The 121,896-nt window shown below is 42.0% G+C and overlaps 1 protein-coding gene across 1 annotated transcript; it reads right to left on the bottom strand.

Annotated features, from left to right (window-relative positions):
• Positions 1–1,300: 1,300 nt before the first annotated feature.
• Positions 1,301–104,381, bottom strand: IQCA1 (IQ motif containing with AAA domain 1). The gene is made up of 19 exons (XM_032189977.1): positions 104,371–104,381; positions 95,573–95,897; positions 91,870–91,983; positions 89,556–89,744; positions 88,791–88,862; positions 76,953–77,140; positions 54,138–54,222; positions 46,492–46,614; positions 41,800–41,875; positions 36,023–36,129; positions 35,712–35,807; positions 29,596–29,654; positions 26,828–26,910; positions 23,949–24,056; positions 20,463–20,662; positions 11,912–11,998; positions 8,748–8,925; positions 5,277–5,515; positions 1,301–1,387 (listed from the first exon to the last, which is right to left on the bottom strand). Exons 1-19 carry the CDS (start codon positions 104,379–104,381, stop codon positions 1,301–1,303), a joined length of 2,427 nt encoding a protein of 808 aa, XP_032045868.1.
• Between the last annotated feature and the right edge of the window lie 17,515 nt (positions 104,382–121,896).

Here is a 121,896-nt window from a genome sequence, read left to right as displayed (position 1 = left end):
AGTTGCTGTGACCCAGAATTGCGCCCAAAGTGAACTGTAACTGCAGGGCGTGCATGGTGCATCTGTTTACAAATACCTGTCCAAATACTACCACGGACTACTTGGTGCTCTGTGTTTCTGAGCAGGCTTAGCTCCCTGAACTTGCTCCTTGTGATAGCTGGACTTTAGGCCTAACCCACTCTAATGAGTAGGAAACGCTATGTCAAAGCACAGGACCAGGGAATCTGCCCCTCCAAGTGGCTCAGGTCCTTCTGTGAAGACAGCATTCGAGTCACAGTGCTCCATGTGCCCAGTAACACAGAAACATCTGCTGTGATCCCACAGGAGTCTGAAAGTATTGAGGTAGACTCTCACCAGTGGGTTCCTTGCACACACAGAGCTTGCAGGACTGGATTTAGAAGAAAAGGCTAAAGAAGTCTGGGCTGGATTGGGTTTAACACAGCAGGAAACAACCTTTTAGAAAGCTGAGGCTCTGTGACCATATTCCCCAATGCCATAACCACTGCTGTTCTGTTGCATATAATCTATTTATTTATTTATTTATTTATTTATTTATTTATTTTGAGCAACAGATACATTGCAGTTTGGGCAAACAAGATAATTGGACAGGGTTTTGTACTACAAAACTGTACTCAGGACATCCACTAAACCTAACCTCACCGTTTGCTTTTGCTCTTGTTCTGCTTTTTAATGTTGCTTTCTGTGATGCATCAAAAAGTGAAAAAGTGCTGGTCCTCATGTGGCTATGTAAATATTCAGCTTCTGGTAGATTGCATTAAGTGTCTTATAATCCATCCCAATTAAAAAGCAGTCTTTATAGCCGTAATAGTTTTATTGAGAACTGTAACACATTAGACTTACAGATATATAAAGCAGTTAGTTTTATAAAGCATATAGGATATTAAAGTAATGAAAGACATTAATGTGACATCAATTTTTAAGGAGAGTTACTTGCTGAAATAAATGAGGATAGCCTAAAAGTTGATGGCATGTTTCAGTCCTGAGTAATGAACCCCTCTGCCCCCTAAAACCTCTTAGAATAAATAATGCTTGAACAAGTCAGTGGCCATTAACTCTTTATCCTCTGAGAGCTACATGTCACATTGATGTCTCATCCTATTTTGTAACTTTTAAAAATACATTCAGAAATGACTTCTGTTTCCTGGGGTAGCTGTAACTTGCGATGCATTATTCTGAAGTGTCTGCTTTCCTATTGTCTCCTCGCTTTTCGGTGAAGTAGAGCTGTGACTGGTGTGCAAAAGTCTTGAGGAAGCTAGTTTTTCTCTTTTCCTTCATTTTCTTATTTTGTTTTTCCCTTTCCTGCTTTCTCACTCTTTGCCAGCGCTCTGCTTCGTGCTCTACCCAGAGGTGTCTTGGCATACCAAGCCTAGAGAATCAGAAACCATGAGTATGTTTTAATAATACTAAAAAAAAAAAAAAAAATCATGAAAGAACGTCTAAGAGACTTTTTACTAGTAAAATGGGACATTCCTTACAAAAATCTTAAAATCCTGGCTGGTTTGTGGAGAAGCAGAAATGAAATCCTTAGATCTCTTGAGAACATTGTTATAACAAGAAGTATAGCAATTGCTCGCTTGAAGTGTGTCTCATTAACAGTAATACTTAGCCGGGCCATTTGTGTTGCTATAGTTATGGAAATGTTAGAAGTTCTATGATCAACCCTATTTCCGAGGTATATAGCTCTTGTCAAAACCCCCTCTGGTCTGGAACTTGGCAGTAGACAAAGCATATGCTTCTCATGGTTCTGCAAATCAATCCAGACAGTTTTTATTTCAATGAGAGAGCTTAAGAAACAAAACAAACCCCAAACATTAAAAACCTGTTTATTGCTTTCAGATGCCTGTTCACAGTCCTGTGACTTGTAAATGATTTTGGTACAGTTGCTCTGCAAACTTGCCAAGCTCCTGGGCTGTAATGTCAACAAGGCAGTTCTCGGCCATGTTAAAACCATGTAAAATGAAGGAGAGGGTAGTGCTTTAAAATTAGTAATGTGCAGGGACTCGTCATTCCCCACATGTACATACAGGAACCTTTATCAGCAAAGTCCTGCCTACGCCGGAGAATGAAATGCCAGTAGGTGCTGACATGACTGATAAAATGCATTCCCTCTTGGCCGTACTCATCCATACGCTGCCCCAGGAATGAATGTCTTTCCTCTGACCACAGACTACTATTCAATGCCACCACTGCGTCTCCTCTGCCCTTTGTTTGGGCTGCTGTCTCTGCCAACCCTCCCAACCTATAACATTCCTTTTAGTCTGTCCTTTCCATATGATCCATCCAAAATGCTGCCTCCAGCTTGAACCTGATAAGGCTCCCCGTAGGAATTCGCCTTGTCCAGTTTCCTGCTCTGTGTTTATGTGATATAGACGGACAGCAGCGAGAGAGAAGTTTTGGGGAGAAGAGGTTTTGGAAGCACAGAGGGAAGATGAGCCCTTGTTCCTCTCCCAGTCCTGGATGGTCCCCGTGGGTGTCCAAGGGTTCCCTGAGTCCCAGAAAGGGGCTGATGACAGTCACCCTATTGGTGCCTCTTGTGCTGTGGATTAAATACTGTCAGCAGGTAAATGAAGCCTGACAGCTGTCAAACGTTCAGCTGTAGTGCTGATCTCTGCTCTAATTGCCTGAATCCACTGAGCATTCCCCCTCCAAGAGCCCTGACTCCACGGATTAAAGCATCACACAACCTCTCACGCACCCACGTCTTGGTGGTGTGACGGGAGGTGTCTGGGAGGAAACCCTGCACTCCCAGCATGGTGGTCAGATGGATTTCACTGTCCTAAACACAGCCAACCCATTCCTCCATCAGAAGAGACACAGATGGGACAGAATGGGGCAGGGAGAAGCCTGGAGATGGCTATTTCTGATCCTTCATGCATGAGTGGGAAACGAAAGGCAAGTTGTGCTCTCAGTTTTTGACCACCGTGGCCTTGGCTGAGGACCTCAGTGCAGCATGAGGAGAGGAGCCCTGCCTGTGAGCAGAGTTAAAAATCCTCACTGCTTGGAGGGATGACATCCACAGCTCTTCAGTATGGGCTTTCCTACATCTCACATGGATTTTGTACCTGTCGCTGCCAGGCAGAGCTGGCTGGGCCACCCTTTGCTCCCGTAGGGCCACTGCTCTGTCTGTAAAAGGATTTCTATCAATCACCCTGGCGCAATAACTTACAATTTCACAACCGCAGATATATAATTGGGGCAGAAATTCAAGTAAATTGGATGAAGAAATCACATTATCACAAATTTTTGCATTATTTATATTCATTTTGGAACACTGGCAGAATATAAATGTCAAACAGGGAGATTCATGTTTCCAGTGAATAGAAATCAAAGATTCATCACAGCGCTAATCTTCGCTTTGAATGCCGCTTTAAGTTTTAGCCACCCCACTTCAAAAGGGACAAAGCAAAGCAACAGAAGAGGTCCAGCAATGGCAATGATTAGAGGCTCGGGAAGAGGGGCTTCTGTGCGAGACGAGATGAAGATCCTGGAGTTAATTAATGCGCAGGCCATTTTGACAATCCTCTTCCCCTGTGCCACATTACAGGTGCTGAGGCTGGGTTCCATGACATTTAAGGGAAACAAATTTAAAACAGATAAAAGGAAATACTTTCTTAAGGGCTCTAATTAATGCAAGGAAATGATTGCCATGGGATACTGAGAACAGCATCATTTTACCAGTGTTCAAATGAAGTGCTGTCTGCATACCCGTGCTGTACAAAACAGGCACATTTGTAGTAAGGGGAATAGTATTTGCGAGTTAAACTTGCTTTAAGTACCAGCTCTCATGTTTCAGGCTACAAATGGATTACTACTTGGAGCTGGGAATGATATGAGCTTTTTCTTCGCTGTAACACTGAACCATTAGCCTTTCCCCGAGGAAAGATATTGGTTTAGATAGGAAGCATGAGGAAAAAAGAGTAATTTGCCAAATATCACAAATGCTGCCTATGCTGAGCGAGCCAAATGGCTCAAAATGGAAATTGGAAAGCGTTCAACAGGGCTGGGAGAAATATGCACTATCATTAGGTTAGCCGTGGAAGAAGACTTGGACAAAGTTGCATGGAACTACATCCTGTTTATTGTGCAGGGCGCTGTGGGGATTCAAAACCAGAGGGCATTCAACGAGCAGCACGAGAAGAAACCCTTTCAGCCAGGGGAACTCAAGGGTTTGTAAGCACGTCTGTGTAAAAGTTGGCAGGGGTGGGGAGACCAGATATCCTTTGTAGGGTCTCTTGGCTTTAGTACTCAAGTTCTGTCCCGTTTGGGGCCCCTGGTGCGGGCTTGAGCTCTCCTGGGTGCACAGCAGGGCCGTCCTGCTCAGTGGACAAGGGTTTTACTAGCAGCTAGTAGGCTTTTAGAGCCTCAGCCAAGTATCGTGCCATTTTCCTGTGGTGTCAGCACCTCAAGCTCTAGTGCTGTACTCAGCGAGCTAGTTCAAGCCCAGTTCAACTGTCCCTAAGCTACACTGAAGTTACCATGGCAAATAAATTGTAGACCTGTAGTTGAGATTGATAAACTGTTCCCATTATTAGGAAAATCAAATGCAATACAGTGAAAGCAGAATTAAGCACCGCATAAAAATAATCCTAGTCTAGGGAAGAATAATTATTACTGAGCTACATGTGGAAAAGGTATCTCTCTGCAGGATGATCCCTGTATATTTGAGGTGCATGTAGTGCACCAACTTTATGGCCTTGGGGGGTGGAAATTGAGGCAGAAAGTAATTTATTTATTTTTTTAATCCCCTACACAAAAACTTGTATGAGAAAATTCCTGTCTGAGAAAATTTTAAAAAACAGGACCTGCTCCCTGTGTGGAACACCCGGAAGATCCCAGATGCCCAAGATTTCTGCCTTCTCAAGAAAATACAGCCAGGCCTGCCAAAAGGGATGAGTGCACCGTGCCACCAGCACATGCATCGTTTACCCGTGCATGTGAGGGCTGCTCTGCTCGTGACGATCTGGGTGCAGGCAGCAGGTTCAGCAACGCAGTGTGCCGGGCGTGCTGCCTGTGCAGAGCTGCTGCCTGTAATAATCACCACTCGCCTGGCACATCCAGCTGCCCAACAGCCGGGGCTGCCAGACATCCAAAAATGGGGGAGATGGGTGCTCAGCGCCGTCGAGCAATACATCATCACTCAAACAGCGATGTGCCAACCCATCAGCAGAATTAGCAGGTCCCTGGATCAAATGTGCCGACAAGGACACAACAGGGGACGATGAAAGACAGCCGGTTAACATAGCTCTTAGCGTCACCTTAAACGTTTCCTCCTCCTCTCTGTACACTGGGTCCTGTCTGGCCAGGGGAGTCATGAACTCGGCAGTCCGCAGCGGCTTCCTGGGCATCTGCAGGAGGCGCAGCTCGCTCAGGACAGCTCGCACCACCTGGACGATGTGTCCCTGGGTGAAACCGTCAGACACCTTCGCGAGGCAGCTTATGTTCAGCAAGTTGGTGATCACTCCTCCGTTCTGCTGGATGATGTGCTTCCATAACACTGCTCATCGGGACCCGGAAAAGAGAGAATGCCAAAGACATTCACTAAGGAAAGCATGAGAAATGCTGCTTTTGGGTTTGGAAATTGAACTGGGGAAATAAAGGTATCGGTCAGTGAAGCCAAGATTCAATTTTTTCTCATTTGCTGCTTCTTTCATCCACAGATTTGCAGCATAGAGGCCTTTAGGCACATCTGTTCTTAAACCATTAGTGATCCATTGCTGGCTACCAGTCAGTACTTTCAGAAAGTCATTAAGGGCACATAACGTGAGGTGGATATGTGTGTGAAAATGGAAAGAACTACTTAAATATTCCTGCGTGTATATGGAGGGAGAGCTCGTCCAGAATTTTCCCATTTGTGTGTGCAGAGAGAAGTGCCTTTATTAACAGCCTGCTTTTATTTCTGTGACCCTGATCACAGGTGACTCCTGCTGAACCAAGGGCTGCTATGGGGACTCAATGTCTGGTTTAGAAGCCAAAGGCCTCCAGCTATGCAAGCACATGTTGCAAATGCCAGGTGTAAATTTCTCTGTGATTGGCATTTTGCTTAATTAAATGGTGAACCTGTTTGTATCTTTTAGATGTGAAACACTGAGACACGGAGCTTTTACATGTTTGTGGAGTGCCTCAAATTTTCCTTACCAAAATAAAGTTATAGTTGTAAAAAGTTTTGTGTTGTTGTTTTGCCCTTTGTAAAGTAATGGACTGTCTCAGAGAAGCTTATTAAAACTTTCATACCATCTCACTATACTTTCCTTTAAAGCTTTATATTGAAAGCACTTGGAAGAAACAAGAATCATGCATAAAGGCCTTTAAAAGGTTCTTGAATGATGATGAGCTTGTTTGAGTATCCTTTGTTTCACATGTAGTATGAAAATACTGGGTGGACAGTTAATGTTACTGGCTGCTGGGTCGGTCACGTAATGGAGAAAAGTTGCCTGACTTTTCCTTGGATTGTAGCGTAGATACTTAGGGACTTGTGCCCATAACTATTGACAACTTTGTACTATCTTTTTCTCTTGGGCAAACTGTGATCTTCCACTGGATTTATAACCATGCTCAATAACTATTGGTCGTATCAGTGATTTATAATGGAGGAATTCATGCACACAACAGCGAGCACTGCTTCTGCATAGCTGTGTATTTGGTGCTGCAGCTTATCTTGCAGGAAGGGTCATGCATAAATATGAGATAATTACCCACCAGGTGATTAATAGCAGGAAACCAGGAGAGGACCGTGACTCTCCCAGTTTACTGATTTCCATTGTATGCTTGCAGTTTCCATCATGCACAGATTGGAGTATTCTGGTTTGTAGCAAAACAAAGGGTTGTAGTGAACACATAAAGTTTGTGCACAGTGGCTATGAATGTTTGTTACGCCATGGCTTTTCTGCCCAAATAGGTTTCTTTAGTTCTCAAATTGGGTGTCAGGCACTGGAAATTGTCACAATAGGAAGGTGAGTGCTCCGTACTGTTAGTATCTTATTTCAACTGAACTTCAGGGAAGGTGTAAGCTAAAGAAAAAGCCAGGCACTTAAATGGGACAATGTCAGATAATTAAAACTACAAGTTTAATCTGCTTTAAAATGTCAAGAGTTAACTTTTTGGGGGCTTTCTGAAGTTTGCAAGTTGAAATCCCTTTGGCTGGCCCTTTTTGTGACTTCAAATTAGTGGTGAGAATCCCAGAATGTGACAGGTTGAATCCCCAACAGTGAACTAGCTAAATTCAGATGCTATCACCTCCTTTCTCTAGGTCTTACTCATGTCCCTTATCTGTTAGTAATTTATCAGAGCTGTAATGTAACATGAAACACATGTTAGCTCGCTTAGAGACCATTTCCCATCCACACTATGAAAATTATTGAATGTGGGAGAGATTTACAATGCGCTAGGCAGTCAAAACCTGTCTTAAGCTTGCCCAAACACACATCATCTCTATACCTTGGCTGCCTCCACGAAAGGCACTACAAAAATGGACTTCACAATACAGTTGCATCATTTTGTAATAAGGTGAGTATGTGGAGTAATATTGTCTGGTTTACTCAGAGTGCAGTTGTGTAGTGAGGTCCCTGAACTGAATGTGGTTTCTTTTAATTCTGTATTCTTCTGGGGTGTGATCCATCAGAGATCAGTGGCATGAAAGGAGTGTTTTCCTTGATCTGATGATCAACAGGGATATTCATGCTAGCAGCTGCCGGTAGGAGAAATGCACCACTGAGAGTCCTAACTTAGAAGTGTTTGGTATCGTTGTGAATAGTCCTAAATCTTTTTTCCACATCATCTTTAGACTGAACCTGAAAAGCCCTTCTTTTTACAAGTCCCCACATCTAGAATCCATAGTACCCGGAGAAGTGTATTAAATCACATGATATAACCAGAAAAAAATACATACTTCTGGGAACAAAAGCCCATCTGCCAGCCACTTCTGAAGGATGTGAACAACTACCATTTTTCTTGCAGTAATTGATTCACATTATTAAGTTTAATTTGGAACATTTCATCCTAGTCAATGCTTAGCTATTTCAGACTGCAAGGCAGTTCAAACCTGAAGACAAACTTCCATGCTTAAAAGTTTGTCTTTTTTCCTAGCCACGTAAGTTGGTTGAACAAAAGGCACAGTTCTCCTTAGAAGCTTTGACTCGCAGCATTGCTGGTACCCAATGAATTTAACAGACCTTGGGAGGGCCTGTCTACCACTGTAAACATTTGGTAGGCTAGAAATGCAAAATCTTGGATGTCTCTACAATGTCCCTCATGATCTGTAAGTTCAAAAATGGAATTTGATAGCAACAAAACCCAATCATCCAGACATTGTTCTGTTTATGGAGAGGCCCAAAAATGTATTGTTTAGAATTTGGAAACTAGATAGGAACAACAGAAATTCCCTGTGTAAAAAGAAAAGCTTAAAATAGAAAATGTGCACTGAAACAGAATCCTATCATTCATTTACTGAAAAAAAAAAAAAAAAAACAGCTTGGGCTGATTTCAATGCACTCTAAACAAAAACTTGAGAAGAAATGTTAGTCACCACAGGAGAGCATTTTAAACCATTTTCCCAGCTTCCACTCTTAATATCTGATCTTTGGGGTAGTGTGTTCCTGTATTACTTAAATTATCCAGAACTGAGAAGTACTTGGGGTACAAACTATATTTAAAAACAATTCTGATGATAACCAGACAATAAACATGGATGTTAAGCAGTAGTAATTATCACAATGATTTGAAATACTTGCCAAATCTTGAAGCATAGTCAGGCCTAGGAATCATAATAATTTTCTGGTAAACTTTGCAGAAAGGTTTGAGATTAGCATCGAAGGGACGTCTGGTGGTTCCCACTAGCAGCACTCTGTCCTGTGCTTTCAAAGCCTTAAGGAATTTGGGGAGAATCTTTTCCAGACGTTTTGGGCTCATCTTCAGAGTGTACATGTAAACACAAGGAGGCAAGAATTGTTATTAAGACTGACAATTTAGAGTGAATGAGGTGAAACTATGTTAGATATAAGTAACATAGACATGTACATTGGACATAGACATGTTATATACAATGGGATTTTGGGCTCTTTTTCAGAAGTCTATTTGCATTTAGTATAAACAGACTAGATTCTCAACCTAAGTAGAAAGCCTTTGTCTTCTGCAATTCGAGTTGATTTCTGCCTATGTATTTGTGGGTTTGGGTGCTTGTGTCTTTTACTAGTGCATCTGCTGGTCCTCTTATTGAAAAGCAGGAAGGAAGCAACAACTCATTTAAAGCAGGAAAGCCTGACTTCCAGTTCAAGGAGAAATATTGCTTGGACCTGTGCACCTGATGAATCTTAACAGATAGAAAAATTACCTGGGTGTGTAACCTTGTCTGGAATTCTCACAGCTCTTGGACTTTATGATCTACCAACCCTTACTGGTGTTTTAAATGTGAAAGATATGCTCCCTGATTTCTGCTGTCATTTTAGTTTGCTGAGACTCTAACCCAGGAACACAAGCTCTTTGAACTCAACATTCATTTCTTTGTGATAAATACTGTTTGACCTTATTATAAAAATTGAACTACTGTTTACAGAACAGATGACTGTTGAGCAAAACTTCTTATTGGATAGTTACATTTGGTAATGCTCAAGTGAGTATTGGTTGGAGAAGATTCATCAAATTGCTGTGATGTCGCTCTACAGTTAACAAAGGCATAACTGAATAAATGGGTTAGGGTGGTATATTGTATTCAGAAAAGTCTAATGACTCAGAAGCCTCTCCAGAAATGATTGAGACTTAACATCTAAGTCAGTCACACTCACTTGAAAACCTTTCACTGGGTCACCTTGTGATTTTTACTATATAGTAAGCAGGTACCTGAGAAATCTTTCCTCAATTTCAGACAAGCCTTCCTAATGTTAATAAGATGTCTTCTGCTGTGAAAATAGACTCTATTAGAAAATGCAGAGTGTTTTTTTTTTTTTTTTTTTAATTGTCTGCTTCCTTTTTCACCCCTTACTTATGAAAATAAGTCCTAATTTATTCCTTACATTTCGAACATCAAGTTTTTGGATGACATAATATCCACAGATTCGCACTAATTCATGGTTTGCTAGCACTAATTCATGGTTTGTTAGATGTGCTCATCTTAATTTTAAAATTTTAAATGGCTGTGCCAGTTCCAGACACAAGTGAAAAGTTCCACTCTCGTGTTAAGCCTACTAAGATAGACTGGCAGTTGTGTGCCAGCAGCTCCTGTTACACTTTGAAACTGATGTGTGTCCACAGTGCACACATTCAATGGATATGTACTGAAAGCTAATAATATCTCCTCCGCCTTGAAAGAAATATATCAGCAGCCAGAGAAGCTGTCAAACAGGCAAGCCAGGATCTCAGCCATCATGTGCACCTGAGCTGGAGAAAAGTGGGGTGATTTGTGAAGGTGACCCTTATTTGCGTAAGTATGAGTGGCTGAACTGCTTGCACATCATCCTTGGCAACTGGGTTACCATAACATATTTGATATTTGACTGCTTTGCATCCCTTACAGAGGATTGGAGAGAGACTATTTTTGAGTGGGCATTTGAAGAATTTGAGTTGTCTTTTTACCAGGTTCTCAGTCACGGTACCAGAAATGTCATGCTGGGATTAGTAAAGTCACTTCCAGTCCCTCCAGCTTCTGAGGGCTGAATTTAGCTCGTCTTCTCCAAAGCCCACCTCTCCTGAGTGCTCCTAGGGAAGGCTCCCCATACTGCCAGTTGCCTCTGCCTGTCCCTCCTCTTTCATGCTCCCTGGCTCCGAATATTGGTTATGCTGTGAGGTAAGTGGGACATGAGTGACTCCAAGCCTGGAGCCCCCCACTCGCACCAAGTGCAGAGGAGACATTTCATTAAATACCTGCAGATCTAGTGATTGGATTGCAGGGACAGGGGTGATATCCCTGACTCTGAGGAGGGCACGGGGAGAAATTTTTCCTCACTGGAGGCTTTCAAAACAGTTAAAAATCATGAGTGAGCCAGGCAATCTTTGGTCCCTAGTTTTAATTTGAATCCTCATCTGCACATGCTGTGAAAATTTGAGCTGAAGAGAAAGGTTTGTTTTTGGTGTAAGGACCACCAGAGGGCATCGATCAGTGCACACCCATCAGCTTGTGCAGCCCTCACAGAAGTTAACAGCCACATCCAAGGTGATGAGGTCTTCCAAAACACCAGGTGTGTGTCCATCACGTAGCCTAGACACGCAGGACTTGCCTTAGGAAAAAAGGTTTAATTTTTCACATGGAGTTCTAAAATCAAAATATTTTGCAAGCAGCATGAACCTAATCAGGATTTCAGGGGAATTGCTCTCTGCTGTGGTTGCTGAGTTGCCGTGCCTATTGGGCAGTGTTTTAATTTTCTTTCTAGTGGGGAAGCTACACAAGACAGGAAGGAATGGAAGCAATGGAAATGGGACTCCTGGGAGTCCAACGAAAATAATCTGTAAACATAACTATTTAATATATGCTCTTTGTTTTCACAGTGGAAATTTATCCTTGTTCCTTTATTGTTCACTTTGGCTCCATCCAATTTCTCAAATTAATAGAGCTGAACAATTTAAGCTCATCCTAACTTTTAGTTTCTCTCCTCATATTTTGAAATTCTCCATTATTCTCTTCTGCTTTTCAGTGCACTGATGAGCAGCGACTGGACTATTTTTAAATAAAGCAAGTACGGGTGTGTAGGAGAGAAATGTGACTTCTTAAGAGCCCCCAAGAGGTCACAAGACTCTCTTAAAAGAAAAAAAAAAAATGTTAGTGAGACAAGCTATTAACAAGCAAGCTTTGGCAGGTCTGGTCATATTGGTATGTGCTAAGCTAAGAAATACACCTGTTCCTTTGTGTCTGCTGTAAGGCAACAGGAGAAATTATCTGCACTGAAATAAAAAGGGAGCAACTCACCTGTTCTTCAGCCTTCGGCACTGATTTATAAAATGTTTTTTCTGTCTCTCCAATCCACACGACTGAAGGCTGCAGCTGCTTAGCCACCTAAGAGAAAATGGGAGAGAGGACGCAAGAAGTTGATTAAAATGGCTACAATTTCATACCCGGGTGCCTGTAATTATGCTTTTGAATCCATATTTCAGCAGTTAAAATTAGCTTGGTTTACTTTTTTTTTTTCTGGGAACGTTCAGCACTCATGGATAGCACTGGCTCTGCTCAGTAGACCTGGCAAATCAAACAGTTTCTGTTTAGGAATCTAACGTGGAGAACCCAACCCAAATCAGATCATGCTGACTGCTATGCTTGTGCTGCATTTCCCAACCCAAATTCAGCTGCTAAAACCTGGACTTGGAGGTCAGTGGCAAGCAGACCACCAGCAGCTTTACGCTGGTTGCCCATAGGATCCTTCCCCAGGTTTCTGAGGTCAAAACAGATGGGGAGAGAGGCACGATGTGGCTACTGAATGCTCATCTTTCGGTAAAATAGGCTGGTATGCAATCTTCTGGCTTACAACATAGCATTTAATTTGCAGTTATCCAAGGAATTAAAATGGAGCCTGTTAAATTTGAAGGGGGGTCTGTAGAATTGGGCTTTCCAGCTCCAAAGTGAGAGCACTATACCTCTGGTTCACAGCAGGATGGCAGCAATGCTACAGGCTTTTTCACATCTTGCACTCTCCCTATTGCTATAGAAACGCCAGTGGTTTAGACATTCTACTGCCAAATTTTAATCACTTTCCAGTGGCTCTTCTGAGCTCTGCTGCTTTGCTCAGCAACAGAAGTGATGGCTGGAGGAGTCAATGGGTAACGAGGCAGCATTCTTCTCTCCTGATTTTTTTTTTTCTTTTCTTTCCTTTTTTTTTTTTTTTTTTTTTTTTTTTTTTTGCCCAGTTGAAGCTGCTGTTTCCAGGAAGGAAGCATACAAAATCCATAGGTTGTATTTATCATAAGCCTAGTGTTTGATTGACAGACAGTGCAGGAAGAATTAAGTCATGAACATCTTCCCTTTAAGCCCCACAGTTCATTTTTATGGACACGTTTCAAAAACACCAAGAGTGCGTGTGTGCCTGTACAGTAAAAATGGACGGAAGACAGCGGAAAAGAATAGTGGATAAAAGCTGTTAAATTTACTTGCTCTGCTGTGCTGCTGATGGGGTGAGGTGGAAACAATGCCGTCTTTGGCATGTGGCACTTTATTTGCAGCTACATGTCTCATGTCAGCCCTAGAGTATGTCAAGTGGTACCTCCGAGTTCAGAATGGCTTCATCAAGGAAAATAAAGCTTTCTCTTCTGTTAGAAAGCTGGGACTATTTAGCATTAATAACGGGGATTAAAGAAAACAGTGCATCATATCATGAAAAATAATATGAATATCCTGCAAAAACGGATATGTGCGCCTAGGCAGTTCTGTGAACATTTATCTGTGTGTAAAACTGTAAAGGGTAACTTCTCAGTCCTGCAACGTATTGAGTATGCAAGCTTGAATAAAATGATGGATTAAAATAGTACAGCAATACTAACTGCCCTTTTAAGGTCAGATGATTTTTATCTATCTTCTATTTATCTATTTTCAGAGGTCTGTTTTATATTCCTAAGCCTGCATACAGGTACAGTGGAGAGAGCAAGCTTAGGGTTTTCATTGAATTGAACTGTGCAGCAGCCTTAGACACAGGTTTTTCTGCTGAGTATCCTGTTATCTAAGGGCTCAGACACCTGCAGAAAATGCAAATCAGCCCCACTGATTTGCACTTGCAGGTGAATTCAGTCAGCACATGGCAGCTTATAAATACGTCTGGAGGCAAGCAGAGAAGAGTAATGTTGTAGTGGTCATGTAGCAATGGTGGTGTGATGGGTGTTCTTTGGATAATTAAAATTTGGGAAGAAAAAGGTAAGCTGTAGATTAGTTGCTAAAAGAAACTTGTGCCTTCTTAAAGAACAATATTTGCATTTCACGTACTGACTCTGAAATCTGTTTTAATGTGTGGAAATTGACTCAGAATTCCTTACTAAATTCAGTACTGCTAATGTATGGGCTATCACCTGGGCTCTCCTGATGTTTCTAATGCTTCTCTTTACCTTCTGAAGCATAAGATAACAATAAATTTTTCACTTTTGTTGTCTGTGTGTGCCTGGGGAGGAGGTCAGTTGAGGTAAGGTGAGACTGCTCCCCTTGAAACCTACTTTTCCCTGGCTGGGGTTTGGGCTAGTGGCATGCTGTCTAGTCAAGTTTACCAGCTGCGTGTGCATGCGTTACCACCCTGGTAGACTCTGTCACCATGGGATCTGCTCTTGCTGTGATGCATTCTCCTCTTGTTGTTCATGTTCATGACCCTGGTGATGTCTCAGATACTGACACGGGTTACTGCTCAGTTTAAGTCAATGTAGAGAAGCACTGTGTGTTTTGCTCTGAGAGGTGCTGCATCTGTACGAAGTCTGGGGAGCAGTGTAGCTGTTCTGCAGTGTTTCCTCCATACCTGTGTGTCTGATGCTGCAGTGTGATGTGACAAGGAGAATTGGGGTGGGGGAGGCTACCGAGGCTGTTGGAGCTTTTGGCAGGGATTGAGCTCTGCTCAGGTACTTCAAAGGGAACCATGTCGTTTCTTCCATGGGGCTGCTGCAGTCTGGAGATGCAGAACTTCCCCATTTGGCTCAGAGGTGATTTCAGTGGTTAGCAGCTCTCTAAAATGGAGCCTGAAGGTTTTAATCAGCCTACGGTTTCATTTTAACTCTTAAGGAAAAACGTTCAGTATTTTCACACCTTTTGTTGTCCTCTTTTTTTTTTTTTGTCCCCTTTTTTCCCCACCAATTATGTGGAAATGCAATGAAGAAGCTCAGTTCTGGCTGGCTCTTAAACAGGTATTTTTTCTGGGCTTTCTGTTTTAAGGCAATGACTTAAATCTATAAAGTGGCCTGAATCTATTTTCCTGGCATTGGTAGGTGCTAATGTAACTGAAGTCAGCATGCTGCTTTTCAGTCATCTTCCTATTGCCAGATCAGGCACCCAGAATCTATCAGCATCTAATTTACATTGTTGGCAGATAAGTAGCAGACTGCACATCCCCGTGAAAGTGCTTCATTTGAATTATCCATGGACAGTTTGAATCCATGGATAATTAAATGCACTGTACATAATTAATTTGTAATTGAAATGTTATTAGCTTTGCTGCATTCTCCAGTTTGTTGGAGCTGCCAGTAGATGGCTCTTTAACCCTTCTAATACTGCACTGACTCAGCAGCGGTCTGTGCTGGAAGCTGCTGTCTGACGGTCAGCACTGAGCAATGGAGGCTTCATTTGCTCTTCCAGGAAATTATTGAGAGAGTCTTTTCTTGCTGTCTGTCAATATACAAAGGTCAATCGGCATTTTTGTTAACTTGGGTTAACTTTTTCACACCTGAGGGCCAGAGTTTAATAGTGAAATCAGTACACATCAAAGTACAGAAACCTGATTCTAGCAGGGGCTGTATGCTCACAGCTCTTCCGAACTTGAAGGTTTTGGTTAAACTTGAAGGAATTTTGCTAAAAGATGCAAGTCTAAGTTTTCCTGAAGATGAATTTGTTGCTGAAAACTGCTTGATCTGAAGTTTATATTCACAGAAATGCTCCAAAACAGCTAAAGCAGAGATGTTGAAATCTCTGATCAGACTTTAACTGCAGGAGCAAGTATTTCAGTACTACAGGGATGATGCCAATGTACTCTGGCTTCACAGAGAGGAAAAATAACTATAAATACTTTCTAACAGGATGCAATGAATTTTTCAATGTTAGAGTAGCAGTGTAAAGCTTCTGTCATGGAAATAAGTCAAATTGAGCACTGGTGATGTTCATTGCTTCCGGGGGCTTCCAGTGCCTGGGCTTCTAGCAGGCTGCACTACACCAAGATAAAAGTATTGCTCTGGACAGCTGGAAGAAAGGCTGAGGGTGCTATTCCAAATTTCAGTTGTAATGAAATGTAATGAAAGGGTAATTTTTGGCCCTAAATAGAGATTTTTGACAGTGTACTAGATTTCAAAATCCTTGCTTCTAAATGCAAGGATTATATAATTTGGATTTGGATAAGCTCAATCTTTTTTTTAGTATAACACTTTTATTCAGTATTATCTGCTAAACAGCATAACCAAATAGCCTGATAATGCAGTCTCCTAATGACGGTGTTGAAATACTTGTGCAGCACTGTAACACTCCTTCAGTACAGGCGGCTGCACAGCATACGCTGAGCTGTCGATACACATACACGATTTCTGTGCTGGTATTTCCTCCTGACCACTGCTTTCCCAACCTTTTAGCCTGGTCAGTGTTGCACTCATAACCCTTTCCCGTGTGTGGCTTTTCTGCACAATGTGCTTTCTGTTGCTGTGGCCCTGCTGAAAGAGGGCTTGTCTCACTCTGGCAGTGATTAACCTGATGGCTGCCTTATGGCTGCTAATGGAAGACCAGTGCTTGTGGCTTTTATTGCCTTGGAGTTAAGCCCTGTGAACTACCTGTGTTTTAACACCTCTGTGTCACTGAATCAGCCTTCTGTGTTTTCTCCATGATCCTTTCTGGATTTCCCTTAGTTTGTTTACCTCACTATCTTCCTTCATACCCTTTCTGTAAGCTGTAGCACTGCTGCAGCTGTGTTTGTGCCTTGATGGGAACAGGGGAGAGCCAAGCCCTTGGTTGGTACAAGCTGGCAGAAAGCTCCATTTGAGCTCAAGCTGGCTCAGTAAATGGAAAATGTGGCTTAAATGAGAGATTCCAGGATGTTCTGGTTTGTGCTTGAAGGATGAGATTCGTTTTGAGAACTGCAGGGAATTATTTGGATGTTAGAGACCGATCTTTTCTTCTCAGAAGCACAGTTGACCTGGTGGACTTTGTCTTTATGGAGGACACAAGAGCTTGGGCCTGGTGTTCCAGCTTCTTTCAATAGCTTTCCTATTCAATATTAATCTTCCCTACATTTCCTTTGAATAGGCAGATTGAAATGTTGGTGTTTTCCTGTTCTGGTATGAGAAGTCATTTCCTCCATATGACATTTAAAATGCCTGCTTTGAGTAACACAAGTTTCTTTTTTGGATCAGGGCTGGTATGTCTCTTGCAAGTCTCCTCCCAGAAATACGGGGAGTGGGGGATGAATTTGGCTCTTGCATCTGAAACAAATTAAAGCTTCATTTTTTCCAGTGCTGTTCACTTGTTTAGGGTGTCTCCCACAAAACAACTGCCAGCACTCAACACTCTGTTATGGACAGAAAGTTTCCTGATGGTCATTTTATGCTCTCCAGAGTTTCCTTTCATTATAGAAACTCTGTTGTTTGCTGATATGATAAGTAAATGAAAATGCAGGGTTACTTCACCTCTATCACAGAGCACCATTAATTCATATTTAGTAAATCCTGGTGTTTAACAGTGGTTACATGGGTTGTATGATAACAGAAACATAACTGCCATGTTTCCTGTCATTCACTTACAACTGTAGGCTTCGCTAGCTCACATAAGGCACTTCTGGAGAGAGCTGGAGCAGAAAGCTTGCTTGACAACATTCACAGTTGCTGTTTGCAAAAAAAAAAAAAAAAAAAAAGGCCAGTAGTCTCCGATTATAGAGATCAGGTGAATCCTTCAGTAATCATCTGCATGCAAAGCACTTCAACGAGGTGTACTGCAGTAGATCTGACAGTAGCATTTTATATTTACAGCTCTCAGACTGCATGTCAGCTGCAGGATACCATTTGCTTTCATGGCTTGTATGCTGTACATACCACTCTATTGTAGTCTTACAATAAAGCAAGTATGTATACCTGATATTTTCACCATGGGTGAAAATAGCTTTTTGCAGGAAAGTATTTCATGTTTCTAATGTCAAAGAAATTGCAATATGTGTTTGTCTTGCATTTGCTGTAGCTCAGGTAACAGTGGACACCTGCAAATAAGAATATAAAGGTTTCCTTTTCCTTCTTGCTTGATATTCTCAGTTAATCAAAACTGATTAAGAAAACGATGTCTAAGAGTATAATCCAGTTTCTGTACTGCTTTAGAGCACAGGACTTGATAGTGCTAGCAGCTGTAAAAGGTGGATTCTGAGCACTACTGGAAGCATAATAGATGGCCACAGAGCAGTAGGAGAATAAGGATTATTATGACAGTACTGCTCAGTGTGATGGCATACTTAGTGTGTCAGTGCTCTGACTGTTGCCAGATAACTTTCAGCTGTTGCTGCACAGAAAAAACTTGAAGGAAGGTGGATGTTTGTGGGGATATGGCTCCAGGACATGAAGGGCACAGCATAAGCAGCTGTGAGCCATGGCAACTGGTATCATAGACCAAATCAAAGGTGGGAGCTGACTTGGTAGTTGACTGAGATGACAGGTAGGATGGAGATCTCTCAAAGAGTTTCAGCTCATTAGTCAAGAAATAACTTGACCAAACTTTTGCATGAAGTTATTCTGTCCCAGGTGCAGGACTATCAAACTGGATGGGATTACTGCATACTATAAAGAAACAGCAACTGATTGTAAAACAAGAGGAGTAGGTGGCCTTGGTAGGGACTTGAGTTTCCCAAAGACAAGGAAAATGACACTTAGCATCTTCAAAACCAGGTGAAGAGGGACTGTAACTTGAGTGGTGGCAGCCTGAGAGTGCTAGCTGTGTAGATGGAAGATTGTTTCTAGTCTGGCTCTGAGCATAATCAGCAGATGGGACAAATTAGTGACGTGTCCATGTGGACAGAAGGTGGCAGGGAGAGGTCAAACAACCAAAGGAATCAAGAATGGAAACAAAATGTAGCTGATGTGAATGATGCTAAGACAGGTGCTATGCCAAAATGAGCTTGCAGAGAAAAGAGCACAAAGATGAGCATTCCTTGGGAAGAGACTATGCTGTGCTATTTGCTCTGTTATTAAGGGAGTGGAGTGTGGAGCAGTACTGCTGTTGCAGCTGGAATGAGTCACCTTTTGATAAGCAAGTGCCTGGACAGCCTTTATTCCATGTGATTGACTCTGAGCAACTTCTATCCTAGTACATTATGCAGGTGCCCTGAACTGTCATTGCTACTTTTGCAGGAACTACAGTAGAGAAGTATATGTAAGCTTGGATTGCTTCTCACTAATTTTGGAGGAGGTGTTGGATAATGGTAACATTTGATCTTCTGTAATCTGGGAAAAAAATGAGGGTTTTTAAGCATCTATCTTTATGATTATACACACATGTATACAAACATGTATGCATATATATATATTATATATGTTCCAGCTAATGTATATTATGTGTAGATGAATATAAAAAACACACCTTAATATCTTCATCTGGAACCTTTTAGGAGTGAAAAAGACTGCCCTCCTTTCTCCTGTGTTTAAATGCCTTGTGCTCCAGCAGGGACTGGATGATGGAAAGGATGGTGTGTGTGCGGTGCCTGCAGCCAGACATGTGCTTTGCTGTTGATGAGGGCACAGAAACTGAGCGGAGAAGGGTGAAATGTGCAGAATGGAGGGAGGGGAGGGAGTATTAGTTCAGTCTGATGGCACTAGCTTGTGACAGGGAGTGCTAGATCCAGTGTTATCAAAGGGCCATGATCACAGCATCACAGCTTTTCCTTAGGCACTACTCTGACCAGGAAGAAATTGGGGTCCTTGGGGATTGCTTTACTTTTAACTGAGAAACCTGTCTTTTCTGGAGATGGAGACACCTGTCAGAGAACCTGCTATAATACTAGACTTAATAAAATACAGCTGATAAATCCCTGGGAAAGCCAATTTGAATACAGCCTTTTAGTAGGCCTCTGGCACTGGAAAAATATTGCATTTGGCTTTTTCTAGTGTATGCGCTGTGTTTTTTCTTTTTAAGAGTATTTCTTCTGGAAATGTTTACCAGCTTCCTTCCTTAGCAGAAATGCTGAGGACTTAGAATGTGGAAGAAATCCTGCCAGGATAGCGTCTCCCTTTCTGATGAGGATTTGGGATATGTTTTTCACAGCTCATACGCCTTCTTTCATTTCCAGACTTCTCATACATTTCTGCTAATGTAATCCTGAACTAAGATTCCCTCTTCTGAGAAGCTTGCTGATAGGTAAACAGAGCAGTACAGTACAGGGGAGAGCTGTTTTGCAGCGATAGTCCCAGAGGAAACTTCTGACCACCCTTAGTCTAGTATTTGATTAAATGCTGCATGGCAAGCATTCCTGACTGATGTGCATATAAACAGAGAACAGAATTTTCTTTATCTATGATGCTTTTCATATTTGAGGCAACACACAGCTTGCATAAATGTTAATGTGAAAAATATGGCTACTATATGCAATTTCTCAAGGGGCATTACATCCTCTACAGTGGCACACACACTGGCTGTCAGCAAGTGGTTTTGAAGACTTGAAAACAAGAAGACAGTTTAAAATTTGGGTTGGGACCCCTTTGGATCCTATATGAATGGTGTACCTGCTGAAACCAGAGTTCGGTATGAAGGAACTATCATACAATTTCCTATTTGTGCTATAAAAGAAGTGATGAACTGCAACAACTTTGCAGGGAAGTACACAAAATGGTACCTTGAGAACCATGTGAAGCATCATTTGCAGGCCACTCTTGCCTGGATATTTCCCAGCGATGTTGGAAGCAGATAAATTGAAGAGGTTGGCTCCTGTTTCTGTGCAGATGGCATCGACCAGCATTTTCTTTCCAACACCAGCAGGTCCAGCCAGTAATAAGGCTTTCACCAAAGGAGCCTTCTCATGAACTGTTTGGGAACCTGTAAAAAGTCATATGGCACTATTATTGCTTTCATTTAAGTCTGCCATAAGGGTAATGGAATGGTTCTACTTTTTTTTATTCACAGTAAATATTTTATAATGCGAATTCATTGTTTCATTAATGTAGCACAAGTGCTCTGGAGTGAACTTGTGTATAACGATAACTGTGGCCCCTTCAGCTAACATCCCTGTTTGCAGCAAAACCCAGCCATCCCTACTTGTACCTTTGGATAGGCAAATGTTAGCTCTAAATCTATGTGGGTTAAAAGAACACTACTTCACTGGCAGATTTCTGAGATAAGAGTGCTGAAATGACACTGCTGTATGTGGATGTGTACAGACAAGCCTGGTGCTCTGCACGGGGACACTTGCTTTCAGTTACACCGCAGTTGTTACCGAACTCCATCAGCTGTTAGACAGACATATAATCAGATGTACCTGTGGCTTTATGCTTGGCATTTGTTGTCAGAGCAAGTCTTCACTTTCTGCTATTGGCCTTGGGCACAGATTCCTGCTGCACATAGTACTAGCAGAATTCCTTCCTGCTGTCTGAAACGACACTTTCCAGCTCCCCCAGTTTTAGAGAAAACAAACTAATGGGACTATCTATTACGGCTGCATTTGTCAGTGATTTTGAAACCAGATGTTACCACGTATTTTACTTTCTCTCCTCTGCCTTCTGTCTGTGCCTCCATTTTTGGACATTTTTCCTCTTAAATGCTGTTACTGTTCAGTGAGTATTGAAGACTGACCATTTGTCACTTAGGCTAGCTCTACTCCAAAATCCTTCACTGCTGATATCTTTTCTAAGCACTGCTGCTGTGTGGTGTCAGCTCATCTGCAGAGGAGCAAATGCTATTCTCCAGCTGGAGTATGGCAGCTGCACGTGGCAGAGCAGGTAAAATATATCTGCTGGGAGAAAGAGGATCTTTTCCTGTTCCCTTAATTTTATTTGGGTGAGCAAATGCCAGGACTGCTACGCTTTACTTGCTCTGCCAGTAGTGAGTGCTCAGCATTTTGAAATCTGTTTCAATAGCTGCTCCAGGTAAATTCATTCTGGGCTGTAAGAAATCTGCTCCATCACCTGGGAAAGCTTAGTGGAAATCTGTGTTGTGAAAACAGACATAGAGAGCGATTTAGGTGGTTGATGGTGGTACCTTGTCTTCCCTGCAGTGCTGCCATTGTATCATTTAGGTACTTTACAGCACTGTTACAGTAAAGCCCCGGTGAAACTCCAGAGGTGGAAGCACGCAGGAAATATGAGATGCTTCATCCATACCCACACCACAGCAAAATCACTGTCTCGGTGTTAAAAAAAAAAAAAAAGTAAATAATAATCCTGTTGGTAGTGGTGATTGTTATAAAGTCAGTTTTGAAATGGTGTGTGTGCATCCACTTCTGAAGGCTTTTGATGTCTCCCAAAGTACGGGATTAGTGGGAGAAACTAGCTCCAAAGGCGTTGGTGTGTTTCTGAGGGAGATTAGCCTGGAAAAGTCCCCCATGTATGTGAAGGTAAGGAGGAACTCTCAACTTTAAGAACTTTAAAGAAGGGGATGGGAATAAGGGGGCAGCTAGGTAAGAGCAGTATTTAACAATAAATCAATTGGGCTGTGTGTCTGTGCCCTAATGGCTTAATGTTCCAAATAAATGGCAATGAACTGAGAGCTGAGATGAATGCCATTATTTCAGCACTGTGCAGGATGTAGTGAAGTTGTCAGCCGCACAGCCTTTAATATTTGGTTGTATAATTGTAATAGATTGGTACAAAACATAGATTTATTATGAGGGGTGCAGCAGACTCCTCTGTGGCTTAAGATGAAGTATCTTTTACAATTATTTCTACTTTCAGCTGCTTATAATTTTCTCAATGCCATTTAAGCTGGGACTTCCCTTGACATCAGGTGAAAATTGAGGAAACTTTTACTTCTACACATACACAATCATATAATTAACTAATTCTGAGACTAATTAAGTAAAATGCCATTCATAATGTATTGTCCTAAAGGTGAAACCATTCCTTTGATTTTGTTTTGGCTCAGGCACTTTTTTTTTTCCCCTCAAGGCATTTTTCAAATTGCTATTGCAAATACGCTCTCACTAGTCCAGGGTCTCCTCTCCTTATTTTTTTTTTTTTTTTGCTAATTTAATAGTGCGAAACTTAAGGGCTCATTCCTCCTGCCTTGGGGAGTGTCTTGGGGCTTGATTTCATTAGATTAGACGGTGTTAAACATAACCTTGGAGTTATCAGATAGGTGAAATACCACACTGAATCAGTGCAGAAAGGGATAACTGCTGAATCTTGCAACTGATCGTGGTGAAGCTTATGGCCAGTCCCTGAGGGCTTACCCCAAACCAAAAGAAGGCTTGGGATGGAAAGAACTTCACTGGTGTTGCTAGCATCACGTTTGATAACCTGGCTCTTCATGTGGGAATACCTGAGGAGAGCCCCAGAGTGTGTCCTGAACAGCCTGAGCACTTCTTTTTGGAAAGCGTGTGTGTCTGGGGAGAAGGCTCTGTCACTTGATGCATTCCCCAGAAGGGGAGGCAAGGAATGTTAGTTGTTTTCCCCTGTAGAGGTGATGAGCAGAAAGTGACACAGCCTGGGGGAGGATATGCCTAGTTAAAATCTCCCTCAAAATCAAATCACAAATGGAAAATGATGCTAGTGAAGTGCAAGTAGAGGCCCTTGAGACAGGCACTTCTTGCAATCAGTAGAGCTTGGCTTAATGCCATTCCCAAGTAAAATATGGGGGTAGGTTTTATGTTAAAAGCAAACAACCCAGCACAGCGTTGTTAGATGTTGCTTAAGTCTGGCATTAAAACTGCAAGGGCATTTAAGTGTTCTCTCTGATGTCCAAAATGTATTCAGACTAATTCTTTAAATGATTGCATTGTTTAGTGCTGAGTAACATTAGCCAGCTTGTAAAAGGTAAATTGCAACCTTAGCCCTTCCCTTAACTTGATTAATTTTGATCACTGGAGCTTGTTTTAGCTATTATCTTTCCCAAGTGATTTCCTTTTATGTGCTGCCATTCACAAACTGTTAACATGCGAGCAGAGATGGTATGGAAATGCAATACCTGACAATAGCATGTGCAAGCTCCTTTATGCACTATTAAAATGATACGGTCTTCACTCGGAACGCTTAATTGAAAAACAATTATACTACAAAATGCTTTAGATTACGATTAATCAAGCCCTGTCAAAGCCAGTAAAAATGCATGTTAGTGACAGGAAGCAAAACCACTGTATTCTGCCCTCCAGTAATTTTTGCTGTGCTCTTACCTAATGGCAATATCCCATACAGCGCTATTAGCTGCCTGACATCTGCAAGAGAGGGCACCGGCTCTATATCTACCTGACGAAGTGTAGTCCCCAGATAGCTGTACTCGCCTGTAGGGAGGAAGCATGGGCTTAATAAATGTGACACTGCATTGTTATAAAATGCATAACTCAGGTAATGAAAAACTACCACGGAATACCAATACTGCGTGCTCTCAGCAAACCCTGCCCTGTCAAGGGACGGGGACTCGACCAGGGCAATATCGTTGTGGAATGTGGCCCCAAGAAATCTGAAAGGTGAACTGAAAGAAGGAAAATGACATTAAACACTCTGGACTTTCCCTGCTAACCAGATTGTGGAAGGCATTCAGTCAGTCTCAAATAACCTTTTAAAGAAACTTTGTGGAAAAGAATCATTAGTAGCACCATAAATCACACTGCTGGCAAAGGATTTCTAGATTTGGGATTTTGCAGGGCTGGAATCCCAGTGAACCACACTCTATCAAAAGGATTTCAAAAAGGGGAAAAGATATTTTAACAAGCTTTTCCCTGGGCTGCGTCACATCTCAGCTTCTCACTATGTGAGACATTTAAGTGCTTCACCTAATTTGATGGGGATCTTGCTTTGCAGTTCACCTTTTTTGTTCAAAAAAAAAAAAAAAAAAAAAAACACCAAGGAAATGGAAAATCACTGATATGAACTCAAGCGATCTAATCTTGCCTCAGCTCTTGTTACAGAGCCATAATCACATTGCTGGACCTGTCAAAGTCCATACAGAAGATGTGTTAGAAAGCAAAGAGCCAAAAGGATGGGCCACAAGCAAGAAAACTTGTTGTGACAACATGGTGGCTATTTTTAGCATAAATTACATGTCATTATGGTGAATATTGGTGAAAAATAATAGCATACAAATAATAGGATACAGTGTTTTTTTGGAGACGAAAAGGGAAAGCACTAGAGCTCTCTGCAACAAGAGGTAAATCAGCAGTGGCAAGTGCAGAAGTGGAGCTGTGATTTGGGGCAAAAGGTAGAGGAGCCTTGGTACAACTGCACCCTCCCCTTTTGAAGAATAAAATTCATTTCAGGTTTTATCTTTTATTTAAGGAGAAATCAAAAGAACTGGATAGGAATTAATCTTCACAGATTTAATTAGAAGGCATCAAAGGGTTTAATTGCAACTGAACATAAATCACAGTGGATATTCTCTGACTAATTTAGATAAGGTCACCAAGAAAATTAGTTCAGTGATGTCAGTTTGTCATAGAGAGGGACATTTTGGTGCTTTTTACTTGCTGTGGAGCACAATTCCACTCTTTGTCCTTTTCCCAGGAACTGGGAGGGAGTGACCTTCCTTAGGCTCCAGCCCTGTAAGAGCAGAGCAGTTGAGGACCTATTTATCTAGAAGCTTTGACTGTCCCTTTGTAATTTTAAAAGGAGGCTTTTGATATTTAAAAAAGCCAGGTCCAAAACCCAGGCCAGCTTTAAATACCTTCTGTATCTTCTGGCAGCTTAAGCATGCCTGATTTTGGTGTGGGGAGTAGCCGGGTTGGCAGCCTGGGCTGCTTCTTGCTGCCTGGTATGCTAGTGCCCGTGCTGTGACACGCAGGGGACCTGTCATGGGGGTAAGGGAGTGATGTGGACGTCACTTTTATGCCTAACATCTGCTGCTGCTGGGAGGTGAGTGTTGCCTATGAAACGTGGAGCAGCCCTTGTGTTGCTGCAGAGGAGCCAGGGCTTCAAACCTCAGGGTCAAGGGAAGGTGGCCCAAGGACATCTCAGCCCACTTCCAGGTTTGATGTTACCAGCTGTAAATCATTATCCACTGGCTAGGATGTGCTTTCAAAACATCTGCAGCAGGGAATGTCTGGCCAGAAGTGACCTTGAGAAGGACAGACAGTACTGGCTGGGTGAATGAAGAAATAATGAAAAGCTTCCATTACTGTGCTTCATGCTTTTTAATGAGCATAAAATAGAATACCTATTAATTCAGCCTTCAACAGAATGGGCAGGGACCCTAAAGGCAGCAACTGTTGCTTCTAAGAGTTTATAAACATGGAACTTAGAAGTGATATGCAAGAATGCAGCTTTTCTGGCTCACGTACATGCTGTACTAACAGCCAATGGCTTTGTAGCTTCTGGATGTCTGCAAATTCAAATAATAATGGTGATCCTTGACACAACTGAGGTTGCTGTGATCTTACTACATACCATCAAATGCTTTTGGAGATGGTGGCAGGCCCCCTGTGAAGCCTGCAAGTGGGTTTTATAGCTCTGTGGAGAACCCAGGCTGATGTTACCTGCAGCTGAAGGCAACAATGGGGCAACTTCTGAAATGCAGAACGAGGCAGAGATGCATTTCATTCAAATCAAGGCCCAGACATGCCTCAAAGCACTGCCTCAAGGCTGAGGGGTGTTCAGGGAGCTGGAGGTAAGGGGTGAATTTTCTCTGCTGAATGAGCAGATGGTAAGGACATGATTTTTGCTGCTCTCTTGGAAATACTCAGGATGAATTATGACCCCCAGTCTATTATACTTGTGGTGTCTTGGTGCCTGAGCAGTGCTCCTTAAAGGATGTCCTATTACACCGCCAAGTTGCTTGTGACATCCAGAAACATTCAAGGCCTCCAGGTGCTAGTGCTTGGGGCCAAGTACCAGCTCTGCAAACAGGCCCTGGTTTCAGAAGCAGAAGTGAAAGGCACAAAGCACCAATAAGAAACAGACTTGATTTGCATACATGCTTTTAGATATTCATGTTGGAAAGTCCTGAAAGTGTAATTACTCTTGAACTCATTCTTGACTGGAAATAGGGGTTAGTGAACCTTGAATGGCTTGAGATTTGGTTAGATTAAACACCATGTTAGCTGTAAAAGGTGTACTTTACCAATGTAATCGGAGAGATACACAGTCTTGGGTTTTATTAGTACTCCTTCTTCCACTAGTTCCCTGTACAGAGAATCGATGGTCCTACGGACAAGAAACATCACTCAGAAATCCCAGGGAATTGTAAATGAAAGCTCAGTCCTTCAGTAAGTGAGCTAGCCTCAGAGTTATTTATGCTTCCTCAGATTTATAAATGGATTTTGTAGCTCAGAGGTTGAGGTGATTAGCTCCATTGATATGAAATCAATAAGTACTGTTTCCTGTGTTATGTCAAGGACTCTTTTACTAACTCACACTGTATTGCTCTGTCTCACACCAATTCCATTACCCATTTCCAGGTGATGCAAGATCAGTTATGACTTGTGTAATAGACTCATTCATTAATATCAATTACTGGGAAATTATTTTTAAATTATACAATAATAGCAATCCTAACACTACTATACCTATTCACTTAGCTCTCCAATTAGTAGTAATTCATTAATTCTTCTGGGAATTTATTCTGTTTGCAATAGCCTCGCTTCATCAGGAACATACTGTGAATGATTTGACTGGAGCAACCAGTGGTCCATCAGCTGCTGTGGTTGTGTGATGGCCAGAGGAAGACTGGGAGAAAAACATAGAGTGGAAACTGGCATAGCTCATTCAGGGGAAAGGTTTTTTCCTGTTTCTATCAGTGGTTGGCAATAGTTCCTCAGTTACTGAGGATTACTCTTATATTTGTATCTGGTTTTCTGTTGGTGTGGATGTTCTCCTCAGTCTCTTTCGGAGATCTATCCAAATATTAATTTCAGTGACATTCTTTGGCACTAGGTTACACAGACTGATACTGTTTCAAGGATGCCACAAAATGAATAAGCTTGTGTGTAGGTCTTGTTATAATGCTAGTGTAAACAGCACTGATCTAAGCCTTTCTAGATCTTTTACCATTTGTGCACTTTTCACATCTTCTCCCTTCAATATCTGAGCATTTTTCTCTGCCACCTACCTTAATTGGGACACTTTGGTATTGCTACAATAAAAATATTTAACAGAAGCTCTCAGCTGGTTAATAAAATCACATATATAATCTGAGGTCTGTAGCTTTTTTTCCACTTGAGCTGGGAAGTTTTATGTTTATGCAGTGTTAGTGGTACAATTAATACAGGAATAGTAATAAGCAAATATGAAACTTAACATACCTTCAACATTGACTTTGCCACTCTGACTCTTGCTCTCATTCTAAGATTTTTATGTTGAGTGTGCATCATAAAAACAAGCAGAAGGTAGAATGGGACTAACCTGGCAGTTCTGTTGGGAGCATGACTCTACTTTTCCTGTCATTATTTTTACTGTGTAAGTTTAATGATGCATGCCCTGAGTCTCCTCCAAGTATGTGTGATGTGATCAGCCTCTGACTAAAGCCCCTGTGCCTTTCCACTGTGCCAAAACTGAGATGAACCTGAACTTCTCTTGGCTATTTCTGGAATACTTCCTCCTTTCCTGCTCAGCAGGGAAGAGCAAAATATGGACCCCAAATGCCACGAACTGATTAAAAGCCAATGACTAAAGAGCATGCATTCTTAAATGGCTGTGCGTTGTGTTTAGCTGACACACAAGAAGCAGGTATGTGCAAGAGTAATTTTAAAAACACAGACTATACACATACTTGTTAGGCTTTGGCACTATTCTTGTATGAGAGGGCATGCTCTGTTATAATCCATGACACGTTTATTTTAAATATTTGCTTGGAGAGATTTTTCATTGTAAAGTAGGTAAAGAGATTGATTGTGTAGTGCTAGCACCCAAATGATCTAGTCCAGGTCTTGCTGTGCATTGTACAAATGGATTTGGGGGTGAATCCCATCTGCTGCTTCCTGCAGTGGCTGTTTGTCTTCATGTTGTTCTTCAGCCCTGCTCCCTTGGGAGCTCAGGATGCTCCTGGCCTGCATTGCTACTGTCAGCAGGTCTCAGCAAATGGCATCTCTGTAGCTGTATTATGTGCACAGGTGAAAAATGGCTGGGTTATCAATGAATGCATCACAAGATCACTGAAAATGTACTGTCAAAAGAAGAAAGCCTCTCAAATCCTCCAAGTAAAATAAGGTTGTTTAAGAGAGCAAGGGTATGCAAGAGGTTGTCAGGTCTGCCAGAACTTATTGATAAATAACTGATTTATATGATAAGCACTTTACCTCACACATGAATGGTGATTTATAGAGTGCAGGGGCCTGTCTGCACAGTTGTCAGTTGTCAGCTGAGATGGAAAAATCTCAGTAAAATTTTGGTAAACAAAACTGCCAGGTGCCTCTGCACCTGCCACCACTGGGATCAAAAAGAGGAAAATAGGGCCCATATTCTGCCTAAATGTTACATATGCTTAGCTTTACAATCTGGAATTAACCTCTCTGAAGTTAATGGAGACTGGCTCTAGTGGTGTACTTCTGCAGAACAGGGTCTGTGCTGTGCATCATTAAAGCAGTGTTCTGTCACTCTGTTATCTGTGACCCTATGTGGTGGTGTTCCTAGGGAATGCAAAAGTTTTAGTGTCTGTACTTCAAGGTTGTGATAGATATTTGCCATCTAGGCTTCTAGTGGAAGTTCATATCTGTTATTAAGCAGATTTTACTTATTGTGGGGCTCCTGATGCTGGTTATTATATGCTGAGATGGTCCTTCTGCAGTTAAAATCTGAAAGGGTTGCCAGGGTAGTCAGCTCAAAGACAACACAATCTATCAGTGTCTGAATCTATCATTGTCTGAATCTCAGGTAAAGGGGTCTTAGCTTTACCTGTCAGAAGTTAGGTCTTCTTCCAGCTCAGATATTTTCTTCCTTGCTGTCTTTTTTTTCTGAAGACCACAAAAACAGGCAGGAGTTAGTGGCCTTTGTACAGTTATATCTGAACCTACTGAAGCAACATTATGGCCAGAATATTTGGTGTTGGAATGTGGCCCCCCTCATCACTGAGGAACCCAAAGGAAAAATCATATCCTTGACTGCCCTTAGTTGAGGAAGTCATGCCCCTACTTATAAAAGCACAGGAAATACTGTAATTTGTAAGTCCCAAGGCATGGGAGAGGTGAAACAACTCTGGCTTTGACAGAGCTGAGGATCTGTGTCCAACCTATGAACCCCATGTACACCTTGCAGCAGGTGCTCTTGAACTGGATTCTGCACACTCACCCCAAGAGAACTTATCATGCTTTTTTTCTGGAGCCTGACTTTGTTGCTGAGCAGGTATGGCCTGCTCAAAAAAAGGGTGTTGGGGTCCCAGTTGTTGCTCCAGAGTCTAAGCTTAATGTTGTGTTTAAATATGTATGCAGATGCCTTCCTAAGGTCATGCAGGCTGCTTACAGCTGGACTCAGACCTGAAATCAACACTCCCAACTCCCCAGCTAGCTTCCTAACCATTAGATATCCTGTCTTCACTTTCCTAATGCCTTGGGGAAGGAGCTTGAAGAGGCCAGAAAAACATGACCTGCTCTTCTCTTGATACTTTCACCGTACTTCTACTATGGGAAGATTTTGTCTTGGGTTTCCTTACATGCTGGGGAAAAACAAAACCACCACGGAAAACAAAATTAAGATGTGAATCAGTCACAACAGGCCTCACAATTAATTACAGCTCACAGAACATAACTATGGTTAGGGATAATTAACAGAGGAGAAAGCATCATTAATCTATGCACCATATGTTAGTGCCCAACACCAGTGTCCACACTTCGGTTCTGCAAAGTGCTTTGGTATGACTTCAGCAGATCTACTTACACAGTAATACTTAGGCACTATGGGACTTCTTCAATGGCTTAAATTTAGGCATGTGCTTAAATGCTTAGTTGATCAAGACAGCTTATTCTTTCCAAAAGTTTATGTTCAACTTTCATGGGAATAGTCATTTCTTTTTTTCTTAATGAATACTTCTGCAGAGCTCTAGAGGCTATTCTGTAGAAAGAACACTTCTAGCCACTCATATGAAAAATACTTTTTTTCCTAGAATATGTCAGCAATATTAAAAATGTACTACTTATAAATTTTCAAGGATAGTTGCAGTCTAACCTATGGTTCAATCACCTGTAACTACTGACAATGCAATAAAGATAATCTAGACGAAAATGAAAACTAAATGCAGAGCTATATGGATAAGCTAACTGGGGAAAAAAAAAAACAACAACGATATTTTAAAGTTTTGGGTTAGAATAGTGCGAACAACTCAATTTCTGCAGAATGACACCTTGGGTTTCTTTACATAAGTAATCTTGGTAGCAAATATTCCTCAAAATGTGCAAATGTTTTCTTCTAAAGAAAAAGATGAAGAACAAAGCATATGACATGCTGTTTTAACAATTGAGGAAATGCTGAGACTGTCAGTGGTGTATCTGCAGTTTTCCTTCAGCTTTGTCTCTTTAGCCTTTCTTCTGACAAGACAGAATTGTATATCATGGGGTCTGACTGGGAAGAAAAGCTAATTTCTACCTATGTAAAGACACTAAACATATGCTGAATTTATTGGCCAACTGGTATTGTCCTCAAGGCAGCTTTACCAATAAAGTAACTCAAGCAAAATAAAAATGTACTATGCAGGGGAAAAATGTGTTTTCCTAATTACATCAGCATTCACAGGAAATTTGGCAAACACTGAGATGTGATAAGGGGAAATATGAATTGTAGACAATGGCTTTCCTCCAAAATGTCTTACTGGGAACTGCTTTTATTTAGAAAATGATAATGTTTAATGAATGTGAACATGCTCATCGTTTATAATGGAAATCTTGTTTCCATCTCTGAGATGTCAGTCTAATTCCTGGTTAGCCATCCATTTACGGTTATTTTCTGCTTTGATACATCACAGCGTAGTGAACTGCGTTAGTTATTAGTTAGCAGCTGACAGAAGACTGTCTTCTGTGCTCAGTGTGGTATCCTGTCTTACTGGGTGGGCTCATCAAAATGTCTTGAGTAGCTCAGAGGTTGCTATGAGAAAACGTGAGGAAAAATAATTAAATTACTCCGCTTAAGGGAAGTGAGTGCCCAAGTCTACCAAGTGTCTTCCTTGGATCACATGTGATGCTTAGAAGGTAGACTGAGCAAGTGCAGCCACACTGGGGGAAGCAGGAGGCAAAGATGTTCCCTCAGAGCTGGTGGGTGGGAAGTGTTCATCCTATGTCCACACTGCACTGTGTGAGCACCTGCTCTTGGTTAAGTCTTTTCTTGCCATACCAAGGCTATTGATACTTGAGCAGCTCCTGATACTTGTACTGGAAAAAGTCCTCAGACCAAGATGTTCCCATTCACTGTTGGGCCCTGGCTCAAAGATGGCTCTGGTTTGTGATCCCTGTTGGATTTAACCACAATATCCAGAGAAGTTGCAGCTCCCACAGCTACCTGAGGGCTTTGGGTGGTGTTCTCTTCATCACTACAGAAAATCCAACCGGGGTCATGAATGAATCACTGTCTACAAAACCAACCTTTCTTCACGTCTGACTCAGCCTGTATTCTGGCCTTTTTCACTGTGGCTTTGCTCTTATCAAGTCTTTAGATGAATGTTAAAAGGAGTAAAACTCCTTCCATATGTGTTGCTGTAGTTCATCTCTTCTGGGTTGCTTTGCTTCTGCCTGACTGCATCAAGAATGGATACCCAAATCTGGGTGGAGATGATAGTAATGCCTATTTCAGCAATTTACTTAGGTTCCCATGCCCCCACTTTTTTCCAGAGTTCTGGCCATCCTTTTAGTGTATGTGTGGGTGTGTTTACTTAAAATGGGTTACTTTACCTACAGTTGGATCAGAGACAAATCTTTAGGGGACCAGAGCAGGAAAAGCAACACAATAGGCTAGATAAAAAGCATTCTGATAAGCACTCAATGTAATTTCCAGGTCAGAAACTGCAGAAAGCTGATCTGTAAAGCTGATATGTAATTTCCTATATTGGGTGCAAAGCCAATGTAAAGACACCAGGCCTGCAATGGTATATTTGGCCACAGGTTATCAGGAGAAATGCTTTCAGCTGCTAAACCTTCTGGGTATTGTGGTTAGGTATGTGGCATCCATCTATAGAATAAACATTTGTAGAGCTGCTGGATTGTGTTGAGTCACTCAAATCAGAAGCTTGGGCTGTAAACAGAAAGGGTTGAACCACAAAGAATAAGATTTCAATTACAGAAGTTCATGCTGGTACAAGAATGCTACCAACTTCTTACAAAACTCCATTGCTTCTGAAAATACTAGCCATGGTGCTTTCTAACACACTCCTCTAGGTTGGCTGGAACCTTAAGCCTTCCTAGATATCAGTGCCATATTTCCCTTCAAATTTTTCCTCAACCTGCCTTTACACGGGTGCTTACAACCCCAACCTGCTGATCCACAGTTCGGCAGACAAGCTGGCACTGTGTATCATGAAGAAAGAGGCAACTGGCAGCTGAGATGAACCACTTTCCTTTGTTTCTGTTGCATATTTATTCCCTCTCCTTTGATTGCCTTCAGATCAGGAGTCATCTGGAGAGCTTTCTACTCAGCCCCCAGCACAGTGCGTCTCTGGATGAATGAGGAGGAAACTATTGTCCAGCATTGGCTGGGTAAGGAGCACAAATGACAATTAATAGTTGGCAGGGTGAAGTGCTTCCAATGTGGGTAGAGTCTCTACCTCAAATGATAGTGGTATGGTTTGTTGCAGATCAGGTGCAATCTAATTAGTTCAGATATTTCCAGATCAGCCTAATGGTCTGGAGACCCATTCATAATGAGCAGAGCAATTTGCCTTTCCACCCAAGCTTATTCTTCTACAGAGGTTGGGGCTTTTTATCTTCAGGAGCAGCAAGAGTAACTCTTGACAGGGTTAAGTGTCCACTTCTAAGTGGTATTTGAAGGTTTGGGAGTCAGTGATAAAATTCAGCCTAGGAAGTACAGTGCATAGAAATAAGGAGTGGCCTAGAGGTATGCCCAGAGCTGTTAAATTTTATCTATGAGCTGAGCCATCTGAAATGCTGGCTGCGAGGGTGCAATTATCTTCCTGATACTTTCCCTTTTGGAATCTAATTTCAAAATGCTGTTGTTGAATTTCCCCCAAAAAGGGACTTCGAAACAGGTTCTGAAGCTCAAATTTCTGTAGATCAGGCAGACTTTTTTAATATGGACTTAACAGATTTTTTTTTTTTTTTTGGAGTTGAAAGCTACTTATCCAAAGGTGCTCTTGAAAAGGCAGAGGACATCTACCCTATGTGCTCCTGGGCAGTGTCTGTTCCCTGACAACAAAAAGCTCTAGTTCTACTGTGGTGTCTTCCTGCAAAGGGTAGAAGAAATCTCACTCCAGATGTGTCCATGGATATGATGAGAATACAAAACCATTGCTGTTTCACGTTGTGTAACTCAGAAGAAGGATGTATGGGACCCAGGATGTGCTGATGTAAGCCTTGGAAAAAAGGATTATTGCTAAGTAACAAGTTAATAAGCTGTTTCCATTTTTTTCCAGTTTGTATTATCCTTGTTATATAGGCCAGACTTTCATAACGCAGATCTGAAGTCTGTGTGCGCACTGCTAGTTTATGGACTGAGACATTTATGTAAATACTAATTAGAAAAAGCCTTTGTCAGGGCTGGCTGGAATTTTCAAATAGTTTTGCACAGGGAAGATGTTTTGAACTGGGTAGCTCCATACATTCCCCACCCCCTAAAATAGAACTGCTGTTTTTCAGAGAAAACCTTTTGGGAACTTGTATTATTTAATTAGTACTACTTTTCTCGCTCCCTCATTCTCTCAGGCTACTGGCACAACATGGGAAAACAACAGTTAAATAAACTCACCACCCAAAACTATTCCAACACTATATTGAAGAAAAACTGATGTAAAGCTTTAAAACTGCAATACGATGTTTTGAAGCAGAATTTCAACCAGCTGATCTGAAGTGGCCAAACGTGTCTACGCGGAACAACTTAGAGAAGATTGTTGCAATACTTTGTCTGTGTATCTTAAGCCTCACTATTTTTGAAACAGATTTAGAAATCCAATCAGTATCACTTTTCAGAGTTGCTCCAGTCTTTCATTATTAAATTGCCCTTACGCCTTTGTCAGGTGAAAGAGCATTTTTAAAGATAATTTGAGTAGAAGTACTGCAAAATCAAATATTTGCACGCTAAAAGGATTATAGAAATAGAATACAACACAAGATTAGGGTTGGCTATTTGCCCTGAGCCTTTTAAGTGGAACTGCTGATTGAACCATAGGGTCTGTAAGCTTTGAGTTATTTTGTACTGACATGATCTATAGTTTAAATGCTTGGGTGAGGAATTCAGGGAACCGTGGGCTGTGGAATTTTGCATATGGTAATGCTGTGAAACTAGATGTGAACGTGACATGTGGGCAGCACATTAAAATAATGTATGTCTTTAACCTATTTGATATGCTTAAATAAACTTGGCTTAATCACAAATTCCCAAATCCTTCAATAGTAAGTAGTAACATAATTAAGGTACACCTGGCTGGATATCATCTACATGTTATACATAAATGAAAGGTTTTACCAAGGCACTTAATTTTTTTGATGTACAGTTTTGAAACAAATCACCAAGTCCTCACTTAAAAGGAAAGCAGCAGCTGGGGAGCTTACTGGCACCCAGGTCAATGCCTTCCTTGGAAGACTATTAATCTGAGCCAGTCACCTTAAGAAACAGAGGGACTGCTGAAACATTTCTATTGTTTCTCTGGACCAAAGGATTCCAAAAAGGTGTGTATCCTTCTTGAAAGTCTGATTTATCTTGTAATGGTTTATCTTTGGAATAGTTCAACTTGTCCCAAGCAATATTTATAAAGGTTAATCAATAACAGTTAAGAAACAAGGCCCTGAAACTGAGGTTTGCACTGTATCTGTGTAGAGAATTGAGATTTGCCCTGAAGTTTCACAACTTGCTGCTCTTACCTTTTCACTTTTTCTTCCTTTTTTCTGCTTGCCACTCTTCTCTCCATCCACAGCCAGTTTGAGACTCTCTAGTTTCTGTTGCATCAATTCATCAACCTGTCCAGGCATACAATGTCGAATCTTTAAGTCTTCTGTTTTTGCCACCACACCAGACAAATGCTTGTTCAGCCAAACAAGCATTAAAGCAGAGAACAGATAGTAGGGAGTCTGGAAGGAGGTAAGGTCTATGCCAGGGCCAGTTCTTACAGCTGTAGAAAAATATACATGGGGCAATGCACATTATTAGTGTCCTCTTACTATTGTAAGCTCACCTGCACTCTGATCTCTTCCTCCACTTCTTCCCGTTTCTCTTCTTTGATCAGCTCCAGGTCATGATCCTGGAGGAGATCCCATCCCTCATCTCTGTTCTGCCAAACGGCTGTTATCCAAAAGAAAGAAGAAAGGGGAAAAAAGTTATAGAAGCCATCGATTTCTCCAACTGCTTCTGGAGGCACAAAAAAAAAAAAAAGCTAGTCGTAGGCAGCTTTTATTAAATTATTAGCTGTATGAAAGTAGCAAGCTCTAGGGACCCTTACCAAGTTCAGAGCCCTGTTGTGCTAGGATCTGCAAATCTTGAGGTTAACTTCTTTTTGCCTTGGGCTGTAAATTGGTATTGGATTTCAGGAGGATAATAATGGGATATTGAAGTTGTCGTTTTCTGGTTGTAAAGCTGAATGCCTGGAGTGTTGCTCACCTTCAAGAGCAGGTAGTACAGTAGCAGCTTAACCATATCATGTCTGATCTTGGTGTCTCTTGTCTCTGCTTACCAGCATCGTGTTTAAATCTTTACCATGAAAGAGTTGCAAAGACAGCTCCTGTCCTGAGGAGTGTGCTTTCTACATACATGTATCTCTTGGCTGGCAGAATGCAGGCTTGGGGACCAAAGTGAAGTGGTTCTAAATCTAAAGGAGGAAGTTTTCCCTGTTCTCTCCTGGTCTGTTATCTAGTGTTCAGTGAAAGAGGACTTTCAGCTGCAGTAATTCCCATGAAGCTGAAATATGGGTCAGGAGTGCTGGAATATAGGTATAAATGCCTGCCCTCAGAACAACAGAAAGGGGAGTGAGAGGGGACAGCAAGTCTGACAGCAATAAACTGCATCCAAGCCCTGAGTGGCATAAAGCCACAGCTCTAGGGAGTTTTAAGCTTGATGCCCTAATGAAAGGGCATCTGAAGTCCTTCTGCAGAAGAGATGAGACTCAACTGATGCATCTTTGTTTCTTAGTGATGTGTAAGCCATATGTATTACAGAGACCACACTCAAGGAACCAAGCTAACTTGTGCAAACTGATCAAAAAAATCCTATTTACAATAAAGTAGCTAATGATGCTGAAGTGCAGTTATTTTTGTTGATGCAACTGTTATTTGCTCTTTCTAAAGAACTAAATGATGTCTGGCAAGCTCTGTGCATATCTGAATCCTCTGCTATTAGCAGAAGGTACCTTTTTAATGGAAATGCCTCCCCCTTTTCTACATTTTTTTGAGCTTATTTAAAGGAGGCCAATTCATATCTTTAATTTCCTTGCATTTCAAGCTCTGACAATATCTCTATAAATGACAGCTAATCTCCAGCAGTATGTGCTAATTCAATTTCCAGATGATTTAAAATGACAACTCTCTACTTTAAGACATAGGCTCCTTTATGAATCTGTTTTGCACAGGGAACTCTTTCCTGTACCTACTGCCATTTCTAAGGCACTATAAATTCAGAAATGTTTTCACAGTACCCATAGGAGATCATTCAGGTTTTAGTTCAGTTAATATAATACTGTCTGCTATTTCCATCCTCTACGAATTTTCAGAGTCCAATTATGTGCAGAGTATTTGTGACTTTACACAAGGGGAATAGTTTTTGCAGGTGAGTAGTCTTAATTTCATAACAAAAAATGGTAGAGATGGAGAAGGACAGTGGATTTGGGGGAAGGAAGAAAAACTCCAAGGTACAGACATTAATTTCTTTCAATTACTCATGGGTCATTAAATGGCGTGACAGATGTCACATAATATTTCAAGAAAGAAAGCTGATTTGCCCTAGTTGCACAGTACCTCCTCCAGGGTTATCAGTTTGGAATTTCAGCCTTGGGGAAAGGGTGTATAACTCCTCTGTAATGTGAATTTTTAAACACTTTCTTGACTGGGTCAACAGGTTGCAAGTGCTATGTTTTCATAGAGGAGTACTAGGTCTTCGGTATTTGTCTTTCATAGAGGGATCATAGATTTTTATTGTTTTTTCATAATTGTTTATTGTCATTCTGTAAATCGATTAGCAGTTAATATCCACTGCAGGCAAAGCAGCAACAGTCCTCACACAGCTTAGGCAGTTGCCTTTGATATTACCTGGCACTGAGTTCTGAGTGCTATATTAGACACTGGGTTAGAGGTCTCTAATTTTAGAAAAGAGATAAATAACTCATAGGTGTTAGGTGCTATGTTGTTCTTTCATAGATCAACAAAACATTTCAAAGCTATTTTTAAAGTCAGGTCAGAAGGCTAAGGATGTTGTTTTCACTGGCCAGTCAAAAGAGGCTGGTATTTTGTTACAGATGGGTCGTGCAGCTATGGGAACTATTTTTGTGTGTGCACTGCAATTTATATTGCCTCTTCTAAAATAAAGCATGCTTATCTTTGCATTATTTTATATGCATAACTCCGGAGCTCAGGACTCAAAAGGCAGCCAGTGCACTAATGTGATTGCTGACATCACTTCAGCAGCATTAGCTTTCCTCTGCAGACTAGCAGGTAATTCCAATATCTCTGAATTTCAAAGCAGCTTGTGACTGATAATTGAAGTACTTTTTATCTGAAGTATGAAGCTTTTCTTCTTAACATGACTACTTTCAACCTCCTGACAAAAGGGTTTGAATCTTTTGATACAAGGCAAAATACACAATATCATCCCACCTTAAAATTTGGGTCATGCAGTATTGAAGTTGAACTCTAGTTCCAACTGAAATATCCCCTGCAACACTAAGTCAAATATCAACTGGCTACCTGTAAAATGGGGGAAATAGCACTTTGTTGCCTTACAGCATGGTGTACTGCAAAAATAAAACCCAGGGAGACCGAGGTAGTAATTCAGGCTACTTACATTTATTCCACATACTCCTGTTATTCCAGTGTACATGTATAAGTAGTGTATAAGTAAGCCTGCAGAGAAACTGGCTGTTTCCAACAAAAGTATATAAAATAAGTGTTTTAGATAGGGCTTGGCAAATGTAGTTTAGCAACTAGTAAAACTGCCAAATACAGTTTTGGGAGAGCAAAAGTGTTTGTGAATTCCAGTGAGGTTTATTTAAGTAGTTCTAATGTGGGGTGGGGGTGGGATCGGTATGGAAAAGTCTGTAAGTGAAATACTTAGATCTTTGTGAAAGCTGATCTACGTCTTTTACAACATTTAACCCAAGAACAAATCAACCAGTTTCAGGGGATGGAAAGACTTTTTAATTGTAAGAGTTGGGGGAGAGGTGACAAAAATGAAAACGCTCACTGTTTGGACAGCTCTCACTTAGTAGACTGCAGCTGCATTCATAAAGGCCTTTAATTCCATTGTAGGCACCTGATATAAATCTTAATCAAGCTCCCTTACTTCAGTGATGCTTTCAAGATTTATGCAGTAATAAGTTTGAACTTCTATGCAAATTGTAAGAATAGCTCAATTACTATCACATAAGAATAGAAAAATGTTCCCAATGTAGAAAGATCAAACCCAAACCTTTTTCTAAACAATTCTGCTACTGAAATGAAAGCAGGCTAAAATTAAAAATGTAAGAAATTGCTTATGCTGTTCCTATCAGATGTTCTAGACTTCTGGGTGCCTTGAAAAACTGAACCTCATCCATGACTAAATTCAATTTTTTGAACCACCAGGTAATATTGCGATAAAGTGGTGATAACTGTGTGGTTAGGCACAATAAAAGCATGAAGTGCTGCTGAATGAGGAAAGAGACTGCTACATGGAGGAATTAACAGCTCTTTACTAAAAGTAACTATGGTGTTGGATAGACTTGAATCATTAAAAGGAAAAAAAAAAAAAACACAACTGAGGTTTAACTGGACAGCTACAGATTCTTACTGTACGTAAGACAACTGAAGCTATTCTTTGAAGCTTGCATGAGGAGCTCTTTCCACTCTGAGGAGTTCTGGTTGTGCTCTGCAGAAAATGGTTCCTTGTATGCTGTTAGAGGTACAGGTGTCAGCTCTGGTGGGATGGGCTGGCGACGAGCACTGGTGTCCTAACACAAAAGGTAGGCCTGTGGCTGACCTACCTGAGTGCATTATTATATTGTATTAGCAAGTGCTGTCAGTATGTAATTGGATGACGGAGGTATTCACACCAACTGGCTTTAAGTATCCAATTTAGGTGCCTGAGTGGGAGTGGAGATTCTATAGACAGATAATGAGCTGTTGAGTTGTCCTTGGGAGGCTTTGTGAAATGTATAGGAAAACACCTCCCAGTTCAGCACTCCTCTTCGTGCAAAAAGTTGGCCAGCATGAGTAACCCCAAAATGTGTTACATGCTTTGAGTTCTGCAAGGATATATCTTGATAGGGGTGACAGTATATGAAGTAGTATTCCATTACAGTCTGGGTGACAAACATGTCCCGGTCTTCTCATAAGCCCCCTGACTTGTTACTTGAGATCGTGGTGAAATTTGGGAGTATCCCTTCCTATCAAACTAAGTTATCAACCCCCCGGTGTTTTTATCCCCAACACTCACGTCCACTGTGCTGGAAGCACTATTTAAAGCCTGAGTGTGAGGTCTTCCGCAACCTGGAGGAGAGTTATTAATAGGCGCAAATACAAGGAGTTGGTGAATTCACAGTTCAGCATTGTACTAAATAGTGCTAGATGCTGCAAAGCCTCAGCAGGGGTTCCAAGAAGCACTGGAAAGCATAGCTGCGCTATTGCATACTCAGCAGGATGCTGGATAAGTGTATTTGCCAAACCTACTTGACAATGTAAAACCCTCCTGCCCTCTTGTTGCTACTTTGCAAACGGTGGGGACTCTACCCTGCCTCTTGTAGCTCCTCTTGGGACTATCTGGATGGGAAACATGGGTCTTGCTATTGCTGGTTTTGGGTTGCAAGGTGACATCTGGTCCTGAGCGTATAAAAAAGCACAAGTAATATTCTGGGCTAGTTAAGGAAAATAGTATAGATGAAATTGATCCTTATCTAAAATTCCTGCTGACTTCAGTGGGGTTCTGATGTAGCAATCAAGAGTAAAGTTTGGCACTAAGAACTTTCTTCAAGCATAATGCTCCTTTGATTTACAATGTAGAACAGAATCTGAATTGTTAGAAGCCAGAAGTCTGGCAAAATTGTGCTGGTGCATATTTAAAGTTGCTTGCTTTCTCTCCAGCCAACTCAAATCGGGCAGAACACTCTGCTAGTGATTTGTTGGAGAGAAATGAGTATTCTTCATATAAAGAACTCTTAACAAGCCATAAACACTGCAGAGTGAGGAGAAGAGAATATTTTTAATTGTGACAGGGCTTCGATTATACAACTCCAAGCTATATGTTATATATTCAATCATATTTGGGAAGCTGCAAACACTTTGAGGTATATTCGTACTTTAGCAGCATTTCTCATGCTTCTGCTTAAAAAGATTAAAACATGAAAGACAATTTGACTAGCTGTGGACTGTGTAAATAGTATCTATAGACACCTTCCATGAATGAGGGGCAGACAGCAGTTAGAGCATGAAAACACTGATGCTGAAGCCTCATCTACAGTATGGTGCTATTAAATCATTTGCTGTTCAGATGTAATTCTTACCACTCTTAGAAAATTTGTATGTACTTCTGGTTCTAGTTTGGCCACTGTCACTCAGACAGGAATGTACCATCCTTTGTGATTAGCACAATGATTTTGAGACTCCTGGGTACTTGAGGTACTGAGACTTCCTAAATACCATTTATCTAATGTCCTCATTTCTATAAAGTTACACAGTTTGGGCAGCTGTGCAGTTTGACCTTACAGGAATGACATTCAGATTAAACTGAATTAGAAGAACATTCCAGCTGTAATTGTTATCTTTTTCTACTGACCTTTGTATTGACTGCTTCCTTCCTCCATTATTGAAAGGAAATTACTGGGAGCCATTTTCCAGCCCTCATCCTCTTCCTAGACTCGAGGGGGGTAAAAAGAAAAATCGGAATATTAATATATGTATGTAGTAACTTAGTGTGAAAAAGTCATAATTCTCACTTTTAATTTTTGCAATGTGAGGAATAAGGCACCATTTCATCATGCTGTGATGAAATTTTTCATCAACTACGGTTTTCCTAGCAGGGTATAAAGAAAATTTATCCTCTTTAAAAAAAAAAAATGAAAAAAAAAATAATAAAAAGAGGAGGGTAGAGTGTCAGTTCATAAACTGGCCTATTGAGGTCACAAGAATTATATTTAGGCTGGTTGGAATCTGTAATATAGGTAGCATACTTGCAAAACATGTAAATTAAATTACCTTGCTATTTTTTCAGTTTTTCTTGGGTTGCACCCTCCATGCACCAAAGGAATTCCCAACCTGTGGGTAATTCCAAGCTATTGAAACCTCATTTTAATCTGTTATTAGAAAAATAATGAACTTGGTGTATTTTGCAAAACAAAATATTTGGTTTCCACTTAATCAAAACATATTGATGTTTTCCTATCTGAACTAAATGACATTGACAAGTTCCTGAAATAGTTTAATTTCTTTGAACCAGTGTTTCTAATGGAAAATCTTGTCAGAAAGCTATAAAAGGTTCTTCACATTGTGTCAGTCATAAATCTTCAAAATGCTAGTAAGGTAACAGTTATGTGGGAAGTTATATCTGAGGAGGAGCTGGTGTGGATTTACCAAAGACAACACAAGTTGTATCTGGCTTTGATAATCAATGACTAGTCTGTAAGGTGCTGGTTATAAGGAAGTTATAAGATGCAGTTCCTGAAATAACTAGAACCAAAACAAAAACCCTACAAGTGTCTCCTTAACTAGATGCCATTACTTGCTTATCAGATACATCTGCAGACAGGTCACATGAATTATTAAATGTTTTTAATTAAGTTACTATAGCAATTAAAGTTTAGGCCCAGGAGGACATGCAGAACCTAAATACATTTACCACTTCTATGCCATGGTCTATAGCTATATTTGAAAAAGATTCAGGAGTTTCTAAATTAAACATCAAGAATCATTTGGGTTAACTATAGCCAAGTGCTTGAGGATTTGACTTTTGGAATCTAAATCCTTGCTTATGCAAGTATTCAGTTTTGGCAGGGTGTGGCACTTTGAGATTCATCCTTGGCACTTTGACATTTTTAGAAAATGATTAAAAGATGCTCTTCTAAGAGCATACTTGTAATTGCTAACTATTAAAGGCCTAAAAATGGGATTGGTATTCATTTTTAGCCACTCAGTAGCATAGGATGGGGGTTAACATTTCTTTTATTGTTAAAAACAAACCAATAGATCATTTTAATTACTAGCTTCAATGATTTCTGTAAACTGACATAACAATATTTACGTCAGTATCATTGACTTTAATCAAAACTATTGTGTGTCCAAAGGACAGTTGCAGAGTGCTGTTCTGTATTCCCTCTTGCATGTATTAACAGAACAAGGGTCAATGTAATGTATAAAACTTCTTTTCCTTTGAAGTCAGTTGATGTATTTTTCTGTGTTCAGTGGATTGATTTCATGCTTATTCTGTGCTGTGTACTAAAGTACCTTGAACCAACAATATACACTTCAATTTAGGCACAAATATGGAAATAATAGTTTTAATGTTTTTGAAGCTTTCTGAATTCTAGTCCATGCTAGATGGCTTTATATTCTCATTCAACAGCAAGGAACACTGTGAATTAACTGTTCTGCACTTCTGTTATGGAGATTTTATTAATGGATTTCAATGAGGATAAAATGCATCTCACTGTTTAATATTTCTGGATGAAATCTGTGAATTGTGCAGCCTTGCTCATGTTCTGTAGGGAGACCAGTTGCAGAATGTTACTGGGTGAAGCAGCCCAAACTGGTCTAACGTGCTTTGCTCTTGGAAAGAGGAATCAGATGGTGCTGATGTTTTTTTTCCTTAAGTGTCCAATGGGAAATCAGATCAACACCTTACAGAGAAAAAAAAATGAAGTTACTTTGATATGAAATACATCTTTTTAAAGATTGCTATCAGGCTTCAGAAATATTTAAATTTCCTTCTGGGATCAAACTTTTGTTTTCTTAAAGAAGTGAAGTTATGAGCAAGGGTTTTCTTTGACTGCACTGCTATGACTTATTGCCTATACTTATTTTAATAAGAGTCCTGCTGTTAGAACTTTTCCATGTACTTCTCAACTGGTCTTAGATGCTATTTTCCCTGTCAGTATTATAACCTTGGAGAGAATGTTCCCTTTGTTCTTTCTCAATGAACCATAGAGAACCTGATATAATGGCTCAGAATTTTACTTGACAGGACTTGTGATGGCTGAAGAGATGAGAACGACATCAGGTTATAAAGCCCCAGAGCTCTATATTGTTATTTCACCCTGTTTCAAAAGAACCTTGCAGAGGTTGTGAGAGGATAAGGATTCATTTCTGGTGTAGTCTTGGTTCTTATCTTACCATCTTATGGAAGACGAAAAACACAAGGAATCAAATTTATTCTGTGAAAGTCATGTTTTTAAGCAGGTGGGTTAGTTGACATTCAGTTTCAGAAGCTCAGATTGGAGATTAGGTTTGGTGTTTTTAGCATGTCTAAGCATTAATGCCTCACTTTAACTTGGACTGAAGGGTCTGGAACAGCCTTCTCTGCTGCCTCTGCATGACTAGGTGCATCACAGCTTCTTTCTGGGCTGGCTGAGTTGGAAAGGACAGAGGACAAGGACAAAGCCACGTAGATGCTAGAGGACACCCTTGTGAATGCTTCCAAGTAGAGCTGGACAGTTTGAGATGCTACAAGGTCCTGTAGCTGCGAATAATGCTCTTCTATGTCTGTAATGGCAAAGGCTTTTCTAAGCAATGGCTTTCATTATGTGTACTTTTATCTGATCTTTCCTCCAGAGCTCTGCAATAGCCATACTGATTAAAGGGGTCACAGGAGGAAGTGGTCCTGCAGAGCTGAACTTGGTACTTGTATAACTCCCTAGAAATCTATGGACAACTTGGTATCAGTATTAGGCTTAGGTCTGCAGGGATTATGCTCCTCTTTCTTCCCTCCTGCTCTTCTGGGCTCAGCTCTGCCAGCTAAGGTACAACGAGGTGGTGCCAGCAGTCCACTTCCTGCTCCTTGGAGCCTGGTGCCCTCACTAATGCTGTCACCCTGTGATCTAGCAGCACCCTGACAAATAACAGATGTCTGAAGATGTGTGTGACTAAGATTTGGAGTTTCAAGTTATCCACACACTCTGCACAAGACGGGCCTCAGGCTCAGAGCTTGGAGAACTTTTATACATGCTTTTCCTTCAGCCTTCTATACATATTCATTTATAAACAAAACAAAAAACAAAAAACAAACAAACAAACAAAAAACCCATAACCCAAATTCTTGGGTCTTGTATGACCCAAACAGCATCTTTCCAAGCTGAAAACACTATCTCAGCTGTGGGTTAACACTTTATCTTCATCCAAATTAGACAGATTGATGCTTCTTAAATTCATGTAACTTAGTTTCCTGGCTAGCTGTTACAAGAGCTTTGGCCAAAGTGATGATTGTTGCCTGAGAAAAGCATGTTTTTGGTTTGTTCCAGGGTTAACACTTAAAATCAGAAATTCAGAAAATCAGAAATTGTGTAAAATTTGCAGTGAAGAGTAAGCTTTGTGCCAGAGTATTGACCTCTTTTCCTCCACATACTCAGATTAATGACCTTTATTAAAAAACAAAAACATTATTTTGTGTTTCTTTATAGTATAAAGTAAATGATAACTAAAAGTTGCTGCTTCAGCAAAACTATACGATTTTGTTGCAAAGCTTGGTTTTGAATATGCCCTCAGTTCACTGCTGTTGCAGGGATGCTTTTCTCTGTAAAGCTGCTCCTGAAATAATTTGGGAGCACACCTTTAGGGAAACCAGAACCTTAGTGTAACAAAGATTTCAGGGAATATATCACACGTTAAGTGGTGTCTGCTGTAACACGAGGCAGAAAAGAGTTCATATCCTAAGAATGCGAACTGAAAATGCATGACTGCTATTTACGGGCTTACAAAATATTGGCTTGCACTACAAAACACAGCCAGCCATTAGTGAACTGTATGTAAAATAAGTTTTGAAATCCAAGCAAGATCAAAAGCGGGTATCTGATGGAAACTGAGGTTCTTGTTTCCTAGTGTGAAGTTACTAAATTCTCCCTATTCCACATTAGGAGTGTAAATGCCTGGAGAGCAAAATGGTGGCCAGTTTTCCATCTGTACAAAAGGCAGCAGTGCTTTGAAAAGTGTCTTGGTAACAAGGTCAATTCCACAAAGTGTATTTTTTTTCCCCTCATCTCTTTCTGGCATTCTGTCCACCTACATCAGTTCTTTCCACTTAGCTGAGTCATGGCCAAGCAAACTCCTTTCCTAAAAAATGAGAGGTGAAATTCAGTTCCCTGGGAGCATCAAGCTGACTGAAAGTCTCAGAGGGTCTGGCCTTAACCAGTCCCTATATCTTCTGAGCCTAGGCCTTGGTGGCAATACGAATTAATATTCTCTGCCCACACATAGTTGAGAAGGCCGGACTTCAGCTCTGTTTTCACAAACTGCTAACTGATTTTACTGCAGGAAGCCTTACCTTTTTTCCAGTTTTCTGTGTTTTTCCTTTTGTCTTTTCCTTTCCTTTCTCTTTTTCTTTTCCTTCCTTTTGGGTTTTTTTCTGCAGAGCCATCTCCTTTTTGGCAGCCAGTTCTGCAGCAACCTGAAAGAGATAAAAGAAACATGAATAGCTGGACAAAACTTTCACATGCAAGGTAAGGTGTAAGGCATGTCCTGCAAGAGTTAGGGACTAGTATGAGTTTCTCCTGCCTTGGTTGCAGCTTTCCTCTACTTCCCCAGTAGAGGAATCCAATATCCAATATTTTATCCAAAATGTTGCTTGGTATAGTCTTCTATGGCTAAGTTCTGACTAGACCTTTCCGCTTGTCATTCAGATGGTGATGGGCAACTCCAAATATTCACTCTGCATTGTGGGGGGTGCAGGAACAGAACTTACATGTCACTGCAGCATCTGCAACCATTTTAGAGGTGAGAAGGGAGTGGGAAAAAAAGCTCTCAAACACATGATTCTACAAATCTAGATTTCAGAAGATGTTTGGCATGGTGTGGAGAGAACTTCAGAGCAGCTAATCCATGACAGAGCAACCCCTTTCACTTATGCTGACAGCACTCCTACCTGCAAACGTTGATGCAGGTGATACAGACTCCTAGCATGTGTTTGAGAAAGTGATTTCCATGTCCCAAACCACTAGGGCTTTTATCGAGTAAGACCAATTCCTGAAACCACCCAGAAGCACAATATTCTAATGATATACAACTTTGAGCTCCCTCTGGACTTGCATTTGAATTATGAATGTGTCTTAGCATTTTTAAGGCAGATTGATATTATACAGATGGATTCTGAGAGACTGCCTTGAGGCATGTCCAATTTCAATATTTGGCTAAAGACTGAAATTGCTGCAGTGGAAGAGAGACTGGATAGAGATATTGTGATGATCTCTGACAGATATGCACTGATAACCCAGCATCTTTATCCCTGCAAGGTAGCAGTAGCTGATAACTGGATAGAGCTGCTTCAGCTTAGTTCCTGTCCATTTATGCATTACTACCTGAAAAGGGAGACAGGGAGATTTGCTTTTTCTATTACTTTCTTGTTTCCAGACACCTTTCATTGTGTTCTCTTGTCCTAGAGATGAACTGTAAGATCATCCACTGGTGAGTGTAAAACAATCTGTGGACACTGAAGCTTATTAATGCACCATTAATACTGGCAGTACTGTGAAAGTGTAGAAAACAGATTTCCAAGTTTAAGACAAGTGTTTCCTGTAACAGTAAAAATACTTGTTTTCTAAAAAATGCCTTTTAATGGATTAAAGATTGGACAGTGGAAGCGAGGGGCGACAAGGGCTATATTTTGCAGTCAGTGAAATTTCATTACTGAATTTCCCCAAGCATTTCAGTACCTTACATTTAATTAAATATGGTAATTTAAACCCCAAGCACCGTTCAGTCATATCTTGCGGTGATAAGCAGTGAAGCATTTCATTCTCTTGGATAGATTAATAGATTGACTAGAGTTCAAAATAGGTTTTTAGTGTCCCAGCAGGCCTCTTGTATCCAAAACCAACAGAGCTACTCAGACTGTATCCTTTACTGTAGCACTAATACCCGGCCAGATATCCAACCTCGTCACCTCCACCTCCAACCTCTGCTCTGCCTGCCTGCTAATGGGTAGCTGTAACCATTTCCAGCATCCGAGGGGTGGGTTTATCCAGCAGGAGTCCTGTAAGCACGCATGTGATTAACAAAAGGTTTTAATTTTAGGCAGTGCTTCCAAGTTCTACTGGCAGTGTTTTAAGTATATGCAGACTTTGATTGGAACGATTTCTTTTTCATGTTTTTATGCAGATGAATAAAAAGATGCGGAAAGGGGTTAGTTTCTGTTCTTGTGAAGAAAACATATAATGGGATGGAATTGTTGAACTGCCCTTATCCTTCTGTCTTGCCTTCATCAGCTTTGTAGGGTGCAAAAACAAAGCTTGTGTTTACCATTTTCAGAACTGCTTGTGTGGGGTATGAGCAGTGGTGTGAAGCCTCCTACTAACTGCTTAGGTAGGTAACAGCAAATGGTGCCTGCAGTCAGTGCTGGGTGCAACATATGGGAACACAAGAAGTCAAGTCCAGAACCATGCCCAGTGACTGAAGGCAGAGGTTGCATACATGTAGGGCCTCTGTCCTAGGTGGTCGTGTGGTCAGCATGTAAAGCCAGACTCTTCTGAAGCGTGTCTCTGCTTCCCAAAAGAGAATGACAGAGCAAATAGGATTTTTCCTTTTCTGCATCAGATATATCTTCTCCCCTATGTTCTTTCGGTACGGCTTCTCCAGCTCTGCTTGCACTTGTGCTCTAAGCAGCTTCGTAATTGCAGAGGACTGGGAGGTGGGGTGAAAGCTGGCTGTGTACCTAACCTTACATGGCTTGTATTCTTCTATACAGAACAATTTCCCCTCCAGCTACAAGAAGATGCCTGAGGAATCTGACAAAAGAACGGGAAAGAAAGGAAAGGACAAGCAAAGGTTAGTTTGAGAAACTAAGCAATTCACCTGCATTATAATACATTTTTTCCCCTGAAGAAAACTTCATAGTGGAAATAAAAGCAGATGCCTTCCTAAATTATTTCAGCCTGCCCTTTTCTTTGCGAGGTTGTCTCTTTTTGAAATGATGCTGAAAGCACTTTGAAAACCCTTAATGTTGGGGAAGGGAATGCACATCGGTGAGAGTGGATGAATTTTAGTCTCAATTTTTCCTAGTCTTGCTGTAGGAGCCCTGTAGACCTAGTGATGACTTTTATCCAGTAACTTTTTATTTCAAGGCTGAAAAGACACTTTGCTCTAAACTGATCTTCCACAAAAGCCAAATTGACTTTCCTTTTTATACATCAGTTTAAGTGTTTCCAAACTTTTTCAGTGCAAATCCCCTTTTTTGGGAAAGATGGGGGCGATGAAACTGAGGGCAGCCAATGAATGGGAATGCCTGATGTCAATGTATGAGCCAAGTATCCGAAAACCACTGGCTGCCAGTAGGACTCACTTATGTTCTGTGTTCCTCAGTCACAGAAAGCTTGGTGTTGGCTCAGGCAAGCAGAAACTTGAAGTAAATGTTCCTCCTCAAGAATAACCCCTTCCCTCATTCCTTGAAAGAAGACCTCGTTTGAACCTTTTGCCTTTATTAGTGTTGTGGGCATAAAAGAAAAAAGCAGTGATAGAGTGAGTTTGGGAACTTTAGATTGCCAGCTGCGGTGGGTAAGACAGCCTCAGAGCCTTGTAATTCTGGCTCTGAAACTATTTTGAACAGAAATAATGTGTTCAGAGCCTACTGTCTCTGGAGAGAATTTGCTGTCTTTGAGAATTAGCTCTTCAAGAAGAAGCTATTCTGATGTCTGAGGCAAAAATGTTTATTCTCCAAGGAAACAGGACTGAGATGGGAAGAAATGCCATCCCCCTGTCCCAGAGTAGCATACCAAATATCAGACATCTACACGACTTGTGCATAACATGCAGTATACTGTAAATGTTCTCTACCTGCCACCTTCCCTCCAGCTTCAGGGCACTTAATTAAAACTTCTATGAGCTGATTATTTCTATAAGGTGGTATTTTTTAGCTTTGAGTGTGCACCTGCAAGTAAAGATTAAGCTTAAAAAAATATCCCAGTGATGTCTGTCTCGCAGGAATGAATTAAAAATGATAGGGAAGATTTTATAGTTATATGGGATCTTGCAAAACCTTACAGTTGGATTTAATAGACAGTCTTGCATTTCAGTCCAGGATTGATGCGTGCTCTCATCTCTTTGCAACTGGCAGATGTTGCCCAAATGTAGCTTGGCTCACCAGTTAAAAACTTGCTTGCTCTTTTGATCACTTTCTGGCAAACACTTCAAAATGTTAGTCTCCATTGAATGTGTTTATGAAAAATCTATTAGTGTTGCTTGGTATATTTTTTTCTCTTTTTTTCAGGGAAGGTGGGTGGTAGAGATGAAAAAAGGGGTTGTTGATATTGCCTGGCATTTAGGCACATGATATAGCCTGCTGACTTCAGCCAACAGAGAAATGATCATGCTCAGGGGGCAGTGGAGAGCTGCTGAACCAGGAGCCAACCTGCCTGGTGGCTTTGTTGTAGTGCATCAATGTCTGGAGGTGAATATGTCTGCCTGTTGTGTAGCCTAACAGAGCCTAAGTACCTTTTTTTCCTTTCTGCGTGGTTAACCTTAATAATGATGATATGAGACTCGGAGGTGCCCAGGTTCAGCTGATGGCACTGTTTAGCGCTTGTGAAAATCCAGCCTGATAATTTCTGAAAGGACTAGCCAAAATAGTGTGGAACACGGGAGAAAAGGGTAAGTGTAATTGTAGGCATCTATTGCGACTGCTGAAAAACTCACAGTTGGTGTATTTGCTATTAAGATAAAAGTGTATTTGCAGAAGGCTGGATACTACAACATGCAGCTCCACAGAGCCTCTTGGAGCCACCTCTGGCACTCTAAGGCTGTTTGATATACTCATTTGGAAGAAGATAATGCGTTTAGATGTGTGTGTGTGAACATGGTGGTACTTGATTGCATAATATCACTTTACTGTCTTGACCTGGGAAATAGACAGGTTTATTAATTATTAACTACTGGGATCCCTTGCACTGACATTCACAATCAAACTGATTACTGGGATTCATGAGAACTTTTAGCTGCTGGTAATAATGAATGCTAATCAGTGGTGTAGTGTTGCACAGAGTGCCAAATGAGGATTAGGAGCTTGTATCTATAACAGCAGTTAATGCATACTCTTTTTTGCCCCTTTTCTGTGCTTCTGGATCAAATACCGGGATTATGTTAATGTGGAAATGACTGTGCTCCAAACAGCAACTGAATGTGTAACCAGAATCTCAGTCTATTTTATTATAAGGTGCTTAACAGTGGAAGTGAGAGGGAGTTGGGAGAGGGGGAATGTGACTGCTAAGTGACAACTCTCTTGGCTTACTTTCATGGTGATGAGACTTAATGAACTACAGGAAGAGATCATAATTTTGTTGGCAGCAGTATAAGGGCAAAGCCAAAAATTGTCATATCTGATGATTATCTCTGGAGCAAAACACGAAAAACCATTAGGGATAGACATCTGGAACAGATGCAGGAAGATTACACTGAGTCTCAGAATCTTAAATTTCTCCTGAAAAGTGCATCAAGTAATAGAGAATTGCTTCTGTTCGGTTGAGACAGTACATATTTTTCTGACTAAATTGCCAAGCCCTTCGCATCTGGATGTCTTGGGCTTACCTTTTTGAAAGATATTTGTAACATATCTTGAAAATGTCATGAAAGCAGTTTGCAGAAGGCTAGCTACATTACAAAGTCAAGTAAGGTCGGAGTTGTCAAAAGATAAAGAAATATAGAATGTATAATAATGCAGCAATGGTTCGTGAAGTGATTAATTTGTATTTTATTTTCCCCAAAGTGTCTTTACCTAAGTCTTATAAAATGCTCACTTTTTAAATGCAGTTCTGTCATGATTTTTCATGGAGTTTAACTTGAGAGTAACCAACCCATTCACGGAAGGTAATATATACAAGAGGTGAAATCTTTTGTCTCCCCTGAATTCAAGGGCAAAGCTCCCATTAACTTCAATGGGGCCAGGATTTCATTTATTATGTTGCCCAGTAGACCAGAGTGAAACAAAACCAGTTGCCTTTGGGATTTTTTAAATGCAGGCTGACTCAGATGATCAAAAAATATTTTACTTTTCTGACATTCGGGTAGGAGCATGAACAAACTGAACTTTCTTTTGCCAACTACCTTCTGGATGCCTGTTAAGGGCATGTGAAATACGTTCTGCTCTCAGTTGTGCTGGCTGAAAAGGGAGGAAAAAATGGCTCCAGGGATCTCTTCGAAATCAGATAACTGCTGGTGAAAATTTGCTGGGAAAATACATGCTTTTTTTTTTTTTTTTTTTCCTTGCAGGTATTTTCCTTTATGCAGGGAAACCAGGCAGTAAAATGATCTCTCCAGGTTTTTAGATTCCTTTATATTTTATGCAAAGAGAAAGCAAATACCCAGGAGCCACAGCAAAATACCTGAAGGTGGAAATTCAAAGCTAGGAATAAGATAGGTAAAACATATTTCTCCAGTATTTACTAACATACCTAGTTTTGCTCAGTACAATTTCTTGTAATTTTTATTTTCTTTCTGAATTGTATTTATCCTTGTTGATAGCACGTCTAATTAGCGTTGTGACCCCTGAAGCCTTCTCCAGCAACAAGCCCACACGTGCTGGGTGGCTTCCCTGCTGCTTAGAGCAGCCAACAAAGCCTTCTTGACACTGGCATGTGTTTCTACTTTAGAAGCTGAAAACTTAATGGACTGGTCTCCTTCACTCTGTCTGGGACTGAACAACAGAGCGACTTAGATACAGAGGCTGGCAGGGTTGACCTTAGCACACTCTGAACTTGGCTAAAAGCAGGAGCATTCCCTGAGCTCAGTTTTAGTGAGGCACACAGCTGTTTGTCGCAGTTTTCTTGTGTGTTTCTGTAAGCAAAGTAACTAACAGAGCACAGTGCCTTATGCTGCTCTGGTCTGTATTTATATTTCCCCAAACCACACAGATGCTGCTAGCATGCTCTAGACTTCTCTCTATGATTCCAAGAAGGACTGAGTCCAAAATATTGTTTTGCCATAGTTGTGTGAGATCATCAGTTGCAAGCAACTAATGAATAAAACAGTCTTTCAATAGAGGAACATTATTTTAAGGACCACAAAGGTCTGTCTTTCATGGTTTAGTTTTCCTAGCCCACTAGTAGCCATCATGCCTGGCTTACTCAGGGGCCAAATCCTAGCCCTCTGTGCAGGGTTTCCTGTTTGTAAACTCCCTCAACAACCTCATCATCCTGTTAAGATCACTGTGGAGGCTGGAAAAGGCTCCAAGTGCCAACTATTGCCTTCACTTCTTTGACTGATCTTAATCGCCTTCTCTGTGTGACACCCAAATGATCAGAGGAAGAGATTATCAGCTACTTCCATTAGTCAGAGAAGCCAGAAGACTGTTTTTTCTCAGGAAAACAATTGAGATTGTTACAAGAATACATAAAATAAGCCAAGATGATTCCTTCACTTGAATGTGCCCCTTGTTCAAGCTCTCCTTACGCAGGCAGGCCTAGGCCTTGATTTACTGCCAAGAAACTGTTCTCTGCTCAGACTAAAGTTGCTGTGCTGGTACTGAATGTAGATACACTGGAACCAATCTCAGATTCTTTTTCCTCAACTTGGTAGCTTTGGATGCCTTTACCAAAGGTAGAACTTTGATATATGTTTCCACTAGTGTCTAGCACCAGTCAAACTACATGGATTTTTGAACATTTGAGCAATTCTTTGTAGCTGAGCCCATTGCTCCCAGCTGCCTCACACATTTAGCTGTGTAATTTGTATGGCTGAGCACCTTCCACTGTGACTAAGTGGTTACATATCCTGAAAGGGGACAAATTTTGGTACCTGAGTTTTGTGGTTTACCCTGGAAGAAAAAAATATTTTCACTAGCAGCAAAAACCCCTTTAATCATAAGGTACCTGAAGAACTGAAGGCCACGGTCATGCAAAATTGCAACTTAAATAAACAGACATGTTTTGTGGAGGTTCCTTTCCCCTTCCCCTATCCCATTAGCCTTTTGCATTAGAGGAGTGACAGTACCTGCTCTGGGGTTTTCTCAGAAAAAATAGTCGCTGAACCTCCTGCTTCTTTGGTAGGATAGTCAGGAAACCTGCCTATGATGTGCCTGCATGAGAAACAAAAGATGGAAAAGGAATTAAAATCCATAAATTTCATGCAGTCGACAAAAATGTCAGATGGTGGTGAAGCATACTATTTGCTCCCCAAAACAGAGTGCCGTCTCCTGTGTCAGTGGCTTTTTGTCCAACAAATTCATTAAAACAGCTACAAGCTCATTTCTCTTATGTGGTCTACCAAGCACTGAATGTCCTTATGGAATTTCTTAGGGCTGTGCATCACTTCATAGCAGAGAAATTGCCTAAAATACTTATATTTATAGCTTTGCTCTCTGCTTTCAACACCCAGCTTTATTAAAAAAAAAATAATAATAAATTGCTTTTTGATCTACAAATTCCAGATTGTATTTCTATGTGAGGATCTCCACTCCCCCCCCCCCCCCCCCAAAAAAAAATTTCCAATGTACTTGCACAACTGGGCAGTGATAAAAGCTGTGGAGGTGACAGTGAGAGGCTTTGTGGTAGGATTTCACAGATGGGTATGGATAACATCGGTGTTTCCAGACCCTTCAAAAAGAGATTAAAACATATAAATAAAACATATAAATAATTACAGTCCAAAGGTCATTTATAGTGGTGAGAATTTTTCGCCTCTTTCATAGCTGTAGCTTTTTGGATCATATCAGTAAGAGTTTCTGCTTGGTAACATCAGGACAATTTCGTGTTCCAAAAAAAACCTCTGACACATCAGAAAACTATCTGTGCTGCTTTCAAATCAAATGGTAACATTTCTTCTAAATGAAACGAAATTTCCCTTGAGAAGGAAATAACTTGGGAAGGTTGACATGATTCATAAAAATTACTTTCATTTTTTAAAAAAACAACTGGTACCTTAAGGGACTTTCCTCATCTACAGTTACGCTGCACTCAATGTTGAGCTCAGACCCACGTGTATGGTTTGGATCCCTATCTGGTATTAAAGTAATACCAATTAGAAAAGAATAAACAAACATTCATCTGTGTTTGTAAGCCCTGACTTGCATGTTCAACAATTACTAGTTCTGTATGCAAACAGATGTAAAACTTTGTCCCTTGCATTCCCAGAAACCAGTCTGCATCAACAAAGGGGTGGCATTGTTAGTGATTTTTTTTTTAATCTAATAAGAATGGGCTTTTGGCCTCAAAAGACTGCATCATTTAGTTTATTTAATTTTAGATCTTTTTTTTTAAAAAAAAAAAAAAAAAGGCAGAAAATTGCTCAGTTTTGTTACATGCACTTTTATTTTAAATGTTGCTACAAGTCTGGCTTACAGCAACAAAAAAATCTTAAAATCTGCTGTTAAGGCTGTTGCTATTTCACTAACACCAGCTGGGAGGAAGGAAAGGCAATATGCACTGTGGGTGAAGAACCAGTTTGGAGTCCACCACCCACTGAACGTAGTATTGGTGCCAGCTTTCAGTATTTACTAGTGCTGCATTTGCTATTTTGCTAGCTCTTCATTTTGAAATCATTTACAGCTCTTGCAGACAAATATTTATCCTTTGGATATGTATGCTAAGTTTATATCTGAGTGCTGAATGAATTCTATCACTCTCCAATTTGGAAGCAAGTTGTATTTGTCCATAACCTGTATTTTCTGTGTGATTTTTTTGCTCGTGGTACAGCTGTTTAGGATGACGTAGCTCTTGTTTTTGTAGCAGCTACGGTAAGAGCTTACATTGCAAAATAGCTTGAGGTTAAGAGAAGGTAATGCCAATCTTTTGAAACAAATGGAGGAAAAAGAGCATCAGCCCGTTACTAACCAGTCAGCTGTTTGGGGACTGGGTCTTTGGTTGAGGGCAATACAGAATAAGTTCCCATGGTCATCAGTGACCTGGGAGCAGACAACTACTGTACATTTCAGGCATGCTAATTCTTCAGGGACATCTGTTTTTTTCTTTCTGGGCTTTGTCCTTTCTTGTGTACTGTTGCCTAGCATATCAATTGCTGCCCAACAGCCTCAGAGCATTGTTCTTGTTACTTCCCTATCAGACCTCTTCTGGATTTTACTATTTTTCCTCTAGTTTTAAAGGCCTACAACTTCAGTCTTGTAATGCCTGGAAATGCCCGTGCATGACCCTTATAATCAGATTCCTTTCTTTATGAAACCCACAGAGTTTAACTCAGGGATTCAAAATCTGCCTGTAAATCTATATAGAAAAAAATCAGTAATTGATCTTCCTGGTCAGAAGTCCATTTTAAAGGTAATGAATCACAATTTTCTTTCCCTGTTCACTTTTTGGCAGTGGTTTACTCAAAGCACCAGCACGCTGGGTAGTCTCACGCACTTCTTGTAAGATATTATTTCAGATTCAACTGGGCCTAAAGCTACATTTTGCATAAGCTCATTTACAGTTGCTGATAATGGCACAACATTAGGACAAAAGTGGACAACGCGTGCTTTGTGACCAGCCAGGGATGTTCCTATATCCTTGTTCCATCAGATGCACTGCGTGTTATATGGTGTAAGAAATTCCACCCAGCATGTTCCATGTCGAAGAGGGAACAGTCCTTGAACTAGGATCTTCCAAACATGTGGAATGACTTTTGAGGTTGCTTTATAGTAATAATTGTTCATGTAATGTTAAACTGCCCTCCCCTCTGGAAACATGCTAGAAACAATGAAGTATTCATGATCAGAGCCAGTTCTAAGGCAATAATACTGAAAGAAAACAAAAACAGATGATGTAGGAACTTGCTCCAAGCCTGAGCCTAGGATGCTGTTTTGTTCTGTGGAGCCAGGAGGGTGCAGCGTAGAGGAGGGCTGTATGTCTGAAATCCTTGGTTCCATCTCTGGCATCAAAGGCACCACCACACTCTGAACCAAAACTTGCAGAAGGTGGAGCTGCAGAGTTTCCCACAGTCAGCAACAAGCCTGAAAATCAAACTGGGGACTAGAGCAGCGTTATACAGGCACCTGAGTTGTTTGTGTACTCCAAAAACTGAGATGCAGCTACAGTCACTGTAAAACTTTAGCCCATTAGAGATCACTGGGTGAGAATCTCAGGTTGGTATTTGTTATTTAGATTGCTCTTTTGGTTGAGTGAAAAAGAAAACTACTTGGCTGTGTTTCCTCCAATCTGCCTGGTATTCATTTTTGGTGTTCATTAGTACCTTGACACTTCCTTTGTGTGCTAGTCACTATAGACAGATTACCCACAAAGTTCATAGACCCTGATGATTTCACTACATGTCACCATAAAGAGAATAATATGTAAAAACTAAAAATTGGTCAGAAAGTCTGGTTGCACGTTGAGGGGGAGTGGAGAATGTAGAAAGGTTAGGTACTGGAATGTGTGTGTATCTGAGAGGTATGCTATGTGTCAGGAGCACCTGGTTCCAAGGCAAGTCAACTTGCCTTGTTGCAGTTCCACTGGAACAATAAGGGGATAACAGAGATGGAGGAGTGAAGAAACCATCTTCCACTCCTAGCTAAGTAAGAAAATGATGTAATGTTGTTAATCCAGCTACGTTCTGCTCTCCTCTCTGGTTCACAGTTACTGCTCTCCCCTTTTCCAAAGTTATTCCTCTTATTATAACTTAGATCTGTCAAAGGTAATTGAAAAAGAATGGTCTTTTATGGTCTGCAATGTAAACCTTTGTCTTTGGTCATGTAGCATAGACTTCTAGCACTTGAGGGCTCAAACTTGTTTTAGTGTACAAGGCATATATGTGTCTGGGTTTTAATGAGGTTCGAATGGCTCTTAAACATCTCCAAATCACCACCAGACTTGGTGTGAGTCAGTGTGATTGGCAGCCTACTGCAAGTCTCTGCTTGGCACTGAATGCTCCGATACCTTAATTCCGACTTGTAAAATCAATTCCTTGTCTGAACAATGTCTGTGCACTGTGCTCGTCTCATCTGGTGCTTCCTCCTCTTCTTGTTTCACAAGCATCATCAGAGAATCAGAATTTTCCTTGCGTGTTTTCTCTCTATCCCACATTGCTCAGGGATGGTTATAGTTAAGGCTAAATATGGTTGATTTATGAGGATATATTGTTGATTTAAACATTTTGCCTGGTAATACACTCAACGAGTTACTACCTACTCTATGCTCTTGCAAGATTTTACGTGTTATTCTTTCTTTTTGGCTGTCACTTCTCTAGCTAATTACATAAAAGGCCTCATCACGAAAATAAAAAATTGTTCTTTGGAGAAAAAGGAGTGTTCAATTCTTTTCAGGTTAAGAAAGGATGTAGGCTGTGCACAGAGAAGGCATAACTGATGGCTGTATGTTCTAGGCAGAGGAACACCAGGAGCTTTCTGCACAGAAAAGAAACAAAAACAAAGGGTGGGGAGAGCCTTGTAAAGAAATAAACCCCTCTTTGTTTTGTGATCTTTGCCTGTTCTTGTAATCCAGCCTGATATGGGTTCTCTCAAACTACTTAAACAGCAGTGTTATTTTATTTTAGGTGTCTTTGCTCCAGCATTTTCTTTCCTTGTGTGTGCTTTCTTTAGCTCTTTGAAAAATCACTTCAAGATAAACTTAACCTAAACAAGTATCAAATTACTCATAAAACAAAATTGATTTTCATAGGCTCCTTGTCATCTTTAATGGGTTTGGACACAGATGTATTACAACCAGACATACTACAACTGATGCTTTACCTATGGTCCTGATCCTCCAAGCATTAGCTCGGATGTGTGGTTGTTATGCATGGATGTAAGTCGGTGGGGAGACTGGCAGGGAGAAGTGAAGTGCTTGGAGGATTGGAACCTTAATTGTTCTGGCAAAATACTTGGTTTCAAGTTTAAGATCAAGTGTTGTGAGGCCAACAATGTGCAAGAAGAAACATTCCCATGGAGAAACGGGTGTGAAAGGTTTTGGGAGAAAGGCGATATCTTTTATTGCAGTAACTATCACAATTGAAAACAATAGATTGTCTTTTGGGGGTACCCAATGACTTCCTTAGATCTGAAGTGGCAGAACTGAGCTTCAAAGCCAAGTAAGAGTTGGGAACAGTTGTTGGAGGGGACAGGCTTAAGTGTGGAATGTGGTAATCCTCTGTGATAGTTTTATTACATGTAGTATTAGTGGCCAGGAAAGGTAGACCTTTGGCTGACCCAGTACAGTTGTTCTTAAGCTTCTTGAGTTCCCAATGAACAGTTCCTAAAATGAAATAGTCTCTTCTGCTTTGTCATGAAGTTATTATATCTGTTCAAGAGTCTTCTTGGTATTTTAAGGATAGCAATATGTAGTTAGTGTACTGGGAAAAAGGGGAATCTCTGCTCCCTTTCAGACAGGCCTGGCCAGTCTGAAGTCACACTTTTGGCTATCCTGTTGTAAACCATGCTGAGAAAAGGGTTGAAAAGCTATTTTTGACCTATTGGTAACTTCAAAATTCTGACAAAAAAAACATTCCTAGTTTAAAATAACAGTAGGTTTTTCTCCTTGAAATTAACCAGAAACATGGGAAGGTGGTGCTACAAGTTACTGCTGTGTTTTTGAATGGAAAAAAAAAAAAAGGCAATGTGGGCAAGAATAATGCCAACAAGAAACAAAGCTTTATCACTTGCAATATTTCAGCTTAAATTAAAAAAAAAAAAAAAAAAGGCAATATCAGCCTTCACAATGTTTCGGTGCTGCTGATTTTGCATGTCCCTTCCTACCCCGCCCCCCAAGATTGCCAAAAAAAATGTCTTGGAGCTCAAATCTGAATTAACTCAGGACTGGGAGTTGGCCACAACGTGACCTAACTAGCTGAACTTGTTTGCAATATTTAATAACATCTGACCTATACTGAAAGCTTAGATAAACCTACAGAAGTTGAATATTAAATTTACCCACCATGGCACAGAAATGGAAATAAAATTAAAGTGGCGAGAAAGCAGATTGCTACAAAGATATTCAATTTTTCTGGCTTGACTCCTGCAATGGAGAATAGTCTTGGGCAGAGCTGCTGGTGAGCCTGATGTGAGGCTCTCTAAAGTAATGCTGAAAGCATCTCCGGGTGGACGCAAAGACACTGGGATCCCATCACCACCCTTGGAGGAAAGAGTTTCTGGGCAAGGAGCAGGGCACATCGTGGTTGTCACTCAGCAGTCCTGTCTGCAGCATTTCTGCTGCTGTTGGCCTTGCCAGGCCTATCTGTATCTGCCTTAGTGAGTAATTCATTAAATTGAGTATACATGCTTGTGTTGGGGTATATCTTGATTATCAGACACAGGCCCTATAGAACCAGAAATCCTATTTTGCTTCTCTGAAACCTACAGGAGAAAGTATTATGGAACCTGTGTTACTAACAGGATACTAAGAACACACAAAACTAGTCTAACAGCAAAATAAAAACCTGATCTATCTGATTTAACCTGCACTAATAACCAGGTCTAGATAATAACCAGGTTCATGATAGGTCTAGAAATAGAGTATGGTGAACCGTATTTGCTGGAAATACCTGCAGGTACCGACATCCACACTCGTTATTTGTTTCCTAAAAGGTTTACACTTTTTTTAGTTACTGTCATTCTATTTCAGACTTCTTAATGACCCGTTATTTACTGGAGCCATGAAGCGGGCTGTCTTCCTCACTGGGCTGTCTCATAAAGTGAAGAGCTGCTCACCAGCTTCCACAGACAGACTATCCTTAGGCTTATTTCCAGCATAAGCTTCCTGTTGACTGTCTACAGCCTTTCGAAGAATGCGGCTCTGTCAACCAGGCTGTAATGAGGCTGAGTTGAGCAATCCTTATGCGGAGGAAGAACTCCCCTCAGGGCCTAGCACCATGTCTGGGGGACTTGGCTGCTGGAGTAATGAGTATGCTGGAGCTCAAAAGTCTCATTAAACTCTCATCTGTTTTGATTTTCTTACACCTTTCCATTCTTTTCAGAGTGAGGTCAAAAATACAGAAGCTGACTCAAAGAAACGCCAGGTCAAATTCCCCTTGCATTTACTGAATTCCTTACCTTTGGTCAGCTTATCCTGCTTTCCCAGAATGTCAAATCCTGACTCAAATTGGCAATATTTCTTGTGCTTAGTATTAAACTTAAGAGACTGAAACAATTATGGCCAGTTTTAAGCAAGATTACTTTAACTCAGACTAGAAGCTTTGCAAGAATTGCTTTTCTGCAGAGTCAGCCAGAGGGAGTCAACAGTTCTTTATTAACACAATATGAATTCTGTAAAGAGGAAAATAAAGCATGCAATTTCGTAGCAAGGCCAGCCAAGAAAAATAGCTTACCCTCCAACATCACCAAGTCACTTGGGAAGTGGAGTGAAATGGAGTACGCTGAACATTTTCTCTTATCGGCTTTGTTTATGAAAAATTTGAGTGATTGCTTTTGCTTCTAGAAGTCAAGGTGTCAGAAGCAAAAAAAAAAAAAAAAAAAAAAAAAAATAACACATCTCTTTTGGAGGAGAAAGAAGGTGCAGGCTGGGCATCACTGCTTTGTGTTGTTTTGCCATGGCCCATCACTGACCTGCACTTTAACCTGATGGTGTTGCTGTGGCGAGGGTGCCCTGGACAGGTCACCCATCTGGAAAAGTGCTGCTCACACTCATGCTGTGTTGGCTCTCCCTGGGCTTCACCTTCCTCATTCTGTGATGTTTTGGCATGTGCTGTATTTCTTCTGCCACCACCTGACTGCGAAAGGTACTTGAGGTATTTCAAGGGTATTACAGGTATTAGCTGATTAAAAGCTCTCGAATGCCTGTGCTCTGCCTCAACCTTTTGTTCGTATGCTGGACGGAGAGTTGCGTGCGTGCATAATAAATTCAGCACACTTGGGGCATGTCAAACTCCCCGCACGCACTGTGCAGCATATGCATCCTTTATGTCTGTCTGGAAAATTTGGGACCGATAGCTTGAAAACGAACAGAGAATCTTTGTGCTTTGATCTACCCTTATTTAAATGTTCAAATAAATACAGCGCAGCGTATAAGCATAATAGTTAACCTTGTGTGTCAGTGGTTAAAACAACCCAGCCTACCAGAGGCAAGGTCTAAAACAATGTGATTTTTATCTGGTTTATAACTGCTTGCATAATTTTACTGTGGGGTGAAGATGGGTAAATCTGAGGTGATGGTGAAAGCAGCATCAGATGTATTTCAGCAGTTAATTTCCTTCTTTTGAGGAGCTCTAAGTCTGCCTTACTTCTGTGCAGAAACACAGTTCAGTCTGACATAACTGGCAGCATTTTTCACCTCCCTATATTAAAATTATCTGCACGTGTGTGCTGTCTTATCCAACCACTATATCAGAGCTGTCCCATTCAAGGATTGTTGTGCCTCTGACCTGCTGCCAGTCCATGACTTGTCTTTAAGCGTTTGTAAAGGACAACGCGTAATCAGTATCTGTCAGGCATCACATTACTGCTTGGGAGAGTGGCTTGCAACTTCATTTAAGATCAATATCGCAGTGTCGCACAAATGGCACTACTTGTAGCTAAGATGATGTTTGCTTTACAAGCACTTGTGACGGGGGAGAACTTCAGTGGGGAATAAGAGGTTGAAAATGTGGCATGATGTATTCTTCAGTTAAGAAAGCAACCAAATGCCTTGCTCTGAGATTTTCTGCTGCTAACATTCTTGTTCACTTCGAGAGATCCGGTTCTCTGTGGTTTCCATGAGTGTTTAAATGAACTCTTTAATGATAAATCTGAGGCAATTTCATGCATATGAAAGCAGTCACAGTGCATGATTTTCAATGTTCGTCCCAATTGGCTTGAGCAGCCTTATTTGAATAAATCACAATCAGGTATACACAGAACATAAAATGGGGAAAAACCTGAGACTGATCTTGAAGAATATTGCTGAGAAAATGTATACAAAGTTAGAAATGTTTAAATGTGCCTGGTCCAAAGGCTCCTGGTCAATACTAACAAATAGTTCAGTACCAACAAAAATCAATTAGAATCTCTGCATTGGCAATTTAAAAGCGGGTGGGAAAAAAAAAAGGGAGAAACATTCTAGATGAGCTCAATTAGAAACTAGTCTCAGGCTGGTACTAAGAGCATCCATTTATCAAAGGTGTTAATTGAAAAACTTAGTCATCTTTGCAGTCCAAGAAACACACTGTGATACCTTGAGATGCCAAGCTCATTAACCCTCACCTTTTAGTTATGTGAAAGAAAAATTGGAGTGGTGTGTATATATACATAGATAAATTTTTGTTTACTTGTTTTCTGCATCTCTCTGGTGTATATTCTGTCATCTCCTGGAACTGGCTGAGAGTGGGGGCAATCTTAAAGACTGATAAAGAATTGAATTCTTAATTCAATTCTGAGTCCTATTGCAGGGCTCAGGCATTGCCTCTCCAAATGGGCAAAAGAATTCATGCTACTCTCAGTGGAATGCACTCAAATTTAAACAATTATAAGCACAAAATGGAGCTTTGTTATTATTCTTCATTTATGTTGTGGCCTGATGACATGGTTTTTAAACGTTTCTTTGGTACACAGGGCAGGTGCTGCAGAGAGTTGTTGGCAGTGGGGCAGGAAGAGGCAGACTGTTTGTCAGAGGTCTAGGGGCTGTCCTCTGGAAATATGGAGCTGGTCCAGCAGCCCACTCGTGGCAGAAGCAGGGCACCCAAACATTGGTAACATTCTTCTTCCCAAGTGGTGTAATACGTAGGGAAGTGTGGGAAGTGCTATCTGAGAAGAAAGGCTGAAACTCGAAGGCCAAGTTGCATATTCACTTGCTAACCCTAGAGGTATGTTTTTTTTCTACCTCCCTCTTTCTCTTCTTATTTATTTATTTATTTATTTTAATAGTGGAGATGTAAATGTATTGCTTTATGGGCCTATACAGAGGATCAGTTCTTTGGAATGGCCTTATTGTAGGAAAGCAGGGCTCACGAAGGGAGGAATGTAAAGATTAGGTTTGGACAGGAATGAAATACAGGCACATACGTGGGAGAGGCTACAATCAGCTTCTCCCACCTTCACTCCCACCAGTTCCCAGGCCTCCCACAACTGCAAACCTTGCAATCCATAAAGAATAAAAGCCCATGTTATACATGATTTCCCAGAAGAGGATGACGGCGAAATGATATGTTGGGCATAGTGTTACCCTCTCTGTGGCAGCCACGAGTGCTGAGCCTGTGATGGGAAGCACATGTATGCAATACGGAAGATGGCAGAGCTCTGGAATTTGCTCCCCTGGAGCAATTGTGTTTTGTCTTGGAATACTTTGAGGAATCCTGCAGCTATAGAGACTGCAGGCTTTAACTTACAGCCGCACTTTAAACCAATATCTTCAAAATTACTTGCTGGATTAGATGCTTTCCAGAAAAATCTGCAAGAAAGAGCCAGTCTCCCTATGTGATGGGGAGCACAAAACAAGAAAGTAAATTTCCTTTCCAATCCACCACAGGATTCATGCATCAGTAAGGCAATCTAAGAGGAGAGGGGAGTGTTTGAACAGATTTTAGTTAGGAGCGATGCAGTTTCCTGATATTATATAAATATCTCAGTAAGGACTGAACTCTTTTATGTAAGTACTGAGACATACTCAGTACTTTTATGCAAGTATCGAGCTCTTTTATGGTTCTGTGCTCTTTGCCCAAGTGAAACAAGTTTCTATTTGGTGAGACATCACACTGAATGGGACTATGCTGAAATCGTTATTTTTTTATGAGCAGAGCCTAACAAGAACCAGCAAGCCCCTTACATGCAGTGTAAAATCTCTTACTCTGCCTAGGATGGTAACTCCTAATACTGCAATTGTGTAAGTCCTGAAGACGCCTGATACAGCAGACAAAACATAGTTTGTGATGCCAATAGCTGGGCATTTTTAAAGTAAATTACTATAAATAGATTTTCTGTTGTATCTGCACATGGCTGAAACGCAGCATGACTGAAAAGCCCTGGACTCTGACCTGGATAATAAAACCAACCTGATTGATGGAGTCTGACTAATCTCCCCCATGCCGAAATTCTCAGTAAAACTGAAACATATTGATTCTGGAAAGAGTGGATGAGACTCAGGTTTCAGGCAAGTTCTTGTTCCACTCTCAGAAATAGTATCTCAAAACCTTTTCAGTGTTAAGTCAAGATTCAATCCGAGCATAGCATTTGGATGGACCAACTTTAATGCTAACTTTGCACTGGGGAGGATTTACTTAGGTGCTTGCCAAATCTTGCAGCACACTGCTCATTTAGCAAATGTGCAGTTTGGTGCTCCAAAGGGAAATATGCAAAGTGCTTGAAGGAGAAAAGATGCCTCGCCTCACCTGCCCTTGGCACCCTTACCTGGGTGCAATATTATCCAGGTAATACTGCTGTCACCCGGAGCCTGTACTGGCTATTTCATTATAGAGATCTGGAGGCTGATGAGGTAACCTGCTTCTTCCACCCTGCTGCCCACATCTCCTTTTGCTTAACCCTATCAGAATTTGAATTATGCCCCAAACTGAAGAAGGGCATAGGTGTGAAACCCTAGTGGTATCTTATGGCAGCTGAGCTTGAGTCTAATTGTGTATTTTGACATTTGGCTTGAAAAACAGATGGGCTAAGGTACAGGTGAAGAAGGGCAAGGAGAAATGAGACCAGGATGGAAGCTGTCTTAACAGTGTGGTGGATGTTACACTGATTTCCAGTGGAAGCCTGGATTTTCTGTGCTAGATGATGCAAGTCCCTTGTGTGTGGGATTCGCTTGAAATTCAGCAGTTAAGTAACTTGTCAGCAGCTTGTTAAATAAACACGCTGGCATATTGAAACCGCAATGGCCTGATTCAGTCTTATATTCCATCAGACACACCGCCGCTATGGTCCCCGGTATGTAAACTCCGAAAAACCCACTGTCAGTGAAAACAGTGAAAGGACTGTATTTCAGAACTAAATATATCCCTCTTATCCCGTGAGAAAGAATAACAGGCTGTCATTCACAGCTGTATTCCCAACCATAACTCACATGCCTTCATCCACTCCATAGTCAAATCAGACTTCCTGGCTGTAGACAATCGTTTTTTTTTTTTTTTTTGGTGTTTTGTTTTTTTTTATACCTCCACCTGAGCTTGCTTGGTGGCATACACCTCCAGAGACTGCTCTTTTGTCTTTCTATTGGACATGCTTCATATTTTCCATCAGTCTCTGGTTCTAACTGTCCCTGTTTTTCAAATTGGTAGCTCAGGGTATTTTTTCCCCCAGTTATATGCCTCTTTCATCCATTCTTTTCTGCTTCTGCCTCTCTAGCTCCTTGTGAATGTTTCTGCTACCCTTTTGCTCTGCTTCTTGTGTCAGTCCATGCCACGTTTCTTTTTTCCCCACTTGCTTCCTTTCTTCTTTGCATTTTATAGAGCCAAGGCTGAAAATGTCTTTTCTACCTCCTTTGCTTGCTTTTCCAAAGAGATCTTTCTGTGGAGCAAGGGCTGTAGTTTGGGAACCACTGCTCTGCGCTTCCTGTTCATTTTTATTCGCCTTACTTCTAAGCTTTTCCTTACTCTTTCTTTTCCCAGAATATCTTTTAAACACCTCTCCTCTGCCAGCCACTGACTCCCCAGTACCTCTCTGTCCTTCCACCAGGCACCAGTGGGACTCCTGAGGCTTTTTTCTCTGCCTGCTCCTTGTTCCTGTATCCCAGCATATCTTCATTCACTCTGTGGCAGGAAAGGGGGAAGTGGGAGAATTGGTTCTTCCACCTGCTCTGTATTAACTTGCTGGAGAAGATACCTCTCTCTACCACAGAGTGAAGTGAAAAACTGCTGGGCTGGGTCCCTTCCTCTTCCCCTTGGAATTTACTCCCTTCTTCCTTTCTTATTGATCAGGACTGTGCTATGCTGCTCAAACAAAGAATAGATACCACTGTTAAATACCCCACTTGTCCCTTCCCTCAGAAATCCTGTCTGACGTGTGGGGACCCTGCTTGAGAAAGGAATAAAGAAAATACAGTGTGGAAGAACTGCGACCTAACGTGCCCATTGCGCCAGGCACTACTGCAGCATTTCCCAGAAAAAAGTCCAATCCAAACTTTAAAACATGTGGAGCTGTATTGTAATAAGCTGCTGGCAAGTGCAAGCCCTGAACCTTACTGATGTTTGTGTCTGTGTGAGTATCTATGACAACAAATAAATCTACTGTTCGGGAAGTGTCCTTGAGAATATCAGCAGGAGGTTGTTGCATTATGTCGGCAACACTTAGCGTTTTCAAGCTTTTAATTCCCAAGTATTACTGTAGATGGCTATGAGTACTTTAGGAAAATGAACTAATTAGTTACAAGATTTTTCTTCTTGCTTGCAAATGGGACCAACTCAGAGTAATGCTATTTACTTTAGCGGATTCCAGACTTTTGGACGTATAAAGGAATGAATATTTTTAGGAGCTTTAATGCTAAGCAGGAGGTTTAAACTCAAGGTCAAGGGACCCTGGATATCTGTGACTCCTTTTCAGCCATTTAAGGAAGGTAGGAAGGGAATCTAACCTAAATTTGTTATAATGGTCAGTTTTGCCTCTGTAGTGCTGCAAATCCAAAAGTAGAAAGCGAGTGAAGCCAGGAATTCAGCCTGCAGAATAGTGCTCGGGATGGGTATGTCTGTAAGAACTGGGCTGGAAGTGACTGGCATGACAGGTCAAAGAGCAGCCTGCCCTTGGTCTAACACTGTGATTTGGGTCCTTTGGTTTTCCCTTGCTGACCATCAGCTGTAACACCCAGTGCACATACTGAGACTTCCTGCTTTGGTCTTGTTAGCTGCAGACACCATTTTGCTAAAAATGCAAATATCCAATGAGACCTATCTTTTTGATCTCAAGATGTAGGACAAGGAGCTGCAAGCCTTTCGAACATATATAGTTTTGCTGTCCCTGTTTAAAAAAAAAAAAAAAAAAATCCTATCTCCACAGGCCGAGCTAGTTGTCTCTGAAAATTTTTGCCTATAGTCTACAGTCACCAGAGTGTTTAGGGCTTTACAGTTGAAAACTGCAGAGGCAGACCGTGAGATGGGGTGGGGAATCACAGAATACTTAGGGCTGGAAGGGACCTCAAAGCCCACCCAGTACCACCCCTGCCTCAAGCAAATCAGGCCCTATCCAGCCTGGCCTTGGGCACTGCCAGGGATGGGGCACCCACAGCTCCTCTGGGCAGCCTGGGACAGGGCCTCACTGTCCTCAGAGTGCAGAATTTGTTCCTTTGTTCCTAATCTGCATCTACCCTCTTTTAGTTTAAAACCATTACTCCTTATCCTGTCACTACATGCCCTTGCAAAAACTCCCTCTCCAAAAAGGTTAAGTCTTTCTGAGCAAGTGATTTAGAAGGAAGCAGGTTGAGGAGGAAAGTGGAGGAGGAGGACAGAGTGATCTGAAGAAGAACCATGCTCGTTATGGCTTTGTAACGTGTGACTGTTCAAATCTGAATGAGCTTTTAATGCTGCTAATGAATAATTTATATGCAAGTATGGCAAGAAGTGTGCAATGCAAATCATGCCCAATGAAAAGATGAATACGTGTCTGCAGATGCTTGGAGTCCTGAGTGTTCCTGCAAGATGCTGAGCCCTCCATGGCACTGAAATAGTTTTCCCTGAGCTTGTACTCGTGGTGAACTGCTTGGAGAGCAAGTCCTTGGGGTCCAACAGCATGCTCTTCTGTCTGTAAAACCCTTGAAACAGCCCTGATCTTGTTAAATTTGCTCGTAAAGTACATGAAACCCTCTTTAGAAGCTAACAAGGGTCTGCTTAGGGTAAAGACTTAGCTGTGCTAAATAATATCAGGGCCTGACCCCATTTCAGGAACAAACTGTCAGCCAAAGGAGAGATCATTCAGGTAAGGTCACCAACAACTTGTAGTGATTTAAGACATCTGAATGTCTATCTGGAAGGGAGCAGTGGAGTTTGGAAAACTGGTGCAGTTGTGTTTATGTGCAGCGTTGGCTCATTAGGTGACAAAAGTAAAAGTGATGTTGAAAACTGGGAATCTTGACTTGCACCTGAGATATTTTAAGAATCTTATTTTTGTTCCTCGATTATTTCAAATTTTTGAAAGTTCAATGAACAAAATAGGAAATGAAGAAAGAGCAGCAGGGTCCTTTGCATATGTTTTTAATCACTATGCAGAGCTGCCAATCACTATAAATTGAAGTGTAAATGCAAGGAGCCTTACAAAAATGGGAAGGCAACATATTTCAGAGTTTGTGATGATTTAGAAAGCAGAACTAGTAATACTATCAATGCCTCTCTGGAGGCCTGACACCAGGGTTCAACTGGTCTTACTGTTGCAGATACCCGCTACCAAGATTTATCTGTGTTTCACCAAGTATGAGAAATATATGAATCCAGGGGATTCCGGCTGATCCCCCCCAAAAGCCATCAAGCCGCCTCCATTAATGTCAGCACTCTCATAAATTCTTAGCACACACTGAAGTAGGCAACTTCTGCCACTGCACAGAAGCTTCCAGAGGTGTCCCCTGCCTCCTGTAAATCCACGGACACCCAATAAAGTGGATTAACTGCAGATGGACTTAATAACAGTTGCCCCTCCTCTGGAATTAGAGGGGTTCACACTTTTAAAAGAGGACAATGGTGTTCCCACAAGCAAGAATGACTGAGTTATTTTTTTTTTAATGGCTATCAGATCTTAAGAGTTGATTCCAATCAATGGGAAAACAGGTTGCAGAACTGTGGGCTGCAGTCCTGGCCTCTTCAACATCCTGCTTCTCATGATAATCTTGCTATTTAATCCTCAGCGCACACTCTCTGCTCTTCCCCCACCATACACAAACCGTCCTCTTGTTTATGATAACTTATTTTCCCTCTGCTCAAAGAAACCTGGTGGGTTATTTGTTCTGGTACTCCTCCGGTAAGCCAGTGATGCATTTGCATTCCCTTCCCTCGCTCCCTCCAGCCTTAAAGATGTCTGCCAAAATTAGTCAATAGATAACTACTCAGTAGAAGCTTTAGGAATGTGTTAGGAAAGGCTTGAACATTACCCATTAATGTTTACAGCTCCTAATTATGTTAATTAATCACTCTTAGAGGTTGTCTCACCCTGCAGCCCAGAGGCAGGGTTTCAGTTCCCACAGATGTGCTCTGAACTAACCAGCTTGGGCTCAGATGGCGGTGTGGCTGCTTGCAGCAAGGGGCTCAGCATAGCTGACAAAATCTCTCTGTAGGGTCCTGTGCAGGTTTTGCTGCCAGGGCTAAGCACTGTCACGGCTGCGGTGTTCCTTGTGGATTTTGAAGCTAGCTTTGAGTGTCTACGCAAGGTACAGTCAAGCACCTGGGTGCAGGCTGAGCCATGTCCCCCATGTCCAGAAAAGTTGATGTTAGATGTAAGCTGTTCCTAATGAATGGCCTTTTGGCTTTGCAGAAAGGTGTACAGAGAGCACCTTGTACTAGCACTAATTGTTACAATGCCTTTACAAAATCTAAAGTTGTTATTTCTGTCAGAAAACAGAGGTGAAGCTATGGACTGAAAAACAGAACTCATCTCTTCTGTCCCTTGCTTGGAGGTTTTGTAAAAGACAAATCTCGTTCCAACATGAAATACGGCAACAATTCTGGATCAGTTGATTTAGAGACTACAGGAGTATCTCCTCCTTAGTACTTATAAAAAAATAAAAAAATCTATTATTCAGCTTTACCTGAACCTTCTCTCTTGTTCTCAGCAAGCCTGATGAAAGAACAACGTAGAATTCTTAGTATTTAGCCAAAGTTTAGCAAATGTGCCCATTTGCTGTAGTATTGATGTCCCAGTAGGAACACAAAGTACTGGGAGAGAAGAGGACCCCCAAGCCTCTGCCATCACCTCCCAGAGCTTCACCTCCACAACTTAGAGCTTGTCTTCACCCTCCTGAAAAAAGGCTCAGAGGAGAAACACTCTGTCTGCAGAGTGATTCAAAAGAAACTTCGACTTCTTTTGTGACATTCCCTGAAGAACTCACTTTGTGCAGGCTTTCGGTGTGTTGAATACACAAGGCTAGGAAAGGATATGATCAACTTTAGCGAGCAGATAAGGACAGGAGAAAACTGTGCTGCAGATATAGACTTCTTTCTAATTTCATTCATCTCCTCCTCATCTGATGCGATTAGGAGACAATTCCCTTATTTATCCCTGACTGCAGAACCATCCTCCTGTTGTACATTGAGCTCACAGCTACTTCTGGCTGGTAATTTTTGCACCCAAATGGAATGTTGCATACAAGTGGCTCATGAGTGCGTGATGATCCTTTAATGATGACAGGGAAAACAAGTAATGACAATATGGATTAGGTGAAAGAGAGCATTTCATCACCCATCTATAAACAGCTCCTGTGGGCAGTAACTCCTGTCTGTGCTGAATATAAAGTACCAGATGCAAGAGAGGCATTCCTCTGTAGGTTTCTATGGGAGAAGTGCCCTTGCAGGGGTAGCAGAGAAGAAGGAAAGGCATTTGTAAGAGTAATGGGGCATTGTAAAGTGTGGACTGTGATTAAGGGTCTGATACTCTGTCTATTTGGTCATTTTCCAAGGAGTTCCAGACTGGAGCTTGCTGTTTAAAAGAACTGTCTGCCATTGCGGCTTGCTGCACAGAAACTAGTTATTAAGCAATTTTCGTATCAGCTGTTTTTCAAACTGGTGCCATATTGTGCAGAGACTGTACTCTGTACTCCTTGGTTCCTTGGAAAGAGCTTCTGGCAGCCTGAGAGCACGTCCAGTAATCCCAGTGGGGCTGGAGACCGAGACAAGTCCGGATGGACTTGGAGCGGCTCAGCTCCTCCGACCCGGGGCCGGGGGAGCAGAGGGCAGGGGTGGTGCAGGCTGGCACAGCCGAAGTGCTATCTGTCTGTGTCCTGTTGGCAAGATTTCGGCTGTTGATGGATTGCCTGGCAACTTGCACACGCATTAATATTAACTTCGTAAGGAGCAGAGTGTAGGGAGTGTGAAAGGCGATACAGGCAGCGCCTGACGCAAATGAATACTTGCCCTATTCTGTGGAGTTTCAGTGCAAAACCTCTCTCTCCATTCGTTTTCCTCCTGCCTCCGCATCACCCACCCCCTGCTACCTAGGGAGTCCCGTGAACAGGCATATTGGCAGTGAACTTGGCTCAACAAAACAGTCCTGTGAAAAAGGGAAATATAACACGATCGCTTCCTATTTCTTTCTCTCTTCCCCTGCATCAAAGCCTGGGCTGGCTGTCAGGAATGCTCCAAATGAATAAATAAAGCACAGGAACCCCCCGCTTCAGAAGAAGTCTCACTCGCTCACCATGAGGCTTGGCCAATTCTTTTTCTGACAGCACTCAAGTCAGCACGCAGAGCGAGAAGATCATTCAAAGCTAATCAGTAAAGTGTAAACCTATTATGAAAGCACATTTACCCCTTGCCTCCTCCTTCCTCGAGAAAACCAATCCCCAAATCTGTGGGAATAACACATAACGTACATAAAAGTTGCTATTACTTAGATCCCCTGTTATTAGGTCAGCAATGCCACTGATGAAATGCTCCCCAGAGCGCTGAGCAGAGGCATATAAATCCTCCAAGAAATTCACGGCATAATTTGTTACAGCTAGAGGGCATAAGACACATTACAGCAAAGCCTGTGTATTAGGCTCTCCCCTGTGATTCTTCAGGCTATCTCTGGTAATAAAAACCTCATCTTGATTTCTGATCCTTTGTATTGATTTCTGTCAGAGCAGACTTTTCTTAGACAAAAATGCTACAACAGTTTTCCATATAATAAGGGGATCCTTCTTTACCCTTCTTCCTGCTTTTTTTTTTTTTTTTTTTTTTTTTTTTTTTTTAATTTAGGGATGAATCCGAGAAAGATTTGTTATCTGGGGACTGTTGGTATATACCGTGGAGAAGACAATGATGACAGTTCTTGCATATGCAGTGCAAAACCCTGAATGTGAAATTAAGAGAAAAATGTTTCTGGTCTGGAATAGCACAGGAAATTGAAACTAAAGCCCCAGCTATGTAATTGCTACATTTTAATATAAAACTCTGTTATTAATATAATGGATGGAATGTGTGGGAGTCATTTGATTAAAATCCAGGCTCAGAGGTACATAATCACAGCAAGTATTAATTCTGGAGCATTTGTACTCCTGTTCCATGAATAACATAGCTACCTTGAAAAACAGGGAGGACTACAGGTAGATAGCATGATGTTTTTGTTTTTTTTTTTCAAATGATCTCAAGCGTTCAAAAAATCTTTCTTTTTTTAGTATTGACCACAGGAACAAGGCAAAACAGAAGTCTAGAAAGCTGTATGTGAATAATCTGCCAGCCACATAAGAAGAGCTTCATAAAAGTTAATACAGATAAAGAGAACGATGGACAGTAGGGCTATTAATTGTAGTGTTACATTAAAAAATATTTTGTGTTATAAAGCAACTGAAACTTTTTTGTTCGATCTATTCCTTTGGGTTTTGCTTTTTTTTTTTTTTTTTTTTTCCAGAACCTATCTTCAGAAGTTGTTGTCTTGGTTTTTGAAATGACTGAAGCTACTCCTATTCCCTTGTGCAAAGAAAGTGGTAAATATTTATAACAGTTCTCTGTATAAGTGGAGAAATTTAATACGTGCTCATTGCTTTTGTAATCTGATAGTAGCGGTGCTGAAAGACAACACCTGCTAATTGTATTTCCTATCACATCCCGTTCCAATTGAAGGATGCAGTATGGAAGTTTGGGTTTATTTTTTTAGTACATGCAGCAAAATTCATTCAAAAGAATCTTTGTTCCCTTTTAGCTATCTGTTTATTTAATAGACTACAGAAAATGGTAAACTCTGTCAAAAAGCCTAGTTAAAGAATAATTTATAAGCTACATTTAGATGTTGATCTTGTAGACTGCCTTAATGGAGAGCCAAAGTACATCCTGGCAGGTAATAATGTAAACCTTGACACTTCAGTTCTGGCCCGCTGCTCAGCAGGCCAGGCAGGAGCAAGACACAACTTGGCTCTGCCCGACACACGTGCTTCCCCTGTGTAGCAACATTTAACAAAATTTTTCTTTCACCTATTTTGGAAGCAAGTGAATGTGTCTGCTGGGAAAATTCTTTTGGTCACCTCAATGGAGGTCTCCCGCGAAGAGCATCGTGGCAGGCAGCTTGGTGCCTCCTCTCTATCCCACAAACCACGGCATCACTCAGCCAGATCCACACGAGCTGAAATATTGGGTGATGTCCAGCCTCTGCGGAAGCTGATGGCAGCTCTCCCGCTGGCTGCAAAATGGGGACAGGGTTTTATCTGCCACACTGCTAAGTCGCTAGAACAGATTTTATTAATGAGATCTGTCTAGTCTTGGCTGAAATGTGCCTTAGTGATTTTTAGATAAGTTGAGGGACAGTTCATTTAAAAGAAGACAGTAACAGGGAGAATGATTGAACACAGTGCTCTGATGGCAGCAAGTCTGTCACTGTCCCTCTGCCACCTGATGACCCCCCGTGCAGGCACACCACAAAATTGCCATAAACACACATGCAGCATTTCCTTTAATTGTGCTCCATTGAAATGATCTGTTTTAGCATAAAACTGATTTTTATTCCAGTTTAAAAATCAGATTGTTTTAGATGGGTGGATAGAGAAGCAGTTCTGTCATAACACAGTTCTGATTATAACATAAGATCAGAGGGGAGCTGTTTTCTCAGCCTTTCTCAGTTGCAGAAGAACAACTTGTCTGACTAAAGCCTTGTGGATAAGCAGCGTTGTCACTGATTAACTCTGTGTGTGGGTGTATCTTAATCCCATTTAATACAATCACTTGCTCTGGAAAAGCATACCCATAAAGCTATCTGAGAACAGTTAATGTGGTGCTTATACTCACACATTGGCTTTAATCTTTGTTAATTTTCAAGTCTAGATGAGATTCAAGACTACTGAACCTGACTAGATCAGACCAGACAACTTAGTGGGTAGTTAAAGACTCCTTACAACTTCTTTAATCACATATTTATATGCTGGGATACTGACTCTGTCTGCCTACAGTCTTGAAGTCTCATCTGAAGTTGGGCCCCTGGGCACATCTGGGATATAAATTTAACAACAGGGTCCCATTTTGCTTGTAAGGCTTACTAAATAAGAAGGCTCAGCATTTAAACTCCACTTTCCTTCTTCAGAGTATTTCACAGATACATGAGGCTCAGGTCGTTTATAAAATAGGTAGCAAGGGTTTTGATGAATAGCTCCTTCAGCCACTCCTCTCTGCCTCCAGTGATCAAACATTGGTATCAGCTTCCTCCAAATGATTATTTGGATTGGTTAGGCTCTTTGGTATCTGCTGTTACTACCTTGATAGGAAGGATTTTACTTTTAATAGTATCTTGTAACTGTTTTTAAAGAGGTTTACAGCTGGGTTTATTCTCTGGGAGATTGGCTGTTCTCTGTTAATCTCCTAAAGAAACAATTATACACAGTATTTCAGCTAGCTTTCCTCAACCTCTAGCATCAAGATAATTGGACGTGATTGACCTATGCTAGAGAATTACTATTAGATGAGTAATATTAAGTAAAGGAAATAAGATCTTTCTGTACCTCAGAACATGGGGGTTGTGGGAAGAGGCAGGAAATGGCAGCTCAAGCACTGTGCAGTCTGGGCCCTAAGAGCAGGGTTGATTTAGGGGATGGGGAAGTGCTTTGTGAAAACTGAGGTTTGTAAAACCCTGAGTTATTTTTAAAGGAGGGCTAGATGGGGTAAGTATATACTAGAGTCTAAAAGGTAGGTAAGATCCAGAAGTACAAAAAAAGAAACATAGATTGTGATAAACCTGTGTGCTATTTTAATGACTTTTTTTTTTTTTTTTTCCAACAAACGCAATTGCTGTTGTATAGTCACCAAAGGCAAGGGATAAATAAGAATAAGGATATTTAATGAGAAAGATTTCATCAGAAAGCATTTGTGTTTCCACCTGGAAACTACACGCCAGTAGACTGAAAGGGCCAGTACACTGAAAAAATACCGAATGATGAATGGATGTGACACCAGCCCACAAGATGAATACAAGCCCTGTAACATCACCAAGCAGCTCAAGACACAAAACCACTGGAAGTGATCATATGCAGAGCAGCTGAAACTTTGCTGATAAATCCTGGAATTTCTGGGCCCTGCTTCCCAATTTACTTTTACATACTAACCCACTGGATAGGGTAAATCCTGGAAAAAAATATCTGTGTCACAGAAACAGTGTGCATTCCTTAGAATGAAGCTTTACAGTATTGCCATATCGAAGTTGCCAGTCTCAAACTTCAGCTAAAGTAAACTTCCTGAGAGAACTATAGGTGTCAGCACTCAGTTTAAAAACGTGTAAGTATGTGCTTAACTCTACTGAGACGTGAAGTTTCACTGAGATCAGCAGCACTACTAAATAAAGTTACATTTGGGGGAGTGTCTTCAAGGTCAGGCCTCAAGTACAAGCATACTTCAGACTCATATAGGCTGATAGATAACACTGGCAGCAGGCACCTAGACTGCAGTACCAGTGATGTGATTTGCTATAGGAAATCATTACACTTCTGTCTCATGGAAGTCCGTGTTACTCTCTTAAACCTTATGTATTCAGACAGGGAAAAAAGTCAGCGTTCCTAAACTGTAGGTATGCTTTTTATAATTGCAAAGCTAGAGCCCGAGCTAGCATGCAATTTGAATGTGCCCCTGGTTTAATCTTTGTGGGTCTGATTCTGCAGCCAGTCTTTCAAGGTGCACCTCTGATCCCTGCTACTAGGCTGTGTACAGAGTAATGCTCTAGCCTGGGTTCCCCAGTTACAAACTCTGCTGCTCGTTCTGCAGGTAATGCTTGCAGTGGGATTGGAAGGTGGATTTGCAATTTGTAAGAACTACAAAATTAGGCTCCCTGGGGCAAATGGTTTTCTTTAGGGGCAAGTGTTTCTCTCTGCTCACCGACACTCGATGAAACATTGGCCGATCTGGTCCTCGAGAGTTTCCTTGATGTCAAGCCCCTCTGTTTCTCTCAGCTTGTCCTTGATAAACACCTCCTCATTTCTCTCATGCACCTCACCTTGCTGGGCATTTATTTGCTTGGCATGCATCTGTGAAGAGCTCATTGCCTTTAAGTGAGGAGGTAGGCTCTGAAAACAACAAGGGGAGAAAACAAAAGATATACGAATGAAAAGAAACTTAATACACCCTGGAATGCCAGGTTGACAGTGAATCTCAGCTTAAGCCTTAATTTATTTGCGGGAAGCCAGGAAAAAAAAAAAAAAACTATGCTCATAAAAAGTGCCTGGATGCACACAATGGCCTATTGTTAGTTTTTCAGCATTAATTAACAACATTGTAATGTACAAAAACAACCCTTTCAGCGTGGGATCCTGGGAGCTCAATGAGACAGGTGAGAAAGCTGCTGTTCTGCAAATGCCAACTTTATCCATGTCAGAAGGGTGCCAGAGATTTTTAATTGAAATTTCAAATGTTTGGACTTCCTATTGGTACTTTTTAATTAGCCAGTATTGTTTTTAATTTGTTCACTTAAAATTTTTATATGCACCGCTTGGTCAGTGGTTTCCTGGTATTTTGTTGCAGCTGGTTGTACTCCTTTAGGAAATCGACTTCCCTTGAGGAACAAACAAACAAAAAAGAATAAACAAACCCCCAAACACTGCAATAAAAATCATAGCTCCCCAAGTTTCCCATGATTTGATAACCTTGGCAAGAAGGACTTTTAAACCAGTTTCAAGTCTTACAATAATAATTTCTGCTCCGTGATTGATTTTACATGTGCACTTTAAGAGAGATAAAAATGAAAGTCATTCTGGTATGCAAATACAGAAGCATGAAAAATACCATCTGTCTGGGTGGTCTGAAACTTTATATTTTTTAGTTTGCAATGGTTGATAAAGTTAAGATGTTCCCAGTGTATTATGAGCTATTCCTAGTTTGGAAGGTAGAGAAAAGGGTATATAAAAAAAATAAAATAAGCTTTGATTTTGTTTTTTTTTTTTTTTTTCAATTCTAGAACAAAATATTTTCCATATACTTGGGAAGTATTTATATTTTATGTCATATTTAAGAATGGAAAAGAAGATAAAATCTAATAAGCTGGTTTTGTAATTCAGGGTGTTTTACTCCTCAAAGTCAGTGACTCACATATAGGTGGCAGCATATGTGAACAAAAGCTCAGGACTGTTGGTTTGCACAACCCCCCCTGCATTTCTGCTCTGGCCTTCCACCTTCAGAACATATAGATTGTCCTTAAATCAGCACATCTCACACTAATTTAGTCATAAATTCTTCTTGCACTGGTGATGTATTTTCTCTCATGCTCCAAGTCCTCATTCCAGAGGACTCCCGCAAAGACAAAAAAGCTTAAAAGCTTCTATCAAAGGTTTGGCCAGCTTACGTTTAAGATTTGTTATTCAGTGTTTTTCCATGCCTCAGCCAGGTTCCAAAAATCACTAACAAGTGCCAAGCAAATTTGGTTTCAGAAAATACACGGTGCGTTTGCACACTATCCAATGTAAGCATTAGAGGCCCTGTTCAGGAAAGCAATTTACTGCCCTCCCTGCATCTGCAATGTGTGACTTGCACTATACAAAAGGAATTGGTCAAGGCCACCAGTGAGAAAATATTCAGAAGGAAAAAAGACATGCAGAGTGCGTTTGAACAGCAGCTGCACATGCTCTGAACCTGAATATATGACCCAAAGATGCTGCCTTTCACCCTGAGATCTTATCTTCACCCATTTCTCACTCTCCACAGCAGTCAAGTGTTTCCAACTCTTCCCTTTCCACAGCAAGTATTTTAAAGTACAGCATAGGTAAGGTTGGTTCTATTTATTTGTGTTTTACCTGTAATGTTAAATGCACCTCAGAATAGCCATACCTGGCAGATGTGATGCTAATTCCTCAGTGCTCATTTGGAAACCAGTGGTGGGCCCATGAGGCTTGCTTCCCAGATTGCAATCTAGAAACAAGATCCACTTCCCTTAGGCAGTTTCCCACTCAGCTATTTGTTTCACCAGTGTAATGCTCAAGGGACTGCTGTTCTTAGAAGTTCCCATCAGAGTACTAGTGCCTAGAGGTACTGGTACCATTGCTGCTACTGAAGGAATGAGCAAGCTAAAGCCAACACAACTCTTCCATGTCTCTGTAGCACAGCCTGCAAATAGGCAGTGTGTTATGCACAGACAGCCTGCTAGTTTTTCTAACCAGATGCTCACCAGGGGAACTGAAGGTAAGAGATGTTTTATATAGAAATATGTTTTCCAGCATTTCCTGGGAAGATATGCAAGAAGAATAGGGATAAGGGAAAGAAACCTGGGAAATAAGGGATTGATTATTTGAATGAGCAAAGGAAGTTGTGGTGAATATCAGAGGTGTCTTGCTGGGTGGACAGAAGATTCTCCTGTCCCATCTCCTTTGGGACAGAGGCAGAAAAAATGGAATCAATGTTCAGGCCAAGGCAACCGTGTACGACAGGCATGAGGATATCCCCAGCTTTAGTATGGCTAACTTGCAGTCGATGGAGAAAGACAAGTTCCTCTACCGGATTTATCTGAACACTTAAGGATGAAATTTCATGAGCTGGCTTGTTAGATGAACAGCTTATTGGCACTGGAAATGGCCAGTTTCCACCTCCACTCTGTCTGCTGGATGGGTGGTCCCTGTCTTCTCCTGCACAGGCTCTGGCACTCACCTGACCCTGCAGTGAACCAGTCCAGCTTTCTAAGAAGTAGAAAATAATCTCCTTTGTCTTTTCTCCCTCTCCCATCCCCTCAGGTTAATTCTCTCCTAGGATAATGAGGTGAACCAGTCAACCAAGGAGGCAGCTGAGGGCCAGAGCCATTGCAAGGGGAGCGATGGGTGAGCGTGGAAGAACAAGGAGGCAGGAAGGCCCATGCAGCAGCACAGAGAGGGGAGCTTCTCTTCACCATCGCTGACCCTCATCTTCACTCAGCTTCTCTTCTGAACTGCTCTTCAGTGGGTGCTTGGGGAGCCTGTGATGATCAGCTTGTCACTGCAAATTTACTACCAGCATTTCTCATCAGTACCTAAGGCAGGTGAGGTAAGAACAGTTTGAACTCTCAAGAACATGCTAACATAAGCAAGACCATAAGGAGGAGATCCTTATCTCTCAGTGAACAGATCATACCTATGCTTGAATCCCGAGTCACAAAGCTCTAAGCTAGCTGTCTCAGATGCTGATAGCAACAGAGCTACAGAACGTGCTCTGGTCTGCAAAACCCACCCAAGGCTTTGAGTAAATATTTGTGCAGCTACCTGTCTGGTCTCCATATGGTTACCAGTATGTCTGCTGATATTTGTGTATGAGCTGCAGTCAAAGCCCTAAGGCTGAAGTACAGATATATCCTTCTACAACAGCTTATAAAAAGAAGCTCTGTTATATTTGCCCTTCGTGTTTTCCTCATTCTCTTTTCCTTGTACTGTTTTACTTTCATAAAACAAAACAAACAGGAACCACAGGAAAACTCCTACCCATGAGTCTACTTACCCACCTTCAATAACTCACTAAAAAAAGGGGAAAAAGGGATGAAAGAGAAGAGGAAGGCTGGTTAAGACCACACTCTTATTGGACTCTCTTTTCCTTCAGATCTATTCCTTTCTTGTTATTAGTATTTTCTAAATTAGGGTACAGCCACTGCTCACGTGGAAAAGAGTTTATTTACAAGGAGGAAAAGGCTGTTGCTGACATGAAACGTGCTGTTGCTTGATTGCTTCCATTGCTGGGAAAGCAGAGCTGGCTTGGAGCTAGACGGCCAGATAAGCCAGATTCACAGGAAGGAGGCGAGGGGCTGGAAAGGAGCCAATGAGATAGTATGACATGGCAGGTACAAAAAGACACTTGATCCAAGTGGGAGTCAGCTCCGGCAGGCAAGCTGTTGTGAGGAGTGACGGTGAGTACGTTAATAACAAATGACAGCCTTTGAAGTTGGCCTAGTGGTGGACAGACAGTTGCCAAACAGGGGCTCCTCCTATAGTGCAAAGCCTTGGAAGGAGTACACTGTGATTCAGATGGGTGAGGGGGAGCACAAAGTGAAGAGCAAAGCTGGTCGTGATAAATGAGTCCTGGAGGATTCGTGGCAGCCTAATGGGGAACATACGCAACGCACCCTGTTTATGAGTGAAGACCAGGAGGCCTACACATGTCAGGAACCAAAAGCTGGCTTCTGTTCTGGGGGAGGAGGAGGAAAGCATCGAGCAGCTGTGAGGAAATCAAGCCACAGCTATTGGATTTTAAGGGAAGCTTTACTGGTGAGCATACAACTGGCCTGGCTTTTCATTCAGTTACTTTGACATCAATGCAGTCATGTCAACAACAAATGAATCGAACTTGGTGTCTCTCAGGATCTTTCCAAGCAAATTCCAGCTTGCCGGGCATGAAAACCAACTGAAGAACCGCACAGAAAAATGGCAACAAGGAAGAGCATGAATTTTTTTTAGTAACAGGAGGAATAAGGTTCTGACACGTGAGGAAACACCAAAAGAACTTAGGTGTACGTGGGCTAACATGTAAAACAGAGACTTAAAAACTTAAAAACTGCTTCCTTGGCCTGTAAGAACTGATCCAAGTACACTTAAGGGTGTGAAAGATCAAGATAAAGAATCAGTGTTAGAGTATAGGTGGGGAACAAGAAGATGAAATAGATAAAATTTGAGTGTGGAAGTGAATTTAACAACATCACCTAAAACAGACACTTCAGCAGCACGAGCTGCTGGAGAGATATACCAAGATGTCCAGATGATATTAGTTTAAAAATGATGTAATTGTACCATTGTTTTATCTGTCAGTTCTCTACCATCTGTTGTACATTTGCAATGCATTTTCAGAGCAAATCTTTTCTTCTTTTGTCAAATAAAAGACTCAAACTGAGGAAAGAAAACTGAGTCCTCAGGGAGCCTGTACAACGGATGGTATGAAATGTTTTGGACTTTTACAACACCTTAAAAAAAAAGATTTGGATAGCACGTGCAGTCTGAATTAGAGAACACTGGTTCCATTTTCTTGCTTTGCAATTGAAGAAATAAACTATGTGAAGCTCTCTTTCTTTTGACCCAGTGTTCTCGTCCTAATCACAAAAGTGTATGTCACCCTAAACCTCACTGGTTTTGGAGTTCAAGCGATCCTTAATCCTGCCTCAGTTGTGAGGAGGCAACTGCAAAATGTTGGAACTTAAATTCGTCCTTCAAGCACTCTTGGGTCTTCAGAGCGAGGTGGCTCCAGTGGCATTTGTGTTCTCTCATCAAGGAGCAGACTTCAGAAGAAAATCTGTCTGAAAAACAATTGCCCATCTAATAATGCAAGAGAAAATAGGTATAGAAAGGGCAGACACAGTTCAAAGACAGATGGACAGTGCAAGAGGATGGTTTCAAACAGCCTCAGCTAGTCTTTGACCTGTCCTTTGCAGTATTGCAGATTGGCTTTCCATGTGCCCCCCATACTTGTTCCGGAGCTCTAAGAGTTATACTGAGATGATATGATGACTGCAGCTTTACAGCTATCTATACTTAATGTGCACGTTAAGGAAGACAAAAGCCAATTTATTTCTAACATCACTTCTCTCAGCGCCTCTAATGTTTCTGCTTCTGAATCAAAGGGAGGCATTCTACAGTAGGACATAAATAAATAGCTTTTCCTTGGGGGAAGAAGCATTTTCCCATCTTAAAGAAATTTCTTTGGCCATGTGAAATTCAAATTTGTTAACTTGCCCTACAAACAGCAACTCATTTAGAAACAAATTACAAATATTAGATGGAGACAGTGAACTTGATAATGCAATGCTGCCACATCAGTTGTAGAATAATGCATCTTAATGAAGGCTTCCCATGTGAATAAACCATTATATTTACAAGCTTTTCACAGTTAATGACCCAGAACTGGATAACGAAACTCACATTTTTAGTGTGGTCCTCTGTCAGCAAAAGTATACATATTAATAATTGATGTTGCTGTAAAAATAGGGCATAATAGGAAGATTCCTGAGTTTGTGGGAAAATAGGACTACATGGTCCATTAACTTAAAATGCTTATCTAATGTTTGATGGGCTTTGTCTTTAAAATCCTTGTTTAAATTAATAAGGCAAAATGGACATTTGTCTAAAAGAGAATTTTGTTCCAACTCATCAGTCACAAGCATGCTGATGAGAGAGCTGTTTGATCTTCTGCTCTTTTCTGCTCCCCCTATCCTCCCCAAAGAGAGTTGAGGTTTTACCAATGTGGAAGACCCACCAGTAGAAGGAAGGAGAAGTTCCCTATGCATTCCAGGTAAGCCAATGTGATGAAAGCCTCTGTACATGTTCTCTTTCACACGTAGGAATTCAGTGGCATAGATCATTCTTTCCTAGCTTGAAATGTCTGTCTTTCTGCTTAGTCAGCTCAACAGCTTTTTTCTACACAGACTGCTTTATTGTTCATTATAAAACACTTAGAGGTGTGCAGGCTGGCTGAACATGCTTAAGGCTAGACTTCTACATATAGGAGGCCCCATACTGTGGAACTAACTGCTCTTCAATTGTTCCATTATGACTACACTTACAAGGAAAGATAGTCTTCATTTTAGAGAAATAAATAAATTCATTCTATTTCATGTTTTAAGGCTACCATACATATTATGCCTGAAAGGTAGATTTACTGGAGCTTTTATTACTGGGTACTTAATTTAGGACAGTTTCCTTTCTTAGATCTGAAACAGCACAGCTGAAAGATATACAGTGTGGTTTTAAGAGACTTTTCCAGTATATGTTCTGCTACAGACCGTATCGTCCAAAATTGTAATCTTCCAATAGATGTAGTAATTGAGTAGCATTTTGTTGCTCAGTTTCAGAAGTAGCAGAGTTTGCTTCTCTGGAGGACTATATTTCCTAAGCAAAGTAAGTATTTTTAAGGGTCATTTGTTTTCACCAGAATTGAAAGTGAGATTTCTACATTTCGACTACACAGACAAGTAGCTCCTTACTAGCAGAATAAAGGAACTTACTCCCTAAACAACCAGGGTCCTGTTTTTTACTAACTTATTATACTGACATTTAAACTGTGATCTGAATTCTCTTTAAAAGTTTAAAATATGAATTAGATATGCTCTTGCTTTCTTGTTCCCTCAATGTATTTTGTCTGGATGCAGGAAGAATGTATTTTGAAAAAAGTCTCATCTGATAAATATTGTGTTCATATAGATTCCATGGTACACAAATGGTGATAGCCACATCAATTATATGGCTGAATTCCTAAATTAGGCACAAAAAAAGGAACAACTAAAGAAAATATATTGCGTTCATTAAAGCTTTCCTACTATATGATTCACTTCAATGGCTTTGCCAATTAAAGTAATTGTCATATGCATTCAAACAAAGCATTTGTAGTAAAAGGTCTTGTTAGAAAAATATTGAAAAAGGCTGTTTCATAGATTTGTATAATATATAAATAAATATTGACATGCAACACTTTTTCATAAGATAAAAGAAAATTTGGAGTGGGAGAAACATTTATATTCATGACCATATAAGTTTATGTAATTATGGTTATGTTTATTCAGATATTATACCTGGGCATGCTGTCAAACATACTAAAAATGGCAAGTATGCTTTGGACTCTGAAAAGCAGTGATTTCATCGCTAGTGTGACTCTAGTCAATGAGAGCCAAAATATTTAGTGAGATTCTTGCTTGCCAGCATCTTGCTACTTCAAAAATAAGCAGGTTTGAAAATTATGTTGAAAGCCTAGCAGATTATTTATCACTGTTTAGATGTGTATGCATGCCTGGTGAAATAAAACTTCTTCCTGACGTTTAAGCATCATCTAGGTTAAAAAACAAACAAACAAACAAACAAATGTTAATCTTAAACTGGATTGAAACAGTCTGGATGTGTAACACTACTGTGTTTGTCTGTTTCCAACTACTGAAGAAATATTTTAAATTTTATGTATTTATGGAGTTTGCAGTTTGTTAAATCCCATATAATATTTATTTAGCCATAACCTTGAATGTTTATACAGAAGGCTATTCTGGGAAATGCTAATTTTTTTCCGACTAGATGAAATGAATTATATTTATCAGGAATTTAAAGAATAAGAAATGTTTGGCAGACTCTTTTCTCAGATATAAATAAAAGCATTACCCAAGACAACATGCCTAAATTAGGGTATGTTTAAAAGAGGTAAGAAGGAGAATACAGTTATTTATTTAAGACCACATAGATCCTTTCATGTGAAAAGGATACAGAAAGAGGAAGACTAGTGGAAATACTATATGAGAAAATTGTAGATAAGCACATATTGTACCACTAACTGTTTGGCAAGGGCTGAAATTATGGAACAGAACAGTGTGAGAGCTGTGTAACCGTGTAAGTCAATAGATTTATCTGTGAGACAAGAAGGCATTTATGTGTGTGCATGTCCAAAGCATCCAGGGTTCGGTCCTATAAATTGTCAAAGCATGCGAAGCACTTGGCTTCAATGGGATTGATTACTTGTGCTCGTTATGTGACAACATGAGCAAGGGAACATCCAGGGCCTTTGGAATACTCCAGCTGCAAAGCTGCAACAGTAGGCTGGGTCCCTAAATTGAGACAGATTTTGTCTTGTCTTTTTGTATTTGTTGTTCCTAGGCTCCTCCTCCCCTTCCATAAATCAGTCATTGCAAACTTATCATAACATTTTATGCTAAAACCACTTTTTCCTCTTTCCAGTAGCAAGTGTTTTGAGATTGTAAGTATAATGTCCTGCAGGGTCTACCCTGTGAGGAGAGCCAGTAAGTGAGAAAGCTGCGTGCAGATTCATTATTGGGCTGTTTTGCACCACTTTGAGACAAAGCAGTTGCCAAAAACCACTCTGCAAATCCATTTACACCAGGCTGACAGCTAGCTTGCACTGCTGTAGAATGGAACAATCACACATCCTGTAACTGTGGTGCTTAATGACAGAGTTTATGAGCTAAAAACAGACAAGTGCAAGTATATGCCAGTTTAAAAAATGGAAAAATGGTCCATTATAATTGGCCTGTAACTGCAAAATAGCCTGAGCAAGGAAAATACAAGTTTGTTTGGACAGCACATGCATGTTTTCCAGACAATTTAATGTTTCCTTGCAACATCAGTGTGGTCAGTGTGGCTTAAACACAGACCTTGGCCTGGAACATTGGTTGTGGTGCTAATGCTGGGGCTGGCAGTAAACAGCACTGTGGCAGCGAGGTGAGGAAGATCAGGAAACAGGTCAGGATACAGTTATCAAGATATATGTGCTCTTAGCGAGGGTTGCTTCTCTTTACAAATTAAACTGGTATTGCAAATTGTGATTTATCGGAGATTTAGAAAAACATGTGCTGAGGGAATCATGCTGTTTCTGCAATTAAGCTTTAATAAATAATAATAATAATGAGGCTTTACTTTTGAGCCAAGAAAAATCTCCGGAACATAGACTTCTATTCTGTCATCAAGCAAAAGAAAGAGAATCGAATTCCAGAAAACATACATAAATTTTACAGAAGTAAGTAGGCAGTAAAGAAAATAAAATTGGATTAAGCAAAAGACTGAACTATCTTTGTTGCACAAATTTCCAAGTTTTTAGACCAACATGACTGAGTTTTTCCAACAACCATTATTCAGAACTTCAAACAGACTAGCTCTTTTTGTAAGGCACTCTTTATATGAAAGCAACATCTACATTTTTTAAATAGCTGTAATTATAAGAGAAATTATATTTATTGCAGTAAAAGTCAGGTCTCCTTTGGGATGGACTTGGAGTAATGGATGGCTAGGTCTTCTAATTTATCTAAGTCGTGCAGCATTAGAAAAGCAAATTCAACATATTTACACATGAAGATCTGTGGTCATTTTTTAGGGGTCTGACATGATCATACATCAAAGAGACTTGACCTTTGGAGCTCACTGCCTATCTGTCAGCATGAACCAATGCCTGCTTGCCACTCACTTCCTGGGGAGACCACGGAAGGGAGAGTGGCATGAAAAGTACAAGCGAAACATGAAGGGGGAATATAAAAACATTGGAAAGATGAACAGATTTTTTTTTTATTATTATTTAGAAGTATCCATTTTTTTCCCACATCCTTTGATTATATACTTGATAAAGAGTAATGAGTTTGAGTACAGAATTGAAAACATCAATTCTCTTGCTCCTAAATGGAGGTCAGGAAATTAATTCACTCCATGTGTTTGGTTTTAATTCCCTTCTTCCCTATGATCAAATAGATCTTCCTCCCCATAAAATACAGTAGATGGCTATTTACACCCCAGTTATCAGTTACTCCTACAGTTGGCCACCATGGAAAGAGTGCTTGGCTGTGAACCCTTCAATAACTGATACCAGACTTAGACTTCCTCCCTAACGCTCTAGTTTTAAGACAGTATTGTCATGGGACTTGATAGGAAATGATCTCTTGTTTTGCAAAAGGTATATTTTATAATTTGTTTTCAGTACATTCCAAATATTCACCATATTAGGTCTGCACTACTTAAAATCTTTGTCTTTTTCTTAAACAGAGGCAGAATCAGCGCACAAAACTCTGGTTACCTGTGCTGGCTGTGTTTACTGTTAATGACTAGCAGATATTAAAGGTAACAATTCACAACATTTTATCTGTATTTAACTTGGTAAAAACTTAGATAAATGTACATGTTACTTCCTAAAGATAAGATTTTAAGGTCATTCTTAACTGATGATACATGTTTGTCAGATGTCTGCTACAGGTACAATTGGTTTTCTTAAAACCAAAACCTAGCTAAGTGTAATTCTATCGCTGGCTAAGAAAATAATCAGAACTGTCTGGGAGAAGCAGAAAGCATGTTTTAATTCAAAATTAAATTATAAGTTTTCAAATTATCATTTAAGAGCTACAGAACAGAGGTAATAAATAAACTTACCAAATATAGAGCAGGGATGAATGTTTCTGTAAGGCAGGTGGTAAGCAGCAGCATTACAAGAACCTGGTGTGAGGGACACCCTACTGTAGTTGGAGTTGAAGAGAGCTGCAAGGCTTGACGCCTGCTAGTGTCTAATGGAGGCACCCAAAGAATTGGTGGGGGACAAAGAAAATACCAACTCTAAGGTGTCTATTCTCCTTCTCACTTATTTGCTAGGTGCTGGTGTTGGTGCACAAGATGTTGGTGGGAGATGTACCTTCTCAGATTGTGGGAGATTCCTTCCTCTGTCTGTCTTATCAATAGGGGTGCTTTCATTTTCCTTTCACCCCATACAATCTAACTGACCACAGACAACTATTCACTTCCCTGTACCTTTGCAGTATGATGTGAGGAATTTTTAGGTTCTTTATTTCTAAGCAGACTTACTGACACAGTAATATAGCAGTTCTAATATCCCTTTCCCCTTCTCTTGAGATATATATACATTGGCTTGCAAAAGGGTGTGAGGAGAAGACACTTACTGCCTTATTGTTACAACAATAAGGCAGGTCAACTGTCCTGGCATTCTGAATTAAAAACTGATTAATGAAATTCCCTTGCTCTGTCACGCCTGCATCAAATTCCCTAGAACCTAGGGCAAACTCTAAACTGTCCACATCTGCCATATATATTAGACTATGTATATATAGCATAAGAGCATGCAGCTCAAGACAAATTGGGTTACTTATGTGCCATTTATCATTTCTGCTTAGTTCTGTATTCCTTAGAGATCCCCTTTAAAATGGGAAGAATCTTAGAAATTAATTTATTGTCTTCTGGTAAATTACAAAAGTCTGAAGAACAAACAGACTATGGTATTTTATATTCTCTAGACAGCATCACTTACCATCCCCAGAAATATCATTTCCTCTTCTCTCATTTTCTCTGTTTTCTTGCGCTGGATATATCCACGCCAAACCTGAATTGTAAACAAAACTCTAATGAGATAAATGGGCCTTGTTACAGCTTCCTTTACTGTGGCAGACACAGGAAAAAACAAATAGAGGAAGGAAAGGCACAATATACAATTGAAACTATTACTCTTTAACAGGTTGCCAGCTGCTATATTTTTCTATAAGAATTTCTGAAGTTTGTTATCTCCTCACACTGGCATATCTATCTTCTAATACAACAGCACTAGGATTCAAAAAATGTTTAGACTGAAGATTTAGACTGAATTCCTGTTCTCGTTTGGCTGAATTATCTGAATTATTCATGTGAAAGGACTTTTTCTGGAATTTAGTTGTGATAAGCCATTCTCATTTTCTCAAGATATGTGATGAACTCTTTCCCTAGAGACCCCAGGAAAAGGCACTGGATTTCAAGGTGGTGCCAGAAAGAGCAATTGAGGTCATAAAAATCAGAATGGAAAAACAACATGTAGGTTATAAAGTCATCCTGTATTGTCAGTGCAGGACTGTTTGCATTGATCTCACATCTAGGGTTCTGTCTCATTTTTAAAGCGGTTTAAATGATATATTTCACCTTGCTAAACACCCTCAGAGCAATCCATTCAGAATGCTTCCCACCCTACGAGCTCTGTTTCTTCCTACTGCTGTTCTGAATAGAACACTTGCCTCTACCAGAACTGTTGTTACATCAAAGATCTCACCTTTTGAATGCGAGTGGCAGCATCATCTGGGTTTGGACCAGTCTGTACCTGAAGTTTTGTTTGTCTTGTTCTCTTTTCTTCAAGGTACATTTGCTTCATGAATACTGCTCGACGACGACCCTGGCGAGCCCGCTCTGCGACCTGGATCATTTTAACAGCTTCTTCAAATGTCATGGCCTTGACAGGTATCTTCAATGGCACAGATAAAAATGAAATGACAAAGCAGAGTGTTTTGTTAATTGCCTAGCTAAGTTAGCAAATGAGACAATCAATTAACCTTTTGTGGAAACTTTCTAAGACAAAACTTTCTAAGAAAAAAGGAGGATGGAGAGGAGACAGGCTGCAGCCCTGGGGAACACCCCTGAGAAGCAAAAAACTCCTGATGCTATAGTGGGAAACATGGTTGGCTCTATATAGTTTATGCAGATTGCTAAACTTTATCCATTTGAAAAAAAAGGCATAAAGAACCATGTGGCTTTCTCCTATTAAAGAAAATTCCTTAGGCTATGGAATGTCTTCCTTTATTTTTCCCCTAGTTTCTGAAGAGATGGGTTTCTGGATGTGCTGCTGGGTCTCCAGCTCTTTTGTTGAATGAAAGGACAGGTTTTGAACTGGCACAGGCATGGTCAACCCAGCCCGGGTAGAAGAGGGTCAGGAAAAAAGAAGTCAGAAAAGGGCAGCTGGAGAGAAGGACACCCCCTTCTCACTCCTGGGGACTCTTGTTAATACCTCATGCTCCCCATGGAAAGGCTGAATGGTTGTCCTTTCCTAACATGAATCCCCCTGTTGGAGACAGTTCACACCTAGTATTTCAATATATACTGTGTGGAGCTCACTATACCACATTTTCAGTAGGGCTTTCTACAATGGAAATACACAGGAGAAGAAACAATCTGCGGAGCAGACTCCTCTGATGAACTCCACAGTTTTGGATGTACACTAAACTGTTTGTCACGGGGCTGCCATGGACACTCAAGAGCACATTTGTCTGCTACACAGCAGGCAGGATTTCCTGAGTGTACATGGCTTGCTATGATGCGTGCGTAAGTGCTGACAACCCTCTAGAAATCACAGCGGTGACTGAACTGGAAGCATAGCACTGGGCACAGGACTGAAACTGTGTTCATAGGAGATAGTTTTATTCATGTTTATTGATTCCTGTGTGTCTCTTGTGGCATCCTGGCAAGGGTCCTGCCGGGGCCTGGTGCTCCCAGGTGAGCTGGCTGCACACAAGATAGTCTCATCTGTAATGGATGCCATGCTGAAAAGGGATGAGAGCTCAGCTGTGGGAAACAAAAAGGCTCCAGGATGTAATGTGCTGAAACAGAGGATTTCCACAGACCAACACTAGACTATTAGAAAGTGCAGAGAATATACCCAGAAATTTACTGCGGAGGCCGGGGGGACCGCAGCTGCCCATTAAAGTAATCTAGCAGGGAGACTGCTCTCTGCCTCTGCAGACTGTCTCCTTCTGTCCCTGGGAACCTTCCCTCGGTTGCTTTGTGGGATCAATACTACCACGTAACACAGCAGGGAGGCAGATTTCCCCCAACGGCACAATTACTGTGGAGAATTCAGTGGTTGGGGCAGTGCAGCAGTTTGACTAAGTGGCCTGATCAGGACTGTCTCTTACAGCTACAAAGTCGATGAATCTCAGTCGCCAGACTTGTAAGCACAGTTGTTTATTTCAGGAGGTTAGAGGACTGCTTGCAGGCAGTGCGCCATTTCCAAGAGGTCAAAAGTATATCAAATCCAGAACAGTCTTCACTGGAGCACTCATGTACTTCTCTGTAATGACTTTTGCTCTGCCAAAACTCAATTTTCTACTCCTCCTAGCAGCTGCAGCTCGATAGCTGTACAGAAGAGACTGCAGTCATTGTTCAGAGGTTATAAACAACTGAATACTAACAGTTGCGCTGACCTGAACTCTGCGTTTTGCCTGTTCCAGCCAGGAATCCTGGTTCAGTAAAACTTAAGTCCAACTTGATTTCAGTAGGACGAATTATGTGATGAGAGTTAGCTAGGTAAATAAAGCACCTACTAAACTTGGCCAAAGTACTGCCCTTTCGCTGACACTCACACACATAAAGCAGAGTCGACTCGTTTCTTGAATCTTAGACCCAAGATGTGACTGGGTATTACTACACAGGAAAATTTAAGGTTACTTTTTACGTGTGTCTTATCTGTAAGCAGACTTTTACTTCCGAACTACTATAAAAATACTTTTCACTTCAGTGGCTTATGTGCTCAGACATGCGTGGCTATAAACTAAAAAAGTTAAGCATGTTATTGTGCAAATACATGGGATGCTTACCTGTGTTTGCAATCCAGCATCACATAAAATCTCATCAAGCATTTTCTCTCTCTGCTGCAAGACTTCCAGGTTTTCTTTAATGAAATACCTTGGGATAGGTATTTCTATGTCTTCCTAGGGGAAGAAATAGTCATGAGATGCTTTTTTAGAACTGCATTAAAATCACATTACTTATTAATTGAACACCTTTACAAAGCAATTAAATTGGACTGAGATTATTGAATTTTTTTGGAGTGTTAGGGAATTTGACCTCTGTAACAGCTGCCGAGCTGTTACTTCGCAATTACTTAAGACCTAATTCAACAACAACAAATAAATCAACCCAGTTTCTGAACCATGGCAGCCCAGAAATCTTTCTTTTTATAATGGCTCAATTATATTATGAAACTGTTGAAACATTTGGCATGGTTGCCAGTAATTTAAACATGATTTCCACTAAATTGAATACCTCTGGCTGTGTGATCATCCCACTTCTTTTTTAATCAACATGAAAAATAGATCAGTTCTCTTGCATTTTTGGAACCATTACAAAGAACCAAAGCACAGAATTCTGTTTGTCTACAGGTATTTCTGCACCGTCTGTGACTGTGATATCTCAGTCAATTCTCAAAATCAGGCTCAATTAGAAGTGGCTGTCTATTCATTTCCATCATTAAAAAGATGTAACTGATTCACTTTTCTGCCAATTTGGCTCCTGTAGAATTTCACAGTTGAGAAATGAAAGAAGTGACAGACAGGCAGGTAGACAAAAAACACCCTAGACACTAAGATGCTGCAGAGCAGCATCACCTGATCTTTGTATTGTATTGAAGGCTAGAGACAATTCTTCAGAAATAGTTACTGCCAAGTATAGTTCTTTGAGGATGGAGGGCAAGACCTATATTTAATAGGTCTGGTTCATACTGGTGCCGTTTTCCCTATGCAGTATTTCAGGAACATCCAGACATCTGAAGCAAATGATTCACCCTGAAGGACAGAAGAAGGGATGAGGGGAAACAGGCAGTTATCCTGCCGCGCTACTACTCATCAGGAGTTGCAAAATCAAGTTCCACAATAATGTCCCCAGGTCCTTTTGCCCAGAGAGACTGACAGGTACAAGACTTGATGTTGCACTACTACTGATCTTCTGGGGGAACTGGTGGGCTTTGACCTGCTCAGGCCAGACCTCTGTCTTGATCCTCTGCAGCCTCAATGCCAGCTCTGCTGTGGACAGATACAGTGAGCAAAAGCAGGAGAACCGTGCTGATTGCGAAGGACAGTGAAAGCTCCTGGGCACGGGGTAAATGTGCTGCTTGCAAACTCAATGGTTTTCCAATTTCTAGAGCAAGAGTTTGCCAGGAAGGTTATGGGCAATGAAAACAGCTCCTGCAAACTGCCAACTTACCCATTTCATTACTAATAACCACCTCTGCACACTGTGCAGAACTGGGCATCCCTATTATGGTAGCACAAGAAAGCTTCCAAGTAGGATTGTGCTTATCTCTATTGATTTTATCAATGCAGAGGTCTGGTCTGCTGAAGTTTCTAAATATTTGTCTTGTTAAGGTCCCTGTTTGCATTTTCTAGCATTTCAACTGTTGATGGAAATGATTATATATTGTATGTTAAGAGTGCAAATTGCTCTAGGAAGGGATTAAAAATCCATCTGGCTTTAGGTACGAGAAATCAAGTGGTTTGTCTGGACACCCCCGCATAGGATGGGACGGCTGTTACACTGCCAGGTAGCAGTGCAAGGCAGTCAGTGCAGGGTTGATGAGTATCTCTGGTATCTAACCTGGGCCTTAATCACCAGTAATTCTGGACTGTGACTTTTACTGACTGGAAAGATGAGATCAAAGCCATAACACTGGGGCTGGCAGAGGTGGGGAGTAGAGACTACTCTTCTTAATAATCTCTTTTTGGGGCCCAACACTGAAAGGTTAGGCTTGCAATGTTTATCCTCAAGTCAAATTGACAGCTTCCTAGCCACTCCCAGCTCCACATGGGATTTGTGTATCCAAATACCTTTACAATTACCCTAATAAATGGAGTCACTGAGTGTTGGAAGGCAACCATAAAAAAACATGAGACACAGAACTAGAGAAAGATGAAACTTCACCCCAGCTGGCCTCAGTAATGCAGCAAAAAGTAGAGGAAGCACTCTGCAACATCAGCCATGAGGTATGAAATGAGAGTTAGCATCTCTGTTCTGCTCTCTGCTGATAACCATGTTGGTTTTTAGCCCATAATAATATGTTGAAAGAAAGAACTAGAGACAGCCTTTCTGGAAATTCTTTAAGAATTTTAAGTTATTTTTTAAGTTCTGGCCAATGATTTTGTTTTGGAACCAAGAATATGTGATTATAAGAAAATTTAATCAGGTCTGTATTTCTATCTACTGTGGAAAACAATGTGTTTTTTGAAAAAGTCCAAAAATTCTTCGGGGCTTTTTTTTCTATTTTTGTAGTAGGAAGCTATTTCAGGCCTTCTTCAATTTAAGGTGTGGCTCAGGAATTTGAATTTATGCTTGTTTTTTACTAGATGTGAGGCATTACTTTTCAGGCTTGCCAACTTTTTCCTGCAGGTGGATTTACTGATAAGTCATAAAAACAGCAATCCTTAGTGATTTCAAAATATGATTTGAAGGATCAGTTTCCCCAGAGGTGTGTTTGTATCCCCAGTATGCCTTCTCATAGTTTAAAATAATTCTCTGTTATGATTAAAAGAGAAGGTAAATAGTTGGTTGAAATTCTTGGCAATTACTTCCTAAATTTGCGGAATGAAATACACATGCAATTGCAAACAGTAATATGTCTGCAAATCTCGAAATAATTCCCTAATGATATTAGGCAATTTATCTCGTGCTGTAGCTGAGATCCAGAAAACTGAAGTAACTTCAGTTTCGACTTTTTTCTTCAGCAAAGCTGTTACCAGCGGTACCTAAATTTGACAATAGGTGGAGCTGTCTGCGAGAGAAGTAGCTATCCTTTAACAGCTCGTTTTTCATCCTGCTTTTAAAGCACAACTTCCAGACTTTGCCTTATTGTCAGACTCATTTGGTTTAGCAGGCTGTATGTCGGGGCTACTTCTAGCTCAGGCAGTCCTGAATCCTGGATGTTGAAGATGCTCCCAGCTCCTGCCTCCTTTACAGTAAGAACCTGGTTTCAGATCTCTCATTCTAGTACTCATTTTAGAAGTCCAATGTACTACAAAGTACTGGGACAAATTATGCAACTTTTAGCACTACCTGTAGCTTCTGGAAGAGGCCTGGGACCAGGCTGCTTCAGAGTGAAGCAAAGGGCAGACTGAAACAGACTGTACCTTAGTTATCAATTGTCCTTTTCTGTCTAATCCCACTGTAAAATCAGGTAGAGTCATTTTCGTTGTTCACGCCGAAGCTGTCTAAGCTAATATGACTTCATGTTAGGATACGTGTAAGAGCAAGACCTCCAGAGCCTGTGCTGCTACTGATAAGCACAAATACAACATACTGATCAGGCAGACCAACTTAAAATCTTGCTCCAGTACATAAAGTTCATCACAGACTGAATGCACTCTGATCCTTAATAACCACGCCATAATTACTGATTACTGTACACTACTGAACATCCAAGAAGCTAAATCACTCGGTGCAACTTCATAGACAGCGAGTAAATGAGACTCTCCTTCAAATACGGGGTAGGCAGAGTTCCTGTGGAATTGCTCAGTACAGAGGTAGACCTACCGGGAGAAGCTTTAGATCTTCTAGGATGTTATCGATGTAATGAAACTCGGAGTTCTCCAGCGCCACCATCTCCTTCTTCATCTCCAGGATGCGGCCAATCACGCCATCTAGCACTTGCCGGATCGCTGCCCGTTTCTGCTGGTGAACAAGTCCATTGTGCGCCTCCTCCAAGTTGCGGAAGATCTGCATGTATTTGATGTAGGAAGAAGCTAACATCTTGAACACTTTCACGCGGTCCTTCTCTGGCTGGAGGAACTGTTCTCTCTCCATCTGGAGCTGGATGTCGAGGTCTTTCTGGGCATCTGTCCATATCTTGTTGTAAGTGCTGATTGAAAAAAGGAGACTGTCTTAGTCTGACATAGCAGCAAGAGCCAGCACGCAATGATATCAGGACTCTATGAGCATGGGTTTCTCCAAAAAGGAAGTTTGGAAATGCAAGCCATTGTATTTCCGAGGAGATTTTAACTGCAGTTAATTTTCAAAATCACTAGCAAAATTACTCTTTTTGTTTGTTTTAAAAATAGGCATCTTACATTATTTTTTTATTAGTGAAACTTCAAATATTAAAAAAATTTGACTTCATCCTTACCATCCACTTTAAGCTACGACCCTGACAGGGCAGTCAGTGAGTTTCATTCAACTGTGCTAAGTGAGAGGATGATTTCATAGAAAAGGTGTCTCTCCCTAAGTCCTTAGAATAGGGAAAATTCTATTTTAGGTCTCTCCACATTTGGGATGAGGACTACTTGATGTTACTAAAGGGTGTGCTGCCTTCCTGGTTGCTCTGAGTTAATTTTAGGGTGAGGACTGTATTGGTGCCAATGCTACTCTGTGGCTGTGTGTGCTATTTCAGAAGTGAAGGGAGGAAAAGAATTAACTTATTTTCTGTGGAAGCAGTTGTTGCACTTCAAGCAATTGCTATGTGTCTGGTCCAGTGGCCAGGGAGCTATGTGACATGGAAGATGTCGCCTAAGGCCAGCTTCATTTCCAGAAGCCATAATGCTTTTTACCTGGGAACTTCTGCACTTTATGGTGTGAATAGGCTGAGCTCTGCTGGGCAGGTTGTCAGTGGCTTTGCACAGTAAGGTAGACCAATGCTGAATAAAGAAATGAACTCTGGGCAATGACTTGCTCAGAGAAGAGCCCAAACCGCAGGCTTGTCAATCCTGCCAAGAAAGGTGAGCACAACAAACCGCTCCGTCTCCACTAAACAAATTTCAGAGCAGACTTCTTGCTGATCCATGCAGCACCGAGGGTACACTTGGGTGTTAATTCTGAAAAGAGAGCCGGGCTGCTGCTAACTTCGCTTGTGCTTGATACTAAACACCTAGGCAGGAGCTCTGTCAGCTGCCCTTATCACTTCTGGTATCAGAGTACAGGCTGACCACAGCCAGAGACTACCAGGTGGCAGGACGCTGCCCCAGCCCGATCCCAGCAGGATGCTGCCAGGGCTGCTGAGACTCACCCCAGCACTCACCCAAACCCCCTAACAATCTAAACTCTGCCATTGAATGTGCTCCATTAACTTTTTAAGTGCATATTATGCTTTTCAGCTGACCTGGGTTTCTGCAGGATGCAGCTGGACTTGCTTTTCCTACTGCCTCTGCAGCCCACCCAGGTCTTTCCCCTTCCTTTTTTCCTCCCTCATTTACATCCCATTACACGAGCTGAATCACTCAATTGCAGTAATTAACCCAGGTGCAGGAGATAAACAAAATAAAACCAGCAAAGGGGACAAAGATGGCCCTAAACAAGGCCCTTAGGTTTGACCTGGTGGTTTGGCCAGCTGATCAATGGGATTTTTGTGCACTTACTCTGAAGCCAGCCCATGGAAGAACATAAACCGATGAGATTCATCAGCACAGAAGGGAACAACGTGGTATTGTACTCGCTTAGTTTTTGCCTACCTATGGATGATTTGATAGTGGGGAGATTATAAATCTTCAGGGAAGTCCGTGGGCTGTCTCCACAGCTATATGGCTGATTTATGAAGGGTGGTGTCTTTGGGCTAGAGAGTTTCTAGCACAGGTTACTGCATGAAGACACCAGGATATACCCAAACATGAACTAGCTCCACAATCGTCCCCTCTGGCTTACAAAAAACCTCTTTCTCTCTCCTCTAACTGAGGAATGTCAAGTGATTCCCCCTGCTGAGCCAGCTAATATCCAGTTTCTTTTTCTATTTTGAATGACTTTTTTTAGGGCAGAGAGGGAAGAAGCGCTCTAATCCTTTGGAGTACGTTAATGTAAGGCTGTGCAAACGGGATGTAATTGTTTCCATAAAGTATTAGTTTATCAGATCGGCACTGGGATGATTGCAAACACGTTGCTGTGGGTCTAATGCTAAGATTATGGATATTATGGTATGGTTGGAGCTCTTGCAGCACTGATGTCCTGCGTAAGTGAGGGCAGAAGAGGGGTCAGACTCAGAAATGAAGCACTGCAGTGGACCCCCTGAATTTCCAGCTGTGGGAGGCTGGTGGCTGCCTGCTGCAAGAAGGGTGCCCAACATCTCTGTCCCTAGAGCTTTTGGGGTTGTGAGCTGGGTGGCTGGGAATTGCAGGCACTTGATAGCCGGGCAGTATCAGCAGAAGGACGATTTGAGTGTCTCTTGGGATCCCCTTGATTTATAAACTAGAGGACATGCGCATTGCTATTTGCTTCCTTTCCCCAAATCTGGATTTAAATAATTATTTGGGCGTTTCCTAGTGTCCAGATAAGAGCACTTCTGGGTAGTTTGAAGGATATGTGCTTGGTGTTTATAGCCCTTGCTGGAGGACTTGGCTCTTGAGGAGTTGTTTAGGTTTGGGGAAGAAGTGACCACAGAGAGTGTGCATCTCACTGCCCCTGAACACAGTCACCCTCTGCTTAGGGACTAATGTGTTCAGGGGAAGCAATGCACGTCCTCAAGATGCTGTGTTAAAAGCAAGGGATGGCACTGACCCTCCTTGCCTCTTAATCAGACAGCATGCAACCCCAAATTCTATTTGGATTTTTCCCAATTTGCTCAGTGTCCCACTGTGTTAAGCTGCAAACTCCCTCCAATTGCTTCCACGTGCTGAAGGGGGAATGTAGGACAGCCTCGAGTGCTCCTTATTTACTGCTGCTGGTTTGTCTGGTAGGTTCGTTCCCACTCCGTAATGGCCGGGTTGTGAGCTACGCACGTGCCTGAGGACGATATTGCACCAGAGATGGATTAGAGCATCCGACTAGCCTGCTAGTGCTGGTAAGCTGCAGGACTGAATGTAATTTCCCTTCTCGAGGCATAAGCTTATCAAAACCTGGGAAAGAAGGAAGTCAGTTTCTTGATCTCTGCAGACAGTCTGTGTATAAATGATGCTGCAAATTAATTGTCATAGCAACTACAAATAGGAGTGTTATGGGAAAAATAAGCAACGCTGTAATGGGACGAGGGGAAAAAACACATTAAGTGACTTAACTCCAGAGCCCCCAGAGCAATTTCTGGCAGCTTACAGCGGGGAGGGAAGGTCAGGGCTTGCCTCCTCACCAGCATCCCTTCTTTTCACTCCCACGAAGTGGAAGCAGAGCCTAGTACAAGTGTGTAAGAAGACTCTTGCCTTCACATGACTTCCAGCTTCAACTTCATTTTATTGCTCCTGATCTGCTTATTTTGAGTAAAATTTAGACACATGATTTTCTGCTGAAGTTATAAAGAGACGATTAAAATCCTGCCAGGTCACACATTGCCTCATTTTTTAATAATCCAGGGCCTTTTAGCTTTACATGTTTGTTTGACCCATCTCTTCTTACACTTAGAGAAATCTGTTGGTTTTCAGTACAGCTGAGATTAGCCTGCCTACTTGTGTTGAACTGGCTTTGAGACTTAAGCACACCCTTCTTGGAAGGATTTGTGCTGAGTATGCAAACTGTCCCTCAGACCACTCTTGAGCCAGGAGTGGAATCTGGCATCAGTGGGGTTGCTTTTGTTTCTTTTCTTTTTTTTTTTCTTCCAAATTGTCTCTTTTATTTGGCAGCCAAAGGGAACGCTTTCTGCTCTTCCAGGCTGTGGCACAGTTTGTGCTCCAAGCTACGCCAGGCTGGATTCACACACAGTCTGATGAACCCAGGCTGTCTTGATGCCTGGCTTTTCTGGAGTGTCCTCTGAGGGCAGAAGTACCTCAAGCTCCCACACTCCAATCGTGGAAATGCACAGCATTTTCTGATGTGAAGAGGTGGAAGTGAAAACTGCGCTCTGAACTGGTGCGGCTCTCTTTAGCCACCTAGTGTAGAAACTCCCTTGTCTGGTTACGAGTGTTGTGTATTGCAAAATATACGGTGTGAACCAAGGCAGCAGAGGCTGTATGTGGAGTCACGGTGTCCGTGCAGGGCTGCAGGCGACTGAGGCGTGGGCTGAGCGACAAGGAAGCGTGCGCAGGGTCCTTGGGTCTCCTCTGGGTGCTTGACAGGTCAGCCATTGTGCTAAGCCCTGGGCAAACAGGAGGCAGGGAAACCCAGCCCTGCAGCGTTTGTGAAAATAAAGGAATAGGAGACAAAGGTTGGAGGAAAAAGCGAGGCCCCGAGAGGAAGAGGGGCTTGCAAAAAAGCTGCTGCCTTGCTTTTCTCTTCTGAAAAAGCACCAGGCTTGGGCTGGCTGCTGGATTATTCACGTCAGCAGAGTACCTGTTCCCTCACAACAGCCTGCTCGAGCATTGCGTAGTGATTGCTGGGCTAAACTTATTATAGGACAGAAACAGATCAGCGGGGACTGTAAGAAGGAGAAAGAAATGGCCTTAAACATTGTCTGAATCAGTTCCTGCTTTAAAAGCCTTTCGCTTATGGTCTGGAGCAGTGAGGGCTTGCCACTCGGTCAGGCCTGCCTGCCTTGCTCCTAGTATAACAATAGCCTTGTAATTATGCCAAACTGTTTAGCTGGTGGCTAACGCAAGGCTGCTAGATGACTTCCCTCTTTGCTCTAGCTGCGATGTTTTACAGTTTGAAGTATTTGAGGAAACTGAAGGATAAACCTCAACAGGCTGCAGTTGTGAGTGGGGAAGAAAACATACACAGCACGAACAGCTCTGCACTTCTGTCATCTCCAGTTCCAGTCTTTGGTACTCAAACAATGATGTGATGAGGGGATAAAAGATTTTTGTAGCATAAACATAATAGGAAGTCTTTCTATTCGTCATAGGAAACCACCTCCAGTTGCATGCACGAAGGACAAACGCTCTGAGTGCCTCTCTACTGTTGTCAGGCTTTTTGCTCATTTAAACTTCACGCTGCCTGCTCAGTTTCTTGAAGACTGTAGCCTCGTCTTTCAGTTGCTTTCTGGCACGAGTGCTGCTGGGATAGATCTGCTGACAATGCTTTTTCCCAAAGGAGGAAAGGTATGAGTAACACACGAGGTCTTTCCCTACCTGCTCATTAAGGGAGGCACGGGAGAGATGCAGCCTCGAGTCTTGGTTGTGATCATTCTGATTCTGTCTCTGTTTTCCTCTGTTAATACAAGGAGGATGACACTGATGCTTGCCAGGGGTGGAAAAAGGGCTGAAGATGAATCCGTCTGGGAGATGTATTGGCGAGAACATGATAAGAATGCCCAGGAGGGAGCTAATAATTGTGGTGTTTGGATGGAATTTGAAGAATATGGCCTGGGGCCACGTGCTGGATGAGGGGATAAAAAAGAAACATTCAACAACAGCCCAATCACCGTGTGAGGCTTGGGCCTCACGGGAAGAAAGCAGGACATGATCACAAAATATGGAACTACATCATAGTGCAGCCACGTAACGCAGGGGGAGAGAAGGGGAGGAGAAGTCACTCTGACATTTTCTTACGTTTTCAGTGCTTGGTTTTGCAGCCTTCATTTTCTTTAACTGAGCTTTGGGGATGTAACATAAAATATACAGCTCTCCTTTGGTCGCTTTTGTCAGAAGCAGAAGGGGAAACGCTAGAGATCTTGTCTTAGATTAATATTTAACCATTGACTTTATGTAAGTTCTGCTTGCGATACGAGATTAAGTTTTAAAGCTTTTGGATTGTTTAAAGCTCCTTGGTGGCAGTGGCAAATGTCTTGCAGCTGATTAAAACCTGGTACAAATGGCAGCAGTGCCAAGACTCAGCTCTGAACATGTCTGGACTGGGGCTGTAAGGGTGAGTTAAGAAATTACCGGTCAAGATCCTACAGGTCAAGTAAATGGTAAGTAAATTCATAAAAGAGGAGGAAACGCAGCAGGAAAACAAATGCAATAACATCTACGCAAATCTCCTGCTCAATGTCTGGAACAAAATGTACATCTGTATGCAAATGCTGGGGCTTGAGCACTTGAGGAAGTGGGATACATCGAGCACCTCTTAATCAACCTCACAGCAAATGTAATGGGCGTGCTTCCTCGTGAGCGCTACCAACTGTCCTTAGAAAATGTCGAGCGTGTCTGGACACGCCAACTTTTCTTTTGGCCGGCTGCTGGAGCTTATCGGCCCCACAGGGATGTAGCTGAGCTCTTTGAGTGTCCTGCCTACAACCCAAAAAAAGACACAAAGCTTACTACAGCAGGGAACAACATGCTTCCACCAGCTGCAGAACACACCTCTGTGAAAACCACAGGGCCTTGAAGATCGTCAGCACTTACATGGATGAAAAATGCTGAAACCCTCAACAAGTAGGCTGTGTGCAGCATGATGCTGCGCTGCACTGCTGCCAATCCCACTGCTTGGAGATGCAGTGCATGCGAGGCAGCTGCCCTGTGTGCACAGTTAGTAACTCTGGCACGTCCAACTGGCTGCACGAGGCGCGTGTGATTTCTCTCTGTGCATAGCAGCTGTTTTTCCAGATGTCTGAAAAGCAGCCGTTTACCTCAAACTCGAGGAGAAAAAAAAAAGCTATGTGCTGTGCAGCTTTTCTATACAGGACACAGGATGTGACTGTACAGTATTGAAAAATCTGTGTTACAAACTCAGCTGTGGCTTACTGATGTGCCTGCCTCCTTGCAGGATGGAGGCTGGCTTCCATGTGACATGGCAGCTTAGGCAGCCATTCCTTGCAAAATAATATAACCTAGGGCAAAACGGAAGCACTTTCCTGTTTCTTAACTAGCAGCATTGATTACTGTTCAGCTCTGTGCTGGGAAGCATGAAGTTGTGAGTAGTGAATACTCATATTGACATACCAGCATTATCAGCCTCAACCAATTAAAAATAATGAAATTAAGCCTATGTATATTTAGCTAAGAATTTAAGAATTTAGTACTTTTCATTCTCCAGAGTGATTGGAAGAATTTTTGATTCACTTTTTTTTTTTTTTTTTTTTTCAAAGGGATGCTATGATTCTCATGTGATGACCTGCATCTACTTGCTGGGGAGGTAATAAAGAGCATGAACTACCCCAAAAACTTGGTCTAGTGAGACGCAGAATACATGAAACAAAACGATCTAGTCATCTGCTTAAATCCAGCTCTCCAGATGCAGCACTTGGTGAGCTGGTGCATATTCAGACTCGTGTTTATGAAGGGCTGAATTTGCTTAGCTGTAAATGTGCACAGCTACAGCGTGATTGCAGTAAGTGAGCCAAGCAGCTTCAATGTCAAACTGGAGACCCTTAGCAGTATCACTACCTCGTTTAGGAACAGGAGTGTATATATATTTTTGTCTTGTGGTGTAGCGATGCATATCATGTTTATATGGATTTACTGTGTAGGGCTGGCAATGCGGCAGGAAAAGTAAAGGGCACTCTCTCTGTTAATATTAAACTGAGTTAAACCAAGCTGTGGAAGCACAACAATTCTTCAGCTACACTCAGTTTAATTCCTTCTGTGTTAATTGAGCCCAAGTAAGAGTGGGCTGTGTTTCAGACAGCAGGAACAATAGATTCTGAGAACTCTCCTGTGAAGAGGTCAAACGCTACTTTTGCTGCTTGTTTTAAACCATGCAGTTTAGATACCCATTTATGATTTTATAAACCTCCCCTAACAAAGTTATGGTGCCAGTGTGAGGCACAATTATTGTGTTACAAGCCAGGGTCTGCACCAGGTCAGCCAGCAACCAAATTGAGCCTTCCCCAAACCTGCAGCAGCCACAGGCTGGCTCTGGGTGCTTGGACAGAGCCCCTGGACACTCTGCAGCACCCTTGCAGGTGTTTTTCCTTATTCCTCTCAGCTCACCCTTCTCCTGAGCTGGGAAAAGTAAGCTGGCTGGAAAAGAAGCTGCATCTGGGCTTTTGAGGGCAGATGAGGCAGCGGCAGGGAAGGATGAAGGTGGAGCTGCTCCAGTTTGGAGGTGGAGGGGTGTTTTAAAGCCTCCGGGGTCTCACCTGGCACAGAGAGATGTCTGGGAGGAAGGTTTCCTAAACATAAGGGTCAGGTTTTCTATGGGTGGTATTGCTGGAGGAGCGGGCAGGGCTCCTTGCAGACATTTTGATGTGATGCCATCATCGGTGTCTGGCTATTGCAAATAAACTTGTGAGGCTTTGAATTGTGCTGAAAGCATGAGGAGTTCATTACGGAGGAAAAAAAAGAAAAAAAAAACATATGTGCAAACTTTGGTCTGTAAGGGAGGAAAAAGCGTGTTTGGCGAGCAGGAGAGGACCTAACTCAGGGTGGGTCATATTGGGGTATGGATAATTCTGTTGGTGACCTGAGGCTTTGTGGGGCTGAGCCCAGTACTCTCCAAAGGGCTCGGTCTCAATTTTGGGGCGCTCGGTCTCAATTTTGGGTGTTTTCTCCCCAAGCCGCGCAGCTCCCGTGCAGCCCCACGCCGGCTCCGAGCCCTCCCCGGGCGCTCCCTCCCCGCCCCCCCCAGCCGCCTCCGGGCTCGGCCCGGTCCCCCCCGGCGCTACTCACGCCTGCGACATGCCGAGGGCAGCGGGCACCGGGATGGGGCCGGGACCGAGCACCAGGCACCGGGACGGGGCCGGTACCGGGCACCGAGCACCCGGCGCCGGGATGCGCCGCGTCGCCGTTGTCACGGAGATGGGGGCGGGCAAGCCGCCCGAGGAACGGACGGGGCGGCAACCCATATATATATATGTATATATGGGATATATATTTATATATATAGCAGGTGGAAACCCGTCTCGTGTTTTTATTCCCTTCAGTTTTATCCCAGCGCTGTTCATCGAGCGCATCTGCAGGCATGGATCTGTTGAGAAGCGAGCGCACGCTCGGCGACGTTTGGCACGCGTAGCAAAATGTGCTCATTTTTTTTCTGGCTTCATTTTTTTCCTTGTTGTCTCCCCCGGTCAGCGAGAGGGGACGTAGCAGTGCGTTGCAGCGTGGCCTGTAAAATCAAACCCGTAATTTTGGAGCCCTGCTTTTGTCGGAGGCTGGCAGCGAGGGTTGCACAGCTGCTTCCTTTCCTTGTAAACAATGGCTCCTTGGCAGCCCAGCAAGCCACTTACATGGTGGTGAAGCTGGAGTCTTTAAAAATAATCCCGTTTTAATTTATTGCGTGTATACAGCACGAGAAGCATCCATTACAGAACATTAAAGGCCGCCTCCTTTAAAAGGGGAAAAATAAAAGCCAGCAAGACAGGATTACGGCACATCATTCTGGGGAAAAAATGCACTCCTCCACAGAGCGGGTGGGGAAGGAAAAAAGAGAGAAGCTTGGGACAATGAGTGTTTGCCAGTGATCACATTTTTTGCCATAAATCTCTGGGTGTCTGTGTTCCTTTTCTTTTTTTTTTTTCTTTTCTTTTTTTTTTTTTTTTTTTTTCTTGAAGTCCTGGCTTGTATAATTAGGTGAGAATCTTGGCTATAGCGTTTTCAAAATAAAGTTCCTAGCCCCCATGGTTTTGGAGAAAAGTTTGAAAATGTAAGCCTTGAAGAACCAAGACCATAATAAAAATCATGTAAGACGTATTATTTTTCAGGCCGTGTGATGGCTATGCCAGTCTCCTGATTTCATTGGTGTCCTGTTGGACTGGTGGTTTTGGTGCTATGTGAACTGAGTACCTGTTCCTTTTCTTTTGGTCGGAGGATGGTGAAAATCCACTTGTAATTAGCAGTGTTAATCTGAAAGCGCCACTTCATGCTGGTTCTATTTCCATCAGGCATCTGCCTAGTTCCTTTCAATGTCTTCTAATTCTCACCCACCTGTAGGTCAGGGGATTTTCTACATTGGTAACTAGTTTGCATTTTGCTCTCGCTGAATACCTTAACCAAGGTAACTCCACAGTCTGAATGGGAGCCTCACATTTTTATTTCCATTACTGCGGGCATCTGGCCAGCACTTCCATCTGAGTTATTTTTTCAGCCAAGGGTTTTACCTGCAGAGTCCCAGTGATACTGTCTCCATAAACGTGTGTAGTTTTAAGGACCGATTTGGCTGTAACCCCCAAGCAATACACATTTTCTCATCCACCTCAAGATACCTTTCATTCTTTTGCTCAGTTCCCAGATCACCAAGAGAAAGGGAATGACACTTGTGTTTCAATAAATAAATTCAAGAGTCAGTCCTAATAGAAAATTACTGTGGTTCTTTTACTCTACAACGTGTCACTCAAAAATAGCTTCTAAAATAATAGCTAAGAAACCCATCGTGTGTGCCTGAGACTAAAAAGCAAGAAGCTTTCTGAATCAGTTGAAATGGGAGTGACAAGATTGCTCATAATGATGTGGATGGCAAAGACGGTGCCTCAAGTGAGGAAGCCTGTGTATAGTTCATGACACGTGAAAAAAAGATCTTCCTTTTTGTGAGCCACACAGTGGAAGTAAGGTTTGTCTGATATGAAAGGCAACCGCTCTGGTGTTGATACTATGTTAATGTGAATTCATTGCCCTCTGTTAGCACCTCAGTACAAGGATGATCTTTTTTTCTGCTGAAAGCAGCATGGAAGATGAAGTAATGCTCATTGCTCATTTTGCTCCCCCTCTTCCCCTCCCACCAAAAAAAAAAAAAAAAAAAAAAAGTTGGAGGAAACCAAGCATCTTCCTTTTAAGAATGGGAAATTGAGCCTCAAAAAGTGATGTGCACAAGTCTGTGCAGAAGTTCAGGGGCTTTTCATTTTCATCAGCTGGTAGGGAACTTGAAAAGAGTGAATCACTTTGCTGAGAAAAGTCATGCAGTAAAATCAATTATGAAATGCATGGAGTTGATATTGTTGTCATGGAAAAGAAGCCTGCTTTGTAGCCGAAATGAGAGTATTGTATGATTGAGTAATTGGTTTAGGCTAAGAAAATACAAGGTTATGATGAGAGAAACTGAGGAGTGTGAGATATTCTGTTTTGCTTTAAGTTTCTTGTTGAATCCTTGTGCTTTCAAGTAAAGATTTGAAGTGAAATGGTGAAGCTTTGCCTGGGCTGTTCATCCTGAAATGATTGCCTGGTGTTGTATTTTCTGCTGTGGCTGCATCTCTGCCTGGGGTCTGTCTCAGCTGCTTTCCATCCCCTTCTCCAGCTTTATTCTCCTTTTCCTTCCTTCATCTCCCATCCAGTCTCTCCCCCTGGAGCTACCACAGCCCTCTTTCAAGTTCTGTGCCTCTTTCTGAGCTTCCTTCATGTTGTGTGGGTTGTGAGCCTTTTGGGGCAGGGGAGGTCCTACTCTCTGATCCATTTCTGCAGAAAAGATCTAGGCACACACCAAATTGTAATTGAAGTCCAGCAGACCATTGACAGTCAGTCGATACTGTGAAGTGTCTCAGTCTTTCCAGTCCCGGATCACGCGTCTCCGACAATTCCTACAGGCAGCAGGCTGATACTTCTCACTACAACCAGAAATTAAAGGGATTTGTAGTTGTTTTTCCACACATTGTATATTTTTGTATAGCATCGATAGTGACTTCTTGTCCTGATCACGCTGCATTAAAAAATAAAGCCATGTTATTTAATCTATCCAGCAGGAATAGGTGATGGGTTTTCTACAGCGCATTCCTTTTGGCGTCAGTAATTCCTTAGGCTCTTGCAAATACGAGCTTAAAAATTCTGCTGCCTTGGAAACTAGGTGCCATCATTTTTCAAAAAAAGCCTTTTATTGCAAGCTTAATAGGTGACTAGTGAGCTTACAGGAGGATAACTTTTAAAACTGGAGGGCCTTGTTCCTCTAAATTCAGGTCCCTGGCAAAGAGCTTAGTGCACCTGTCTCTTATTGAGTGGGGGCTTAAAGTAAAGCGAGGAACATAATAGAAAAAATGTTATGCCTTTGCAACTCATATTTCAAAGCACTTACAAAGGTCTGGATTGTGCCCCAAGGCACGGTACTGAGGGAGGAGTGCTGTTTTGTGCATTGCTGCCCCAAAGAGCGTGCAAAGGCTGGGTCAGGGCTTTCTCCAGCATGCAGAATGGATGATCGGAGGCTTTGGGCCCCAGCTTGGGAGTCCTGTTGCTCGCTTTGCCGTGGGGACTTGGGGCACAGCATTAAAAGTTTCGGTGCGTGGAATATTTCAGGGAGGTGGTGTCGGTCGGCGTTTGGAATAGACCCAGCAGCGTGAGGGGTGGGAAGGCTCTTTGGCCAAATTCATTCTTTCCTTTGGGATGGGAGACTTGCAAGGTTTTCTCGACGTTGTGGCAGCATTTATCTGTACGTAACCCCAAATAGCAGTGTGGGTATTGCGTTTGTTCAGCCTACAGTACAGTGTGGGATTGCGCCAGGTCTAAGGGGCATCTCTTGACAATGTGAGCAGTCCTTGAAGGGACCTCTCTGCATGCTGAAAATGAGCTGGGTGAAGCTGGGGTCCCAAAGGAAGTGCCCAAATGGGGACCTGGTTGCAATCCAGTTGTGTGGCAAACTTGTGTGTTCAGGGCAGGGAGTAGGAACTCTTTCAGACAAGCTTGGCAAGCTGTTGCTCTAGGCTTCCTTGCAGATAGATGTTTGGTTTCCCATTAAGCTTGGATTAACGTGTGTAAAGGAGCTCTGGGCGGCTTTTCACAGCAGGCTTGGGGACTTAGGACTGCATTACGGCTTCAGAGCTGACTTCTAGCTCACATCCTTGCGTGCTCTGATATTGGGGAGGAATGGCGCTGCCAGTAGGGCTGCGCTGACCAGTTCATTTTGTCGTGTGATGAGTCTCTGAGCTATTTGCCAGTTAACATTAACTACCATGATCTACAGAAGGTTTGCTGCTTACTTCAAGGCTAAGTGAAGGGGATTTGTCGGTAGTCAGGTCTATTAGACTTTGATATAGCACCAGCGTGTTCATCAGGCCCGAGCATGGTATGTGGAGGAGGAGGACTGGAGCAGAATTAGAAGGTATAAAGTTCAAATCTAATTTGAAGAATTTTCCTCTATCACTTAAATGTGGGAAATGTTCCTGTGGTTTCAGGTATAAAATGTCATACTTCATAAGGAGAGTGCGTTTTAAATCTCAGCCAGATATTAAATGCCATGCCACACTCCACTTCTCTCTTTGTTAAAAAGTAAAACCCCAAATCATCTCTCGTGAAATAAATGTTGTTCAATAAAATTAAAGCTTTCAAAAGAGCCAGTTCAAATAGTGTCAACTCTCTATCATTAGGAAACATCTGGTAGCGTATTGATTTTTTTCGGTATTGACAATTGTTCATCAGCATTCAGCCTTTTAATTATCTGCAATGCTGTTCGTAAAGCCGCCGACCAGAATAAATCTTGCAGTCAATACAGATTGACAATTAACATACACCAGATGTTTTTTGGCGAGAAAGAAATAGAAAAAGGGATTGGATTCAGGCTTCTGGCGATTATCCAAGTAATTTGTTAGTAGAGGTTTTAGAAAACTAGTTGGCTTTAACATTTGGCTTCACCTAGCAAGTTTTTAATAAATTAATGCAAACCCTGTGTCAAGCTTTAATCACTTAGGAGGGCAAAGGTCACCTCTATATTATTCTGGAAAGCAAATATTGGAAATAAGTAGCATTTCTTTTGGTTGTGTAATATGAAGACGTATTCAGCATCAAATGTGAAATGGCACTTCCGGACAGGCCCATTTCAATTCTTTTTAAGATATACAGATCCTCTAACCGTTCACACACTTCACAGACTCAACAGCCAGCAATTTAAAACACTGTATACATTTCTCTCTGATGTAAAGGTTAAATAAGAACCTACAAAGCCAAAATCTGCTGCTCTTATTTGTTTCTCACCCTTGTCAAAATGAAAGGAGGTAAATGGGGTTGAACCCACTCTTGGAGAATGGTTGCCAATGCAGCTGTCAACCTAGTTTTTTTCCCATTCTGTCCAAAGCATTTGCTGTGGTTTTCTATCTGATGGAAAATTTTCACAACCCTATTGAGAGAGCTCAGAATATCTTGTATGCTTTCATTTTTTCCCCCCAGTCATTTATTTGGTGTATAACATTTAGTTTATTTTGAGCCAAAGTATCTGTTGGATATTAACGCTTTACATCACTGTCTCTTAATTTTGCTTGTTCTTGGGTTTGTGAAGTAATCGTGGTGAATATCCATGTTTATGGGGTGGCCTCTGTTCAAAACTTATGGAGAGGTGAGAATGGCTATAAGTCTATCTGTTCCTCTGTAGGAAGAAAAAGCATGCCTGTTATACAGGCCTTCTGAAGAGCTGAAATGGGATTCGGAAGGCAATGACTTCCAAATGTTTTGAAAACACTAGCAAGGGCAACTGAAAATATGTTGGGTCTGCTGCTTGTGGTCATTTCAGTTTGTTTTGCATCCCTAGCTTTATTCTCCTTCCCTAATTTTTAGCATACCTTTCGTTTTCTCATTGTTTTTGCCACCAAGGGAGAAAAGCTTAAGCCCATGTTCTGAGATGTTTTCCAAAGCCAAAAACAAATGTATGATTCCGATGGAAAAATGATAAAAAGTTTGACTTCTAACACTAGCTATGTCCGCACATTCATCACAGAAAACTTCAAAAATTCTCATGGTTTTAACAAATAAGGAGAAAGAGCCACTATCTGTTCCTTTCAATTGCATGAGCCATTATCTGTTCCTTTCAATTGCAGTTATTGTCCATGGGATTGTAGTTGACCTGAGTCAGCGTGCCTCATGCTGTCTTAAATAGGCAGGAGATTCGGTGTGACCGGCCTCCCGGAGAGCCCTGGGTTAGTGAGAGCTCGCAGCAGTAAAAGGCTGCTTGCTTTCAATGGAAGGAGGGGGAAAAGGGTCGAAGATGCTGGTCAGTTCATAGCCGTGCTGTTTGCTATTTGATGGTCTTCCTGTTCAGGGGAAAAAATAGCTGTTTTACCCAGTTGACGAATTAAGTAATTACATATATCTGCAGTGAGCTACTGCCGTGGATTTACAGGGTGGTGGACTTGGCTTCAGCTGTCCTGCTCAATGCATAAAACGGAGACTGATGGAAAAACTCTCATCTAGGGCAAGGAATTGTGCATATGACTAAGGTGCCTTTGCAGTCCAGCTGGGGAGCTGGTGTTTCAGAGGATAACCAGGGAGGAGACTGTGATTAAGGGGCAGAGGAGGCATCTCAGCCTTTCAGGGGCCACATCTGGATCAGCAAGATCCACTTCAGACACTCAGTCTGATTGATGGGAGGTGTTTGGGCTCTGGGACTTGATGTCTTTAAAGCCAGTGACATGGGCCTAAAGGAGAAGTGGATGTTAGCCATCTGCTTTAGCAGTTCCTCACCCAGCAGACACATTCATCTGGTATTTGTGCACGTAGCCTGTTGTTCCATTGTGTTTTGTTTTGTTTTCCCTCCCACTCCCCAGTAAAGCACCTGTTGAGTTAATCCACTTTGATTCATCTCAAAAGTAAGGAAGTCAAACTCCTTGGGAGGCCGGGCAGCTCAGTTCTCTTTTCTCTGGGTTTCTGGGGGGGGCTCCAGCTAGCATGTTTTGAAGGCTTCCAGAAGTGAAACTCTTAAAGCAGGGAGGATAGAAGGGGAGGAGGGGTATAAACAGATGGAATACTTAATTTTGCTGGATATAAGGATGACCTGAGCCATGAAACATTAATGTGGAATGGAGAAATACCTTGGAGCTTCCCATGTTATTGCTGATGGGGAGCAATGTTCTAGAGGTCTCATTTTGGTGCATCTTTAATGAAAACTAATTTCTAATTTGAATTAAAAAAAAAAAAAAAAAAGTATAACAGCTTTTACTAAAAACTTTTACTAAAAGCCACTTCATTGGAACTGGTTGCACTGAGAAAGAAGAAGAGGGGAATATAATTTCGGCTGAGAACTGTGGTTTTTGTAGGTAGCCACAGTCCATCAGCAGCTGAAATTTGATTGCAACCTTTGGTTCTGCAGGTGTGCATGATGCATCGTGCATTCACATTTCTAACCCTGAAGGCTGGGCAGCCAGAACCACCTATGGAGGGAAGGAAATTCCTCCAGAGGGTGTACTGGGAGGACCCTCTATGTCCCCTCTAAGCAGTCAGCTCTCGAGGAGCCTCTTGCACTCTGCTGGCCGTAAGGATCAAAACACAAGCACTGAAGGCTAAGATGGATGAGCAATTTCCACGATCCCTCCCCCATAATTGCCCATCTCTTTGTGTTGAAGCTCTAGGGACGTTATATTCAGTACATGATGACTGAATTTCCATCTGGAGTGCCCCAGAATGAGTTAGCAAGAGAGGTGCAACTGATACGGCTGTATGAATGCAGCAAAACCAACTTATACCCAGCTAATTCATTAGTCATGGCAAGAGCTCAAGGGTTAATACCCTACCTAGAGCTGAAGGAGCAATGCGAACAGAGTGCCTGGTGGCCAGTCCCTTTCACGTTGCTCGTGCGTCACGTCTGTATGGAAATGAGTGTGAAACTTTTTTTCCTCCTCCTGGTTCAACTTCTCGAGCTATAAATAAACTGTACAGTGTGAGAGAAAAATGAATAACAAGGGGCTGTAGTTTTTAGGTGCCTGTGGCAGGATGTTTTCTTGATTATCCTGTTTCTTGTAAACACTGAGATGGCTTTTGTAGCCCAGATGTAAAGGCTGCCTGGGTTCATTGTTCTAACACCTGCTGTCCTTTAAAATGCACCCAGCACAACCCATTGATAAAATTCAGACTCAGAAACCTGCAGCACCAGACAGAGCTCCTGTAGATAGCTCAAAAAAAAAAACACCAACCCTTGAGAATCTGACATCCGCCTGTTTTTTTTTTTTTTCCATTATATTTGATTTGGAGTGGGGAGGGGAAGGGAAGCTCAAGATTATTTTTTCCCTGCTCTTGTTCTCACAATAGCAATAAAAACAATACGTTCTGGCTACAAGGTGGTAAACTGTGAGAAATGACCACAATAGCTCACTTTGCTGTGCCAAGGATTCAGGCGGATTTATGAATGAAAGCTGGTGGCTGCAATCTTGTTTCCAGGCCTGTCCCTGCTTTTGGTGTGATGAGATAAAAAGACCAGAGAGAAAACAGCTCCTAACTGTTGCAGGAGAAAGCATGGGGTAAGACTGTCAGAATTGGAAAGGGGTAGCACAGTTTCTTTCTGCTTCTTCAGAGCACAAAACAGATGAAATTGCTCAGTTCAATCAAGGCTTTGCAGTTTTTTTTTTTCTTTATCTGAGACAAGTGTGTGGTGGTGAAACACCTCTGAGACTTCTGTCTGCTGTTGCTGCCATCCAGCTCTTCCCAGGCTGGCCGCATGGGGTAAATGAAGTAAGTTTTTTTGTTTTTGTTTTTTTTCTTTGCTGCCTATTGAATCACTCTGTTAAACCGCAGACCCTTGCTGTTTTACAAGGCACGCAGTGTAGATTATAATGCCACCAGTCCTTGTCAGGGAAGGGTAAAAGTTAGACTTAAGGTACCGTATACATTCTCCTTTTTACAGACAGCCGTGTGGAAGCACAGAGTTTATGTACCTGATTTTTTCATTGGCTAGGGCTTGAGGTCTAAAATCAGGGAGAATCTCTAAAATGTGTCCTACAATTGTATTTCCTTGGCCTCCTCTCACGCAGGAGCTCCAGCCCACTGGCCTAGGCTCATGTTTGTGCTGGAACTGGATGTGTATCAATAAAACTGTCATTTGTGCAAACCTGCACCTGAAGACAGAAAATCAAACCAGTGCAAAGAAAGAACCTGCATGTTCTACGTCCACATCCCTACAAGTGCCTGCAGCGTGAGGTAGCATTGCTGTGAAAGCAGTCCTTTAGCTACATGGGTGTTACTGAAAATATCACTAGGCCTGGACTTGGCAGCCCCCATGGTCATTTTGTGACGAGCAGACAGAGCTGGTGTGGTTGTGATGAGAGCAGGAGCACTGGGGTGTTTCCTACAGCAGAGCTAGCTGGTGGCAGCACTCCACACCTTCAGTACTGGACTTTTTGGGCCCAGGCACAAGATTTGCTTTCAGCATCTTCAGTTACCACGTGCCTTTGGCTCACCCTGAATATTGAAATGTTTTTTGCATTACACTGTGTCCTGTGCTGTGGGAAGAGGAGAGCCTCCCAGGCTCTGGAGTGCAGGGTCGAAGAGTTGAAATGCTTGGTTAGGGCAGCATGTGGTTTAGCAGCATCTTCTTAGGCAAGAGACTGTTTTCTCCAGTGCTTTTCAGAGCAGGAGAGGTTTTCCTTGTGTCGAGGTCTCTCTCTTGCTCCCCCACTCCTCATGCGTTGCCCACCTGTGCCTTTGGCTGCACAAGCAGAGGAGATGTGCTGCTATTTATTTGCTGCTGCGCTGAGCAGGGGATTGAACCAGATGGTCTCCAAAGGTCCCTTCCAACCTAAATTACTGTATGTTTATCTTGCTGAGAGTGTTGGATGCTAACACTGAGACCTTCACGAAGGCACTTGACAGGTCAAAGGCTTTCTCCCACCACCTCTGAAAACAAGATGTGGGACTGCAAAGGAAGAGGTCCAGCCCCCCAGATAATCATTTTGTCTGCGATGCATGAAATTAGGTGGCAAGATCTGTGTGTGCTGTGGCTTCATCCTGCTGAGCAGATGTGGGCAGCCCCTGGGAGCGCTGCGCTGGCAGGAGCCAGCCGTTGCTGGAGCACAGGAGCGCGGGTCCCTCCCACAGCAGTGACCTCTCAGCAGCCCCAGCTCTGCACCCTGGGGGAATTTGGCTCTTAAATCTGGTTAAGTTTGTAGGCTGAGCTCCTCGGGACGTGACTTCGTTTCGTCAATGTGAACACTTAAGTATGCAGCCTTTCTAAGTGTTTTGGTTTGCTTGAGTTTCTTTTTAATGGCTGTGTTTAAGAATAAGATAAGAAGAAGCTGGAGTGTGCTCAATGTCCTCAGTTTTCTTATGCAAGTACTTTCTGAGAAAAATGCCTGTTTGCTGATATCATCTCAGCAAAGTGATGACATTGTGCCATCTATGTTTACTAAAAGAGCTGCATTAACCACTTAAAACGCTTACATCACTTTTTCTTGCTTGTAGAGGGAGGTGTCCTTGATAACTGTTCACTGTAATTACAGCAGATAGGAGATGCTCGTCCCAGGTGTGCTAAGTGCCCTCTTCAGGTCTTCAGCACTGTGCACGTCAACAGTTATTTTGGATTTCCCCTTCCAAATTATTCTGCGAAACATCACTGTGGCCACTGATGTTTTAGTTTTCCCCTAAAATCTACCAATTGCTCTCCAGAGGCAGTGAAAGCTGCTAGGCGTTTTTACAAAGAATCCCAATATGGTTCTAAGGAAGCAGTTGTATTTCCTATTTGTGTTTTGCTTTTAGACCCTGGCTTCCAGAAATCCTTTTTGCCCAAGAAAAAAGGAGAAAATCAGACTACCTTTTAAAAATCATTATTGTTTTATGAGTACAAGGTAAAGGGTGAACATCCGTGAGTGGCAAATTTCCTTTTTGAGCAATTCTGAGCAAAACTGAAGTCTTTTTGAAGTGGTTTGCTGCAACTGCATTTTCTCTTGCTTCCTGTTCATACTTACTGCAGTTCATTTTTGGGGCATACCTACCAGCACTTTTTGTGTGGTTACAGGCAGCAGAGGAAGCTAGAAGGCCAACAAGAAGCAAGGGGGTTTTAAAACCTTATTTCTTATTCTTCTTAGGATACTGCTAATGAGAAGGTGCTTTTATTCCTTCTTACCAGCAAGGCGTGATACAGTCCCCTAGATCAGCGCTGGCTGAGGCAGGGAGGGATATGAAAGAAAAGGGAATAGCAGATTTCATGCTGTATGATTCTCCAATTACGGGTCCAGACTGTGGGCAGCATAAAAACTTTTGTTTAGTCTGCAGGCGTTAGCTGGTGGCTGCTTTTAACTTAAGCTCTGGGTGCCGAGCTGGGAAGCTGGGTGTCTTTTTGAAGGGATTTCAGCCAGTGCCCTTTACAGCACTGGAATAAAGCTGTAGTGCAGCTGCGGTATGGACGGAGCCCAAGGTGACGGAAATGTGCCAGGGGTGAGGTGTAGGGGCAAAACTGCACCTTCCCTGCCCATGGTTGCAGGGACATTTGGCTTGGTACTTCTGGACCCTTCTCTGCCCCACAATTGTGCTGTTTGTGGGACCTCAGGATGGACTGGGTGAGGATTAAGGCTTTGCTGCAGAGAGGAGCCGCAGCCCTGAGCTCTGTGGGATGGTCAGGAGGAGTGAAAAGCAAAGCCTGGAGATGCCGTGGCCCTGCCAGTTGTTCTGCTGCATCTGTGAGAGCAGAAAACACCTTTAGAGCCCTTCCTGGCCTAATTTCTTTAATAAACAAAATATGTCCTTGGAGCAGGACACATTTTAGAGAAAGATGCATTCTCTTCATTTGATCAGCATGGGAGTTAACATGTGGAAAGCTGTGATGCTTCATGCTGCCTGTCCTTTTTGCTGATGGGCCCTAGAAATCACTGTAGTTCCTGGCCCATGTGTGAATTCCTGAAAACAACATCACTATTTGGAAACTACCTGCCTATGGCTGCATGACTCCAGTGTTCCCATGCTTTCCTGGTGCTTAAACCAAGAAAACCAAGTCAAAACTTGCCTTGTCCAACAAATTAAAAATACTCTGAATAAGCCATTCATGCTAATTAACATTTAGTCATCAGCTTGTGTTTTCAGTTGTTTTGGTGCTGAATTGTTCAGATCTGCTGGCCTGGCTAGTGAAGCAGACTGAGGGAGCACGGACGTGAAGGAGGCCCACAGCCAGGGCTGGATATCAAGTGAAAAAGGTTCCTCCGTGTGCGAAATCATCAAACATAAAATAGGCACGTATGGTCTGATGGTTTCTGGGACACACAGACAAGCAGGCTCCTCTAGAGGGCTTGGATATTATTTAAAGCAACACTATTTCTGTACACAACAGGGAATGTGAGTGCCTAACAAGATGGGTGCCACAGGGCTGGTAATAGGGTTCATGTTGGGTGATGCTTCACAGGGATGGGAGATCAGACTAGGGTGTTCCTGTCTCCCTCTTGATGTGTGAAATGTGGCAGGTTTGTTTCAGTTCCCTGGGTTTGGGCTCTTTTGAGCTATGGCTGGGTTAGATGTGGTTGTCTCACTGAATCACTTGTCTCGTGAGCAAGGCTCTGGTTTCAATTAAAGCCCAGGGTTGGAGTCTACTAGCACGGCAAAAACGCAAATCCGTGAGTATGATTGTGAGGATTAAGTGGGAAAAACAAGCAACAAATGTTAGGACTAATTTGAAAAATGTTCTGGTGTTTGCTTAACCTCATGTGTTCTTGCTTTTTTCCCCCCCTGAACTTAATTTTGCACACAATTAACCTTTTTTTCTGAGAGGCAATGTTGCTACAGTGGGTTTCTGTCTCTCAAAAGGCTGCTGAGGAGCAGAGCTGACAGCAGGCCTCTTCATTACGGCGTGTTTCCGCACCGACTGGGCAGGGGGAGGCCTGGGGCTGCAGGTCAAACCACGTGGAAAATGGCTTTTGGTTGGGCTGCCTGCCCCTGTTGGTTTGGTCCTGACTGCCCCTGGTGCCACAGGACAGCAGTGGGGGTGATTTGTTTTAATATTAAGCAGTGCTAAGAAGAGAGATCTGCACCTGGGCTGCTCCCCTGCCCTTGGACGCTGAGAGCTTCTGAAGAGGTTGAGCCACATCGCCAAGGGCTGCCCAGTGGTGCCTTTAGCATGTCCAGGCCCCTAGTGCTTTCACCAGAGCAATTAGAGCAGCAATTATTTTAATTCAGGGTTGTTTAAAATGTGCTGTTCATCTTTCAGTCCAGATCTCGGACTCTACCCTGGTGTGAGCCCTGCAGATGGGCTTGTGGGGTCCAGGGCTTCCTTGCCTAGCCCTTCAGCTCCCCTTGGCTCTGGTGGGAGTTCAGCCTGGGCAAAAAAGAGCAGCCTTGATCCCAAGCTCCCTGAAGATGCTAATTTTCCCATTGACTTGGGTTATTGTGTGCTATTTCCATTCGGATGGTAGCTGTGGGCTCTGATATTTGTGCGAGGCACTATCCAGTCCCAGCACAAAAAGACAGCTTTTGTCCTGAAGGGTTTACATGTCAGGCAAATGGGCTTTGGCTCTGAACCCAGAGATTAGTGAGGAGCATATGGTCCCTAAGAGGTGCAGCCTGTATTGCTAAAAATGCCTGGAAAACTGGAACCAAAGACATTGTGTTTCCCCCTTCCCTTCCCTCTCCGGCAAAAATTCCTGTCAGTACAAGCCATGATAAAAAAAGAAAAAAAAAAGAAAAAAAGAAGAGCAGCTCTACATCTGACATAGAAAGGGGGAAAAGGGGGGAAACGAGTCCCTTTTTGGCCATAGTTGTGTGGGGAGTGGTGCCTGTGTTTTCCATCCTTCAGCAGTCCTCTTCTAGAGATGTCGTGCCATCGGAAACCCACTGATCAGTTCCACATGACGGCCCGTCGAGGGGCTGCTTGTTAGGGCCTTGTATTTCCCTGGGATGTAACCAGGGCTTCTGCCCTGAGCAAGCTTTTGGCCAGGGGGAGATTTTGTCTGGGATTCCCCCTCCTCACCATGCAATAGATACTGCAGCAATGCAGCTGGGAAGGCAACGCCTGGGCGTTTGGGTGGGGGAGAGGAACATAGCCTCACGTGCACTAGCAGCCTTCCTCATTTATTAGCACTCGGCCTGGGGAGGATCTGGATTTGAGCACGTACTTAAATTTCAGCGTGTGCTGTGGCGTTGCCCTGAATGGAGACCATCTCAAGCTTTTGCTGAAGTGCTTTCCTGAAGCGGGGCCAGCAGACTGTGAAAGTTGTCTCGTCTCTTTTCTGCTCCACTGTGTACATGCTCATTGTGGCTTGCTGGCTATTTATTGCAAGAAAAAAAAATCAATTGAGTTAGAGCTAGCTAAGTAACTGAGAGTAAGTTGGTTAGGAGGGTCATGCATGAGTTGGGAGCAAGACATCTGACCGTGCCATTAGTCTCTCTTGTTTCTATGATCCTAATTCTGCTCTAAATTAATTCTTTTGTTTAGCTGCTGTTTTTTTTTTTTTCCCCCTCCTTTTTGTTTTCGCATGAATGCTTGTCTCTATATTTAGGTCTGCTGGGACGGGATGTTACGAATAATTGTTGATTGATATTATTAAACACTAACACGCTTGGCTGTGTTGCACTAATGATGGGGCTTTGGGGATATGCAAATCAATTAATTGCAGTAATTGCTGTAATAGCTGTTTTGGAGGATGCTGTTGAAGAGCCCTTGGGATGGCAGACAAAGAGACATTTGGAAGTGTGGAGGAAAAGGGGTCCTTGAGAGTTGCTGAAGATTGCTGCTACAAGCTGCTGATTTGCAAACCTGTGTTTATTTTGTTCTCCAAAACCCACTCAGAGCAAATCCTTCTTTGCTTTGTTTCAGGCTTACCCCTGTGTGGCTTCTCCTGGACTCCTTCTGAGGCCCGTTCTGCTGAGGCAGAGCTGAAGAAACTTAGAGATGAGGCACAGCCTCTTTCAGGTAACATCTTAAAAATATGGGAGACCTGCTTGAAAAACACCCGAGGAGAAAGTGTTTTCCAGCTGGCTCAGACCTCTGTGACACCTTGCACCGAATGGTTTTGATTTGCCAGCTGATTCTCATTCATGACAAAGTTTTTCCCCTTCTGTGACAACATCATAGGGCCTTACAGTGGGCACAGAAGGGACGTGAGGTGCCTCAGGAATCATTGCAGGGAGGCTGTGAAAAGAATGGGCTATGGGTATTGTCAGGATGGGGAGGAAAAGGTCTCTTCTGGCTTCTACCCCACCTTACATGTGCTCTCCTTGCCTTTGAGCATTATTGTATATTCTTTTGTCTCGGTTTCCATACGCATCGTGCTTTAGTCTCTGCACTCTGGGGCGAGTGTTCAATGTGGTGCACAGATGGTGCTGCCAGAAATCCTGTTATTTGCTAATGGGATTTTGTGCAAAGCATTTCCACTGTTCTTAAAAAAAAAAAAAAAAAAAAAAAAGTGTGCATATTTGTGTAAATATGTCCAGACCCTCATCTTGCTGCAACATCCCCTCCCGTGCAGCTGAGAACACAGCTTTATTTTTTATTTATCTGTTTGTTAATCCCCAAGAACAATGTCAGACCAGCTTCTGTGGGAGGCAGCGGCTGCAGGAGCCTGCGCTGAGGGCTGTACCTGTGCCTTGCACAGCGCAGGAGAGTTGATCCCCGCCAGCTCTGCCAGAAGTCACAACCCTGCCGGGTGGCCTGGACGGATAGGTTGAGGCTGTCATGCCCTCGTTGCCTTGCTGGTGGTCCTGCCCTCACGTTTTGTGCCGATATATGGCTGAGAGATGCTTAACTATTCAGCAGCCTCCCCCTGGTCCAGCGATATTTCTCTAATGCAAAGTTCAGCTATTATGCAGCTATCCCCCTCTGTGCCTTCTATTCTTCAAGTAGTGCCCAAAATTATGATATAAATAGCAAAGGCCTAGAGGATGTTGCTTTTATCACCAGAGGCCTTTCAGAATAGGTTAGCCACGTGCCTGACAAGGATAATACAGTGCTGACTCTTCCACGAGGCGCAGAACTGGGCTAGGTGACCTCCCGAGGTCTTTTCCAACCCTTATTTTTCCATCGCTGCGTGACGTTTGCTGCCAGTGTCAAGACCGGTGAGTGGAGCTTTGTTTTGCGTCATGCTCACTGGAGGGAGGTCAGGGTTCAGCAGCCGTCGTGACTAACAGACAGTTACGGGGTGTGTTTCAGGAAGCGCACTGCCCGTCTGTGCTCTCCTCGCCCAGCAAAATGCTGTTCCCCTAAAAGTTTCTCAGCCTTGTTCGCGATGGGAAGGTGAGTCATGCGAGGGCAGTGGTTCTCCTTCAACGGGCCAAGGACTCCAGGTGGTTCCTCTGGGGCTGACTTTAGCCAGAAAAATCTCTGGCTCATCACAACCCGGGTTTAGAAAGCATGGGCAGCCCACGGCAGGAAACCTGCTAGCTGTGGGATATGTGTGTCTGTGCCAATGCCAGGGGGGAAACAACTGAGCTCTTCCAGATAGCACAAGCATGAGTCCTGCACCTTTTAACTGCTATAGGATTGACACTTACTGCTTCTCTGGACGACCAGGACTCTGTTGCCCTCTAAAGTGGGATCCAGGTTTCAAAAAACCCTCATCTCCAGCCTTGTGCCTCATTCTGGGCTGGGGAGGGGTGCTAATAAAATCAGCCTGCTGTTGCTGTCGACTCTGCAGCGTCTGGATCTGCCTCGGTATATTTTTGGGACATCATCACACTGATTAAGCGTCTGGCTGGTGTGGTGTTAGGCAATTCGCCGTGCTTTTGTGACCGCTTTTCCAAAATTTAGGAGCCAAAGGGGATCCTGTCTTCCAGAGGCAGAGTTTGGGAAACAACATTTATTTAGCTCTGCAGAAAATGGCAGAGAACCTGCCCAGACACCAATCTTCAGTAATGCCCCAGTGAGATCTTCAGCCTGATGTCCTCTGCGGGGTGGGATCTCCACAAGAAAACAGCTCTTTGGAGGTGTCAGCTTTCCGTGCTTTCGTAGCCCCTCAGTCTTCCTGATTTTATCTCCCTTTCTGGTAAGTGCAGCTTGATGGGAATTGTTTGTGTTATAGCCTGGCAGCTTTCAGCTCTCACAGACACAACACCGTGCCGTGTGGCATGAGGGAACGTGAGGGGCTCACACCAGCCCAAGGAGGGGAGCCTTGCTGATGCTCTGGTATGCAGCAGATGCGATACTATTACCAGGACAAGGATCTGAGAGCATCAGGAAGCAGAAAAAAGCTGTGCTCAGATGTTGCTTTAAAGCTGTAAAGAGGAGGATGTGGCAGGGGCTGAATCATCCTGTGCTCAGCAGCAGGCCTGAGCACTGCTCCACAAGCTTTTACAAGCTGTCGTGTATTTTAGTAGTCCTGGTCTGGACCCAGAAGCCATTTCTTTAGGTCTGCACTAAGCTATTAACAATTTCTTCATAAAAATCAAGTCTGCTTGTGGCTCATTTACTGCCTGAGAGCTATTTGCAGCCAGTTTGTTAGTGTTCCATGTGCCTTGCTTCTAGGGGATTGTCATTCTCCTTTTTTTTCTTCATTTTTAGAGGCTTCTGGGCCACTAGAAAGGCTTTTCCCCTCTAACCAGGTTCTGTCAAGACCGGTGACCTGCTATGAGCCAGACTATGATGCACACAATATTAAAACCCAGCTCTTCAGCTTT

This window comes from Aythya fuligula, chromosome 6, assembly GCF_009819795.1.
Source record: "Aythya fuligula isolate bAytFul2 chromosome 6, bAytFul2.pri, whole genome shotgun sequence".
Lineage (NCBI taxonomy): Eukaryota > Metazoa > Chordata > Aves > Anseriformes > Anatidae > Aythya > Aythya fuligula.
Note: the sequence above shows the minus strand (reverse complement) of the source record. Positions and strands in the feature narration are given on the sequence as shown.

Bases quoted from the DNA above. Each gene is read 5' to 3' on its own strand.
- IQCA1 (XM_032189977.1), bottom strand. The intron at 29,655-35,711 runs GTAAGAGCAGCA...TGTGGTCTTCAG, and splicing joins AAGGAAGAAAAAGTGAAAAG to AAAAAAAAGACAGCAAGGAA. The intron at 20,663-23,948 runs GTAAGAGCACAG...GACTTTTTACAG, and splicing joins GTATGGGATATTGCCATTAG to GTTCCCAAACAGTTCATGAG.